Here is a 105,803-nt window from a genome sequence, read left to right on the forward strand (position 1 = left end):
GTGAGGGTAAATCTAAAAGCCCTGCTAGCAGTAATTAGAGAGCCCCTGAGGCCCTCATTATTGGATAGGAGGGGAGCGACACCACACAAGACTGTCCCACCTTAACATCAGTCTATTTCTAACTATGTAATTAACACCTTCTTGCGATAAATCTGCCCCAAATCCACCCACTTAGCCCCATGAGTCTACTTTTATACGTTTAAGTGCTTGCAAAGTCAATTTAAATGTTTACAGGAGATAATAGGTAATAATGCAGCAATAATACACTAACATTATGCAATGCACACAATCCTGGATCAGCTGGAGATAAGACACACACTCTAAACATGCTGCAGCTCTAACAAAACATACTGGGTGTAAATGTTTTAAGCGTCCCAAGTCAGATACGCCTGCTGTAGCTTTTTGTTATCGTCTATAACTGTAGCATGTTGTTACAAAGCTGGTGGAGACGGGAGAACACAAGGGGGTGTATGTGGCTTTATATTTGGCAGCTGCCCTTGTTTATTCATACCGCTGGACAAAGTGGCAAACCACTTGATAAATTGGACTCCGAATCATCCTGCTACAACAATACCCAGCCTATTCAGCCTATCAGAGCAGCCAAAGAGTGGTTTCTCTCACTGCTGATCTGGGCTGTTTCCATAGCTGGAGTGCAACTGGTGCAACCTGTGGAGTGGGTGTGAGCGCAGCAAGAGGGGAAGGAACCCAATGCAGACAATGCGAGCAGACAGAACAGTTTAGGAGTTGATTGAAAAGATGAACAAACATAGGCTGGCATGTCTAAACAGAAGTAGTATTGAGTCCAAAGGGGCTGGAAAAAGTGCAGGCAGGCAGATACAGATTCCAGTTAAGTGGAATTCCCAGGTTTCAGGGTAAAAGGTAACAGAGGCTCTAAAGCTAAGGTGCAGTGCAACAATGGCAAAGAGTGAGTAGAAAGGGGCTGATTAAATATCTGGTGGGGAAAGTGGGAACAGGTGAGCAGAGATCAGGTGACTGGGACTGAAGGGAAAGAGGTTACTGCAGGGCAGGAGGGAGTGCAGTGACTGGGACAAGGGAAAAAGTCAGAGGGCATCATGTGGACAGGAGGAGAACGGCTGTGATTGGGTTTAAGGAAGTGAAAATGTGTCTGGACACAGAGACAGAGAGGCAGAATCTGACACAATCACCCTGCATGCTGGTTCTGTGTTTATGTTTTGCTGAGTTTTGGATAAAGCTAAAAGTTATCTCCCTGTGTCTGACAGACCGGGGCCCCTGCAGGCCCCTGGGAGCAGGGAGGGGGAGCTAAAAGCAGGAAACACTGGGGCTGGGGCCTGGACCTGGAGCTGAACCCAACATACCTCCGATAGATGAAGATGGATGAAGCAATAAAATGACTCATCTGGAGTCAGATCACCGATAAAGGACGTAACAGTCAGAGGCTCCTGAAGACTTGATGCAGATGTTGTTTAGGCCCAAACCTAAAACTCAGAAACATATTTTGGGATAAAAAAAAAAAACGTCAAATCAAACAGCACTATTCCATCAGCATGACTGGACAGTACAAGAAAAATTAAATTTAGAGCTGAAACAATTTATTTTATTAGCGAACAATGAAATTTTATCAGCAACTATATATAATATATAATTGATTAACCTCAATTTTACAAGCTAAAATCATTTCCTTGTTCTTTTCCAGTGTGAAGATTTGCTACTTGTCTTTGTTTAACGTGATCATAAACTGAATAGCTTTGTTTTTGACTGTTTTTGACTTATAGAAATTCCTGTTACAATTTATGATGGGGCATTTTTCACAGTATTCTTAGATTTTGTGGAAAAAATGTTAATCGTCAATTAATTAAGAAAATATCAGGCAGTAGGTTCGGTTCCAACTTGCGGCTCTGTGGCTGTCCAATCAGTAAAGGCAAAACTTCCCAAAACATAAACCAAAATACATAAATAAATAAATATTAAAAATGGAAAATTACTGTTTCAATTACATACAAAACATCATAACTGGATTAAAAGCCCAACAGGAGAAATTAGAGAAATTTAAAAAAGCTGTGTTGATTTCTGTTTGTGAGACACTGAACATTTATTCACAGCATTCCTGGTCTGAGTCGGCCTGGGACCTCTGCTGCATGTCATCCCTCTCTCTGACTCTCATTTCCTGTCAGCTTTGACTGCACACTGTCTACTAAAGGCAGAAAATGCTAGAAAAATACGTACTTCAAAAAACAGGAAAGAACTAAATATCATCTGTTTTATGTTGCCGTTTGGAAAGCGTGGTGGGATGGAGTTCAGACTAAACAGAATCTAACTCAACTTTAATCATTTTCTCTATCTGGTTTTTAAGATTTAATAAGAGAAAAATATAACTGTGCATCAGGAGCAGTAACCTCTTACTTTCAGTACTAAGAAAAACTTGTGGATGCTACTTTTCTGTCTGTGATTAATTACAGTGACATATTGTATACGCATGCAACCTCCATTTTAAGTAGCCTTCATTCAGTGTACCATGCATCTCTATGTTTTAATTACAAATGCAAAGTCACTTACTCACCACTGCATTCTTTATGATTTGGTGGGTTGGACATCGCTGACCACTTGCAGACAACAGCACTGGTATATTTTTATCTATAAAGCAATGTTGGGCAAACTTCCGACAGACACCCTTCTGTGTGTCAGCTCTGGTAGTTACCAGCTACAGGTGGTTGCTTTTCAATGTACCCCAGGTTTTAACACATCTGGGGAAAACTGCATTCTCCTACTCTGCACCTTGGACACGGAACAATCTTAAAAAAGATCTAAAATTAGAAACCCTGTTGAATTTAAAGGCATCATAAAGAATGTGGTGACAGAGACATGTGCTTGTTTTTCTTGAGAGGCCACTATGTTTGAATTGTTGTTGTTTTATTGTGGATTTTTGTATCATTATGTTGTATTTGTTGCATTTTAAATGTGTTTGGATTGGTTGCTACGTTGGCCAGGTCTCTCTTGTGAAAGAGATTTTCAATCTCAGTAGGACTTCCTGGTCAAATAAAGGTTAAACAAATAAATAAAAAATAAAGAAAACTGATGCAGTCCTGCATGGTGTCACCATAGTCATTACTTAAACCAAAATTTGTCTGCTGTCTTATTGAAATTGAGGCACTTCTTAGTGGGTACACAGACTGCCTCACACTCTATGATCAAATAAAACAACTGAAACTGGAATGAGTTTTCAGTGTTTGACTGTCTTGGTGAAGCAGAATCTTACAGATGTGCTGTAGATGTTTAGCACTTGATAACTAGACTGTAATAGGCCGTAGAGGAAGCCTGAGTGTGGAAGATGAAAGCTCTGGGTGTGTCTGGACACCTACAGTACAGCAGCTCTCTTTCTGACACATGTGAGCTTTTAGAATTGGTGAAAAGAGGATACAAGCCTCTTATTAGTTCCCCCTCGATGAACTTGAACGTTGGGACGACTACAAGGACAGCAGTGGGAGCACTGTTTATGCTGCACTGTTTTAACCGAATCTCTACATATCATTCTCTATAGTAACCCCTTGTTCAAATAAATATTAAAGAGTTATACAGTCTGAAAATAGCTCAGGTTTTCATTTTTCGGACACAGCAGCAGACATGTGCTACACATCATAGGGATCTTTTTGGAGGTCTGAATGTTTGAGAACATTTTCAGCGCCAGTTTTAGGAGCATGTAAAGCCAAACAGTCCAGTTTGTACATTAGCACATGCTCTAATGTATACTGTAAGTGCTAAAACCACATTTCCTTATTTTTATCCAAGTTGTTTTACTTGGCGGCTATGTTTCAAGCTTTGTGCGATATAAGTTTGATGTTGCACTTAATGTTCAGGCCTGTAGCACTTTTCTCTCCATTAACATGTGCCTGTCTCATGCTAACAGCTGATGGATGTTATGGCAGATAATGACTGTTCTGACCAACGTGCCAGCATGAATCTTTTATGAATGTTCGGCCGACTCAGACGCAAGACAAGCTCAACATATGGAAAACACAGTATACTTCATTCATGACATTTTGAGTGAAAAATATGCTCATACTGATCATATGTTTGGAAACTATAAGTCTGTATCTCTGAGAGACTCCAGCTGTGGTGAATTACCTGCTAGTATTCAGTTTTTTGCTGCCCTCGTGAGGCTGTTTTAAGCAGGGACATAGTGGATAATAAACTTATAAAACTTTACCATGACTTTAAACTTGATTATAATGGCCAGCTTCTGTTAATCTGTATTTGCAACACATTTGTAGCTAACTATACATTACAGAAAGTAGTGAGGATAGGTTGTTTTTCAGATGGAAATCATAAAAATCAACAATTACAAGCTAATTTTTTGCATATGTTTCCTCTGGGTTCCTCACCTCACTGTCCCCTAAATAATAACATCATAAAATCATATCAAATTTGTCTTCCTGCATTCTGAACTATTAACCTTAGGAAAAATATCTTACTGAAAGGAACTGTCTGTTAGGAGAATAAAAAGAGGAAGCTGTGTTGTTTTTTGATGATATCTTTTGTTTAAAAATAACAGCCAGTGGAGAGAAGCATGTTAGAGGAACCACTAATTTGTGCTTAGCACTTGTTGTTGATGAGCATGCAGTACATTAGGTCTTCTCACTGGTGAAATATAACTGATTACCTTTACAAAAGTACAGCTATGATACACTTGTGCTTTACTTGCATCTTCCCATGTTATGCCTCTTCTCTTTGTATTTCTACTCCACTACATTTCGCAGGCAAATATTAGGCCTTTTCAAACATCTATCTGGCGGGGCCAGTTCCTGCTTTATACATTTACATTTGACATTTCAAATATAGCTTAGCTTAGAAAATATGTCACTTTAAACCACTGATCTGTATATGAATTCATTAATGTTAGTTTAACCTCAATATAGCTGCAGCAAGAGGAAACTGCGTCCATGTGTCAGTGTGTCAGTTACGATAATCTGATAACAGAAACAAAAATACTTTAATGCAATATACTTTATATAACTGACAGGCGCCCTATGTCTACCATATCATCATGTTCTCTGTAATAATTCTGGGAACTTAAGGGGGTTGTATGACATCAAAATGTGTTTATACTTTACAAATACACATATATTTCACATGCTAGGTTTCTTAATGTTGATTATGATATTTCTTTAGTATGAATATTTTAAATTTTAACTCTTTTTAAGGCAAAATAAAAAATAATACAATAAATAGGAGTAAATGTTTCCAAAAATTATTGCACATATTTCACAATGTTGTAAAAATAATAATAATGATAATAAAAAATGTAAGAAGATAACATTTATAGAAAATACAATTCAAAAGTTAAATAATATGATAAATATGCAAATTAGTATATGGGGCAATTTGGACTCATGACCTCAGCATTTATGAAATACCTTCTGACCTGCCTAATGAATACTTTCACTTTTCATGTTGCTTATAATATTCATGAGGTACAATTGTGAATATGCTTTTCATTGTGGTAATACTTAAAAAAATATATATTACCACCACTGAGCCTGCTCATATCTCTATTTACAATCTCTATGCTGAATATCACATGATGCGCGTGCACATGTAGGCTACACCTCACGCACACCTTACATGATGGCCCTAACAGAATGATCCACCAGGGCAGGATGGGTAAACCTAGGTCAATGCCCTCACGTCGCCAAGACGAGCAGGCAGGTGGGTCTCAGGTAAAAGGTGACGTCACTATGATACTTTTGAACTCCTCGGCAGTAAATCTATAAAGGTGTGTGTAGTCTTAGTGCACAGGTAGCCGAACCTTAGACTGAAGTGAAAGCAGAGCCTGCTGGGAGTAAACAAGGAGGCCTATCATGCGCCCGGTAGTTTGATTCACGGAGGTCTACCTGAGAGTCACCCTACCTGTCGCACGAGGACACCGGTATGTACCCCAACTCACAGTCGGCCAGACACCCGGCTCAGACGCTGTCACTGAACAGTCAGTACTTCCCGCCTCCGTATGACTACACCAGTTACCATCACGTCCCGGGAGTCGGTGACCCGTCGACAAGCGCCTGGAACTCCGTCTACGCTCCCCGGGAGGAGTATCCGTACAGCTTCCCGGGGTCAAGCCCCAGCGCCGGGCAGGTCAGCTTCTGCTCCCCGGAGCTGAGCGGCACGCCCACCGCCGCTGGAGGAGGGTCGTTCACGCCGTACAACTTCATCACCGGACAGGACCCCTTCAGCTCCAGGAGGAAACCACATGAGCCCATCAAACCATCCGCCACAGGTGGGATTACATACTGGATACCATGGTTACATGTAGGCACTGTACTGGCCAATCATAAATAGTCTGTGTAAAGATATAATTATTTCTTAAAATAATTAAAATTTTTGGTGCTGATCACAAATCAAACATGAAATAGGCCTAATACTCTAACATTAAGGATGTCAAACTAACATCACTTCATCAGTATTGGTGCAGTCACATGATGATGACAAGCTAAAAGCCATTTGCTGAGTGGGTGTACAGATATGGTAAAACACACATTCATAGGCAGGAACAATTTCAACATACAGAGTGAAGTCAGACTGACTGCACACACACATTCATCAAGCTTTTCGCCTCTCCCTTCCGCCAGCATGGTTTGAGATGTCAATGCAAAGCTAACAGTGGCGGCCGTCAAGTCTGCAGAAATGTCATTCCCCACCCTCTCTGTCCACTGGGTGGGTGCGAAAGGGTGACAGCCTGGCGAGATAACACCAGCACTACAGGAAGTCTGCAGAAGTCAAACCGAATCTCCACTAAAGGCGACACTCTCAGGCCTGCTTGCTTACTGGTCTGCCTCGATCGATGCTGTCACACTGTCAAGATTCCCGATCAATAACTCTGACTCACCTTTTCCTAAGAGTGTGTGTGTACGTGTGTGAACATGCATGTCAATGAATAGCTGCCTGTGTAAACACCTATGTAAACACCACTCACAGTGATAAGGGGAACCACTGATGCAACGCAGTGGGAAGTCTTAACATTAGTTCTAGTTAGTGTGATTAATAGAGTTGATGAGGCTTTAAGTGGCGCCTGAACTTGAACGTGGCACCAGACACACACACATTAGTCATCTGTTTGGCTCACAGTGCACGTGACTCACTGACATTATGATCATGTTTAACACGCCTGTTTACTTACATTCACTGAACCCAACCAAGCTTGTATTTATTGTTTTACTAAATCAGGGTTATTTCTGTGTGATCCAGGAGCAAAGACTCGCACTAAGGACAAGTACAGGGTGGTGTACACTGACCAGCAACGCCTGGAGCTGGAGAAGGAGTTTCAGTACAACCGCTATATCACCATGAGGAGGAAGACTGAGCTGTCGATGGCACTGAGCCTTTCTGAGAGACAGGTGAGACTGGAGCAAATTAAAGTTAGAGGTAGAAAAGTAAGGGGTAGACAAATGAAAGCAGGACATCCAACCAAAATGGAAGGAGCCTCTTCTCTTTTGATTTTTTGGACAACCATTCATCTGATTGACTTCACACTTGGCAAGTTGCTGAGGACCCAAGGAAGTGCAGTGTCAAGTGTGAGCTCTTGAGATCTACAGGGACATATTAGTAGTGCATTAGTACCGCCAGAAGAACACACAGTGTAGGGATATGAGTGGGGACCCTATTAACTGTTAGGTATGCTGGATTCAGCTCGCCATCTGTTGCCCACTACAGTATATTGAAGAACAGAGGAAGAAAGAAAGGCCAGAGATGTTACATTATGACAAACTCAAACATTTCAAGCAGCAGTGATACAAATTTTCAGAATGAACGCTTTTGTTCCAGGAAATAGACGGGCTATGATTTCATTGAGGCCAAAAATGTTTGTGTCAGCTTTTTCACCCAAATGATGCATATACTGTAGCACTGCTAGAGGACGCAGCTACGTCAGGGTAGGGGTGTTGCTCAGGACTCAAGGAAGAGTTGTGTCAAGTGTGAAGTTGTTTGGATGAGCAGTTCTTGAACGGACATTGCACTAGTGATTGAAATATGCAGGAGCAAATGTAGAGGAAAAGTTAAACTCAAACTCTTTAACATTGTTAAAGACAGTCATTATTTAAGGGACTGTAATGTAGCAGGGGGACACTAGGACCCATGTAGTCAATCAGGTGAGAGCCACATAGTTATTTGTAGGCCAACACGGAAGTTAACATCGCCCTGGTTCCTTCGACAAAAAGCTTATTTAATTTTTGGATTTTGGGTTATTGCAGAAATTAACACCACTTTTATGATTTTTTAAGCATTAATGCTATTGCCAGAAGTAAAAAGCTAATGTTAGGCTATAAATGAACTACACCGTGGTTGCATTATTTCATCATCACCACACAACAAGGCTGTAAAGCTGTGTCCAATATGGTGACGTTCTGTAGTCTCATTTAGCCACATGTTAGCGACCATCTTTTTTAAGAAACCTAAAAGCTTCAAAATTTATGAGTGGGATATTTACTGACATATTTTATGTCATGGAACAGAATGTGAAAATCTCTTAATTTAACCAAAACCCATTCAGCAAACCCACTGACTTCGAGACAAGGAAAACAGGAGTGCTAAAATGCTAACTCATTTACAGGTTTTAGGACTCAATCCTGCAACACTCTATTGCCTCCTGTGTAGACACACTATTATGACCTTCCTGCAAACTACGTCTGCTGAAAGATACTGTGAGAAAATGTTTCAGGAAAAGCCAAATATAAGAGTTAAAACATTGTTTTTCTTCCCATTGTGTTACTCTTGCTGAACAGCAGCCACTGTGGCCACAAGTTTTACTGTAAATGTTGTGTTTGTAAATGCACCACAAGCTGGTGGTCGTGCCAGCTCTAGTAAGGTTGTTACACAAAAATCTCTGATGGCACTGGGTTGCACAAGGGTGTGTTGTATCAGACATGAAAGTTACAAAAGTTCAAAAGTTACGTAGGCTCACTTTAAAACTGGGCCTGGAAAACAATAATAAATAGATTGCCAGTAACTCAAAGGAACTGCAAGGGGAGTTCCTCCTTTTCATGAAATGAGGTGTAACAATCCCTTTTGTTTCTGCTTTATGTTTTTGTGAGGTGGTAGTGGGCAGAGGTTAGGAAAGGGTTAGGTCGGCTTTCTTCATGTGATTTACATTATTTGATATTTTAGTGATATTAGAAAATAAAACTGCCACTCCTCAAAGTACAGTTATTGGTCCATGTAGTTGCTTGGTGCTGTATTTTTCTTATTGTTATGAATATAGATATCAATACTAACTCCGGACACATCAGCAGAAAGTTCTTTAACATTCTCATTTTGAGAAACCAGCTTTAGATGAAACAGCAGAAACCTCTATAAACCATAATGTTATGTGGCCAAACAAAACATCTCGCATAAGTAGTGTTAATGGTGAAACCCTGCCTCACTTTCAGTACACAATCATTTCTGTTATTATTGTTCTATCCGCCTATTTATTCTGCTCGACAAACCCACAACTGAGTGCAACTCTCTCACGATGCTATTATTGTTGTTAATATTGTTTTATCCTCCTGCTCACTCTGTTTGTCAAACCCACAACTGAGTGCAGCAAAATCATTCTGAGCAAAAAGGAAATTACTAAACTTTAGCAATAAATAGTTAAGGCAGAGGCGGGAGAATGTTCAGCCGATTCACTGCATGTCACCAACCACCAAAGATATCACACTTGATAACAAAGGCCCAAGATATAGATCCAAGGAAAGCGTTAGAACATTTTGTCATTTGCTATTTCTGATCTAAATCCTTAACAAATATATTTTTGGTGTTGCTATCTCAGGTGAAGATCTGGTTTCAGAACAGACGTGCCAAAGAGAGGAAGATAAACCGGAAGAAGCTGCAGCATTCTCAGCAGGCCTCCACAACTACACCCACCCCGCCTGCGCTGTGCGGACCCACTGACACCCACATCACCACCAGCCCCAACAGCAACATTTTGTCCGACACAGTATCAGAGGAGTACTAGGTGGATTTCACATGGAAGACTGACACAGCGTGAAATATGTACATAGCGTGTTTTGTTTTTTTAAGTTTACCGCAGAATGAATGATGATGATGATTCACATCAACATGATGTCATAATGCTGCACTTCCTGCTTTTCACAATGACAAGCACTACATATCTGTTGCACTGATCATCCCTGGTGGGCGTTTGCCAATTACAGGACTTTAATGTGTTAATATGGATCATTTTCAGCACAAGGATATTGATTGTAAGGACAAAGATTCACTTGATAACTTGTCACTTGTCAAATTTCTTTAAGAATTGTTGGTTAAAGCCACAATGAAAAAGCATTTCAGTCCTTCTCTCTTTATCAGGATGTTGAAATTTGCCTTAATCATGGTTGATAAAAGTGACAATGCGTCTGTCCATCTGTGGTCAAATATGTATGCATTAATATGAAAATAGGCCTAAACTTGCCCCCCTAATGATTAGGGGTCAGCAACCTTTAACATGGGCGGCACTGTGGTGCAGTGGTTAGTAGGGCTGCAATGATTAGTCGACTAATTGACTATTAAAATAATCTGTGACTATTTTAGTAGTCGACTAATCGGTTTGAGTCATTTTTCATAGAAAAGTACTATAAAAGTACCCCAAAATACTCTTATTGCAGCTTCTTATGTTCAGATATTGGCAGCTTTACACACTCTCCCATGACGGTGAACTAAAACCCTTTGGCGTGAGTACGAAACAAGACATTAGATGACATAATTTTGGGGTTTGGGAGAGACAGACTGACATTTTTCAACATTTTAACACATTTTTTCGTTAAATTGATTAGTCGACTAATCGAAGAAATAATCGACAGATGAGTCGACAATAAAAATAATTGTTAGTTGCAGCCCTACTGGTTAGCACTGTCACTTCACAGCAAGAGGGTTCCTGTTTCTGACCCAGGGTGGGGGAGCAGAGTCTGTGTGGAGTTTGCATGTTCTCACCGTGTCAGCGTGGGTGCTCTCCAGGTGCTCCGGCTTCCTCCCACAGTCCAAAGACATGCAGGTTAATTGGTGACTCTAAATTGCCCGTAGGTGTGAATGTGAGTGTGAATGGTTGTCTGTCTCTATGTGCTGGCCCTGCCAGGCGTGTGTTGGCCCTGTGCCTGGACCCTGTATCCTGCCTCTCGCCCAATGTCGGCTGGGATAGGCTCCAGCAACCCCCAACGTGATAACCGGTTATGGAAATGAACGAACCTTTAAATGTAAAGAGGGGGGTAACAAATCTAGAGTCACAAAACACATTTGTGCCATAAGGTGACGCAGCCTAATTCGCCTGACTGACCATTCATTAATATGTTTTATGGCAAAGTCACGACTCTGCAGTGGGCTATTTATGATAATTTGGTGCTTAAACTTTGACACCAGCGATGACACCAACACATCTGTCCATGTCCATTTTACCACTAAGGCTTTTCCTCTTTTGGATTTGGAATCAATCGGTAGCCTAGTAGGGAGACTGAGGACTGCTTTTGAGATTTGCCAATTTAGAAGAAAAAGTGCCAGGCCGGAGACTTATGATGCACATTTTAGCTGACAAAATCTTTTTTTTAATTTAGTGTAAAGGCCACACATTTTTACAACTGGAGAAAATCAAAGTCACTTAAGGCCTACAACAATGATAACTGAAAATTAAAATGTTTAAAAGAAATAACCATTAATCGTCTCCATATTTTTGTTTGTTAAAGACAGACATAGGCAGCCTCTGGATAGAGGCTAAAGAGCCGCTTGGAACCTCAGCTTACCCTTGCCCTAACTCCAATTTGATTTAACTGCATGAGGAAATGCATCTTGAAATCAAACATGAGCATAAAAACAGAAGGGTAGTAAAATGATACTAACTCATCTCTTTATTTGCATTTGGCTTACAGGAACCAGAGAAAGAGCAGAGAGCATTATGTTTGTTACTTACAAAGGAAAGAAGAGTAAAAAAAAAACACTTTAAAGAGATAATGCCAAAGTTAAACAAGCATTTAATGTTCTTTCTTTTGAAATGTAGCTGCAGGATATATCATGGGAATAGACCATTGAAAAGTATAAACTAATGGGTTTCAGTTGGGGAGAGGAAGGCAGCTGTGTATGGCGTAATGGAAGTGGTGAACGCACAGAAATATTTTTTTAAAAACAGGAGTGAAAGCAATGACATTTTGATTTAAAAAAAAAAAAACAACTGTCATCACTTCGCATTTTCTGTTGAAGGTGCAAACATGACATGAAAAAACTAAAATGTGTTGTTTTTTTTTCTAGCAAAAACATTGCGATAACAGCAAGGAACTGGAATAACACGCTCAGACATAAGTGTTTAGCCACTTCCTGAAAAACTGCTGCCACATGAATCATGGTCTAAAAACATGAACCACTAAATGCAAACATTTAGCTTTGTCTGAGTATTTCAAGTGAAAAAAGTTCGTTTTTTAAGTCTTTTGGGACTTACAGTATGCATATCTAAAACATTAAAGTATCTACAGTACAACCCTGTGCATGTTAGAAATGTTCACACTTTCAGATTGTTCCTGTTTACGTGTCACTTTAAAAGAAGAGGAAGGAAAAGCTGCAAATGTAGCAATGTAAATTTAGTACTGACCACAGTCAACCGAGGATTGCTAAAGCTGTCTTTTCAAAGTAAACCGCTGTACCACCAACTTTGTGCAACTCATGCGTATATCAGTGTGTGCTGTTCCCATAATCTCTCTTTCAACACAATCTTGACAGCGTGTTTGCATTTTTTATAAGTTTACGCTGAAGTTTATGTTGCTTTTCCTGCACATTATATAAAAAGCATTCTCAGTCCACAGGTTTATCGATCTGGTTTGCATTTTCTGTTCATTAGCACTGTGATATACCCACAGTGACCAGCTGTGAGTGTATCTGCTTTCACTGCACCACAATCATCTTAAACATTTCTGCAGAGAAAAGCTTCTTGATAAGTTCATGCCACCAATGAGAAAGTGCAGCAGTGGTATAGAGCTTTACCTGCCCACAAAATGATTTAATTAATATTTGAGTTTAATGAAATTACAACCTGAGAAGCTTCTTGTTTTGTGCCATAATTGTATATTGAAATACAAATTAAAAAAAAAAAAAGGCCAGACTGCGGGATGATCTCCTCACAGAAATCTTTATATCTTTTTTATACTTTTTTTATAACACTGCATTTCTGAACATTCACACTGTCCCACAGAAAACATCTGTACTGCATAAATACCAAATTACACTTCAACGCTTCAACAATTTCGAATCAAACTATTGACTTTTTTGTCATATAGCTGACAAATTCTTTAAAAATCAAATCCTAAATCTTCTGATGGATATCTTTAATGTAAAACTGGCGTGCTCAGAGTTGAAGAATCGTCACCAGTCTTGGTTTTATAGCTAACTAAATTCAACCTGATGTGATAACATCACATGAATGTGTAACAACACTGATAAAATCATGTGGTTTTTATGAGGAAAAAAAAATCTGTAGTTATGATTCGATCAAACCTATCAAGAGATAAGGTGCAGCACTCTAACCTCAGTGTTGTTCACATATTAAAAAGGCTAAAAGCTGCATAATACTAAACAGTTTTGGTTCCCATTTAATCATCATACTGAACAAAGTAGGGCTGGCTGACAAGATGGCAAAAGGATTCTGGATTTTTGGAGCAGTTTTATCGCACTTCATTCATGTTGTCAATTATTTGCTCAGTAGATTATGTCGGTCAGAAGTTCGACTGTGTGGGTTCAACTAAATAAAAAGCTCTCAGGCAGTTGTTTAAGGACACTACAACTCTTATGAACCATAAACAGCAATTTTATGGCTCTGTGAATCAGCTGAATGGTAGTCCATGGTTATCAACCTTTAACCTCAAGCTATCAAACCACGCGAATCATGTAACCTCTGTCTTTAATTAAATCCAAAGCAAATAAAGAATTAAAAGCACATGGATTCATATGACCTATAAAAAATTAAATCTCACTAAAATTACCATCGGAAAAACAAATTGATAATGGCTGCTTTGTAAAGAAGTTATTTTGGTTAAAGCTGAAGTTACAAACCATTTTTAGATGGTGATACTGAGGTGAGAAAAGGAGGGTGCTCTGCCTGACAGTCAAAGGTTTGGTTGTACACTTTCTAACTTAGTCCACGCCCATATCAAAAGGCTGTTGGCACATGCAACAGCATGTGATTACAGCTTTAACAACTGAGTCCACCAGTAATGAGTCTTAAAACCCGGAAATGAGTTAGTATTTTACCACTCGTGGTTCCCTCGTCTCAAAGTCAGTGGGTTTCTTGAGTGGGTTTTTGGTTAGGTGCCTGAAGTTAAAGTACGTCAGTGAATACCCCGCTTGTGAACTTTGAAGCTTTGACATATTTTAACAAAGGCGGTTGCCAACATGTGGCTAAATGAGACTACAGGTCATCATCACACTAAGCCACGTCGAACACGGCTTTACAGTGTTGCTAGGGTGGTGACGTTTAGTCATGCTACCATAGCATAGCTTGTTGATAGCCTAACATTAGCTTTTTACCCCTGGCGATTACATTTAGGTTTCAGTAATCTTGAAAATGGTCATTTGTGGAGATTATCTTGCTGAACAAAACATGGTAGTAAATATTTGTTTTCCGCAGAGGTTATTTTCAGCAATAATCCAACATTAGGCCTATCCAACATCCAACAGGCTTTTTGACAAGGGAACCAGTGCAATGCTAACTTCCATGGCAGCCTACAGAAAACCATTGAGGAGCACTCGATATGAAACGTTATTTCTCCAAAATATTTACTATTATTTGCTTTGTTTGTACATTCTTCTGTCTCTAAGAGTCAAGAATTCAACCTAGAAAAATTAGGGCTTCAACAAGCGGTAACTTAATGCAAGACTTCATTCCACTTGCCAGTGCCTTCAAGTGTTGAACTATTTGTTTCTGCCCGTGCTGTATATTGCTACGTCCTCTGCAGTTGAGCACAACTATGAAAGCAAATAAGCGTCATTCATATTTCGAGCTTGTGAAATGATGTTCACAAGTAGTTTAGTTTAGCAGCTGTGGATATATTGTGTGATTGTGTGAAAAGGTTTTGTGCACACAGATGCAATTTGCACATATGATATTTTCAATAGGATGTTTCACCAAGTCTGAGAGAAGGACGCAGAAAGTCCCTATCTGTGAATGTGACACTGAAGTTACAAGTTATGAGCTAAAAGCTGCAAATTACAAGCACCAATTATGGAGGAGGCAGGAAAGCCAAGAGTCTGGGGGGTATTTAGATTTGTTACTAGAATAATTCAACGAGTACTGTATGATGTGGTCTCACAGTAATAATTGTCGAAAACAGCATTTCCAAGGGTCAATGTCATTACATAAAAGATTAAATTTTCTTGTGTATTATTGTCTGTTTAAGTCTGACTAACTTACCTGCCTAAGGCACGAAAAACGCTATAAATTACATATTGATCTACTTGTTATTCAGCTGACTTTCTATTGACCCAAAAACAGTTAGCATAAATATCCACAATGCAGAATAGTTCCACTTCCAGACTTGAAAGCTGCAGCTCAGAATTACACAAACTCTGAATGATTAATATCAGCAAATCATCTAAAATGAGAAAAAAATCTGATGTTAAAAGATAGACACACTGACTGCTCAGAGTGTGCAAAGTTGGTAAGTTCCTTAAAATGTGTCCCTCCCAGTTCTCCCTTTTGATTCAGCTCTTTTGCTGCTAAATCGAAACCCTGAGCAACAGCATGTTCTCTTGCAGGCTTCGTCTAAGATATAATATAATTAGACTGTGTGTTATCTGTCTCTGCATCTACTGAAAAAGACAAGTTCCCTTGCTATTTTTTTTTTATATCAGAGTAAAGATGATTAACACTGCACAGCCCATCCTTATGTATGACTGCATTAAGGGGGAACTGAACTGTTGAAACTGTCACACATATAATGAGGTAATAATAAAAAACACCCCCTGTAACTGATAAGACAGTTTTGCAAGACTGAGAAAAAAGCAGAAGTGTTTACATCATGGAAACAAATACGTGGTTACTGTGAGCTTCCTGAGAGGCAAGATATTTCTCTACAAGCTTATCTTATGGCAAAGCAGCCAATGGAAGGTAGCATGATCAAATCTGAAATAACTCCCACACACCGCACCAAACCTTTAATAAATGTACACTAACATAGGAGCATACTTATTTGATATACTCCAACCCTCAATTAACCCACCCACATCTATTTAATAAATACATTGTCATCTAAGTAAATGCTTATAAGTCTGAAATAAAGCCAATTTTGATGCCTTTGAAACACAGACCAACATAAACGTACTGATGACACCTGCCAATCACCATAGAGTGATAAAAACCAAACATACTGTTATTCTTAAAATTCATACTAATATTATTGCGAGTTTGCAGCATTTTAACAATCAAATAAAAGTAGATATGCTCATAAATAAAAACCAAGCCAATAAAAAAAGAAGTACAACATAATCTAAATATAAAGATAGTAGAATAAAAACTGTGGCACACATTTAAAAAATATTGAAAGTCTTGTTTTTCTTGAACATATTAAATAGTCCACAAAAACTAGTCTATTAAAAAATGGCCACATTGTGATGCAAATGATGGAGATGATACTTTGATGCACAGTCAACACAGAAGTACACATAAACTGGTGAATAATAATATCTATTTACATTTTTGCTATTAAACATCACGTTAAATTAAGATGAACAACTACAGTATTTGGCCTCTGGACAAACACCTCCTCCATCTTCAGTGGTGCGGTGAAGTCTTTGTGAAAACCCTGAACACCCTGAATCACCTGGCTTTACGGACCTTGGCGTACACACAGTCATCTCCCGCTGGCTCTACAGGCTGCCGAGGTCGCTCTGAGAACTTGACCTCGCCGTACTCCACCTGTGTCTCCTGCCTTTGCTGCATCTGCATCCCCTGCCGCTGCACGATCCTGACATTAGCATATGTCAACTCCTGGTCGTCTTCTGCAGAATGACAGGAAGAAGTGGCACAAGAACATTGAATTTAACAAAATATACTCAGTGTGTGTAGTGTAACAGAGTACATTTACTCCAGTACTCTACCTAAAGGAATACTTCACCCACAAAATGACCATTTGTACATGAATTAGTCATGTTGTACTTCCTTGAATTTGTGAGGAAAAATTTGTTTTTCTTACATGCCTCCACTGAAAATGGCAAACATATTGATCTATCAATTGACTGTGGACAAGCTTAACAGCAAAACTAATTCATAATATGCATTTACAAACTCACAACTTGCGCAATATGTCGTAAGCTCAGTACTTTCCAAACACATGCATTTTGTGGGAAAAAAAAACCTAAGTATTTTAAACTGAACTGAGAGTGAAACTTATCTATGCTCTCTTTAAAGCAGGACTCTGCTACTGAGGGTTTTCAGTGTAAAAGCATGTGTTTGGGAAGTACTGAGCATACAAGTGGACTAATGAGACTTGGATTATACTGCAGGTGTTGTGTGAGAGTTTTAAATCAGATGTTTTGATATAGTTTTGCTGCTGTTTAACGTGGTCCCCAATCAATCAATAAATCAAAAAATCAATATGTTTGCAGTTTTTGCGTGGAGGAAGAAGGTGACACAGCATGACTAACTGATTTACAAATGGTCATTTGTGGATGAAGTATTCCTTTAAGTACAAATTTGAGGTAATTGAGCTTAACTTAAGTCTTTTTTTAAATGCTTCTTTCTACTTTCAACTTTACTTTTCAAAGTAAGATAATGTTATGATATAGATTAAACTAGCCAACAATTGATACAAATAATTACTTAATTTACCATTTAGTAAACTGACAGAAATATGTTGGTAACTATTTGATGATAAATTAGGCTAATGTTGAAATCTTTAATGGTTCCACCTTCACAGATTCAACAACTTGTTACAGTTACTGTTACATAAAACACAGCAGATCATTTATTCACGCAAATTAATTTAATTAAGCTTTAAACATTTTATAACTTGGACTGTTCAGGGGACAAAACAGACATTGTGAATGTGTCACTTTGGTTTCTAGGTAATTGTGATGAACATTTCTCACTATTTTCACATTTTTTTTTACAAACCAAACTATTAACTGATTAATGGAGAAAATAATCAGCAGATGAATCCATAAAAAAGATCATTAGTTTATTATTTACTTTTACATTAATGCATTAGTAATAATAAATGTTTGCAGTCACAGGGGACATTTTTCTGCATTTAGTGCTTTTACCCTAACACTTAAAGTACATTTACTTGTAATGTAGTGGGCTAGGCTATTTTTACAGCTCATTATTAGTAGTTTTATTTAAGTCAAGGATCTGAATACTTAATCTGCCACTAAGTGTTTGTAGAAGGGATCGTTACAAAAAAGTTTTTTTTGACATTTTGGGAAATATATTCCCGACAACAGTAAGACAAAAAAGATTTCACTATGAAGTTTGTCAGTTAATGAGAAGCTACTTTTATGCTAGCAGATGGTTAGCTTTAGCACAAAGACTGGAAGCAGGGGAAAACAGACAACCCGAATGTCCAAAATTTATTTTAAAAATCTACCTCTAAAGTTTTCTATTTTATAAGATAAAGCATTGACTAAGGAGTTTTAGACTTTGCTGGTAGGTGTTTTTTGTTACTGTTGAACAGAGCAAAGTTAGCTGCTGTCCCCTGCTTCCAGTCTTTCTACCGAAGCTAACTGGCTAACAGTAGCTTCATGGCTAACTGACAAACACTACAGTGGCCTGAAGCTTCCCATCTTACTCTCTGCAAGAAGCACCCTACATGCACAGCTCAAAATGTCAGACTATTCTTGAATCTGTGAATAGAAAAACTGTGAATGCAGTAATGGGTTAGAAAAAAGGAAGTTCTGTTTTGAACCTTCAGGTTTGCTGTTCTTCTTTTTCCTCTGAGAACAGATGACAGCCACGCCGATCAGTAACAGCAGCACCAGTGCAGAGAGTACCCCGGCCATTATCGGCAAGTTGTCTGTTTCAATAACAAAAAAACACAAGAGACACAGATATTTTAATGTTAGCAGTCACTACAGGTGGTTTTTTGGAGACAGAAAAAGAAAAAAGGGGGAAATGACTTTATTAACTGCAGCAGAGTTTGTTTTCACTTACTATACCATGGGCCATCATTGCTGGGGGGAGTCACAGTTTGATTGGAGGATGTGATATTAGTGGTGGTGTGAAGTATGCTGACAGTCTCCTTACCCACAGTGGATGTTGCTGCGGTCGTGGTAGGAGTTGTTGTTGGCTCAATACACAGGGTGTTATTGGCTGCAAACACCCACTGTGATATGTGTGTCGCATTGGGTAAGGTGCAGTTAATGAATATGAAGCCTGAAGGAAAGAAACACATCAATGACTGATGTACAGTTAATCATCAATGTCATAATCATCAAACTGTTTATTACTCATGTTCTCACTCACCACAGTTAGTAATATTCATTTCTTTCATGACACTGCTGACATTATTCCTGACTGAGCAGACCAGTTGTCCTGAGACGTGTTGTTTCAGAGTGATGTTGGTGGTCTCAGTGTTTCCAGAGAGGAGCTCAGCATCTGTCAGTGTGTGTCCATCCAGAGTCCAGCTGTACTGAGGACTGTCCCCTCCCTCAGAGGAGCAGGACACCCTCATCTCTCCCTGCAACAGACACTCAGAGACCAGCAGGACAGAGGACACAGGAGCTGAAGGAAACACACTCAGATGACTTTTCATATTAACATCTTGGACATTTTATACAGTTTCTGATACAGAACAGGCCAGACAGAGATACAGATATATTTAGTTTAGCAAGAGAAAATGACATGAATGTCTTTCAATGTTAGTACATTTCCCAGTAAAAAAAGCTTTATACCTTGAATGGTCAACTGTAGAGTCCGCTGCTCTGATCTCTGCCCATTTGAATCATAAATTTCAAGAGTATATTCTCCTTCATCACTCCAGCTCAGGTTATTGATCCTAAATGTTCCATTACTGGGAGTAAATGATGATCTGTTCTCTATCACATTAGTCACAATCAGATTCTCTCTCCCACTGAATATTCCTGTTGTTTTGTTTGACCATTGGTATCTAAATATTTCTGAGGCGTTGTCCATCAGCCGGAGGACCACATTTCCTCCCAAAGCTCCATAACACTGAGCTCCATCCTGTCTGCCATCACAGTAGGTTTCCACACCTGGAAATTAAAAAAAATAAATTTGAAAAAAAAAAATCACAGTTTTGATAATTTAATATCTACAAAAGGAATAACCATGACAGGATTTTAGGCATATGCAAATATTATAAAGAAAAAAAAAAAGAAAGAAAAAACAAAGTGATAATAATAGTGGCTTTGGTGAAGCTTTGTCTCTCAGGCCACATTATAAAAAGTAATTTATTTTTGTGTAGGTGAGTGTTACACAGGTCTGTAACAGCAGAACAGTTGCTAACAGATGGTTCATGCGGCAATACATTTTTATAATTTCAGTTAATCTCATCCAGTCATCACCAACTCATGCTGTGTTTTTTTTCCTTCACACCGAGCTTAACTTTAAGTCATAGCAGAGATTCCAACTCTCCCATTGATACCAAATTATGTATCAGGCTGTATTTGGGGAAAATGTATAAAATGATGTGCTTGATATAAAAAATAGTAAACTCTAAATCATTTGTATAGTGATTATATGAAAGATATGAAAACATAGTTTCAGTACAGGCATGATATAAATGCAAAGACAGGGTACAATGTCATTCAGTGTTTTTGTTAAACATTCACATGACCTCAGTAAAGTAAGCGTTTATTGGATTAATTACATATCTGAACTGTCAGAGATGACGTGCTTTAATCCAAAAAGTGTGACTGTTGTTTTTACAGTACACACATAATGAAGAGGAACTGACCTCAGGATTTGTACATTTTCCTTGAAATAACTAGTCTTTTTTCTTTAAAGCGACTGAATCTTAAAAAGCTTTGATATCAGCTTCAAACAGTGTAGTTGATATTTATATGTAAAGAAGCTGTCATTTCTTCAGAGCCAACAGGTGTCTCCAGCCTGTATTTGATCTGCATTACTCATTACTGAGGAAAGTGTCTTTACTATTCTTGAAACCAATATCTGTACAAAAAGTTACAAAACATTGTATTCACATAATATTAAATCAAATATTAACGTGTTGTTGAACAGCTCACCATGACAGACTCGGAGTAGCATCAACAACAATCCAACCACAGCTTTCATGTCTCCTCTGTGTTCAGCCTCTGTTGATCCAGTCACCGGCTTCAAGACAAACTTGTCTACTTCACCTGACAGGAGACATGTATATCCTTCACTGAGCAGCCTGAAATGTGTCCTGTCAGTGATCCACCTCAGAGGAGAATGTGTGAAAACTTCAAGCGAACCTGAGCATGGTTGCATTCATATTTCTATAGACAGTGAGAAGAAAAGGAAGTGATATCAGTTTTACTTCCCCTTTTAGCCTCTGACATGATGGCCTCTGTATGTGATGGAAGGAGTGGGAGAGAGGGAAGCAATCCTCCTTCTTACTGAAAGAGGATTTGAGACTGACCGCTGACATTTCTAAGTTTACATCTGTCCATCTCATCACTTCTGACTAAATCAGTAGATATTTCTTTTCTCTAAATGAAAGATGAGTTAAATGTAATAAAGATTCTCAGGCTGAGGTGCTGTCTCACCCTCACAAACTGCCCTTAACACACCAGCAGGGCGTTATTAACAGGCCACGTTAAGCACATACAAATGATCTACACACATCAAACTGCATTTTAAATTCTGCTTTTGACAGTTTGCAGGGATTAAAACAAAACAGTCAAAAGAAAGACATGTGTATAAAAATACATTAAAGACATGTAGAATTTTGTGTCTTGGATTTACATAATGGAGAATAAAGTTCAGATCAACCTTAAAGTTACATGAGAAGAAATGTCACTGAGGGTTAAACAGTTAAATACTTGAAAACACATTGCTTGAAAATTTAATCAAACATGTGATTTGGTATAACTGAATACTGCAGTTGCATTTATGCTTTTACATAATGTGGCAGAACAACATTATATAGCTAAAGACTTTATTATTGATCGCTTAATGCCTTAGACCAAGAGTCTTTGCAATAATAAACCTATAAAACCACCTTCATTTGCGACTCTTTATTCCTGTAAAAACCATTTCAGTGGTGTCAGAGGTATAGATCAACAAGGAAAGATGGAGGGGGAAAAAAAGCAACAACATGTCGTCCCAAGGTGCTAAAATATGGACATTTACACTGTGCTGCTGGCCCACAGTGGTCTGAAAATCATGCTACTCTGTACTAACCTCTGCACTGTTCCTGCTTTAAAGTTCGCCTGTACATTTCCTTGTCACTCGCTTTCTGTCGCTGTGGTCTCTTCAGACTCTGTCGCCCTCCACTGGCAGCTGTTGATTACAGTTTTTCTCAGTTGCGTTAGTGCATTTCTCTGATCAGAATTAAAATTCTCATAACTGTTAGTTCAACCTCCACAACATTTAGTCATTTGTGCACATCATAGCAGCAGTGTCTCATTCCTTCCAACAAATTGCAAATGCTTTTGGACATGCATCAATTGCTTTCATACAATTCTCTGCTGTTTTATAACATTATCATTTGCTTATGTCATGTCAGTCAAAATTAACTATACTTATGAATGCTGAAAAGTCATTCACTATAAAACTAATAGTCCTCATTTCATTGCTTAAGTCATACTTAAGCAATGAATACATACAAAAATGCTGAACTAATTGTCAAAATCTGTCAAGCAAATTTTATACATTTCTTTATCATTTTTTCCTGAAAATGACTCCTAAATTGAATAATTTCTCTCAGGTGAACCTCAGCTTTCACTGATGAGGAGGAGTGTGTGAAGCATTAGTTGTAACCAATGATAAGCCACTTCTCCACAGTCACTCAAAGCTGAATCCCATGAACCTTCACTTGGCAAACACATATGAACCTAGCAGGACATAGTGTGTACCATTTCTACAATACTGTGACACAGAAATAGAAGGTCAACGTCGTGGAAGACGGGTGAGGATGCGGGGAGGAAGGGGAAGGGGACAGAACAGGGGAAGAGGAAGAAGAAGCCAAATATATAGGCGGATTCCTGATGAAATTAGGGCTACAGTTGTGGACCATGTTGTCAATCACAGCCTCACAATGGCTGAGGCTGGTGGAAGGATGCAGCCAAATGTTGGGAGAACCACTGTAAATTCAATTATTCAAACATTTCGTCAGGAGAACAGGTGTGTATATTGGACAGTAATTCAGTACTAAACAATCTACACTACTGTCATTGTGTCATACGTAAGTAATAAGTAAGTGTGTATTTTTCTTTTGCACAATGCTGCAAACAAATTAGAATTGCAGTAAAAATGTGACACATACGTATTCAGTGTCTTGTACTCTGTTACCTCACTAAATACAGTAATGTGTAACTTTACTGTAGTTTTCAAATGGCTGTGCAAATAGTGTTTAGTGCTGTCTTGAGTATTCTCAGGTAATGTCACCAAGATCTGACTTTTTTGCATTGGAAAACACTTACAGAGTAAACTGTCATAATGAAAACATGACAAAGCCTCTCTTGACTCTCTTGTTCATAAACAATGATGTCAGGACTTTTCATTTTGATGACACTGACACTTTCGCTGACATGAATACTTGCTTTTGAGGAATGAACTATCCATTTTGAGCAAGTGACACAGTTTTGCAGGTTATCAACAAGGTTGTGCAGTTTGCACTAATTGTTTTGAGAAATGCACTAACTCTTGTGCAAATGTTAATAGTGATGTGAGAAATGCACCAAAGCGATTGAGAAAAACTGTAAAGACAAATGCCCTAAAATATGAAAACACTTCTGACATTGCACCTGCAGCAATAAACAGTCGTATCGTACACTTAATATCTGCTGAAGCTGTTTCAGTGAAGACTCTAAAGACAGTTACAGATATATGATCACTTTTTATTGATCGTTGTTTTCCCTGAAATGTTTACATGTTGTCAACAGAGAGTTTTACTGAATACAGAATTATCCATTAGCAACAGTAACGCCTCGTTTTATTCAGTTCTCTGCAGTCATTAAAGGTACAGTCCGTGATCAACATGTCAACACAAGGACTTAAACAAATTAACTGATGACACATGACTCAGTGATTGACAAGTTTTTAATGAATAACACTAGAAAGCAACTAAATTAAAGTCTTTAATAATAAATGCTTTGGTAGTGGTAGAGCAGGTGCCCCATGTACAGGCTGTTGCCGCGGCGGCCCGGGTTCAACCCCGGCCTGTGGCCCGTTGCTGCATGTCACTCCTTCTCTCTCTCTCCCCCTTCATGCTTGTCTGTCCTATACATTAAAGGCTAAAAAGCCCCCCAAAATAAAAAAAATAATAATAAATGCTTTGAAAGGTTTTCCATAAACATGGAAGCAAAACAGACCTGTATTAGTAAATGTAATCAAATCAGAATAACACAAACTATTATTTACATAATTCAATCTTTAAGAGTTAAACCCTTTAATCATATATGAGAATATTCCCCTTATCTATATGGTGTACAATCAGAGTTTGGGCTTCAATAAACATGGTTACAAACATGCTGTGACTGCAAAATCACATTTAAACACACATAAATATTTACAGTCACTACATCATGTATCTATACAAAAGTGAGCACAAATTATCTATAAAACCTTAACTCTTGTCTTCTGAGAAAAATATCTGTTTCCAGTTTTGGACATTGTAATGACAATGTGGAAATCTACAGTAAAATAACTTCCAAATGGCATCAAGATTAGTTGCACCAGTGGTGTAGTGGACGGTATGCTCAGGTATACAGAGTGTACCCACCTCTTTCTCTGGCTGTTTACAGTTTACCCGCCTATCAGCCAAAAAGCCATTGAAATATATAAGAGAGTATCCCCACTTCCTCCCCAGTAACCTGCCCATCTACTTAGTAGTACACCCACCTCATCAGCTACCACCACATCACTGAGTTGCACCACTTAAATGACAGTATTTGCTTAATTCACAATATCACATGCTGTTTGAGGATAAACTGTGTGTGGAGCTGTGGGCGTCTAGATTCTTGTTTACTCTCCAGAGGCAGTGGTGCACTGAATCTCAAAACAAGACAGTCCTTTCACTGAGATTATTCTATATAAAGGATCTGACTTTCACCAAATCAACAACTAGTGAAGTGACCGAGTGAAAACAGTTTGACTCAGGATCATAGAACTAGAGTCATAACCTTTGTTCTGTCACAGCGTCCATAGTGATTCAAATGTAGAAAACACTCACAGTGCTTTTTAAAAGAAGGTTTTCATAGTGAGCTGCTGAGCAGAGGGCAAAAGTAAAGTAGAGAGGAATAAGAGAGAAGAGAATTTTCACTCAAAACTTGATCTTCACACCCATAAAGACACATGGCTGATCACAGCAGATATGAGACGACACTAAGGCGTTGGTTTCACACGTTACTGTAAAGTTCAGATGCAGAACTTCTCACTTCAACCATCATTACAGAGTTCTCTTCATGTCCCCTCTTACAGCGGACGCCAGAGCCTGCAGCCATCTTGTATTTCTTTTTCTTCCAAGCAAAAAAGACGCAGATCCCAATTAACACAAGAATCACCACAGCTGCTCTCACACCACATATGAGCAGGGAGTGATCTGTTTGGATAAAGAGACACAAAAATCGGATGTTAAGTTAAGACTGTGACAGGAGAGTTCGTTTTCACTTACTTAGTAACCAGGGCTCATCTCTACAGGAGGAAGTCATAGTTTGACTGGCATGTGATATGTGAGTGGAGGGTTTTATGGACACTTGTCACTTGTACAGTTTCTGTGGTTGTGGTAGGAGCTGTTGTTGGCCCAATACACAGGGTGTTATTGGCTGCAAACACCCACTGTGCTATGCGCTTCCCATTGGGTAAGATGCAGTCAACGAATGTGAAGCCTGAAGGAAAGAAACAGATGAGTTTAATCATCAGTTAATCATTCATGCCCTAAATCATCAAACTGTTGTCTGCTCATGTTCTCACTCACCACAGTCAGAAATGTTCATTTCCTTTGAGACACTACTGACTTTATTCCTGACTGAACAGACCAGTTGTCCTGAGAAGTGTTGTTTCAGAGTGATGTTAGTGGTCTCAGTGTTTCCAGAGAGGAGCTCAGCGTCTGTCAGTGTGTGTCCATCCAGAGTCCAGCTGTACTGAGGACTGTCCCCTCCCTCAGAGGAGCAGGACACCCTCATCTCTCCCTGGGACAGACACTCAGAGACCAGCAGGACAGAGGACACAGGAGCTGAAGGAAACACACTCAGATGACTTTTCATGTTAACATCTTGGTCATTTTATACAGTTTCTGATAAAGAACAGGCCAGACAGAGATACAGATGAGATATATGTAGAATATGAGATATAGTTTAGCAAGAGAATATGACATAAATGTTTATCAATGTTACTAAATTTCCCAGCAAAAAATGTATTTACCTTGAATAGACAAATCTAGAGTCCGCTGCTCTGTTATTTGTCCATTTGAATCAAAGACTGAAAGTTTATATTCTCCTTCATCACTCCAGCTCAGGTTTTTGATCCTAAATGTTCCATCACTGGGAGTAAATGATGATCTGTTTTCTATCCTGTTCGACACAATCAGATTCTCTCTCCCATAGAGTATTACTGTTGTTTTGTTTCACCATTGGTATCTAGATATTTCTGAGGCGCTGTCCATCAGCCGGAGGACCACAGTTCCTCCCAAAGCTCCATAACACTGAGCTCCATCCTGTCTGCCATCACAGTAGGTTTCCACACCTGGAAATAAAAGATTTAAAAAAAAAACAAGAGATAGAAAATTCTGAATAATAATATTTTATTCCATTAATTTTTTGAAAAACTGAAGAACTGAAAAAATATATGGGATTTATGCTTCTCTCAATGCAGACAGTGAAGTGTTCTGGTGCAGGAGAGACAAAAACAAATAATTGACAGAAAATCATTTCTCCTTAGGACTCGTGTACAAAGTTCCCTCCTCTTAGCAGTAGGCTACATTTAGTTATTGAGCTGTGTTTGCAATCCTCCCTTTTAAGTTCAGTAACTGAGTGAGAATAAAATCAGTCTAGAATACTGAATCTTTAAGTTACTGTCATATGTAAATAATAGTTATACACAAACCATCACTTAAAATCAGAGCAGAGAAAACTGTCAGTTTGTGTCAACATCATAGATCTATGGCAGTCAAGTGAAGACCAGAGCTGAAAAAACATATTTAATAATATCTAATTCATTTATGTGTTATGATTCTTCCCAGTGTGGGTCAGTATATCAGCTGCAACACATATCAATGAAGATGATGTACTTTTTAACGAGACTTGAAAATACTGTCACAGCTCACCATGAGAGACTCCCAGTATCATCAGCAACAGTCCGATCACAGCTTCCATGTCTCCTCAGACTCTGTTGACCCAGTCAGCAGCTTACACACAAAAGTTTCTACTTTATTTAACAGCAAACATGCACACACTAACTGAGCAGCCTGAAATGTCTTCTCTTAGTGATCAGCAGGAGAAAGGAGGCAGATCATTGTGGCCAACTGGTCACTTCCTCATTTATGTTGAGAGCAGTCTGACTAGATGGCATGAAAGCCTTAAAAGGATGCTGATGACAAAAAGTAAATAAATAAACAGAAGTCTGGAAGTGGTTTCTGAAGTTCTGTGTTTTGTAATTAGATGTTACATTTAACCACACACTACCAGGAAATCCTGTCATGCTACTCAAAAAGAAGTGGAACACAGTGTCTTCATACAGTGTAGTAACCATAAACACAGCATCTCCCACAAGACCTTTTCTTTTTTCTGTTATGTCCTGTTCAATCATCCTCCACATTCGAGACAGATGAACATATGGATTTTAAGATTAAAACTTTTACACAGTATTAACATGTGCAAAGTGTGACATCTTTTTATTTTCAATAAACTGAGTGGGAAATGAGACAACATGACAATGTAAGACACAAGATATTTCATTGCTAATACTTTCACTATAATATATACACAGGCAATGATATGTTACTGGTTCTGAAAACAACCATGAAGTCTCTGTAACTGACGTGAAACACAAATGTCTCTAAAATAAGATAAAATGTAAAAAAACAAACAAACAAACAAAAAACAAAAGCAACAATATGTCATCCCAAGGTGCTAAAATATGGACATTCACACTGTGCTGTTGGCCCACAGTGGTCTGAAAATCATGCTACTCTGTACTAACCTCTGCACTGTTCCTGCTTTAAAGTTCACCTGTACATTTCCTTGTCACACGCTCTCTGTCTCTGTGGTCTCTCTAGACTCTGTCGCCCTCCACTGGCAGCTGTTGATTAAAGACAAATGCCCTAAAATATGAAAACACTTCTGACATTGCACCTGCAGCAATAAACAGTCATATTTTACACTTAATATCTGCTGAAGCTGTTTCAGTGAAGCCTCTGAAGGCAGTTACAGATATGTGAACATTTTCCACTGATCGTTGTTTTCCCTGAAATGTTTACATGTTGTCAACACAGAGTTTTATTGAATACAGAATTATCCATTAGCAACAGTAACGCCTCTGTAAACCAGTAGAGGGAAACCTCACACCCACTAACTCTGATAATGAGTCTGGACGTTTTATTCAGTTCTCTGCAGTCATTAAAGGTACAGTCCGTGATCAAAATGTCATCAAACGGCCTCAAACAAATTAACTGATGACACATGACTCAGTGAGTGACAGGTTTTGAATACATAAGAACACTAGGAAGAAACTAAATTAAAGCCTTTAATAATGAATGCTTTGAAAGGTTTTACATAAACATGGAAGCAAAACAGACCTGCATTAGTAATTATAATCAGATAAGAGAAACACAAACTATTATTTACATAATTCAGTCTTTACGAGTTAAACCCTTTAATCATATATGGGATTATTCATCTAATTTATATGCTGTACAATTACAGTTTGGGTGTCAATAAACATTATTAAACACACATTAAATATATACAGTCACTACATCAAGTACCTATGTACAAAAGTAATGCAATAGTGCAATGAGAATGTGGAAATCTACAGCAAAATAACTTCCAAATGGCATCAAGATTAGTTGCACCAGTGGTGTAGTGGAGGGTATGCTCAGGTATACAGAGTGTACCCACCTCTTTCTCTGGCTGTTTACAGTTTACCCGCCTATCAGCCAAAAACACACCCATAAAGACACATGGCTGATCACAGCACATATGAGACAACACTAAGGCCTTGGTTTCACACGTTACTGTAAAGTTCAGATGCAGAACTTCTCACTTCAACCATCATAACAGAGTTCTCTTCATGTCCCCTCTTACAGCGGACGCCAGAGCCTGCAGCCATCTTTTATTTCTTCTTCTTCCAAGCAAAAAAGACGCAGATCCCAATTAACACAAGAATCACCACAGCTGCTCTCACACCACATATGAGCAGGGAGTGATCTGTTTGGATAAAGAGACACAAAAATCGGATGTTAAGTTAAGACTGTGACAGGAGAGTTAGTTTTGACATAAATGCCAGGGGTCATCTCTGCTGGAGGAAGTCTGATTGACGTGTGTATCTTAAAGGCTAAATGCTTTATTTTGCATGTAAGATGACACAGAGTGATTACACTCAACTTCAGGCGAGCAGAAATGATCAACATTTGTACTGAGTAACAGAATCACATGTGTCAAATTCAGCTCAAAACATCATCCTTTGAAAAGGTAAATGAACGCCACTTCAGTTCAGTCTCCCATTACCATCACCAGTGCTCGCAGTGATGACCACAAGGGTTGAGTGACAACAGGTGAGAATCCCAGTCCTGGAGATGGGATTCGTTCAATAATTAGTAGTTGTGTGTATCATTAGTAGTTCAATAGGTTGAACACTGAAAAAGATTCTGATTATTTGCTTTGTGTGTATGAGATGTAATGGTCACTGTTTATGAGTCAGGGGTTTACCTAACCTCCATTTTGACACTGAATTAATACATCAGCTTTCATTTCCCTTTTTGAAGGGTGGTGCCCCGAGGTGAACTTAATGCAAGTTACATTCAGTTACTCAGGATAAATGCTGATCATTTCTGATAACCTGAAGTTATCATGTGTGTCGCATTGGGTAAGGTGCAGTTAATGAATATGAAGCCTGAAGGAAAGAAACACATCAGTGACTGATGTACAGTTAATCATCAGTGTCATAATCATCAAACTGTTTTTTTACTCATGTTCTCACTCACCACAGTCAGATATTGTTATTTCTTTTGAGACACTGCTGACATTATTCCTGACTGAGCAGACCAGTTGTCCTGAGACGTGTTGTTTCAGAGTGATGTTTGTAGTCTCAGTGTTTCCAGAGAGGAGCTCAGCGTCTGTCAGTGTGTGTCCATCCAGAGTCCAGCTGTACTGAGGACTGTCCCCTCCCTCAGAGGAGCAGGACACTCTCATCTCTCCCTGGGACAGACACTCAGAGACCAGCAGGACAGAGGACACAGGAGCTGAAGGAAAAACACTCAGATGACTTTTCATGTTAACATCTTGGTCATTTTATACAGTTTCTGATACAGAACAGTCCAGTCAGAGAAACAGATGAATGTAGTTTGGAAAGAGAAAATGACATGAATGTCTTTCAGTGTTAGTACATTTTCCCAGTCAAAAAGTTATTACGTACCTTGAGTGATCAACTGTAGAGTCTGTGGCTCTGAAATCCTTCCTTCTGAATCAAAGGTTATAAGAGTATATTCCCCACCATCATTCCAGCTCCGGTTATTGATCCTAAATACCATCACTGGGAGTAAATGATGATCTGTTTTCTATCTCATTAGACACAATCTGATTCTTTCTCCCATCGAGTATTGTTGTTGTTTTATTTGCCCATTGGTATCTAAATATTTCTGAGGTGCTGTCCATCAGCCGGAGGACCACAGTTCCTCCCAAAGCTCCATAACACTGAACTCCATCCTGTCTGCCATCACAGGAGGTTTCCACACCTGGAAAGTTTCAAACATAAGTTGTCACGATAATGACAACGAGACATTTGCTGCAGCTGTTTCTCTGCCAGACCACAGTTTGCAACACAGCTTGTACTTGAGGTTTTTCTTACGTTCTACTGTACTCATACTACATTTCAGGAAGAAAATATTGCAGTTTTTCCTACTCCATTTATTCCTCAGTGATTACTTTTCAGATTCATATTTCACATGAATATGCGATACAATAAATATTCAATAAAATATAAGATGCAGTGACAAAGATGGAACGAGCCAAAAGACTGCAAAGATGTTGAAATTAATACTTTAAGTACATTTTACATTTACATTTTGCATAAGACATAGGCATGTTTAGTTTAGCAATAGAATATGACATGTATGTCTATCAATGTTACTAAATTCCTCATTTGGTAAACAAAGTTATTTACCTTGAATAGTCAAATGTAGAGTCCGCTGCTCTGATATCAGTCCATCTGAATCATAGATTGTAAGTTTATATTCACTGTCATCATTCCAGCAAAGGTTATTGATCCTAAATGTTCCATTACTGGGAATAAATGATGATCTGTTTTCTATATCATTAGACACAATCAGATTCTTTCTCCCAATGAGTATTACTGTTGTTTTGGTTGACCAGTGGTATCTAGATATTTCTGAGGTGCTGTCCATCAGCCGGAGGACCACAGTTCCTCCCAAAGCTCCATAACACTGAGCTCCATCCTGTCTACCATCACAGGAGGTTTCCACACCTGGAAATAAAATAACTACTATAATAAATAACTAAATATTAAAAAATGAGATAGAAAAATATAAACAATATTATTCTATTCCATTGATTTTTGAAGAACTGAAAAAACGATATGTGATTTATGCTTCTCTCAGTGCAGACAGTGAAATGTTCTGGTGTCAAACAAAGTGGTTTTGTAGGTTGTTTAGGAACTCAGACCAGTTTTTACCTTTTTTACCTTGATACATGCTACTGGGGTTTTAGTTTCAATATTCATTGATTGTGGACTCTAAAGAAGAAATACAGCAGGTGTAGCTGAACAAAAAAAAATTGGAAAAGTTATGATGGACTAAATGGGATCTGTTTCTATGTAAGACTGAACTGTGTCTCTGTGGACAAATCAGTGAAGGAAACATTTTGGTGCAGCAGAGCCACCTCCTCTTAGTAGTAGGCTACCTTTAGTTATTGAACATATTGTATTTCTGCTGTATCAGCATGTTGTAACTGTGACTGAGATTATGATTTAACATTAGCTTAAGAGCTGCGTTTGCAATCCTCCATTTTAAGTTCAGTAACTGAGTGAGAATAAAATCAATCTAGAATACTGAGGCTTTGATAAATATTCACTTAAAATCAGAGCAGAGAAAATTGTCAGTTTGTGTCAACATCATAGATCTATGGCAGTCAAGTGAAGACCAGAGCTGAAAAAACATATTTAATAGTATCTAATTCATTTATGTGTCATGATTCTTCCCAGTGTGGGTCAGTATATCAGCTGCAACACATATCAATGAAGATGATGCACTTTTTAACGAGACTTGAAAATACTGTCACAGCTCACCATGAGAGACTCCCAGTATCATCAGCAACAGTCCGATCACAGCTTCCATGTCTCCTCAGACTCTGTCGACCCAGTCAGCAGCTTACACACAAAAGTTTCTACTTTATTTAACAGCAAACATGCACACACTAACTGAGCAGCCTGAAATGTCTTCTCTTAGTGATCAGCAGGAGAAAGGAGGCAGATCATTGTGGCCAACTGGTCACTTCCTCATTTATGTTGAGAGCAGTCTGACTAGATGGCATGACACCCTTAAAAATATGCTGATGACAAAAACAAAAACAAAAAAAATGTCTTGAGGTGGTTTCTGAACTTCTGTGTTTTATAATTAGATGTTAAATTTAGACATACAACAGCAGGAATTTCTGTCATTACACTAAAAAAAGAAGTGAAACAAAGTGTCTTCATACAGTGTATAAACCATAAACACAATATCTCTCATAAGATCTTTACACAATATGTACATGTGCACAGCGTGACATCTTTTTATTTTCAATACATTGCTGGGAAATTACATTACAGAACAGGCCAGGCATAGATACAGATATATGTAGAATATGAGAAACATGTAGTGGAAGAGTAGAATATGACATGAATGTCTATCAGTAACACTCAGTTTCTCAGTGGTTAAAAAAGCTATATCCTTAAATTGTCAACAGTAGAGTCACCTGTACTGATCTTGGCCCACAGTGGTGTGAAAATCATGCTACTCTGTACTAACCTCTGCACTGTTCCTGCTTTAAAGTTCACCTGTACATTTCCTTGTCACACGCTCTCTGTCTCTGTGGTCTCTTTAGACTCTGTCGCCCTCCACTGGCAGCTGTTGATTAAAGACAAATGCCCTAAAATATGAAAACACTTCTGACATTGCACCTGCAGCAATAAACAGTCATATTTTACACTTAATATCTGCTGAAGCTGTTTCAGTGAAGCCTCTGAAGGCAGTTACAGATATGTGAACATTTTCCACTGATCGTTGTTTTCCCTGAAATGTTTACATGTTGTCAACACAGAGTTTTACTGAATACAGAATTATCCATTAGCAACAGTAACGCCTCTGTAAACCAGTAGAGGGAAACCTCACACCCACTAACTCTGATAATGAGTCTGGACGTTTTATTCAGTTCTCTGCAGTCATTAAAGGTACAGTCCGTGATCAAAATGTCATCAAACGGCCTCAAACAAATTAACTGATGACACATGACTCAGTGAGTGACAGGTTTTGAATACATAAGAACACTAGGAAGAAACTAAATTAAAGCCTTTAATAATGAATGCTTTGAAAGGTTTTACATAAACATGGAAGCAAAACAGACCTTCATTAGTAATTATAATCAGATAAGAGAAACACAAACTATTATTTACATAATTCAGTCTTTACGAGTTAAACCCTTTAATCATATATGGGATTATTCATCTAATTTATATGCTGTACAATTACAGTTTGGGCGTCAATAAACATTATTAAACACACATTAAATATATACAGTCACTACATCAAGTACCTATATACAAAAGTAATGCAATAGTGCAATGAGAATGTGGAAATCTACAGCAAAATAACTTCCAAATGGCATCAAGATTAGTTGCACCAGTGGTGTAGTGGAGGGTATGCTCAGGTATACAGAGTGTACCCACCTCTTTCTCTGGCTGTTTACAGTTTACTCGCCTATCAGCCAAAATCACACCCATAAAGACACATGGCTGATCACAGCACATATGAGACAACACTAAGGCCTTGGTTTCACACGTTACTGTAAAGTTCAGATGCAGAACTTCTCACTTCAACCATCATAACAGAGTTCTCTTCATGTCCCCTCTTACAGCGGACGCCAGAGCCTGCAGCCATCTTTTATTTCTTCTTCTTCCAAGCAAAAAAGACGCAGATCCCAATTAACACAAGAATCACCACAGCTGCTCTCACACCACATATGAGCAGGGAGTGATCTGTTTGGATAAAGAGACACAAAAATCGGATGTTAAGTTAAGACTGTGACAGGAGAGTTAGTTTTGACATAAATGCCACGGGTCATCTCTGCTGGAGGAAGTCTGATTGACGTGTGTAGCTTAAAGGCTAAATGCTTTATTTTGCATGTAAGATGACACAGAGTGATTACACTCAACTTCAGGCGAGCAGAAATGATCAACATTTGTACTGAGTAACAGAAATCACATGTGTCAAATTCAGCTCAAAACATCATCCTTTGAAAAGGTAAATGAACGCCACTTCAGTTCAGTCTCCCATTACCATCACCAGTGCTCGCAGTGATGACCACAAGGGTTGAGTGACAACAGGTAAGAATCCCAGTCCTGGAGATGGGATTTGTTCAATAATTAGTAGTTGTGTGTATCATTAGTAGTTCAATAGGTTGAACACTGAAAAAGATTCTGATTATTTGCTTTGTGTGTATGAGATGTAATGGTCACTGTTTATGAGTCAGGGGTTTACCTAACCTCCATTTTGACACTGAATTAATACATCAGCTTTCATTTCCCTTTTTGAAGGGTGGTGCCCCGAGGTGAACTTAATGCAAGTTACATTCAGTTACTCAGGATAAATACTGATCATTTCTGATAACCTGAAGTTATCATGTGTGTCGCATTGGGTAAGGTGCAGTTAATGAATATGAAGCCTGAAGGAAAGAAACACATCACTGACTGATGTACAGTTAATCATCGGTGTCATAATCATCAAACTGTTTATTACTCATGTTCTCACTCACCACAGTTAGTCATCTTCATTTCTTTTGAGACACTGCTGACATTATTCCTGACTGAGCAGACCAGTTGTCCTGAGACGTGTTGTTTCAGAGTGATGTTGGTGGTCTCAGTGTTTCCAGAGAGGAGCTCAGCGTCTGTCAGTGTGTGTCCATCCAGAGTCCAGCTGTACTGAGGACTGTCCCCTCCCTCAGAGGAGCAGGACACCCTCATCTCTCCCTGGGACAGACACTCAGGGACCAGCAGGACAGAGGACACAGGAGCTGAAGGAAAAACACTCAGATGACTTTTCATGTTAACATCTTGGTCATTTTATACAGTTTCTGATACAGAACAGTCCAGTCAGAGAAACAGATGAATGTAGTTTGGAAAGAGAAAATGACATGAATGTCTTTCAGTGTTAGTACATTTTCCCAGTCAAAAAGTTATTACGTACCTTGAGTGATCAACTGTAGAGTCTGTGGCTCTGAAATCCTTCCTTCTGAATCAAAGGTTATAAGAGTATATTCCCCACCATCATTCCAGCTCCGGTTATTGATCCTAAATACCATCACTGGGAGTAAATGATGATCTGTTTTCTATCTCATTAGACACAATCTGATTCTTTCTCCCATCGAGTATTGTTGTTGTTTTATTTGCCCATTGGTATCTAAATATTTCTGAGGTGTTGTCCATCAGCCGGAGGACCACAGTTCCTCCCAAAGCTCCATAACACTGAGCTCCATCCTGTCTGCCATCACAGGAGGTTTCCACACCTGGAAAGTTTCAAACATAAGTTGTCACGATAATGACAAAGAGACATTTGCTGCAGCTGTTTCTCTGCCAGACCACAGTTTGCAACACAGCTTGTACTTGAGGTTTTTCTTACGTTCTACTGTACTCATACTACATTTCAGGAAGAAAATATTGCAGTTTTTCCTACTCCATGTATTCCTCAGTGATTACTTTTCAGATTCATATTTCACATGAATATGCGATACAATAAATATTCAATAAAATATAAGATGCAGTGACAAAGATGGAACGAGCCAAAAGACTGCAAAGATGTTGAAATTAATACTTTAAGTACATTTTACATTTACATTTTGCATAAGACATAGGCATGTTTAGTTTAGCAATAGAATATGACATGTATGTCTATCAATGTTACTAAATTCCTCATTTGGTAAACAAAGTTATTTACCTTGAATAGTCAAATGTAGAGTCCGCTGCTCTGATATCAGTCCATCTGAATCATAGATTGTAAGTTTATATTCACCGTCATCATTCCAGCTCAGGTTATTGATCCTAAATGTTCCATCACTGGGAGTAAATGATGATCTGTTTTCTATCTCATTAAACACAATCTGATTCTTTCTCCCATTGAGTATTACTGTTGTTTTGGTTGACCAGTGGTATGTAAATATTTCTGAGGCGCTGTCCATCAGCCGGAGGACCACAGTTCCTCCCAAAGCTCCATAACACTGAGCTCCATCCTGTCTGCCATCACAGGAGGTTTCCACACCTGGAAATTAAAGATATTAAAAAAAATGAGAAAAGTGAAAAATTGTAACTGTGACTGAGATTATGATTTAACAGTAGCGTAAGAGCTATGTTTGCAATCCTCCCTTTTAAGTTCAGTAACCGAGTGAGATTAAAATCAACCTAGAATACTGAGGCTTTGATTTATTGTCACATTTAAATATTCACTTAAAATCAGAGCAGAGAAAACTGACAGTTTTTGTCAACATCATAGATCTATGGCAGTCAAGTGAAGACCAGAGCTGAAAAAACATATTTAATAATATCTAATTCATTTATGTGTCATGATTCTTCCCAGTGTGGGTCAGTATATCAGCTGCAACACATATCAATGAAGATGATGTACTTTTTAACGAGACTTGAAAATACTGTCACAGCTCACCATGAGAGACTCCCAGTATCATCAGCAACAGTCCGATCACAGCTTCCATGTCTCCTCAGACTCTGTCGACCCAGTCAGCAGCTTACACACAAAAGTTTCCACCTCACCCAAAGCACACGTGTATATCCTTCACTGAGCAGCCTGAAATGTGTCCTGATCCACCTCAGAGGAAAATGTGTGAAAACCTTGCACCGACCAGACTGTTGTTGTATTCATCTTTTTATAGGCAGGGAGGAGAAAAGGAAGTGATAGCAGTTTCACTTTCCCTGTCAGCCTCCAACATGACGGCCTCTGTATGTGATGGACTGAGTGAAAGAGAGGGAAGCATTCCTCTTCTATACTGAAAGAGGATTTGAGACTGACAGCTGACATGTCTAAGTTTACATCTCTCCACCTCATCATTTCTGACAACATCAGTATTTGATATTTATTAATAGCTATTTGGGTATTTTTTTTATTGATCATTATTTTTCCTGAAATGTTTACGTGTTGTCACCAGACATTTTTACTGCATTCAGCATCATCCATTAGCAACAGTAACACTTCTGTAAACCAGGAGAGAGAAACCTCACACAGACTAATACTGATGATGAATCTGGAAGTTTTATTCAGTTCACTGCAGTCATTAAATGTACAGTCCGTGATCAACATGTCAACAAGAAGGCTTAGCTGATACACAAGTGATTTGACAACATTAGAAAGCTCGTACAATTAATTGCTTTGAGAAGTTTTACATGATTACTTTTTGTAAACATAGAATCAAAACAGAGCTGTATATTTTAAAATAAAATCAGATGAGAAAAACTAAAAACTATTATTGACATAATTCAATCTCTAAGATTGAAAACTTTAATCATCTATGTTAACATGTCCATAATCTAAATTGTGTGAAAAAACTACAAATTGAGCTTTAATCAGGCTTTGAATGCAAAGTCAACATTTTATGCCGGCAGTAGCTCCAGTCCCACTCTTGTGAACACGATATCTCAAGAACACTTTGAGGGAATTTCTTCAAATTTGGCACAAACATCAATCTGGACCCAAGATTGAACTGATTAGAATTTGGTGGTCGAAGGTTAAAGGTCGAGGCCACTGTGACCTCACAAAAACTGTTTTTGACCATAACTAAAGAAATAATGTGACCAGATGACAGTTTATATCCGACAGGTCAAAGGTCAATTTCACTGTGACATCATACTGTTCTGCAAAAACACTTTCATGTCCATGATTCAATGTCATAAGAGGAGGAGACATTTGGTCAGGTACTAAGCTGGTGACATAAATCTTGGGTGCCCACCTTGAAACTGTGCTGCCTGGGGGAAGTTGTGGTTGAAGCATCCATGTTTTCACAGACATACAGAAACATAAATGATGACTGAGTCGCGTACCTATACAAAAGTGAAAGCAATTTTTCTCCAAAACATCAACTATGAATACCTTCTTTACAAGAAGCTACAAAGCTGTGAACATAGTGGGCAGAAGTGACTTTAAAACGACTGAAGAAAAAGAGAATATTTCACTCAAAATTACACAAAATTACATAATTCAATCTTTAAGAGTTAAATCCTTTAAACATATATGAGAATATTCTCCTTATCTATATGGTGTACAGTCACAGTTTTGACTTCAATAAACATGGTTACAAACATGCTGTGACTGCAAAATCATATTTAAACACACATAACATTAAGTACCTATACAAAAGTGAACACAAATTATCCCTAAAACATTAACTCCTGTCTTCTGAGAAAAATATCTGTTTCCAGTTTTGGACATTGTCCTTTTTCATACTTGCATATTTTTACTTAAGTCATATTCTTAATGCAATAGGCTTACATTTACTGTAATGTAGTAGGCTAGGCTATTTTTACATCTTATTATTAGTAGTTTTATTTAAGTCAAGGATCTGAATACTTAATCCGCCACTAAGTATTTGTAGAAGGGATCGTTACAAAAAAGTGTTTTTTTTTTACATTTTGTGAAATACATTCCCGACAACAGTAAGACAAAAAAAATTTCTATCACTGTGAAGTTTGTCAGTTAATGAGAAGCTACCGTTATGCTAGCAGATGGTTAGCTTTAGCACAAAGACTGGAAGAGCAGGGGAAAACAGACGACCTGACTGTCCAAAATTTATTTTAAAAATCTACCTCTAAAGTTTTCTATTTTATAAAATAAAGCATTGATTAAGGAGTTTTACACTTTGCTGGTAGGTGGTTTTTGTTACTGTTGGTCAGAGCAAAGTTAGCTGCTGTCCCCTGCTTCCAGTCTTTCTACTGAAGCTAACCGGCAAACGGCAGCTTCGTGGCTAACTGACAAACATTACAGTGGCCTGAAGCTTCTCATCTTACTCTCTGCAAGAAGCACCCTACATGCACAGCTCAAAATGTCAGGCTATTCTTGAATCTGTGAATAGAGAAACTGTGAATACAGAAATGGGTTAGAAAAAAGGAAGTTCTGTCTTGAATCTTCAGGTTTGCTGTTCTTCTTTTTCCTCTGAGAACAGATGACAGCCACGCCGATCAGTAACAGCAGCACCAGTGCATAGAGTACCCCGGCCATTATCGGCAAGTTGTCTGTTTTGATAACAAAAAAACACAAGAGACACAGATATTTTAATGTTAGCAGTCACTACAGGTGGTTTTTTGGAGACAGACAAAGAAAAAAGGGGGAAATGACTATCAACTGTTTGTTTTCACTTAATATACCATATGGGCCATCATTGCTGGGGGGAGTCACAGTTTGATTGGAGGATGTGATATTAGTGGTGGTGTGAAGTATGCTGACAGTCTCCTTACCCACAGTGGATGTTGCTGCGGTTGTGGTAGGAGCTGTTGTTGGCTCAATACACAGGGTGTTATTGGCTGCAAACACCCACTGTGATATGTGTGTCGCATTGGGTAAGGGGCAGTTAATGAATATGAAGCCTGAAGGAAAGAAACACATCAATGACTGATCTACAGTTAATCATCAATGTCATAATCATCAAACTGTTTATTACTCATGTTCTCACTCACCACAGTTAGTAATCTTCATTTCTTTTGAGACACTGCTGACATTATTCCTGACTGAGCAGACCAGTTGTCCTGAGACGTGTTGTTTCAGAGTGATGTTGGTGGTCTCAGTGTTTCCAGAGAGGAGCTCAGCGTCTGTCAGTGTGTGTCCATCCAGAGTCCAGCTGTACTGAGGACTGTCCCCTCCCTCAGAGGAGCAGGACACCCTCATCTCTCCCTGGGACAGACACTCAGAGACCAGCAGGACAGAGGACACAGGAGCTGAAGGAAACACACTCAGATGACTTTTCATGTAACATCTTGGTCATTTTATACAGTTTCTGATACAGAACAGGCCAGACAGAGAAACACATATATGTAGAATTTGAGATATACTTTAGCAATACAATATGACATGAATGTCTATCAGTGTTACTAAATTTCCCAGTAAAAAAAATTATTTACCTTGAATGGTTAACTGTAGAGCCCGCTCCTCTGATAGCCGTCCATTTGAATCGTAGGTTGAAAGTTTATATTCCTCACCATCACTCCAGCTTAAGTTATTGATCCTAAATGTTCCATCACTGGGAGTAAATGATGATCTGTTTTCTATCTTATTAGACAGAATCTGATTCTTTCTCCCACTGAGTATTGTTAGTGTTTTATTTGCCCATTGGTAGCTAAATATTTCTGAGGCGCTGTCCATCAGCCGGAGGACCACAGTTCCTCCCAAAGCTCCATAACACTGAGCTCCATCCTGTCTGCCATCACAGGAGGTTTCCACACCTGGAAATTAAAAAAAGATAAAAAATAATCATAATTTTGATCACTGAATACATACAAAAGGAATAACCATGACAGTATTTTAAGCATATACAAATATTGTAAAAAACAACAACAACAACAACAACAACAACAAAACAAAGTAATAAAAATAATAGTGGCTTTGGTGAAGCTTTGTCTCTCAAACCACGTTCTTAAAAGTAATTTATTGTTGTGTAGCTGAGTGTTACACAGGTCTGTAACTGCAAAACAGTTGCTAACAGATGGTTCATGCGGCAATACATTTTTTTAATTTCAGTTAATCTCATCCAGTCATCACCAACTCGTGCTGTGTTTTTTTTCTTTCACACCGACCTTAACTTTAAGCCATAGCAGAGATTCCAACTCTCCCACTGATACCAAATTATGTATCAGGCTGTATTTGGGGAAAATGTATAAAATGATGTGCTTGATAGCAAACATAGTTTAACTTCAAATCATTTATATAGTGATTATGTGAAAGAGCAGTACAAGCAAAATCTAAATGTTAAATGTTAAATCTAAATGTTCTGGGTGAAACGAAATATTTAGCTAATATGCAAATTCACACTGCCGGTCACCGGAAGTACCAAAATAAAAGCTCGAGATGGTCAGACTGTTTATAGAATCAAATTACGAATTAAAACCAACTCATCGGGGGAAATGAACACTTGGACATAGATTAACGTGATAATAACTACCTAAAATAACAAGAAACATGTTTGGAGAAATTTTATTTGACGTGTACTTTGAGTTGTTAGTGTCCCTTCGGAGGGACTAACAACCTAAGCTAAGCTAACAACCGTTAGCTGTTAGCCCCGTTAGCGGTCTGTAATGACTCATTAACTCTTAAACGGTCCGTGAAAAAAATATTTTTTTTTCCAGCGGATGTCTTAGTTACAACATGATTGAGCTAGCAAAGCAGTTTTGTGTTGCTATGTGTAGTATTTATCCAGTTTTGGGAAATCACGATGGCTAGAAAGCATCAGTGACCGCAGCAGCACCAAAGCTAACATCAGGATGTCATCTGTGTCATCAACACAAGATGTAAAGTTAGGGACAGGGTACAATATCATTCAATGGTTTGTCTTAAACATTCACATGACCTCAGGAAAGTCAGCATTCATTGGATTAATTACATATCTGAACTGTCAGAGATGACATGCTTTAATCCAAAAAGTGTGACTTTTGTTTTTACAGTACACACATAATGAAGAGGAACTGACCTCTGGATTTGTAAACTTTCTTTGAAATAACTAGTCTTTTTTCTTTAAAGCGACTGAACCTTAAAAAAGCTTTGATACCAGCTTCAAACAGTGTAGTTGATATTTATATGTAAAGAAGCTGTCATTTCTTCAGAACCAACAGGTGTCTCCAGCCTGTATTTGATCTGCATTACTCATTACTGAGGAAAGTGTCTTTACTCCTCTTGAAACCAATATCTGTAGGGTGACATCAGCTAAAATTGGGCCATCAGGTAAAATGGGCCATTTAAGGTTTGAGCGTCTCAGCTCTTTAAAAGTTAACAGCCAATGAATGCAAATGATTTGAAACTGTTGCCGCAACAGTACTTGACATGTAACAATTGATTTGATTGGCCTATGGTTGCTATGGTGGGTGGGGCAAAGCCTCATATTGAGACTGCTCCAGAGAACTGCATGGTGAGTGCCCTGACCTACCAAATCTTAACTGTTAGTGATAAGGTTGATAATTCACACTGCATGAAAAACCAGATTATCGACCCTGTAAACTCCTGCCAAGTCCCATGATTCCCGGCAATTCACACCAGTTTACAGAGAAGTTTGCCTGTGCCTTAAACTGCTGGAAAGGAACACCGGGGGTGGGGGGAATGATGAGGATGTGGGGGTCACACCTTCATGAATGGCTGTAATTAGCATTTGAATGTTACTGCCGTCTGGCCTGGCTGGCCTTACACAGACACCCATTGGATGACACCACAGACATTTGAAAGGAAAGATCACTTGTGATTGGACAGTAAATCTGTTGCTACTGGTCACATGTGGGTCATTATAATACATGTGTTGTATGCCACTCCCATTTAATACTACTACCATAATAATAATAATAATAGTTATACTAATTATAATACTAATATATATACTAATATATATATATATATATATATATATATATATATAAATAATTATAATAATAATAGCAGGCTAATAATGATGTTGCTGAAAACTACACTGCAACCAATATTAACTGAGAAAAAACACATTTGCCAGGAACATGTTGAAAAAAAGTAATGGTTTATTAAAAAAACATGACAAAAAACAGAAAACACTCAGTCTCAACACTTTCAACAACCAGTGGTTCCCTGGTCTGGGTCACACACTGGGCCCATGTTGACAACAGCAGAGGAGCGTTTGGCCCGCAGGTCGAGGGCTATGCTTCAGGCCTCATCAAATGTCGCTTTGCTGCATCAGGGTCATATTGGGTCGGTGCCAGTCTATCTGAAGGTGACCCAATATGAAGTCTTTTGTTGTGTGTCGCCACATATTTGGGGTTCATCTCCAGTCTCTCCTGAAGTCTTCCACATAGGTCGGAGAGCTTGTGGCTCCTGAAGGATGGAGGCCTGACAATCCATCCAACTTCCCTGTCAACGGAGTGATCCTCTTCATCAGACATCATGTCTATGGTGATGCCCCTCCAGAAGTCCACTTCCTCTGTGGTGGCCAAGACACTCCTTCTCGCTTCAAGCAGCTGTAAACACAAGTAGTGCTATTAGTACTGCTCTGTAGACACAATAACAATAGACATTTCTGCTGATATATGGGTCAATGACATGACATGCATATTTTTGTGTCTGAGTGCAATATTTCCTTTTAAAACAATTAAATCAATTCATGGCATATATGACTATATATGCCATATACTATAAAACCTGTTCAGTTTGAATATATTTTCAGTTACATTACAGTGAACCCTATCAGTCTATTGCATTGCAGCCTATTCCAGTTGCTTCTATCCAGTTTTTGATTAATGCATTTATTTACATATTTGTATGATTATTTTTCTGTATTTAAATGTTTATGTGTTAATGTTTATGTGCAAAATAATTTTATATATAAAATGCATTTCATCAATTTTGAAAAGACTTTTTAAAAATACCTGTTAAGAAGCTTTATTTGTCATTGACCCATATACATTTTTTGGACTGGTCCCAGTGCTCTGTGCAATGACAATATAGTAAAATTCTTATAAATCTTACCCTCTTCCTTCTCTGTCTGCTGCGGGCTGAATCCTTAATGGCTGCTGCCTGGTCCGCAAGGTCTGGTTGACTGTACCTGAAGTTCCTCCGGACAGTCTCATAGTATGTCTTACAGGCCGCTGGGAGAAAAAATATATATGTTAGAAAGAATAAAAACTAGCCACAGGAAATTAAATAAAAACAACAAACAAAACACATAAAACCTACATGTTACTTACATAAAAGGACTCCCCTGTCCACGCCATCCATGTCTGGACTTGCAGTCAGGGCTGCCACCAAATGTGAGGTCACTGCCTCATTGTGGGGAGAGCTCAGTCTGTGAAAACAAAATGAATAGGTAAGAGAAGGTATACATTTACTGACATTCAACAGAATACATCCAGGTTTTTTCTTTAAATCTTACCCTTGCTCCGGTTCATAACGCCTGTTATTTCCTTCACTGTTGTGAAGGCGCCGGACCGTTTCCTATAAAATACAAAATAAGTATTGTATAAATAAATAAGACAAAATAAAAGTCCCTTTGGTGAACAAATATATCCAGGCTTAAATATTTTTTCCTGGTGGGCTCTTCTCCTGAAGAACAGTTTCGGCTGTGCTCCTCCAGGGAAATCAGTCTGGCATTGATGTCAGCCATTTGCTGCCTCACCTCAACTGCAAACTGCGTGAACTGTGTCATGTGTTGATTTAACTGGCGAGACAGCCCACTGATGGCACCCAGCAGTTTCTTCTCAAGGTCTGTGGTGGGACTTGGTGGAAGCTGTCTTTCTGTAGCCACTCCCCATCCGGACAGACATTTTTATGGAAAGCCAGTAGAAGTTTGGAGTTTGCAGGGAACAGACACCTCCCACCCAGCATCATTTCTCCCTGTTGAACGCATTGCTGGAAGATGTGTGGTAAACACATCCACTGTGCAGTTAAGCCACACTAGAGAAAGGGTAACTGTAGTCATGCCACTCTGCACGCTGGCTGAAATTTAGGACATTCAGTTCTAAGCCTTGTGTCCCAGTCCTATATTTGTTTGTGCAGAGTTGATCCTACCCCGAAATCATAAAGTAAAAGAAGTGCGTTGCCATAAGCACTAAGCTTTCTTAAATGTAAATATGTAAATATTTTTTGATGTAAACATTCTTCTAAGATAATCTGAACCCTTTGTTCATTTAACATTTTTTGTTGTTTGATACAGATACTACTGTACTTTCTGTTCTATGTAAACTGTTTTAAACTTATTAAAGGTTAAAAAAGAGAAGTTATTTTCTTGTGTTCCCTTATCTACCATAGTGGAATTTAGCAAGCGTTAATCATACAACCAATGTTATCATGAACAATTGGTAAAAATGAACAAAATGTTGATACATGTCATTGCTGTGAGTATAAATAGATTCATTACTTTTCACAATTGAATTTATTTGAACAATTTAAGTGTTAAGATTAAGGCTTTTGAGAGTCTGAACATTTTGGTGTATGTGCTTATAAAATAATTTAAATTTACTTTACACACACACACACACACACACACACACACACACACACACACGATCCTGATTTGCATTTGTATAGCTCACAGCATTTTCATTTACATGTGAAAACCTCACACAGTCCAAGGGGCTTGGGGGGGGGGGGGGGTCAATTGCCAAGGCTTTCTCACCTTGAAACTGCCAGGGATTGAAAATCCACATCAATTCCAGGCAGTTATCGGCAGTTTTCTGTGCTGACTGTAAATTCCTGCGAACAGTCGTTAACTTGAACTTCCAAAGCAATTTACAGTGCCAATGATTGCTGAAAATCCCACTTTTCATGCAGTGTCAATAAAAAACAAATGCACATATATAAATAATGATGTATAATACATGTCCTGATGGCCTCCATCAGATATAATGCTAATGTTTTGCTAAATAAAATTATTTTTCATGAAAAAGCATTTTTAGTGGCCCAATTTACCTTAATGTGTTCAAGTAAATTGGGCCACACATTTCAGCTAAAATGAGCCACGGTCTGAGTTGAGTTTTAGCAAATATTTTGATGGTTCCTCTTATTAAAAAGTATTAATGTATAAATATATTAGTGTATTATCTTATATTACAGGCCTCTTCACATTTTCCTTTGTAATTATGTATGTGTGTTAGCTCTGGTCCAGGGCGCATCGTGAGCTAGCTCTCACTAGCTAGTGCTCAGACACACACACACACACACACACACACACACAAGAGAAAGGGAAAGGTGAAAGAGGCTGATGTACTGTAGCCTAGAAGTGATAGTGGAAGATGGTTAAGTAAAGTAACATGAAACTGTAATTACAGTATGGCAAACAAGAAGGAAGAGAGAGGAATGGACAGGAGGAGAAAGGAAGAGAGAGGAAAGGACATGAGGAGAAAGGAAGAGAGAGGAAAGGGGAGGAGGAGAAAGGAAGAGAGAGGAAAGGAGAGGAGGAGAAAGGAAGAGAGGAAAAAGAAAGCATGTCTATAAGGGAAGTGGCAAGTACAACCAGCGGGTAGAGGAGAGGATGAGGGGAGCCTTAGACGAATACAGGATAATTTGATTATATTATGAAAAATGACTGTTTCACTTTGCAGTTTGAGTGGCCCATTTTAGCTGATCAGGTGGCCCATTTTACCTGAACACTGCGCATCTCAAAAATGGGGGGCAGCTGATGTTTCAACAGCTGTAGGATCTTAACAATTATATTTTATTACACAAATTCAACACAAAAATATTAAAAACAGTCATTATTAATCATAGGAACACAATCAAATGTCATACATTGTTTTTTCTTAGTTTCCCAAGTGATTAACCAAAAAGTGGCCCAATTTAGCTTATATCACCCTACAAAAAGTTACAAAACATTGTATTCACATAATATTAAATCAAATATTAATGTGTTGTTGAACAGCTCACCATGACAGACTCGGAGTAGCATCAACAACAATCCAACCACAGCTTTCATGTCTCCTGTGTGTTCAGCCTCTGTTGATCCAGTCACCGGCTTCAAGACAAACTTGTCTACTTCACCCGACAGGAGACATGTATATCCTTCACTGAGCAGCCTGAAATGTGTCCTGTCAGTGATCCACCTCAGAGGAGAATGTGTGAAAACTTCAAGCGAACCTGAGCGTTGTTGCATTCATATTTCTATAGACAGTGAGAAGAAAAGGAAGTGATACCAGTTTTACTTCCCCTTTTAGCCTCTGACATGATGGCCTCTGTATGTGATGGAAGGAGTGGGAGAGAGGGAAGCATTCCTCCTTCTTACTGAAAGAGGATTTGAGACTGACCGCTGACATTTCTAAGTTTACATCTGTCCATCTCATCACTTCTGACTAAATCAGTAGATATTTCTTTTCTCTAAATGAAAGATGAGTTAAATGTAATAAAGATTCTCAGGCTGAGGTGCTGTCTCACCCTCACAAACTGCCCTTAACACACCAGCAGGGCATTATTAACAGGCCACGTTAAGCACATACAAATGATCTACACACATCAAACTGCATTTTAAATTCTGCTTTTGACAGTTTGCAGGGATTAAAACAAAACAGTCAAAAGAAAGATGTGTATAAAAATACATTAAAGACATGTAGAATTTTGTGTCTTGGATTTACATAATGGAGAATAAAGTTCAGTTCAACCTTAAAGTTACATGAGAAGAAATGTCACTGAGGGTTAAAAAGCAACAATATGTCATCCCAAGGTGCCAAAATATGGACATTCACACTGTGCTGCTGGCCCACAGTGGTCTGAAAATCATGCTACTCTGTACTAACCTCTGCACTGTTCCTGCTTTAAAGTTCACCTGTACATTTCCTTGTCACACTGGCTCTGTCGCTGTGGTCTCTTCAGACTCTGTCGCCCTCCACTGGCAGCTGTTGATTACAGTTTTTCTCAGTTGCTTTAGTGCATTTCTCTGATTGGAAGTAAAATTCTCATAACTGTTAGTTCAACCTCCACAACATTTAGTCATTTGTGCACATCATAGCAGCAGTGTCTCATTCCTTCCAACAAATTGCAAATGCTTTTGGACATGCATCAATTGCTTTCATACAATTCTCTGCTGTTTTATAACATTATCATTTGCTTATGTCATGTCAGTCAAAATTAACTATAGTTATGAATGCTGAAAAGTCATTCACTATAAAACTAATAGTCCTCATTTCATTGCTTGAGTCATTACATACAAAAATGCTGAACTAATTGTCAAAATCTGTCAAGCAAATTTTATACATTTCTTTATCATTTTTTCCTGAAAATGACTCCTAAATTGAATAATTTCTCTCAGGTGAACCTCAGCTTTCACTGATGAGGAGGAGTGTGTGAAGCATTAGTTGTAACCAATGATAAGCCACTTCTCCACAGTCACTCAAAGCTGAATCCCATGAACCTTCACTTGGCAAACACATATGAACCTAGCAGGACATAGTGTGTACCATTTCTACAATACTGTGACACAGAAATAGAAGGTCAACGTCGTGGAAGACGGGTGAGGATGCGGGGAGGAAGGGGAAGGGGACAGAACAGGGGAAGAGGAAGAAGAAGCCAAGTATATAGGCGGATTCCTGATGAAATTAGGGCTACAGTTGTGGACCATGTTGTCAATCACAGCCTCACAATGGCTGAGGCTGGTCGAAGGATGCAGCCAAATGTTGGGAGAACCACTGTAAATTCAATTATTCAAACATTTCGTCAGGAGAACAGGTGTGTATATTGGACAGTAATTCAGTACTAAACAATCTACACTACTGTCATTGTGTCATACGTAAGTAATAAGTAAGTGTGTATTTTTCTTTTGCACAATGCTGTAAACAAATTAGAATTGCAGTAAAAATGTGACACATACGTATTCAGTGTCTTGTACTCTGTTACCTCACTAAATACAGTAATGTGTAACTTTACTGTAGTTTTCAAATGGCTGTGCAAATAGTGTTTAGCGCTGTCTTGAGTATTCTCAGGTAATGTCACCAAGATCTGACTTTTTTGCATTGGAAAACACTTACAGAGTAAACTGTCATAATGAAAACATGACAAAGCCTCTCTTGACTCTCTTGTTCATAAACAATGATGTCAGGACTTTTCATTTTGATGACACTGACACTTTCGCTGACATGAATACTTGCTTTTGAGGAATGAACTATCCATTTTGAGCAAGTGACACAGTTTTGCAGGTTATCAACAAGGTTGTGCAGTTTGCACTAATTGTTTTGAGAAATGCACTAACTCTTGTGCAAATGTTAATAGTGATGTGAGAAATGCACCAAAGCGATTGAGAAAAACTGTAAAGACAAATGCCCTAAAATATGAAAACACTTCTGACATTGCACCTGCAGCAATAAACAGTCGTATCGTACACTTAATATCTGCTGAAGCTGTTTCAGTGAAGACTCTAAAGACAGTTACAGATATATGATCACTTTTTATTGATCGTTGTTTTCCCTGAAATGTTTACATGTTGTCAACACAGAGTTTTACTGAATACAGAATTATCCATTAGCAACAGTAACGCCTCGTTTTATTCAGTTCTCTGCAGTCATTAAAGGTACAGTCCGTGATCAACATGTCAACACAAGGACTTAAACAAATTAACTGATGACACATGACTCAGTGATTGACAAGTTTTTAATGAATAACACTAGAAAGCAACTAAATTAAAGTCTTTAATAATAAATGCTTTGGTAGTGGTAGAGCAGGCGCCCCATGTACAGGCTGTTGCCGCGGCGGCCCGGGTTCAACCCCGGCCTGTGGCCCGTTGCTGCATGTCACTCCTTCTCTCTCTCTCCCCCTTCATGCTTGTCTGTCCTATACATTAAAGGCTAAAAAGCCCCCCAAAATAAAAAAAATAATAATAAATGCTTTGAAAGGTTTTCCATAAACATGGAAGCAAAACAGACCTGTATTAGTAAATGTAATCAAATCAGAATAACACAAACTATTATTTACATAATTCAATCTTTAAGAGTTAAACCCTTTAATCATATATGAGAATATTCCCCTTATCTATATGGTGTACAATCAGAGTTTGGGCTTCAATAAACATGGTTACAAACATGCTGTGACTGCAAAATCACATTTAAACACACATAAATATTTACAGTCACTACATCAAGTATCTATACAAAAGTGAGCACAAATTATCTATAAAACCTTAACTCTTGTCTTCTGAGAAAAATATCTGTTTCCAGTTTTGGACATTGTAATGACAATGTGGAAATCTACAGTAAAATAACTTCCAAATGGCATCAAGATTAGTTGCACCAGTGGTGTAGTGGACGGTATGCTCAGGTATACAGAGTGTACCCACCTCTTTCTCTGGCTGTTTACAGTTTACCCGCCTATCAGCCAAAAAGCCATTGAAATATATAAGAGAGTATCCCCACTTCCTCCCCAGTAACCTGCCCATCTACTTAGTAGTACACCCACCTCATCAGCTACCACCACATCACTGAGTTGCACCACTTAAATGACAGTATTTGCTTAATTCACAATATCACATGCTGTTTGAGGATAAACTGTGTGTAGAGCTGTGGGCGTCTAGATTCTTGTTTACTCTCCAGAGGCAGTGGTGCACTGAATCTCAAAACAAGACAGTCCTTTCACTGAGATTATTCTATATAAAGGATCTGACTTTCACCAAATCAACAACTAGTGAAGTGACCGAGTGAAAACAGTTTGACTCAGGATCATAGAACTAGAGTCATAACCTTTGTTCTGTCACAGCGTCCATAGTGATTCAAATGTAGAAAACACTCACAGGTCTTTTTGTAAGAACGTTTTCATAGTGAGCTGCTGAGCAGAGGGCAAAAGTAAAGTAGAGAGGAATAAGAGAGAAGAGAATTTTCACTCAAAACTTGATCTTCACACCCATAAAGACACATGGCTGATCACAGCAGATAAGAGACGACACTAAGGCGTTGGTTTCACACGTTACTGTAAAGTTCAGATGCAGAACTTCTCACTTCAACCATCATTACAGAGTTCTCTTCATGTCCCCTCTTACAGCGGACGCCAGAGCCTGCAGCCATCTTGTATTTCTTTTTCTTCCAAGCAAAAAAGACGCAGATCCCAATTAACACAAGAATCACCACAGCTGCTCTCACACCACATATGAGCAGGGAGTGATCTGTTTGGATAAAGAGACACAAAACAACACCGGTCAAGTTAGTGCTGTGATAGGAGAGTTAGTTTTCACCTACTTAAATGCCAGGGTTCATCTCTGCTGGAGAAAGTCTGATTGACGTGTGTAGCTTAAAAGGCTAAATTCTTTATTTTGCATGTAAGATGACATAGAGTGATTACACTCAACTTCAGGCGAGCAGAAATGATCAACATTTGTACTGAGTAACAGAAATCACATGTGTCAAATTCATCTCAAAAAACCATCCTTCGAAAAGGTAAATGAAAACATCTTCAGTCTCAGTCTAGAGGAGAGGTGAACCCCTGACTCATAAACAGTGACTGTAACATGCTATTATTCTGGTATTATGCTATATCCATTCACAATTCTCTCTCTATCCCACTCCCACCACTTCCACAAATCAGCTGACTATGGGTGTTCCCTTTCTCGGTGCGCTGATCAAACTTTGCCACGATCTCCTTCAGCCACTCATGTTGCTGCTGCCGAACTTTAAATCTGTTCTCCTCTCTGCTCCTGTCGGCTGTCACTCCTCCACCCTATTCACCTCCAGTCACCTCATCCAGAGCCCAGGACATGCTTATCAAAAGCCCATTCCTCTTCACATCCAGATCCTCAGCTTCCTCTTCATCTCATCTCATCTCATCTCATCTCATCACCGCCATTACCATCCCAGAGTACTCGCAATGATGACAACAAGGGCTGAGTGCCAACAGGTGAGAATCCCAATCCTGAAGATGGGATTTGCGACAGGAAACGGACCAGTAACAATCTTAAAAGGGACAACATCCAACATGTCAGGATGATGCTCTGAATTGTCAGGGACTACTCTTAGACTCAGGGAACAAAGACCAAAGAACTGATTTACATAATGAAAACTTGAATCTTACTGTGTCTGTTTGGTTGACACAAAATAAAATGAGTACTGTGAAGCTTTAAGTCCTACTTACCATATGGGCCATCATTGCTGGGAGGAGTCACAGATTGATTGGAGGATGTGATATTAGTGCTGGGGTTGAGTATGCTGACAGTCTCCTTACCCACAGTGGATGTTGCTGCAGTTGTGGTAGGAGCTGTTGTTGGCTCAATACACAGGGTGTTATTGGCTGCAAACACCCACTGTGATATGTGCGTCGCATTGGGTAAGGTGCAGTTAATGAATATGAAGCCTGAAGGAAAGAAACACATCACTGACTGATGTACAGTTAATCATCGGTGTCAAAATCATCAAACTGTTTATTACTCATGTTCTCACTCACCACAGTTAGTCATCTTCATTTCTTTTGAGACACTGCTGACATTATTCCTGACTGAGCAGACCAGTTGTCCTGAGACGTGTTGTTTCAGAGTGATGTTGGTGGTCTCAGTGTTTCCAGAGAGGAGCTCAGCGTCTGTCAGTGTGTGTCCATCCAGAGTCCAGCTGTACTGAGGACTGTCCCCTCCCTCAGAGGAGCAGGACACCCTCATCTCTCCCTGGGACAGACACTCAGAGACCAGCAGGACAGAGGACACAGGAGCTGAAGGAAACACACTCAGATGACTTTTCATATAGTTTCAGGCATAGATACACATATTATGTAGAATATCATATAGCAATAGAATATGACGTGAATGTCTATCAGTGTTAATAAATTTCCCAGGAAAAAAGTTATTTACCTTGAATAGACAAATGTAGAGTCCGCTGCTCTGATATCCGTCCATTTGAATCAAATATTGTAAGTTTATATTCCCCACCATCACTCCAGCTCAGGTTATTGACCCTAAATGTTCCATCACTGGGAGTAAATGATGATCTGTTTTCTATCTCATTAGACACAATCAGATTCTTTCTCCCATAAAGTATTCGTGTTGTTTTGTTTGACCATCGGTATTGATATATTTCTGAGGCGCTGTCCATCAGCCGGAGGACCACAGTTCCTCCCAAAGCTCCATAACACTGAGCTCCATCCTGTCTGCCATCACAGGAGGTTTCCACACCTGGAAATGAAAAATTAAAAAATTAATAAATAAATAAAAAAAATGAGATAGAAGATTATGAATAATAGTATTTTATTCCATTAATTTTTGAAAAACTCAAGAACCAAAAACAATTTATGGGATTTATGCTTCTCTCAATGCAGACAGTGAAGTGTTCTGGTGCAGGAGAGCCAAAAACAAATATTTGACAGAAAATCATTTCTCTTTAGGACTCGTGTACAAAGTTCCCTCCTCTTAGCAGTAGGCTACATTTAGTGATTGAGCTGCATTTGCAATCCTCCCTTTTAAGTTCTGTAACTGAGTGAGAATAAAATCAGTCTAGAATACTGAATCTTTAAGTTACTGTCATGTGTAAATAATAGTTATACACAAACCATCACTTAAAATCAGAGCAGAGAAAACTGTCAGTTTGTGTCAACATCATAGATCTATGGCAGTCAAGTGAAGACCAGAGCTGAAAAAACATATTTAATAGTATCTAATTCATTTATGTGTCATGATTCTTCCCAGTGTGGGTCAGTATATCAGCTGCAACACATATCAATGAAGATGATGTACTTGAAAATACTGTCACAGCTCACCATGAGAGACTCCCAGTATCATCAGCAACAGTCCGATCACAGCTTCCATGTCTCCTCAGACTCTATTGACCCAGTCAGCAGCTTACACACAAAAGTTTCTACTTTATTTAACAGCAAACATGCACACACTAACTGAGCAGCCTGAAATGTCTTCTCTTAGTGATCAGCAGGAGAAAGGAGGCAGATCATTGTGGCCAACTGGTCACTTCCTCATTTATGTTGAGAGCAGTCTGACTAGATGGCATGACAGCCTTAAAAACATGCTGAAGTTCTGTGTTTTATGATTAGATGTTAATTTAGTCATACAAAACCAGGAAATTCTGTCATTGTTCTCAGAAAAAAGTGAAACAAAGTGTCTGTTCTTACACTATATAAACCATAAACACAGCTTCTCCCACAAAGTCGTCTCTTTTTTTTCTGTTATGTCCTGTTCAATCATCCTCCACATTTGACAAAGATGAACGTATGGATTTTAAGATTAAAACTCTTGCACAATGTGTGCATATGCACAGTGTGACATCTTTTTATTTTCAATAAACTGAGTGGGAAATGAGACATTACAATGTAAGACACAAGATATTTCATTACTAATACTTTCACTATTATATATACACAGGCAATGATATGTTACTGGTTCTGAAAACAACTATGAAGTCTCTGTAACTGACGTGAAACACAAATGTCTCAAAAAAAAACCCAACAACAACAAAAGCAACAATATGTCATCCCAAGGTGCCAAAATATGGACATTCACACTGTGCTGTTGGCCCACAGTGGTCTGAAAGTCATGCTACTCTGTACTAACCTCTGCACTGTTCCTGCTTTAAAGTTCACCTCTACAGTTCCTTGTCACACTCTCTCTGTCTCTGTGGTCTCTTTAGACTCTGTCGCCCTCTACTGACAGCTGTTGATGAAAAGCAGCAGGCAATCACAGCAGATGATAGACAACACTAAGGCCTTGGTTTCACACGTTACTGTAAAGTTCAGATGCAGAACTTCTCACTTCAACCATCATAACAGAGTTCTCTTGATGTTCCCTCTTACAGCGGACGCCAGAGCCTGCAGCCATCTTTTATTTCTTCTTCTTCCAAGCAAAAAAGACAGAGATCCCAATTAACACAAAAATCACCACAGCTGCTCTCACACCACATATGAGCAGGGAGTGATCTGTTTGGATAAAGAGACACAAAAATCGGATGTTAAGTTAAGACTGTGACAGGAGAGTTCGTTTTCACTTACTTAGTAACCAGGGCTCATCTCTACAGGAGGAAGTCATAGTTTGACTGGCATGTGATATGTGAGTGGAGGGTTTTATGGACACTTGTCACTTGTACAGTTTCTGTGGTCGTGGTAGGAGCTGTTGTTGGCCCAATACACAGGGTGTTATTGGCTGCAAACACCCACTGTGCTATGCGCTTCCCATTGGGTAAGATGCAGTCAACGAATGTGAAGCCTGAAGGAAAGAAACAGATGAGTTTAATCATCAGTTAATCATTCATGCCCTAAATCATCAAACTGTTGTCTGCTCATGTTCTCACTCACCACAGTCAGAAATGTTCATTTCCTTTGAGACACTACTGACTTTATTCCTGACTGAACAGACCAGTTGTCCTGAGAAGTGTTGTTTCAGAGTGATGTTAGTGGTCTCAGTGTTTCCAGAGAGGAGCTCAGCGTCTGTCAGTGTGTGTCCATCCAGAGTCCAGCTGTACTGAGGACTGTCCCCTCCCTCAGAGGAGCAGGACACCCTCATCTCTCCCTGGGACAGACACTCAGAGACCAGCAGGACAGAGGACACAGGAGCTGAAGGAAACACACTCAGATGACTTTTCATGTTAACATCTTGGTCATTTTATACAGTTTCTGATAAAGAACAGGCCAGACAGAGATACAGATGAGATATATGTAGAATATGAGATATAGTTTAGCAAGAGAATATGACATAAATGTTTATCAATGTTACTAAATTTCCCAGCAAAAAATGTATTTACCTTGAATAGACAAATCTAGAGTCCGCTGCTCTGTTATTTGTCCATTTGAATCAAAGACTGAAAGTTTATATTCTCCTTCATCACTCCAGCTCAGGTTTTTGATCCTAAATGTTCCATCACTGGGAGTAAATGATGATCTGTTTTCTATCCTGTTCGACACAATCAGATTCTCTCTCCCATAGAGTATTACTGTTGTTTTGTTTCACCATTGGTATCTAGATATTTCTGAGGCGCTGTCCATCAGCCGGAGGACCACAGTTCCTCCCAAAGCTCCATAACACTGAACTCCATCCTGTCTGCCATCACAGTAGGTTTCCACACCTGGAAATAAAAGATTTTAAAAAAAAACAAGAGATAGAAAATTCTGAATAATAATATTTTATTCCATTAATTTTTTGAAAAACTGAAGAACTGAAAAAATATATGGGATTTATGCTTCTCTCAATGCAGACAGTGAAGTGTTCTGGTGCAGGAGAGACAAAAACAAATAATTGACAGAAAATCATTTCTCCTTAGGACTCGTGTACAAAGTTCCCTCCTCTTAGCAGTAGGCTACATTTAGTTATTGAGCTGTGTCTGCAATCCTCCCTTTTAAGTTCAGTAACTGAGTGAGAATAAAATCAGTCTAGAATACTGAATCTTTAAGTTACTGTCATATGTAAATAATAGTTATACACAAACCATCACTTAAAATCAGAGCAGAGAAAACTGTCAGTTTGTGTCAACATCATAGATCTATGGCAGTCAAGTGAAGACCAGAGCTGAAAAAACATATTTAATAATATCTAATTCATTTATGTGTTATGATTCTTCCCAGTGTGGGTCAGTATATCAGCTGCAACACATATCAATGAAGATGATGTACTTTTTAACGAGACTTGAAAATACTGTCACAGCTCACCATGAGAGACTCCCAGTATCATCAGCAACAGTCCGATCACAGCTTCCATGTCTCCTCAGACTCTGTTGACCCAGTCAGCAGCTTACACACAAAAGTTTCTACTTTATTTAACAGCAAACATGCACACACTAACTGAGCAGCCTGAAATGTCTTCTCTTAGTGATCAGCAGGAGAAAGGAGGCAGATCATTGTGGCCAACTGGTCACTTCCTCATTTATGTTGAGAGCAGTCTGACTAGATGGCATGAAAGCCTTAAAAGGATGCTGATGACAAAAAGTAAATAAATAAACAGAAGTCTGGAAGTGGTTTCTGAAGTTCTGTGTTTTGTAATTAGATGTTACATTTAACCACACACTACCAGGAAATCCTGTCATGCTACTCAAAAAGAAGTGGAACACAGTGTCTTCATACAGTGTAGTAACCATAAACACAGCATCTCCCACAAGACCTTTTCTTTTTTCTGTTATGTCCTGTTCAATCATCCTCCACATTCGAGACAGATGAACATATGGATTTTAAGATTAAAACTTTTACACAGTATTAACATGTGCAAAGTGTGACATCTTTTTATTTTCAATAAACTGAGTGGGAAATGAGACAACATGACAATGTAAGACACAAGATATTTCATTGCTAATACTTTCACTATAATATATACACAGGCAATGATATGTTACTGGTTCTGAAAACAACCATGAAGTCTCTGTAACTGACGTGAAACACAAATGTCTCTAAAATAAGATAAAATGTAAAAAAACAAACAAACAAAAAACAAAAGCAACAATATGTCATCCCAAGGTGCTAAAATATGGACATTCACACTGTGCTGTTGGCCCACAGTGGTCTGAAAATCATGCTACTCTGTACTAACCTCTGCACTGTTCCTGCTTTAAAGTTCACCTGTACAGTTCCTTGTCACACGCTCTCTGTCTCTGTGGTCTCTCTAGACTCTGTCGCCCTCCACTGGCAGCTGTTGATTAAAGACAAATGCCCTAAAATATGAAAACACTTCTGACATTGCACCTGCAGCAATAAACAGTCATATTTTACACTTAATATCTGCTGAAGCTGTTTCAGTGAAGCCTCTGAAGGCAGTTACAGATATGTGAACATTTTCCACTGATCGTTGTTTTCCCTGAAATGTTTACATGTTGTCAACACAGAGTTTTATTGAATACAGAATTATCCATTAGCAACAGTAACGCCTCTGTAAACCAGTAGAGGGAAACCTCACACCCACTAACTCTGATAATGAGTCTGGACGTTTTATTCAGTTCTCTGCAGTCATTAAAGGTACAGTCCGTGATCAAAATGTCATCAAACAGCCTCAAACAAATTAACTGATGACACATGACTCAGTGAGTGACAGGTTTTGAATACATAAGAACACTAGGAAGAAACTAAATTAAAGCCTTTAATAATGAATGCTTTGAAAGGTTTTACATAAACATGGAAGCAAAACAGACCTGCATTAGTAATTATAATCAGATAAGAGAAACACAAACTATTATTTACATAATTCAGTCTTTACGAGTTAAACCCTTTAATCATATATGGGATTATTCATCTAATTTATATGCTGTACAATTACAGTTTGGGTGTCAATAAACATTATTAAACACACATTAAATATATACAGTCACTACATCAAGTACCTATATACAAAAGTAATGCAATAGTGCAATGAGAATGTGGAAATCTACAGCAAAATAACTTCCAAATGGCATCAAGATTAGTTGCACCAGTGGTGTAGTGGAGGGTATGCTCAGGTATACAGAGTGTACCCACCTCTTTCTCTGGCTGTTTACAGTTTACCCGCCTATCAGCCAAAAAGCCATTGAAATATATAAGAGAGTATCCCCACTTCCTCCCCAGTAACCTGCCCATCTACTTAGTAGTACATCCACCTCATCAGCTACCACCACACCACTGAGTTGCACCACTTAAATGACACTATTTGCTTAATTCACAATATCACATGCTGTTTGAGGATAAACTGTGTGTGGAGCTGTGGGCGTCTAGATTCTTGTTTACTCTCCAGAGGCAGTGGTGCACTAAATCTCAAAACAAGACAGTCCTTTCACTGAGATTATTCTATATAAAGGATCTGACTTTCACCAAATCAACAACTAGTGAAGTGACCGAGTGAAAACAGTTTGACTCAGGATCATAGAACTAGAGTCACAACCTTTGTTCTGTCACAGCGTCCATAGTGATTCAAATGTAGAAAACACTCACAGGTCTTTTTGTAAGAACGTTTTCATAGTGAGCTGCTGAGCAGAGGGCAAAAGTAAAGTAGAGAGGAATAAGAGAGAAGAGAATTTTCACTCAAAACTCGATCTTCACACCCATAAAGACACATGGCTGATCACAGCAGATATGAGACGACACTAAGGCCTTGGTTTCACATGTTACTGTAAAGTTCAGATGCAGAACTTCTCACTTCAACCATCATAACAGAGTTCTCTTCATGTCCCCTCTTACAGCGGACACCAGAGCCTGCAGTCATCTTGTATTTCTTTTTCTTCCAAGCAAAAAAGACGCAGATCCCAATTAACACAAGAATCACCACAGCTGCTCTCACACCACATATGAGCAGGGAGTGATCTGTTTGAATAAAGAGACACAAAACAACACCGGTCAAGTTAGTGCTGTGATAGGAGAGTTAGTTTTCACCTACTTAAATGCCAGGGTTCATCTCTGCTGGAGGAAGTCTGATTGACGTGTGTAGCTTAAAGGCTAAATTCTTTATTTTGCATGTAAGATGACATAGAGTGATTACACTCAACTTCAGGCGAGCAGAAATGATCAACATTTGTACTGAGTAACAGAAATCACATGTGTCAAATTCATCTCAAAAAACCATCCTTCGAAAAGGTAAATGAAAACATCTTCAGTCTCAGTCTAGAGGAGAGGTGAACCCCTGACTCATTAACAGTGACTGTAACATGCTATTATTCTGGTATTATGCTATATCCATTCACAATTCTCTCTCTATCCCACTCCCACCACTTCCACAAATCAGCTGACTATGGATGTTCCCTTTCTCGGTGCGCTGATCAAACTTTGCCACGATCTCCTTCAGCCATTCATGTTGCTGCTGCCGAACTTTAAATCTGTTCTCCTCTCTGCTCCTGTCGGCTGTCACTCCTCCACCCTATTCACCTCCAGTCACCTCATCCAGAGCCCAGGACATGCTTATCAAAAGCCTATTCCTCTTCACATCCAGATCCTCAGCTTCCTCTTCATCTCATCTCATCTCATCTCATCTCATCTCATCACCGCCATTACCATCCCAGAGTACTCGCAATGATGACAACAAGGGCCGAGTGCCAACAGGTGAGAATCCCAATCCTGAAGATGGGATTTGCGACAGGAAACGGACCAGTAACATTCTTAAATGGGACAACATTCAGCATGCCAGGATGATGCTCTGAATTGTCAGGGACTACTCTTAGACTCAGGGAACAAAGACCAAAGGAACTGATTTACGTAATGCAAAACTGAATCTTACTGTGTCTGTTTAGTTGACACAAAATAAAATGAGTACTGTGAAGCGTTGAGTCCTACTTACCATATGGGCCATCATTGCTGGGGGGAGTCACAGATTGATTGGAGGATGTGATATTAGTGCTGGGGTTGAGTACGCTGACTGTCTCCTTACCCACAGTGGATGTTTCTGTGGTCATGGTAGGAGCTGTTGTTGGCTCAATACACAGGGTGTTATTGGCTGCAAACACCCACTGTGATATATGCGTCGCATTGGGTAAGGTGCAGTTAATGAATATGAAGCCTGAAGGAAAGAAACACATCACTGACTGATGTACAGTTAATCATCGGTGTCATAATCATCAAACTGTTTATTACTCATGTTCTCACTCACCACAGGTAGTAATCTTCATTTCTTTTGAGACACTGCTGACATTATTCCTGACTGAGCAGACCAGTTGTCCTGAGACGTGTTGTTTCAGAGTGATGTTGGTGGTCTCAGTGTTTCCAGAGAGGAGCTCAGCGTCTGTCAGTGTGTGTCCATCCAGAGTCCAGCTGTACTGAGGACTGTCCCCTCCCTCAGAGGAGCAGGACACCCTCATCTCTCCCTGGGACAGACACTCAGAGACCAGCAGGACAGAGGACACAGGAGCTGAAGGAAACACACTCAGATGACTTTTCATGTTAACATCTTGGTCATTTTATACAGTTTCTGATACAGAACAGGCCAGACAGAGATAAATATAAGATATATGTAGAGTATGACGTGAATGTCTATCACTGTTAGTAAATTTCTCAGTAGAAAAGTTACATACCTTGAATGGTCAGCTGTAGAGTCTGCTGCTTTAACGGATGTCCATCTGAATTGAAGGTTTTAAGTTTATATTCCCCACCATCACTCCAGCTCAGGTTATTGATCCTAAATGTTCCATCATTGGGAGTAAATGATGATCTGGTTTTTATCATATTAGTCACAAACCGATTCTCTCTCCCATGGAGTATTACTGTTGTTTTGGTTGACCATTCGTAGCTAAATATTTCTGAGGCGCTGTCCATCAGCCGGAGGACCAGTGTTCCTCCCAAAGCTCCATAACACTGAGCTCCATCCTGTCTGCCATCACAGGAGGTTTCCACACCTGGAAAGATGTAAAAAAAAAATATAATAATAATAAAGATAACAGTTTTATCTTTTGATTTCTCCTAAATGAAGGACAATAACAGAGATACCTCTCAAATAGAAACAGTTTGCTGCAGCTGTTTCTCCCTCAGACCACGGTTTGCAAACAGGAAGTTGTTCTTGTGCAGATGAGAATTACACAGACCTGTGACCAGAGGTGAAATGTAACTGAGTACATTTACTTAAGTTCTGTACTTCAGTACAGTTTAGAGCAGTGCTGTAGTGGAGGGTACACACAAGTATACAGGGTAACCCACCTCTTTTTCTGGCTGTTTACAGCATACCCACCTATCAGCCAAATATATAGGAGAGTATACCCACTTCCTCCTCAGTAACCTTCACATCTACTTAGAAGTTCACCCACCTCATCAGCTACCACTGCACCACTGGTTTGTATCTACTTGTACGTGAGTATTTCCATTTCCTGCTACTTTATATTTTTACTCCCTTTCAGAGACAACAGTTGTAGTTTTTACTCCACATATGTTTGAAAATGTACTAGTTTCTTTGAAAATTCACATTAATAACACAAAATATAATCAACAAATAAATGATGGTGTATTATTACAGGTTAATATCAGATAAGACTTTAATGATCAGTGTGGGGATATTCACAAGCTGAGCAGTATATGAAGAACACAATATAAGATATGCATTCTGAAAATTGACATATTTGTAATGAGTACTTTTACTTTTGGTAATTTAAGTATATTTTGATGCTAATACTTAAGTACTTTTGCCCAAGTAAGATTTTTAGTGCATGACTTTTACTTGTTTTTCTATAATGTGGTGTTTGACTTTTACTTCAGTAAAAGATCTGAGCACATGTTCCACCACAGCAGGCCAGATATGAAGATACAGCTTTGTGTAGAATATGAAATGTACAGTAGTTTAGCAATAAAACATGACATGTACATTTATTAATATCACTTCACCAGAGGGTATAAGAATATATTTAACTCTGCTCCTCTGTTATTCCTCTATATGAATCCAAGGTTTCAAGAGTATAAATCAGTAAATGAAATTCATCTAGGATAGTGAAGCTTTAATTTACTGTCATATGTAAAAAATAGTTTTCCACATAGCTTAACCTGCTGACTTGCCATTCAGTGTTGAATTTTAGAAGCCCTGTTTACTTTCAATTTGTGGAGATTTAGAGCAAGTATATGCAAAAATAGCAGATTTTCTTATTATTTGTGAAGAAACAGTACCATACTGGCATACAGTAAATTTACCATAACCCATAGTTACCCTGCTGTCAGGTACTGTAATCCAAAATACTGGGATATACTGTGAAATAAATTAGGGTAGATTCTGTAAAATTACAGAACAATTAAACTGTTACAATAAATTACAGCAGATGCCTTGTAAAATAACATGAAAATGTTGGCGTCCCTGCTGCCAGTATATCACTGTTATTTTACAGTGAACCATCACTTAAAATTAGAGCAGAGAAAACTGTCAGTTTGTGTCAACATCATAGATCTATGGCAGTCAAGTGAAGACCAGAGCTGAAAAAACATATTTAATAATATCTAATTCATTTATGTGTCAAGATTTTTCCCAGTGTGGGTCAGTATATCAGCTGCAACACATATCAATGAAGATGATGTACTTGAAAATACTGTCACAGCTCACCATGAGAGACTCCCAGTATCATCAGCAACAGTCCGATCACAGCTTCCATGCCTCCTCAGACTCTGTTGACCCAGTCAGCAGCTTACACACAAAAGTTTCTACTTTATTTAACAGCAAACATGCACACACTAACTGAGCAGCCTGAAATGTCTTCCCTTAGTGATCAGCAGGAGAAAGGAGGCAGATCATTGTGGCCAACTGGTCACTTCCTCATTTATGTTGAGAGCAGTCTGACTAGATGGCATGAAAGCCTTAAAAGGATGCTGATGACAAAAAGTAAATAAATAAACAGAAGTCTGGAAGTGGTTTCTGAAGTTCTGTGTTTTATAATTAGATGTTACATTTAACCACACACTACCAGGAAATCCTGTCATGCTACTCAAAAAGAAGTGGAACACAGTGTCTTCATACAGTGTAGTAACCATAAACACAGCATCTCCCACAAGACCTTCTCTTTTTTCTGTTATGTCCTGTTCAATCATCCTCCACATTCGAGACAGATGAACGTATGGATTTTAAGATTAAAACTTTTACACAGTATTAACATGTGCAAAGTGTGACATCTTTTTATTTTCAATAAACTGAGTGGGAAATGAGACAACATGACAATGTAAGACACAAGATATTTCATTGCTAATACTTTCACTATAATATATACACAGGCAATGATATGTTACTGGTTCTGAAAACAACCATGGAGTCTCTGTAACTGACGTGAAACACAAATGTCTCTAAAATAAGATAAAATGTAAAAAAAAACAAACAAACAAAAAAAAAAACAAAAGCAACAATATGTCATCCCAAGGTGCTAAAATATGGACATTCACACTGTGCTGTTGGCTGACAGTGGTCTGAAAATCATGCTAGTCTGTACTAACCTCTGCACTGTTCCTGCTTTAAAGTTCACCTGTACATTTCCTTGTCACACGCTCTCTGTCTCTGTGGTCTCTTCAGACTCTGTCGCCCTCCACTGGCAGCTGTTGATTAAAGACAAATGCCCTAAAATATGAAAACACTTCTGACATTGCACCTGCACCAATAAACAGTCATATTTTACACTTAATATCTGCTGAAGCTGTTTCAGTGAAGCCTCTGAAGGCAGTTACAGATATGTGAACATTTTCCACTGATCGTTGTTTTCCCTGAAATGTTTACATGTTGTCAACACAGAGTTTTACTGAATACAGAATTATCCATTAGCAACAGTAATGCCTCTGTAAACCAGTAGAGGGAAACCTCACACCCACTAACTCTGATAATGAGTCTGGACGTTTTATTCAGTTCTCTGCAGTCATTAAAGGTACAGTCCGTGATCAAAATGTCATAAAAAGGCCTCAAACAAATTAACTGATGACACATGACTCAGTGATTGACAGGTTTTGAATACATAAGAACACTAGGAAGAAACTAAATTAAAGCCTTTAATAATGAATGCTTTGAAAGGTTTTACATAAACATGGAAGCAAAACAGACCTGCATTAGTAATTATAATCAGATAAGAGAAACACAAACTATTATTTACATAATTCAATCTTTACGAGTTAAACCCTTTAATCATATATGGGATTATTCATCTAATTTATATGCTGTACAATTACAGTTTGGGCTTCAATAAACATTATTAAACACACATTAAATATATACAGTCACTACATCAAGTACCTATATACAAAAGTAATGCAATAGTGCAATGAGAATGTGGAAATCTACAACAAAATAACTTCCAAATGGCATCAAGATTAGTTGCACCAGTGGTGTAGTGGAGGGTATGCTCAGGTATACAGAGTGTACCCACCTCTTTCTCTGGCTGTTTACAGTTTACTCTCCTATCAGCCAAAAACACACCCATAAAGACACATGGCTGATCACAGCACATATGAGACAACACTAAGGCCTTGGTTTCACACGTTACTGTAAAGTTCAGATGCAGAACTTCTCACTTCAACCATCATAACAGAGTTCTCTTCATGTCCCCTCTTACAGCGGACGCCAGAGCCTGCAGCCATCTTGTATTTCTTCTTCTTCCAAGCAAAAAAGACGCAGATCCCAATTAACACAAGAATCACCACAGCTGCTCTCACACCACATATGAGCAGGGAGTGATCTGTTTGGATAAAGAGACACAAAAATCGGATGTTAAGTTAAGACTGTGACAGGAGAGTTCGTTTTGACATAAATGCCACGGGTCATCTCTGCTGGAGGAAGTCTGATTGACGTGTGTAGCTTAAAGGCTAAATGCTTTCTCTTACATGTAAGATGACACAGAGTGATTACACTCAACTTCAGGTGAGCAGAAATGATCAACATTTGTACTGAGTAACAGAAATCACATGTGTCAAATTCAGCTCAAAACATCATCCTTTGAAAAGGTAAATGAACACCACTTCAGTTCAGTCTCCCATTACCATCACTAGTGCTCGCAGTGATGACCATAAGGGTTGAGTGACAACAGGTGAGAATCCCAGTCCTGGAGATGGGATTTGTTCAATAATTAGTAGTTGTGTGTATCATTAGTAGTTCAATAGGTTGAGCACTGAAAAAGATTCTGATTACTTGCTTTGTGTGTATGAGATGTAATGGTCACTGTTTATGAGTCAGGGGTTTACCTAACCTCCATTTTGACACTGAATTAATACATCAGCTTTCATTTCCCTTTTTGAAGGGTGGTGCCCCGAGGTGAACTTAATGCAAGTTACATTCAGTTACTCAGGATAAATGCTGATCATTTCTGATAACCTGAAGTTGAGTGTCATCACTCCATGTCACCTTGAATACAGGGTTTTAGGGTTTTGTTCACATGTTGATGTCACTCTCCTTACCCTCAGTGGAGGTGGAGATGCACTCGCTGAATATGAAGCCTGTGGGCGAAGAAACAGGAAGCCATGACTGATGTACAGAGTGGCCATAATCATCAGTATAACAACTAAAAGTCTTTTTTTTTTACGTCTTCTCACTCACCACTAGATATCCTACTGACTTTATTCCTGACTGAGCAGACCAGTTGTCCTGAGACGTGTTGTTTCAGAGTGATGTTGGTGGTCTCAGTGTTTCCAGAGAGGAGCTCAGCGTCTGTCAGTGTGTGTCCATCCAGAGTCCAGCTGTACTGAGGACTGTCCCCTCCCTCAGAGGAGCAGGACACCCTCATCTCTCCCTGGGACAGACACTCAGGGACCAGCAGGACAGAGGACACAGGAGCTGAAGGAAACACACTCAGATGACTTTTCATATTAACATCTTGGACATTTTATACAGTTTCTGATACAGAACAGGCCAGACAGAGATACAGATATATGTAGTTTAGCAAGAGAAAATGACATGAATGTCTGTCAGTGTTAGTACATTTTCCAGTAATAAAGCTATTTACCTTGAATGGTCAACTCTAGAGTCCGCCGCGCTGATCTCTGCCCATTTGAATCATAGATTTCAAGAGTATATTCTCCTTCATCACTCCTGCTCAGTTTACTGACCCTAAATGTTCCATCACTGGGAGTAAATGATGATCTGTTTTCTATCTCATTAGACACAATCTGATTCTTTCTCCCATCGAGTATTGTTGTTGTTTTATTTGCCCATTGGTATCTATATATTTCTGAGGCGCTGTCCATCAGCCGGAGGACCACAGTTCCTCCCAAAGCTCCATAACACTGAGCTCCATCCTGTCTGCCATCACAGGAGGTTTCCACACCTGGAAATTAGAAACTCAAGTTTGAAAAAAGAAAAAGAAAAAATCTACATTTCACAGTAAGTATACAAACCTGGAATGAAAATAAAGACATTAAGAAATAAGATTATCAATGTTTTTATCATACCATTTCTACTGAATTAAGAATCATTCACGCTTTTACAGATGTAGAAATATTAATGCATTATAATATAAAGAGTATTAAAGCTCTGTCCATGTCTCTCTCAGACCACAATATGTGTATGTGCAAGTGTCTTAATGTTTCCCTTAAATGGGAGCATTTTCCAGCTGCTGTCAGTGTGTAAAAAGTCACTAAGTGTATATTTTAGGAGTTCGTTTGCAAGAACAGATCGTTAAAATCAGTAAACCAACACCAGTGTGATCAATATTCCCTCGAGTGCACAACAAAAAAAGGAATCACCACAGCTGCTCTCACACCACATGTGAGCAGGGAGTGATGTGTTCGGACAAAGATGCACAAGAATCACATGTCAAGTTAGTGCTGTGACAGGAGAGTTAGTTTTCTCTAAATCAAGTGCCAGGGCTCATTTCTGCTGGAGGAAGTCACAGTTTGAATGGTGTGTGTGATGTGAGTGGAGGGTTTTATCAACACTTTGATGTCACTTACCTACAGTTTCTGTGGTTGTGGTAGGAGCTGTTGTTGGCTCAATACACAGGGTGTTATTGGCTGAAAACACCCACTGTGATATGTGTGTCGCATTGGGTAAGGTGCAGTTAATGAATATGAAGCCTGAAGGAAAGAAACACATCAATGACTGATGTACAGTTAATCATCAGTGTCATAATCATCAAACTGTTTTTTACTCATGTTTTCACTCACCACAGGTAGATATTGTTATTTCTTTTGAGACACTACTGACTTTATTCCTGACTGAGCAGACCAGTTGTCCTGAGATGTGTTGTTTCAGAGTGATGTTGGTGGTCTCAGTGTTTCCAGAGAGGAGCTCAGCGTCTGTCAGTGTGTGTCCATCCAGAGTCCAGCTGTACTGAGGACTGTCCCCTCCCTCAGAGGAGCAGGACACCCTCATCTCTCCCTGGGACAGACACTCAGAGACCAGCAGGAAGGAGGACACAGGAGCTGAAGGAAACACACTCAGATGACTTTTCATATAGTTTCAGGCATAGATACACATATATGTAGAATATCATATAGCAATAGAATATGACGTGAATGTCTATCAGTGTTAAAAAATTTCCCAGGAAAAAAGTTATTTACCTTGAATAGACAAATGTAGAGTCCGCTGCTCTGATATCCATCCATTTGAATCATAGATTGTAAGTTTATATTCCCCACCATCACTCCAGCTCAGGTTATTGACCCTAAATGTTCCATCACTGGGAATAAATGATGATCTGTTTTCTATCTCATTAGACACAATCAGATTCTTTCTTCCATAGAGTATTCGTGTTGTTTTGTTTGACCATTGGTATTGATATATTTCTGAGGCGCTGTCCATCAGCCGGAGGACCACAGTTCCTCCCAAAGCTCCATAACACTGAGCTCCATCCTGTCTGCCATCACAGGAGGTTTCCACACCTGGAAATGAAAAATTAAAAAATAAATAAATAAATAAAAAAATGAGATAGAAGATTATGAATAATAGTATTTTATTCCATTAATTTTTGAAAAACTCAAGAACCAAAAACAATTTATGGGATTTATGCTTCTCTCAATTCAGACAGTGAAGTGTCCTGGTGCAGGAGAGCCAAAAACAAATATTTGACAGAAAATCATTTCTTCTTAGGACTCGTGTACAAAGTTCCCTCCTCTTAGCAGTAGGCTACATTTAGTGATTGAGCTGCATTTGCAATCCTCCCTTTTAAGTTCTGTAACTGAGTGAGAATAAAATCAGTCTAGAATACTGAATCTTTAAGTTACTGTCATGTGTAAATAATAGTTATACACAAACCATCACTTAAAATCAGAGCAGAGAAAACTGTCAGTTTGTGTCAACATCATAGATCTATGGCAGTCAAGTGAAGACCAGAGCTGAAAAAACATATTTAATAATATCTAATTCATTTATGTGTCATGATTCTTCCCAGTGTGGGTCAGTATATCAGCTGCAACACATATCAATGAAGATGATGTATTTTTTAACGAGACTTGAAAATACTGTCACAGCTCACCATGAGAGACTCCCAGTATCATCAGCAACAGTCCGATCACAGCTTCCATGTCTCCTCAGACTCTATTGACCCAGTCAGCAGCTTACACACAAAAGTTTCTACTTTATTTAACAGCAAACATGCACACACTAACTGAGCAGCCTGAAATGTCTTCTCTTAGTGATCAGCAGGAGAAAGGAGGCAGATCATTGTGGCCAACTGGTCACTTCCTCATTTATGTTGAGAGCAGTCTGACTAGATGGCATGAAAGCCTTAAAAATATGCTGATGACAAAAACAAAAACAAAAAAAATGTCTTGAGGTGGTTTCTGAACTTCTGTGTTTTATAATTAGATGTGAAATTTAGACAATACAACAGCAGGAATTTCTGTCATTACACTAAAAAAAGAAGTGAAACAAAGTGTCTTCATACAGTGTATAAACCATAAACACAATATCTCTCATAAGATCTTTACACAATATGTACATGTGCACAGTGTGACATCTTTTTATTTTCAGTACATTGCTGGGAAATTACATTACAGAACAGGCCAGGCATAGATACAGATATATGTAGAATATGAGAAACATGTAGTGGAAGAGTAGAGTATGACATGAATGTCTATCAGTAACACTCAGTTTCTCAGTGGTTAAAAAAGCTATATCCTTGAATTGTCAACAGTAGAGTCACCTGTACTGATCTTGGCCCACAGTGGTGTGAAAATCATGCTACTCTGTACTAACCTCTGCACTGTTCCTGCTTTAAAGTTCACCTGTACATTTCCTTGTCACACTCTCTCTGTCTCTGTGGTCTCTTTAGACTCTGTCGCCCTCCACTGGCAGCTGTTGATTAAAGACAAATGCCCTAAAATATGAAAACACTTCTGACATTGCACCTGCACCAATAAACAGTCATATTTTACACTTAATATCTGCTGAAGCTGTTTCAGTGAAGCCTCTGAAGGCAGTTACAGATATGTGAACATTTTCCACTGATCGTTGTTTTCCCTGAAATGTTTACATGTTGTCAACACAGAGTTTTACTGAATACAGAATTATCCATTAGCAACAGTAACGCCTCTGTAAACCAGTAGAGGGAAACCTCACACCCACTAACTCTGATAATGAGTCTGGACGTTTTATTCAGTTCGCTGCAGTCATTAAAGGTACAGTCCGTGATCAAAATGTCATCAAACGGCGTCAAACAAATTAACTGATGACACATGACTCAGTGATTGACAGGTTTTGAATACATAAGAACACTAGGAAGAAACTAAATTAAAGCCTTTAATAACGAATGCTTTGAAAGGTTTTACATAAACATGGAAGCAAAACAGACCTGCATTAGTAATTATAATCAGATAAGAGAAACACAAACTATTATTTACATAATTCAGTCTTTACGAGTTAAACCCTTTAATCATATATGGGATTATTCATCTAATTTATATGCTGTACAATTACAGTTTGGGCGTCAATAAACATTATTAAACACACATTAAATATATACAGTCACTACATCAAGTACCTATATACAAAAGTAATGCAATAGTGCAATGAGAATGTGGAAATCTACAGCAAAATAACTTCCAAATGGCATCAAGATTAGTTGCACCAGTGGTGTAGTGGAGGGTATGCTCAGGTATAGAGAGTGTACCCACCTCTTTCTCTGGCTGTTTACAGTTTACTCGCCTATCAGCCAAAAACACACCCATAAAGACACATGGCTGATCACAGCACATATGAGACGACACTAAGGCCTTGGTTTCACACGTTACTGTAAAGTTCAGATGCAGAACTTCTCACTTCAACCATCATAACAGAGTTCTCTTCATGTCCCCTCTTACAGCGGACGCCAGAGCCTGCAGCCATCTTGTATTTCTTCTTCTTCCAAGCAAAAAAGACGCAGATCCCAATTAATACAAGAATCACCACAGCTGCTCTCACACCACATATGAGCAGGGAGTGATCTGTTTGGATAAAGAGACACAAAAATCGGATGTTAAGTTAAGACTGTGACAGGAGAGTTCGTTTTGACATAAATGCCACGGGTCATCTCTGCTGGAGGAAGTCTGATTGACGTGTGTAGCTTAAAGGCTAAATGCTTTCTCTTACATGTAAGATGACACAGAGTGATTACACTCAACTTCAGGCGAGCAGAAATGATCAACATTTGTACTGAGTAACAGAATCACATGTGTCAAATTCAGCTCAAAACATCATCCTTTGAAAAGGTAAATGAACGCCACTTCAGTTCAGTCTCCCATTACCATCACCAGTGCTCGCAGTGATGACCACAAGGGTTGAGTGACAACAGGTGAGAATCCCAGTCCTGGAGATGGGATTTGTTCAATAATTAGTAGTTGTGTGTATCATTAGTAGTTCAATAGGTTGAACACTGAAAAAGATTCTGATTATTTGCTTTGTGTGTATGAGATGTAATGGTCACTGTTTATGAGTCAGGGGTTTACCTAACCTCCATTTTGACACTGAATTAATACATCAGCTTTCATTTCCCTTTTTGAAGGGTGGTGCCCCGAGGTGAACTTAATGCAAGTTACATTCAGTTACTCAGGATAAATGCTGATCATTTCTGATAACCTGAAGTTATCATGTGTGTCGCATTGGGTAAGGTGCAGTTAATGAATATGAAGCCTGAAGGAAAGAAACACATCAGTGACTGATGTACAGTTAATCATCAGTGTCATAATCATCAAACTGTTTATTACTCATGTTCTCACTCACCACAGTCAGATATTGTTATTTCTTTTGAGACACTGCTGACATTATTCCTGACTGAGCAGACCAGTTGTCCTGAGACGTGTTGTTTCAGAGTGATGTTTGTAGTCTCAGTGTTTCCAGAGAGGAGCTCAGCGTCTGTCAGTGTGTGTCCATCCAGAGTCCAGCTGTACTGAGGACTGTCCCCTCCCTCAGAGGAGCAAGACACCCTCATCTCTCCCTGGGACAGACACTCAGAGACCAGCAGGACAGAGGACACAGGAGCTGAAGGAAACTCACTCAGGTGACTTTTCATGTTAACATCTTGGTCATTTTATACAGTTTCTGATACAGAACAGTCCAGACAGAGATACAGATAAATATGAGATATATGTAGACATGTTTAATTTAGCAATAGAATATGACATGTATTTCTACCAATGTTTTGAATTTCCCCAGTTGGTAAAAAAAAGCTATTTACCCTGAATGGACAAATATAGAGTCCGCTGCTCTGATCTCTGTCCATTTGAATCATAGGTTGAAAGTTTATATTCCCCACCATCATTCCAGCTCAGGTTATTGACCCTAAATGTTCCATCACTGGGAGTAAATGATGATCTGTTCTCTATCTCATTAGACACAATCAGATTCTTTCTCCAAGCCAATATTATTGTTGTTTTGTTTGACCATCGGTATCTAAATATTTCTGAGGCGCTGTCCATCAGCCAGAGGACCACAGTTCCTCCCAAAGCTCCATAACACTGAGCTCCATCCTGTCTGCCATCACAGGAGGTTTCCACACCTGGAAATTAAAGATATTTTAAAAAAAAATGAGAAAAGTGAAAAATTGTAACTGTGACTGAGATTATGATTTAACAGTAGCGTAAGAGCTGTGTTTGCAATCCTCCCTTTTAAGTTCAGTAACTGAGTGAGATTAAAATCAACCTAGAATACTGAGGCTTTGATTTATTGCCACATGTAAATATTCACTTAAAATCAGAGCAGAGAAAACTGTCAGTTTGTGTCAACATCATAGATCTATGGCAGTCAAGTGAAGACCAGAGCTGAAAAAACATATTTAATAATATCTAATTCATTTATGTGTCATGATTCTTCCCAGTGTGGGTCAGTATATCAGCTGCAACACATATCAATGAAGATGATGTACTTTTTAACCAGACTTGAAAATACTGTCACAGCTCACCATGAGAGACTCCCAGTATCATCAGCAACAGTCCGATCACAGCTTCCATGTCTCCTCAGACTCTGTTGACCCAGTCAGCAGCTTACACACAAAAGTTTCCACCTCACCCAAAGCACACGTGTATATCCTTCACTGAGCAGCCTGAAATGTGACCTGATCCACCTCAGAGGAAAATGTGTGAAAACTTTGCACCAACCAGACTGTTGTTGTATTCATCTTTTTATAGGCAGGGAGGAGAAAAGGAAGTGATAGCAGTTTCACTTTCCCTGTCAGCCTCCAACATGACGGCCTCTGTATGTGATGGACTGAGTGAAAGAGAGGGAAGCATTCCTCCTCTATACTGAAAGAGGATTTGAGACTGACAGCTGACATGTCTAAGTTTACATCTCTCCACCTCATCATTTCTGACAACATCAGTATTTGATATTTATTAATAGCTCTTTGGGTATTTTTTTTATTGATCATTATTTTTCCTGAAATGTTTACGTGTTGTCACCGGACATTTTTACTGCATTCAGCATCATCCATTAGCAACAGTAACACCTCTGTAAACCAGGAGAGAGAAACCTCACACAGACTAATACTGATGATGAATCTGGAAGTTTTATTCAGTTCTCTGCAGTCATTAAAGGTACAGTCCTTGATCAAAATGTCAACAAGAAGACTTAGCTGATACACAAGTGATTTAAACACATAACAACTTTAGAAAGCTCGTACAATTAATTGCTTTGAGAAGTTTTACATGGTTACTTTGTGTAAACATAGAATCAAAACAGAGCTATATATTTTAAAATATAATCAGATGAGAAAAACTAAAAACTATTATTGACATAATTCAATCTCTTAAAAGTCTTAAAAACTTTAATCATCCATGTTAACATGTCCATAATCTAAATTGTGTAAAACTACAAATTGAGCTTTAATCAGGCTTTGAATGCAAAGTCAACATTTTATGCCGGCAGTAGCTCCAGTCCCACTCTTGTGAACACGATATCTCAAGAACACTTTGAGGGAATTTCTTCAAATTTGGCACAAACATCAATTTGGACCCAAGATTGAACTGATTAGAATTTGGTGGTCGAAGGTTAAAGGTCGAGGCCACTGTGACCTCACAAAAACTGTTTTTGACCATAACTAAAGAAATAATGTGACCAGATGACAGTTTATATCCGACAGGTCAAAGGTCAACTTCACTGTGACATCATACTGTTCTGCAAAAACACTTTCATGTCCATGATTCAATGTCATAAGAGGAGGAGACATTTGGTCAGGTACTAAGCTGGTGACATAAATCTTGGGTGCCCACCTTGAAACTGTGCTGCCTGGGGGAAGATGTGGTTGAAGCATCCATGTTTTCACAGACATACAGAAACATAAATGATGACTGAGTCGCGTACCTATACAAAAGTGAAAGCAATTTTTCTCCAAAACATCAACTATGAATACCTTCTTTACAAGAAGCTACAAAGCTGTGAACATAGTGGGCAGAAGTGACTTTAAAACGACTGAAGAAAAAGAGACAATATTTCACTCAAAATTACACAAAATTACATAATTCAATCTTTAAGAGTTAAATCCTTTAAACATATATGAGAATATTCCCCTTATCTTTATGGTGTACTATTACAGTTTTGACTTCAATAAACATGGTTACAAACATGCTGTGACTGCAAAATCACATTTAAACACACAGAAAATATTTACAGTCACTACATCAAGTATCTATACAAAAGTGAACACAAATTATCAACAAAACATTAACTCTTGTCTTCTGAGAAAAATATCTGTTTCCAGTTTTGGACATTGTAATGACAATGTGGAAATCTACAGCAAAATAACTTCCAAATGGCATCAAGATTAGTTGCACCAGTGGTGTAGTGGACGGTATGCTCAGGTATACAGAGTGTACCCACCTCTTTCTCTGGCTGTTTACAGTTTACCCGCCTATCAGCCAAAAAGCCACTGAAATATATAAGAGAGTATCCCCACTTCCTCCCCAGTTACTTGCCCATCTACTTAGTAGTACATCCACCTCGCTAGCTACCACCACATCACTGAGTTGCACCACTTAAATGACAGTATTTGCTTAATTCACAATATCACATGCTGTTTGAGGATAAACTGTGTGTGGAGCTGTGGGCGTCTAGATTCTTGTTTACTCTCCAGAGGCAGTGGTGCACTGAATCTCAAAACAAGACAGTCCTTTCACTGAGATTATTCTATATAAAGGATCTGACTTTCACCAAATCAACAACTAGTGAAGTGACCGAGTGAAAACAGTTTGACTCAGGATCATAGAACTAGAGTCATAACCTTTGTTCTGTCACAGCGTCCACAACAGTTCAAATGTAGAAAACACTCACAGATCTTTTTGTAAGAAGGTTTTCATAGTGAGCTGCTGAGCAGAGGGCAAAAGTAAAGTAGAGAGGAATAAGAGAGAAGAGAATTTTCACTCAAAACTCGATCTTCACGCCCATAAAGACACATGGCTGATCACAGCACATATGAGACAACATTAAGGCGTTGGTTTCACACGTTACTGTAAAGTTCAGATGCAGAACTTCTCACTTCAAAAATCATAACAGAGTTCTCTTCATGTCCCCTCTTACAGCGGATGCCAGAGCCTGCAGCCATCTTGTATTTCTTTTTCTTCCAAGCAAAACAGACGCGGATCCCAATTAACACAAGAATCACCACAGCTGCTCTCACACCACATATGAGCAGGGAGTGATCTGTTTGGATAAAGAGACACAAAAATCAGATGTTAAGTTAAGACTGTGACAGGAGAGTTAGTTTTGACATAAATGCCACGGGTCATCTCTGCTGGAGGAAGTCTGATTGACGTGTGTAGCTTAAAGGCTAAATGCTTTCTCTTGCATGTAAGATGACATAGAGTGATTACACTCAACTTCAGGCGAGCAGAATTGGATAAATACTGATCATTTCTGATAACCTGAAGTTGAGTGTCATCACTCCATGTCACCTTGAATACAGGGTTTTAGGGTTTTGTTCACATGTTGATGTCACTCTCCTTACCCTCAGTGGAGGTGGAGATGCACTCACTCAATATGAAGCCTGTGGGCAAAGAAACAGGAAGCCATGACTGATGTACAGAGTGACCATAATCATCAGTATAACAATTAAAAGTCTTTGTTTTTACATCTTCTCACTCACCACTAGATATCCTACTGACTTTATTCCTGACTGAGCAGACCAGTTGTCCTGAGATGTGTTGTTTCAGAGTGATGTTGGTGGTCTCAGTGTTTCCAGAGAGGAGCTCAGCGTCTGTCAGTGTGTGTCCATCCAGAGTCCAGCTGTACTGAGGACTGTCCCCTCCCTCAGAGGAGCAGGACACCCTCATCTCTCCCTGGGACAGACACTCAGGGACCAGCAGGACAGAGGACACAGGAGCTGAAGGAAACACACTCAGATGACTTTTCATATTAACATCTTGGTCATTTTATACAGTTTCTGATACAGAACAGGCCAGACAGAGATACAGATATATGTAGTTTAGCAAGAGAAAATGACATGAATGTCTATCAGTGTTAGTACATTTTCCAGTAAAAAAAAGCTATTTACCTTGAATAGTCAACTGTAGAGTACGCCACGCTGATCTCTGCCCATTTGAATCATAGATTTCAAGATTATATTCTCCTTCATCACTCCTGCTCAGCTTACTGACCCTAAATGTTCCATCACTGGGAGTAAATGATGATCTGTTTTCTGTCTCATTAGACGCAATCTGATTCTTTCTCCCAATGAGTATTGTTGTTGTTTTGGTTGACCATCCGTATCTAAATATTTCTGAGGCGCTGTCCATCAGCCGGAGGACCACAGTTCCTCCCAAAGCTCCATAACACTGAGCTCCATCCTGTCTGCCATCACAGGAGGTTTCCACACCTGGAAAGTTTCAAACATAAGGTGTCACGATAATGACAACGAGACATTTACTGCAGCTGTTTCTCTGCCAGACCACAGGTTGCAACACAGCTTGTACTTGAGGTTTTTCTTACGTTCTACTGTACTCATACTACATTTCAGGAAGAAAATATTGCAGTTTTTCCTACTCCATTTATTCCTCAGTGATTACTTTTCAGATTCATATTTCACATGAATATGCGATACAATAAATATTTGATAAAATATAAGATGCAGTGACAAAGATGGAACGAGCCAAAAGACTGCAAAGATGTTGAAATTAATACTTTAAGTACATTTTACATTTACATTTTGCATAAGTCATAGACATGTTTAGTTTAGCAATAGAATATGACATGTATGTCTATCAATGTTACTAAATTCCTCAGTTGGTAAACAAAGTTATTTACCTTGAATAGTCAACTGTAGAGTCTGCTGCTCTGATATCAGTCCATTTGAATCATAGATTGTAAGTTTATATTCACCATCATCATTCCAGCTCAGGTTATTGATCCTAAATGTTCCATTACTGGGAATAAATGATGATCTGTTTTCTATCTCATTAGACACAATCAGATTCTTTCTCCCATAGAGTATTAATGTTGTTTTGCTTGACCATCAGTATCTAGATATTTCTGAGGTGCTGTCCATCAGCTGGAGGACCACAGTTCCTCCCAAAGCTCCATAACACTGAGCTCCATCCTGTCTGCCATCACAGGAGGTTTCCACACCTGGAAATTAGAAACATAAGTTTGAAAAAAGAAAAAGAAAAAATGTGCATTTAACAGTAAGTATACAAACCTGAAATGAAAATAAAGACATTAAGAAATAAGAATATCAATGTTTTTATCATACCATTTCTACTGAATTAAGAATCATTCCAACTTTTACAGATATAGAAATATTAAAGTTACAATGTGTAATTTACATGGTTGTTTATTAGCAAATATCAACTATTGCTTTCATAAATATATATTTACTAAAGTGTAATGCAATTCACATACAAATGGAAGCTTTCTCATAGGCTTAGAATGATTTCTTTATATATACAGAGGCAGGGCGTGGTATGCTGGAGGCTGCCTTCTTGCGTCGCCATATTTGAATACAGTGGCCCGAAAGGGATATACGCGCTTCGCCTTTCGTGTCTACCTAGAACCTGCCGTCACTGGAGACGGTTAAGGTGAAGCTATATCCGGGGCGCTTCTGCGTGAACCTGCTTTGTACTTTTATGATTCTGTCGCACTTTAAATGGAGGACCACACATATGTTTTGCCCCGTAAGAGGGAAACCACGCCACCAAATAAAAGAAACAGATCAGATAAGCGAGGACGGGACAAAACGCGAGTGAATATCGGCGTTGCTTATTCCAGGTGGAAATAACTCCTGAAGGAGAAGGATTTCACAAGGGATGTGGAGGTTGCCTGCTTTCTGCTAGACAGGTTATTCAATCTGATATTTTAAAATCATTTTGGCTTCATGTTTGCAACTACTTTTCCCTCTCGTCTAAGTTCGAGTGACAGCTAACATTACGTTTACATGCTAACGTTATCCTAGCCTTGGCTAACGTTATCCCAGAGCTACAGCTAAATGGTTAGCCTAGTTTACAGCCTAATCTGTTGATTCCTCTCGCGCTGCTGCGAAGGCTGTCACCCTGTCCTCCTCCTCTTCCCTCTGGGTAGCCGAGACACACCTCATCGCCTGGCCGTTCCTGCACCGCTTCTACCCCCACGCCCCCTTCCTCTCCCTGGTCTTCCTCCTCTCCCTCTCCCACTTCCTCATTTCCCTGTGTCTTGTGGAAGAACACTCTGGAAACGCATATATTATAATCATACCAACCTATATTTGCCGCACTGTGCTGTGACTATCACATAAAACGTGTTATTTTAGCATTACTGTGCTAATGCTCATGTTACCAAAACAATTAGAAATAAAACACTCCTAACATATATCTCACAGATAACCTATATCTCACTGGTAAGCTATAACATATCGTAACATGGTTTAGATTTCTAAATAAATATTCACCTTGTCGCTAGATACTCTAAAAGCTCTGCTGTCTGCGCAAGGCTTTTTGTCCTACGATGCCACCGTCACTTACCCGACAGGAGGGGTGAGTGAGTGAGCGTGAGTGAGCGCGTGAGTGAGCGCTGCAATCTAGAATTTGACAGCTGATGTCACTGTTACTCACCATTTTTACACACTGAGGCTTTAATGCATTATAATATAAAGAGTATTAAAGCTCTGTCCATGTCTCTCTCAGACCACAATATGTGTATGTATATTTTAGGAGTTCGTCTGCAAGAACAGATCGTTAAAATCAGTAAAACCAACACCAGTGTGATCAATATTCCCTCGAGTACACAACAATAAAGGAATCACCACAGCTGCTCTCACACCACATGTGAGCAGGGAGTGATGTGTTCAGACAAAGATGCACAAGAATCACATGTCAAGTTAGTGCTGTGACAGGAGAGTTAGTTTTCTCTAAATCAAGTGCCAGGGCTCATCTCTGCTGGAAAAAGTCATAGTTTGACTGGTGTGTGTGATGTGAGTGGAGGGTTTTATCAACACTTTGATGTCACTTACCTACAGTTTCTGTGGTTGTGGTAGGAGCTGTTGTTGGCTCAATACACAGGGTGTTATTGGCTGCAAACACCCACTGTGATATGTGTGTCACATTGGGTAAGATGCAGTTAATGAATATGAAGCCTGAAGGAAAGAAACACATCAATGACTGATGTACAGTTAATCATCAGTGTCATAATCATCAAACTGTTGTCTGCTCATGTACTCACTCACCACAGGTAGATATTGTTATTTCTTTTGAGACACTACTGACATTATTCCTGACTGAGCAGACCAGTTGTCCTGAGACGTGTTGTTTCAGAGTGATGTTGGTGGTCTCAGTGTTTCCAGAGAGGAGCTCAGCGTCTGTCAGTGTGTGTCCATCCAGAGTCCAGCTGTACTGAGGACTGTCCCCTCCCTCAGAGGAGCAGGACACCCTCATCTCTCCCTGGGACAGACACTCAGGGACCAGCAGGACAGAGGACACAGGAGCTGAAGGAAACACACTCAGATGACTTTTCATATAGTTTCAGGCATAGATACACATATTATGTAGGATATCATATAGCAATAGAATATGACATGAATGTCTATCAGTGTTAATAAATTTCCCAGTAAAAAGGTTATTTACTTTGAATAGACAAATGTAGAGTCCGCTGCTCTGATATCCGTCCATTTGAATCATAGAATGTAAGTTTATATTCCCCACCATCACTCCTGCTCAGGTTATTGATCCTAAATGTTCCATCACTGGGAGTAAATGATGATCTGTTTTCTATCTCATTAGACACAATCAGATTCTTTCTTCCATAGAGTATTCGTGTTGTTTTGGTTGACCATTGGTATCTAGATATTTCTGAGGCGCTGTCCATCAGCCGGAGGACCACAGTTCCTCCCAAAGCTCCATAACACTGAGCTCCATCCTGTCTGCCATCACAGGAGGTTTCCACACCTGGAAATTAAAGATAAATAAAAATTGAAATAAAAAGGTAGAAAATTATGAATAATAATATCTTATTCCATTAATTTTTTGAAAAACTGAAGAACTTAAAAAAATATATGGGATTTATGCTTCTCTCAATGCAGACAGTGAAGTGTCCTGGTGCAGGAGAGACAAAAACAAATATTTGACAGAAAATCATTTCTCCTTAAGACTCGTGTACAAAGTTCCCTCCTCTTAGCTGTAGGCTACATTTAGTGATTGAGCTGCATTTGCAATCCTCCCTTTTAAGTTCTGTAACTGAGTGAGAATAAAATCAATCTAGAACACTGAATCTTTAAGTTACTGTCATGTGTAAATAATAGTTATACACAAACCATCACTTAAAATCAGAGCAGAGAAAACTGACAGTTTGTGTCAACATCATAGATCTATGGCAGTCAAGTGAAGACCAGAGCTGAAAAAACATATTTAATAATATCTAATTCATTTATGTGTCATGATTCTTCCCAGTGTGGGTCAGTATATCAGCTGCAAAACATATCAATGAAGATGATGTACTTGAAAATACTGTCACAGCTCACCATGAGAGACTCCCAGTATCATCAGCAACAGTCCGATCACAGCTTCCATGTCTCCTCAGACTCTATTGACCCAGTCAGCAGCTTACACACAAAAGTTTCTACTTTATTTAACAGCAAACATGCACACACTAACTGAGCAGCCTGAAATGTCTTCTCTTAGTGATCAGCAGGAGAAAGGAGGCAGATCATTGTGGCCAACTGGTCACTTCCTCATTTATGTTGAGAGCAGTCTGACTAGATGGCATGACAGCCTTAAAAACATGCTGATGACAAAAAAATTAACACAAGTCTGGAGGTGGTTTCTGAACTTCTGTGTTTTATAATTAGATGTTAAATTTAGACATACAACAGCAGGAATTTCTGTCATTACACTAAAAAAAGAAGTGAAACAAAGTGTCTTCATACAGTGTATAAACCATAAACACAGCTTCTCCCACAAGATCTTTACACAATATGTACATGTGCACAGTGTGACATCTTTTTATTTTCAATACATTGCTGGGAAATTACATGACAGAACAGGCCAGGCATAGATACAGATATATGTAGAATATGAGACACATGTAGTTGAGCAGTAGAATATGACATGAATGTCTATCAGTAATACTCATTTTCTCAGTCGTTAAAAAAGCTATCATCCTTGAATTGTCAACAGTAGAGTCCGCTGCTCTGATCTCCGCCCTTCTGAATCAAAGGTTATAAGAGTATATTCCCCACCATCATTCCAGCTCAGGTTATTGATCCTAAATGTTCCATCACTGGGAGTAAATGATGATCTGTTCTCTATCACATTAGACACAATCAGATTCTCTCTCCCACTGAGTATTACTGTTGTTTTGTTTGACCATTGGTATCTAAATATTTCTGAGGCGCTGTCCATCAGCCGGAGGACCACAGTTCCTCCCAAAGCTCCATAACACTGAGCTCCATCCTGTCTGCCATCACAGGAGGTTTCCACACCTGGAAAGTTTCAAACATAAGTTGGGATATTCACAAGCTGAGCAATATTTGAAGTCATTAAATTAACTCCACCTTTACCAGCTGCAATGATAATCACACAGTGTAAGATATGTACTTTTGCTTTAGGTAATTTACACATATTTTGATGCTAATACCTTAGTACCATTGCATAAAAAAGATTTTTAGTGCATGAGTTTTACTTGTTTTTCTATAATGTGGTATTTGACTTTTACTTCAGTAAAAGTTCTGAGCACATGTTCCACCACAGCAGGCCAGATATGAAGATACAGATATGTGTAGAATATGAAATGTACAGTAGTTTAGCAATAAAATATGACAGATACATGTATTAATATCACTTCACCTGAAGGTACAAGAAGTTATTTACCTTGAATGGTCAGCTGTAGAGTCTGCTGCTCTGTGATTCGTCCATCTGAATCATAGATTTCAAGATTATATTCTCCTTCATCACTCCAGCTCAGGTTATTGATCCTAAATGTTCCATCACTGGGAGTAAATGATGATCTGTTTTCTATCTCATTAGACACAATCTGATTCTTTCTCCCATAGAGTATTACTGTTGTTTTGTTTGACCATTGATATCTAAATATTTCTGAGGCGCTGTCCATCAGCCGGAGGACCACAGTTCCTCCCAAAACTCCGTAACACTGAGCTCCATCCTGTCTGCCATCACAGGAGGTTTCCTCACCTGGAAAGTTTCAAACATAAGTTGTCACAATAATGACAACGAGACATTTGCTGCAGCTGTTTCTCTGCCAGACCACAGTTTGCAACACAGCTTGTACTTGAGTTTTTTGTACGTTATACTGTACTCATACTACATTTCAGGAGGAAATATTGCAGTTTTTACTACTCCATTTATTCCTCAGTGATTACTTCTCAGATTCATATTTCACATAAATATGCAATACAATAAATATTCGATAAAATATAAGATGCAGTGACAAAGATGGAACGAGCCAAAAGACTGCAAAGATGTTGAAATTAATACTTTAAGTACATTTTACATTTACATTTTGCATAAGTCATAGACATGTTTAGTTTAGCAACAGAATATCACATGTATGTCTATCAATGTTACTAAATTCCTCAGTTGGTAAACAAAGTTATTTACCTTGAATAGTCAACTGTAGAGTCCGCTGCTCTGATATCAGTCCATCTGAATCATAGATTGTAAGTTTATATTCACCGTCATCATTCCAGCTCAGGTTATTGATCCTAAATGTTCCATCACTGGGAGTAAATGATGATCTGTTTTCTATCTCATTAAACACAATCTGATTCTTTCTCCCATTGAGTATTACTGTTGTTTTGGTTGACCAGTGGTATGTAAATATTTCTGAGGCGCTGTCCATCAGCCGGAGGACCACAGTTCCTCCCAAAGCTCCATAACACTGAGCTCCATCCTGTCTGCCATCACAGGAGGTTTCCACACCTGGAAATAAAAAAATATTTTAAAAAAATTAGATAGAAAATTATAAATAGTATTATTATATTCCATTGATTTTTGAAGAACTGAAAAAAAACGATATGTGATTTATGCTTCTCTCAGTGCAGACAGTGAAATGTTCTGGTGTCAAAAAAAGTGGTTTTGTAGGTTGTTTAGGAACTCAGACCAGTTTTTACCTTTACTTGATACATGCTACTGGGGTTTTAGTTTCAATATTTATTGATTGAGGAATCTAAAGAAGAAATACAGCAGGTGTAGCTGAACAAATAAAATCGGAAATGCTATGACACACTAAATGGGATCTGTTTCTATGTAAGACTGAACTGTGTCTCTGTGGACAAATCAGTGAAGGAAACATTTTGGTGCAGCAGAGCCACCTCCTCTTAGCAGTAGGCTACCTTTAGTTATTGAACATATTGTATTTCTGCTGTATCAGCATGTTGTAACTGTGACTGAGATTATGATTTAACATTAGCTTAAGAGCTGCGTTTGCAATCCTCCCTTTTAAGATCAGTAACTGAGTGAGAATAAAATCAACCTAGAATACTGAGGCTTTAAAAAAAATTCACTTAAAATCAGAGCAGAGAAAACTGTCAGTTTGTGTCAACATCATAGATCTATGGCAGTCAAGTGAAGACCAGAGCTGAAAAAACATATTTAATAATATCTAATTCATTTATGTGTCATGATTCTTCCCAGTGTGGGTCAGTATATCAGCTGCAACACATATCAATGAAGATGATGTACTTTTTAACGAGACTTGAAAATACTGTCACAGCTCACCATGAGAGACTCCCAGTATCATCAGCAACAGTCCGATCACAGCTTCCATGTCTCCTCAGACTCTGTTGACCCAGTCAGCAGCTTACACACAAAAGTTTCTACTTTATTTAACAGCAAACATGCACACACTAACTGAGCAGCCTGAAATGTCTTCTCTTAGTGATCAGCAGGAGAAAGGAGGCAGATCATTGTGGCCAACTGGTCACTTCCTCAATTATGCTGAGAGCAGTCTGACTAGATGGCATGAAAGCCTTAAAAATGTGCTGATGACAAAAAAAATTAAACAGAAGTCTGGAAGTGGTTTCTGAAGTTCTGTGTTTCATAATTAGATGTTACCACAATACCAGGAAATTCTGTCACTGCACTCAGAAAGAAGTGAAACAAAGTGTCTTCACACTCACTGTAAACCATACACTTTTTTCTATTCTGTCGTGTTCAATCATCGTACACATTCAAGACAGATGAACATACGGATTTTAAGATTCAAACTTTTACACAATATCTACATGTGCACAGTGTGACATCTTTTTATTTCCAGTAAATTGTGTGGGAAATGAGACAACATTACAATCTCAGAAACAAGATATTTCATTGCTAAGACGCCCACTATTTCTACAGGAAAGTATATGTTAGTGATACTGAAAAAAACTGTGAAGTTTCTGTAACCAGTATGAAACACAAATGTCTCTTACATCCAGGCTGAAAACTAAGCACAATGTCACATTTAAAGGTGAATATAAACACCTGCTACTTAGCCAGGACATAATGTGAGTGAAAACCCAAACACAGCCTGTAGATGTCATCACAACACAACATGATTTATAAGCTGCAGCATCAACCAACGCAGCCTTTAGGAAGAAACCACTTCAGCCATCTATGTCCTGCTAGTAAAGTTTGTTTTATATGATTTTTCAGTAAAACATTCTGACATATTTTAAATCAATCCTCAAAACTTTAGTTTAAAAAAAAAAACCTTAATTCCATATATCTGGTATTTAATGCAGCAAGTTGGTTATAACATCGTCCAGACTCTATTAATAACTATAACTATCCGTAATTGAACATTGAACTGAACGAGTTTAATATTTGATCTTCGGGCTACAGTGCAATTTCCAACTTCTATATTATGTGCCAAGAGTTTAACATGGGGAGAGGAGAAGACAACCACTGATATTAAATTAAATTTAAAAAAAAAAAAAAGACGAAAAATAACCCTGTATTGTTAATAGACAAAGAACTTACTTATATTTTGTTCTTCAAGATTTTGCTGAAGTTACTGTCATTTTATACAGTGGTCAATAATGACATTTTTCCATAGAGAGCAGATCAAATCTTCAGTGATTTACACAATTTTATTCAGATCAGTGACGTCACAAATATAGTCACACAGCTGCTCCTGTGCTAAACTAAGACATAACATACATGGCATTACACTGATACCACAAGTTATTGTTTGCTATTAAAAAATTCAACACTGGATACACAAAGAAAACTTCAAAGACTTTTCCAGCTTCCTCTTTATGCTGAAAAATCCCGTTCTTCCTTTGAGTCCTCCACTTAGCACCCTCTGATGATCCTCAGCTGAGTTCACTAAAGTCCAAAGTCCAGGCGTTCATTCTCAGTTATTAACCTGAGGCTGTACAAAAAAAACAGAAAAACACAAAATGATTTAGCAGTCAAAGCAAATCAAATGGCTTTGATGTCCCCCCCCCCCCATTTTCTTATTGTCCTGTTGTTGTTGGGTTTTTTTTTAAATAGCCCACAAACAGATGTGTAAAATCTTACTGGATTTCTTACGGCGCCTCACTTTCTGACAGACACAGCAACACACCACCACCACCACCACCACTATCAGGAGAGCACCCACTCCACAGTAGACTGGGATCAAGATGTTCCACTTGTTTTCTGAGGAGAAGAGACCACAGTGATAATCACACACACTTACAACCTGTGAGTTAAAGAAATTGTTAACCTGGGTGTTATTACCAGCAGCAACAACATTGCATGTTGCCACAGAAGCAGTTTTGAGTATTTTGCGAGGTGTTTAAATGTCTGTCTGTCTGTCTGTCTGTCTGTCTGTGTTGGACAGAATTTGTCAAGGTCACAACCATGCAAAACTTAACAGGTGTGATCAAGTTCAAAATGATGGCCGAGTTCGAAGATTGGTGTGGTTTGAACAAGAAGGTTAGACATAGGGGAAGGATAGAGGATAAGGAGCCGCAATTGACTGGAGAAAAAAAAAGAGAATAAGGCCTAAGCTGACAAATACTGATACTGCTCCCTTGAACCACAGTCAGTTCCTGTAAATGTACTGCAACTGTAATTTCTTTGTCACAGCACCTTTCACCAGTGCCACCTACACAGTATATTCAGGAAATATAAAAATAATCAGTGGCTCGATGGAAAATTAGCTTTAAGATTATTCTCTTGCTACCGTACGATGGACGACTGACTTATATGTTTTAGATGTAGCCTACATATTGCTATTAGCGACAGGAAATGTCAGCAGATTGAGGAAGTAGAATATCTCAGAGGTAGTGGTTTTTGAGGAAACACTACAGTCTTCATATTGTAACAGTGAAGAAGATTCTAATGTTTTTTACTTTAATCTTTTATCTTACATATGGGCGCACTGTGTTTTGTATTTTCACTCTACCATGATGATTAGCATACGGACGCCGAGAACAGTCATGCTTGCAATTTTTTCAATGCTGTTGTTTTAAAATCACAGGTTAATTATTTGTTATCTCAAAATAATGAGATTGTCATGATAAAAGAAAAGATCATTTAATTTCATTATCTTGAGAAAATTACATCATCACAAAAATGTAATTTCCTCTCATTAAAGCCAAGTCCTGATTCAACTCTGAGTTCCTTTTATTAGATGGGTGTGGCACATTTTGTCAAACTCATGTCTCAATTAGACGCAGGGTCCAGTTGCTCTTGGCACTGAAGCAGCTCCTTTCTTTAGATGTAACAAACCTATGCACCTGAGCTAGTTCTGAGGCGGTTGGATCGCACTTACGTATAACAATAAACTGATGTGAATATGGGCATGCGAGACATCGTTAGCAATCATTCCGTTCATTTTAAGGAAACCACTAAAGTTTACATTACGGGTATGATAAACAAGAGAGATGGAAAACATGGTGACTCCCTACCTCTGAGGTGGTCATAAAGTTGGAATATATGTCCGTTCCTCAGTTATTTATATTCCCATAGTTTATAAGTGTCCAAGGTTTTAAACTTTTTTTTATAAAAATTAATCCGAGTCGTGGATATTGTTATAAAAGGATTAAGGGAGGTGTTGTGTTGGTATGCTGGGTGCTGTAAGCAAAATATCATTGACTTTTCTTCTCTTTAGCCCCTTTTACACTGCCTGTTCAAGGCGGGATGTCACGCCATTATTCAGCCCCGCCATTCTCTATAAAAGGAATGATTAAGGAACGGGGGGCAGAGTTGTCTCGCCTTTAAGCAAAAATAGAGGTAGTCACAGCACTGAATTGGCATCTGTGTAAAAGGGACAGCAGGCAGAACAGGACGGGTACCATGTTTTGACAATGTGGAATGTGGGCGATCCAGCTCCAGGAGATTTAAAAAGCAGCAAGCAGCAGTTAGCAGCTAACTCAAAGAAAAAGAACAGAAGCTTAAAATCCGAACACATTCTCACTCCAACCTTGTCACATATTTATGTTTGGTCATGGACTTTCCCCATCCACATACTGTACGACGTGCAAGGTACCCTGGGTGCATTGGTTGTTGACGTTCTGGGACACTGTGTCAAGTTCTGCCTGCTACATGCATTGTCTTCTTTCAAAATACACTTCCGTTTTCACAGGAAATTTACGTTTACATACAGTCTCTTTCAAAATAAATGCACTATGTCGCTACAACACTGCAAACTGACTTTTTTTTTTCTTTCAACAACAAACACACGTGTTTAGGTTTAGGAAAAAAGAACAGGCTTTATGATTTTACGGGACACAAACACTGCTCTCTCAGGTGAAAGACAGTGTTTGTTGGACCCATCCACCACCCCTCTCGCCTGCCCCAGTAGGACTTTCGCCGCCTCAATTTTCATCTTTGTCGTGCATTTCCCCCTGACACTTCTGGGCGGTGTCAAACTATAACAGCAACTGGCCACGTATCATGCAGACATTAAAGGACACCTTTTTTTGTTGGTTTCTGTTGCTGCAAGTCAGACTTCGGAGTGAGACCTGGCTCAAATTGTCCGCATACTGGGAAAAGAATGAGGTCCGAGAGCTCATTACCCACAGAGCAGAGGACGAGAACCACAGCCGCCATATAACAGGGGCGCTAAATCTCTGTTGTTGCCACATTATGTCATTATGTCATTACATGTCACAAAGCTAACGCTGTGGTGTAACATGTCATAGCTGTCATGCCTCTTTTGCTTCTGGGATGCTAGCATGCTGTCTAAAATCAGAAGGGAGAGGTCCCGTCTTTGCTGAGTTTAGTGAGAAAGAAATGAAAGGTCTGTCCCATATGTACACTAGCTGACTTTAGTAACTGAAGACATTAAAAGCCCAGGATGTTAACTGAAGGCTTCCTGTACTTTAAGTGTTTATCAGGCTACTTATAATGTTTACTGTGCACAACATCACTCCAGACAGACTGCAGATAGAACGGATACCTGCTGCCTTCAGATGTCTGGGTAAAGAGTCACCAAATTCTCCAGTATAGGTGTACCAGAGAACAAGAGCGTTGATCAGTAATGAATACTCTGATTTGACATTTTCAGCTCCAATCAGTTGCTACAGTTGTTAAGATGACATTTATGCATGCTGGCATGACACTCCAGATCTCTGATAAATATCATAAGTAGTCTAAAAAGAGGAAACAACCTTTTTTGTGATCTCAAGACAATAAATCTTGTTTTCTTGAGATAAGGAGAAAACTTGTTTCTTTCCTCATGACAACAGGTCAGTAACTTTGCTATCACAACATGACAAAGCTCTTTTTCACGAGATAACGCAGAAGCTATAACTTGACATAATGGCACTCACGAAAAATAATTGCCAGCACAACCATTACCTATATTTAAGCTGGAAGAAGATGTTACACTTGCCTTGAACATCCAGTATAACCATAGTTTTTCTCAGGAGGACCCCATCTGGATCAAAGACATCTACGGTGTATTGACCCGAATCATTCCCCACCACATTGCTGATCCTCAGTGTCCCGTTGTTGATGAAAAACTCCGTCCTGTTTTTGAAAGGCTCCTGTATTGTCACCTTGTCTCTCTTCACAGAGAACACATTTATGGGTCCAGTGGTAAGCTGTTTCCTACACTGCAGCAAATGGCCGCTGGCGCTGGTCATCACTTGGATGTACACAGATCCTCCAAGAGTAGCAGAGCACAGAGATGTGTTCTGCGTGGCATTACATATAGTGTCAGCAGCGGGAAGGAAAGCTATAAAAAAAAAAACACAAACTATTAACCAAAAATCAGCTTTACAAGATCTCCTTTTGCTCAGTAGTCTATTTAATTTTTTTCTTTAATGTTACCATGCGATACTCCAGCCAACATCACAAGAATAAGAACTGGCTCCATACTCCTCTGTGGCTCAAGAGAAATGATGAAGTAATCACTGTTAAAGCTACTAAAATTACACAGTGGTGATAAACCTCAAGCTGTCACGCATACTGACAGGGTGGAGGTCTAGCACAGCGGTTGAAAGCCAGGAAATGAGGTGAAGTGTTTCACTTCTCGTCTTTGGCAGCATGCTGCACAACAAAGGCAGAGTGCAACGACTACAGAGGCCGTTTAGAGAGAAAAATAGGGGCTTCAAGTCTTCAGGGTGCACAGCACACTGTAGAACATATAGCAAGGTTAACATGCTTTCATCTTATGTCTTTTTAGGCTGATTGTGTTACACGCACAACAACAACAACAACAAAAAAGTGACACCCTATCTTAAGCTGCAGATGCTGCACCTTTTTGGATAATCCTCACTGAATGCTCAGAAAAACTGCAATATTCATCACCAAAATGTTTTGTTTCCCTCAACTTCCATAAACATTTAAACTGGTCTGTCAGAAAATCAACTTTAAAGTGACTTTAATGTACCGTCCATAGCTTTTAGGAATCAGGTGTTTCCATAATTTAAGTCATTATAATACATTTATTTATAGTTGAATACATTTAAGTATGTGATTTAAAAGTAGCTCAGTCACATTGATATCACATGAAATTCACTTGTGTCAAAAACTGAGATGGCAGCCAATAAGATAGTTACATGTCAAAAGCTGACACCTCCCAGCAGCATCCCATACTACCACAAAAGGGGACTTGTGGCATAAATGTGTGATGCCAAAATTACTAACATAGCAGTGGTATTTGATGAATTTGGAATGAGAACAGGCTGGCCATCTCACAAGCTAAGATTCACTTGATATAGCCCTCTAACTTTAGCTATCTTGTTAGCTGTCTATTAAATGTCTTTGTGTGCAGCAACTACACAACTAAAAGTGCAGACAGTCTTTTGGCTCACTTGGTTTTTAAATGTGTTGTAGTAGCCTCGCTGCAAAGAAACTGCACATTTCTATAGCATAATATATTGCTTTATATCAGAAAGTTATAAAGAGGTCATTAATCAGTTTCGAACAAACGTGTAGTTACTGTGCTTTGCTTTTGCGAGACACTGTGGTGTGTTGATATTAGCAAATACTTGCAGCATGTGAAGAAATGTGATTTTTTTTCCCGCTCTGTTGAAATCACATGTGTATATTAGCTAACATCCTTTGACTGGGATGACAGTTTCAACATGTTTCAACAACAACTGCCAAAGCAGCTTTGATTTTTGTTTTGTCTTTTTAAAGTAGCTGCTTCTTCATGATCTGCTGGGGGAATGGAAGTGAGAATTAGTAGTGCATGCACATGTGGGTAAATGCAAAAGACAAATCAAACCATTTCGAGTTAGAAATAAGCAGACGACTTAAAATAAAGCAAGCGCGGTGGAGTAGTGGTTACGACTGTGACCTCATTGCAAGGTTCCCACCATTTGACTGCGGCCCATCTGTGTGTGAGTTTGCATAATGTCCACGTGTCAGTGTGGATTTTCTCAGGGTTCTCCAGCGCCCTCCAGGTTAGGTGAATTGGTGACTCTAAATTGCCCTCAGTTGTGAATGCGAGTGTGAATGGTTGTTTGTCTCTGTCAGCCCTGTGATAGTCTAACGACCTCTCGAGGGTGTACTCAACCCCTCACCCAATATCAGCTGGGATAGGCTTGTTTCTGGAAACCTTAAGCTCATTTTAATTCAAAGATTTTACCAACACAAGTAATGGAGGTAGAATAAAACCCTCATTAGGGGGATCAGCAAACTGAATAATAACAAATAGGACGGTTGGTAAATAGAGCTAGAGTTTAAAATGAAATCTTTCATCACAGTGGTTTTCTGAAAAGTAAAATATTTGTCCATTATTCTCCATCTGAAAATGTATAAATCAATAAGTAGAAGACACTGAGAAGTGGCATTTTAGTGAAAGAAATAAAGCTTGCAACAAATGTCACGAGAGGTAGTCTTCATTTATACTCATTATACAGTAGTTACAAATGCTTGCAGATGATTTCTCCTCGTCACCTTTTCGTCCATGTCAGATACAGTCATCTTGGAAGATGGAATCAACTCTTATTTTTCATCGCAGAATTTTCGATTAGCAGAACACCTGTTTTATTCATAATGGATACAAACCAGTTTAACAATTAATACTTTCATTTGACTTTTTTTTCCATCAATCAGCTCTTCTAGAGAGACTGAACATAAACCTGCAGCTACAACTCAGTAACTGCAGTTGGATCTTGCAGACGACTGGATCCTTGTTTCACAAAAACTAAGAGTTTCATCAACAAACAGAACTATTCGTCATCCTTCAGGAGGGTCTCCTCTGAACTTTCTTCAGTCATGTACTTTCTATATCCTGTTGGACATAATTCTAGTGTTCAGTTTCCTGAAAAACGACCTGCTTTTGGACAGTTTCAGCTTCTTCTTCCAATCCTTGTCCTTTTTCTGGTAGACAGTGTCCCAGCTGTCCGCCTCCTCATCTCCTACCCAGGGCACCCAGGCACCTCCATTGAGGTGGGGGTCAGCCCGTAGGTCCTCTGATGGGTACCTTACTGGCACCGCAGTGCGATTATAGTACGCCAATCTAGCCAGGAGCTGTTTGACAACATCTGGTCTCTGCTCAGAAAGGTCAAAACGTTCATAGGGGTCTCCAGAGATGTTGAAAAGCCACACAGATTTCCGGGGTGCAGTGTGGCGCTCCAGGTTCCACCAGCTGCCGGGGAAACCTGGAAGCATCTGTGGGGGTGTCCAGTCTCCGTAGCCAGGGTCTCCTGTGAGGAGCTTCCAGTCTCCAGCTCGTATGGAAGCCTGAACAGCTGTATTCCAAATCCCATATCCTTTCTGCAGGGAGCCACTGCGTGCGTGGTTATACAGAGGGTCAATGTTGTGGAGGATCTCCAACCTGGGTGACTCCTTCCCCTCACTGATAGCTTCCCAAACATCATACCCATCCACCCCCTCAGTCAGGGAGTCATTGCCACCTGCTAATCCCACCAGTGTGGGGTACCAGTCTGTGATGTGCACCAGGGCTTTACTCACCCTCCTCTTCTTCCTCAACAGAGGGCTGTGGACAAACCCCAGACCTCGGATGCCGCCTTCCCAGTAGGTGCCTTTACGTCCTCTGAGCGGCCAGTTACTGCCGCCAGATAAAGGCTGGCCACCATTGTCAGTAGAGAAGATGATGACGCTGTTCTGGTAGTAGCCATACTTGCGGAGAGCGTATGTTATATTATGTACAGCCTCATCTACAGCTGAGACCATAGCAGCATATTTCCTGCGTGCCACGTTTTCCAGCCCACGGTACGGGTAGATGTACTCTCGCGGAGACTGCAGGGGTGTGTGAACAGCTTGGAAGGAGAGGAAGATGAACAGCGGCTGGGACTGAGGATCGTGGGTTGCCAGGATCTTGCGGACTCTCTGTGTGTACAGATGGGTGGAGTATTTGCCCCTCTGACCCCAGGCGACCGACTCCCCCTCGTGGAGGTCGAAGCCACACCGGCCAGGCCCGTCACAGGAGTCGTAGGTGTAGTAGTTCACGCTGCCTGTTAATGAGCCAAAGTATGTATCGAAGCCACGGCGAGTGGGCAGGCACTCTTTCTTGTAGAAGCCCAGGTGCCACTTGCCGACCATGTGGGTGGAGTAGCCGAGCTCCTGCAGTCTCTGGGGGAGGGTGACCTGGTCAAAGGGCAGGCAGTTGGGCTGGCGGGGACGGATGATGGAGTGCTGCAGGCCAGTGTGAATTTGGTACCTGTGGGTAAATGATTAAAAAAACTGTCAGCGGGACAAATGTGTTATCAATAATCAACATCTGACAGATGGTTAGATCATCACACATAGCAGAATGTGACAGGAAGAGAAGAGAAGAAAGGGACGGTGCTCCCATTTCCTCATTTAACTTCATGTGTGGTTAAGAAATGTTGACGACGTGAAGACAGACAGACCACAAAGGAGATGTGAAAATGTCTGTTGCCTGCATGTTTTGCTCGGTTTATTGTCTGAAACTTGGGTGTGGGCATGTCCCCCGCATCCCACCCGGAATCTACACCTATGGATATACAATTCAAATAAACAAAGAAAATACACAGTACTACAAGACTTCTATGATAAGGGCCTTAATGTGACAGTAAGAAATCTGAATCATAATTTAATCTCATATCCAGGTTGATGCTAAAGGTTTTAAACGTTCATTTCCATTCAAAAGTTGCTTTTTCAGATGACAAAATTTGAGTTCAAATTTCAGTGGAATTTCAATGGATAAAAAAAAAAGTAAATAAAAATAAACACATGTGAATACAAGGTTCTTTTATGACTTTGCAGCCAAAATGAATGATGCTCCTTTTATTTCATCATTAAAGTACTGTGCATGAAAACACACTTCCATTGCAGTTAAAGGGGAACTACACCCATTTTCAAAATTCATGCATGTTATTCCTATGCTCTAAGACAGTCCAAAAAATATTAGTTAAAACAAACAATTCTCGCCCAAACTCAAAACAAGAGTGCTAAAACTCAAATTTTGTGATGTCAATTATAATGTTTGAAGCTGTTCCATCGACAATGAACTGGGAAAGATGTTCTAGATCAGTGATTCCCAACTGGTCCAGTCATGGGGGTCTAAATTTCTCCTTAGTCATTAGTTTAAGGTCCACACAGTTTAATGTATTCAGCGTCATACTTGCGTTTGGCCGTGTCATTGGGCTAGTTTGCTGTCTCTGCCATGTAGCTATCCCTCACTCTACAGCAGGGAACAGCACTTCAAAGTAAAAGCTCTGTGCCAGAAATTCACTGTACTTCAAAATAAAGTGGGTTTTTTTACAAACTTGACATGTTCGCGAGTCATTTGTGGTCCGTTCAGAGTGGACTCAGGACCCACCAGTTGGGAAACACCGTTCTTGATGACACTGAGAGCACCCAGGGGAATGTTCTGAGTATACGGATACATTTTCTGTTACAGAACTGAGAGCACTACAGTAGAATAAAGCTCATTTGAATATAAAAAAGGAAGTAAGAATTCCGTGGTCCATAAAATCAGTCTCCTATTCACTGTCTATGGAGCAGCTCCTGATTTTGTACTTGATGACATCACAAGTTTGAGACTGACCTCTCTGGTTTTGGCTTTAAGAGAGAGTAGCTCATGTTCACACATATTGATTTAACTTTCCTGGGCCATGGAAATAAGATATTGGAATTCAAAATTTAGGTGGTGTTCCCCTTTAATTTCCCCCCAAAACATGCCAGGACACACTCCAAAAGACATACAACATACAAAAATACATGCAAATGTCTTGTAGTTTACTGTAGTAGGCTATACATTTAATGATTTGATTTAATCAGTCAATTTTATAAACAACAAATTGTGCAAAAGTCCGAGGACAAACCAGTTACCTGCCGGTGATGAGCTGACTGCGGGACGGGGTGCAGATGGGCTGGATGTAGTAACTCTCCAGCTTCACTCCGTCCGCAGCCAGTTTATCCAGTGCCGGTGTCCTGATGTCAGAGCTGTGGTAGCCGATGTCGTTGAATCCCTGATCGTCCGTCATGATGAAAATGATGTGAGGAGGCTGCGGGACAGGAGAGCTGTCCACAAAACTTTGGTCGGGCTCGTTTTCCACCTGGTTAGGACTCATCATGTCCCAGGTCAGGTACCCGAGGCTGAGCAGGCTCATCATGGAGAACCCGGTTAGGGCTGTGGTTGCCATGGTTCCCGTGACACTTGGTCAAAGTAGGAAATATTAAGTGTGTTGTCAGCAAATCATTGTCCAGTGAGGCTGAGGGTGAAGCTTTTTAAAACTCATCAGATGTCGCAATAGGCCCTTAAAATCAGTCCAGCAATCAGAAACGTATGTGCCACTCAAGGGAAAGCTACACCTCCATCCTGACGCACTCTCCAAAATGTTTCAGCCTCCTCTGACAACATTTCATTCTCCCTAGTGGTCCCATTAACTCCGCCCATCTGCCCTGCTGCCTCACTGAAATAACATCAGCCCCCTGCCACCCAAAAACACTCACAGAAAGGCTTCTGCTGCGTCCAGGTGGTAATCCTGAGTTTCACTGATATTTTTCTGACAAAAAATAGGGATTTGGTGAAGCACATTTTCACAAAGTTGTAGACAAACAACATGTAAGAGTTACAGTCAAAATTCAGCAATCACAGCAGCATATCCTGGATCACACACAGGCAGATATTAAGTCAAATCTTCTACTACCTGATGTACGTTCTTCCTCCTACTCCTTCAATCTACTTTGGAAAAAACTTAACTTATACCTAAAGGCCCTTTCTCCCATTTCAAGACAAAGTTTGGAGCAAGAGTACATCTTTTGAATACGTCACAGAGAGTGGACAGTAGCTTCTAGCATTTTTCAGATGGATAAAGTTACATAGATAAGAAGATAAGTTAAGAATTGCCTTATAAATAAGGGCATGCAAGTGATAAAGGGTGCTTTCACACCTGCCCTTACAACCTTACATACAGGGATCGATGGTGAGTGAGGGCCTCGAGATTTGTGATGAACCTCAGTGCTTCATGGCGCACAGTATCTATGGAGTGAAGACATTTAGAAGATCCATGCATTTATAAAACATCACCATAGTCTTTTTTTTAATCGAAAGAAAAGCAAGACTAATTTCTGAATTACAGTCCAGCCTTAGCTTCAGCTTCTTTACAAGTTGTTAAATAGAAAGAGAAAAGAGAAAACGCATCAAAGATTAATCTGAGGTATTTACATGAAGATAAACACTCTATCACAGTGCCCTGAAATGTAATAAAAAATGGGAGGTTTGTGGCTTTTATGCACCTTCCTCTTTATCATGCCATTTCATGGTAATATGATTTCAAAGAACCACACTACCCTGTTTACAAATTACTAGAAAGCAAGAAAAAAATCATTCCCATCTGACCTGGTTTAGCAGTAAATGACAGAGACTCCACAGAAAGACCCTCGCTCAGAAAAACACGGTGTGTGGGGGAGATTTGAGTTTCTGGGCAGCTCTGGGGTCCTACGGGGCCCTACAGACACAATCACTGACACTGTTCCCCCACTCCCTTCACCACACTCACAAACACTCGCTTATTATTCCTGCTGTTTTACCAGTGCTGCAGACCCGAGGAGAGAAACAGAGCAGGCTTCCCAGACTCTGATAACATCTCCAACCAGGCCTCAAAGAGCCACTTTACAAATCATCCAGTGGGTCAACAGTGAGCAGCAGGACTGCACAGGCTCAGCCACAGCTCCTGTGTGAAGGTATAGCTCCATAACATGTTGTCTGTAGACCTTCATCGTGCTGCAGATTAACTTTGACTGGGAATCAAGGAAGTTCTGTAAGGAGAACAATTACTGCACAAAAATATTAATACACTTAATTGTAAGAGAGGATATTAAGCAACATAACTAATAATGGAGAGTCAGGGGTGACACAATATAGCATTTGTGTCTTTGAAAGTGGTCATGATGTCAGATTTGGTGATCCTACCATTACGTGGACGAGAAAGGCACTTAAGCCTACATATTAAACCCAAACCGATCTTGCAGTCTTAAAGTATGGCAAGCCACTTGGTCAAAAACTTCTAGTTTCCCACTGAACTTCCCACCTTTACCTGATAAGTCATAGCATTTTTAACCACATGACCTGCAGAATTTTACAATTTGCATGACATGAGAAGGTGGTCAGGCAGACTGACACTGCATTTCCATTGGCGGATCTCTAATCAACTCGACTTGCTCTTTTTTGGTTTTCCAGTAGCAAAAGTTGTGGATATGTGGTACTTTTATGGTACCATTTCAGTCAAGGTTCCACACGAGCTGAGCCGAAAGTAGAGGGTGTAATTAAAACACTTCAGGCTAGTCAGACAGAATAGTCACGTGTTTGACATGAGCAACCTGCACAAACTTGACAGTTTAAATAGCGACCACAATTTTTTATTCACCTGACCCAGATTTTTAAAAATGGGAGCCAGCAGAACCACTCCATACACTGCGCTGTACAACTGACAAAGTGAAGGCGTTCCTTTGTCTGGTTGACGATAAAAGTGTCACTTTGAAGCTGATGCCTTAGCCTTGCAATGGCTAATCCCATCTACTCATCTGAGAATCCCATACACTGAAGGAGTACTATCTGCAGTGGGAAACAAAACAGAGAAAAGGACCTGGTACCAAAAGTGAGTGGAGTCGAGCCGAACCACGCAGCAGAAATGCAGCAAAACAGGATGAGAACGACCATGTCATGGAGCACTTTTTACATGCTGTCAGACTAGGGGAAAAAAGAAATCTGGCATCCCGTCATGGCCTCATGAAGTGTGCTACAAGCACAATCAGTCGTTGTAGTTGTTTTTAAAACCTAAATCTGTTGAATAACTCGAGGTCATTGAGGTGAAACAAGGCCTGCATGTAAAAACACACACTGGAAGGTAAAGTATCACACCTTGCAAATGTTGATATTGGTTATGGAGAGACTTGTGGGCATGGAGGTCGCAGGGCAGCCAAAGGAAGTATGAGCCTCCCGTAAAGGGTATGAGGCTGCGGCCAAGGATGTTTGCCCAGTGGCAGCAGCAGCAGCAAAGACAGCTTTGGAGCAGAGCGCCTGGGTTTAAGGCAGGTCAAGCTGGGAAAGAGAGAGAAGAAAAAATGATTGAGGTGCACCTGAAGTTTTACTGCCGCGTGTTTATTTATGTAGTTTTCCTAGAGGGAGCGCCGTGGACAGCTGGAGGTCTTCGAAAAAATCCCACCAAATACCAGAGAGATGTTGTGAAATCACAATGAGGGACTTGATATAATTGATAGTGAGTTTACAATATGGAGGGAACGTGTGTGCATGTGTGTGCTGCCAGGAAAGTAAGAGTCTCCAGGTCTTTTGGGCAGCCACACTTATGAGATGTGACTCATCTGTTTTCTGTTGGTCAGGGGTGTAACTGCAGCAGCTCACCGGGTCAACAACTCCACTCACAACCGACACCACTGCACAAACACAAACAACACACATACTGACATGCACCGACTCAAACACGCACACAAATATTAGCACAAGCATGAGCCCACATACTCGTCACACACTTAAAAGCCTGCGAAGATGCTGATGGGTTGATACCGCAGATATATCACAGCTTAGCTCATCCCGTTTTGTACTCGTCATGTTGCCAAAATAAAAAATAAACCAAAAAATGGTTTGATGAGAGTATTTATGGAAACAGTTACCTTACAATACACCGTGAGTGGGCCTTTCATTGACCCTTAAATGTTGAACAAACACCAAGTTTGGTTTCTGGGGGTTATTTTCAGTTATTTGTTTGTCATAACTTTTCTTGCGCTGCTTCTCAATGTCAAAATGAGCTAAGAATAAAAAAATATCTTGAGTTATTAGCATTCTTGTAAACCTCAACTGTCTGATTCCAGTAAGAACCTGATTCAAACGCAGTAAGTGGTCGTTTCAGGCAAAAGAAGAAGAAGAAGCTCACTGTCCTTTATGTATGAGTCATGCTGAGTTGCTGTTGCTGACCCATATGTGACTCAGTGAAAATTTAAGTTTAAGTCTGCAGATCACATTCTCAGACTCTTACTTCATTCTTTTCATCTCTTCATCACCTTGATTAGTCTCTTACTCTCCCTCTTTTCTAAATGACTACATATCAAAAGGACCGTCTAGAGTGAGGTTTTAAGAGGAAAATGTATCTTAACTAAATGGAAATTTAAAGATGTGACTGTAAAATCAAGCTACTTCGAAATGCTCTGAGTTGCGTTTAATTGCACTGTGAACATTTGTGGTGTGTTTGTTGGTTCTGCATTACCCTCCTAATTTATCAAAGAGGATGTGAACAAAGTGCTGTGTTTCTGTTTCTCTGTACTTCTTAATATAAAGTGGATGTGTAAAACACAGTCACAGCATGGTTTCATTTAGAGGGAGCTCATAATTTACATGTACATTTCAAATCATTGATATGTTACATTTGCACGTTATTATATAATGGTTTCAAATCTTACATTTCTTTACATTTCAACAACACGTCATGTGTAGTTAGGTTTAGGCACAAAAAACCACTTGGTTATGGTTTGAAAAAGATCATGTTTTGCCATAAGACATCCACCGTCAGTGGCACAATCGCGTCTGGAAATGCAGCAATGACTCATCAAAAAACACCCACATTTGGTGACACAAATGCCGCAGGAAACACAGTAACAGTCCACAAAATACACCAACATTTGCGGGCACAAAAGTGGCTGCCAAAGCAGCAATGGCTCACTGATAAACACCAGTTTATTAGCACAAGTGTTGCTGAAAATGCAGTGACATCTTGCTAAAAACCATCCATGCTCGGTGGAAGAAATGCCACAGAAACCACAGTGACAATGTGCTAAAAAACACCTTAATTTAGAGGCACAAACACTAAAAAATTGACGGTTTGGTGGCACGAATACCACTGGAAATGTGTCAGTGGCTCACTAAATAACACATATGTTCAATGGCACAAATGCTGCTGGAAACAACAACCGGTGTTGACGTATGTTGGTCTCAAACATTGGTTTGCAGATATCTGAAGCGTCAGATAAGTGTCATTCAGCCACTATCCTCTCCGACTCCTGATGACAAAGTCAGCTCATCTAGAACAATGTTATTTTAGAAATGTTGATATGATACGATGATTCATACACATGTAATGTATTGGTGGTTTGCATAAATGTAGCCTATGTATAAACCCAACATTTTACGTGACTGGGTTGTTTCATCTTTTTCTGTGGTTACATTCTCTTACTGTCAGATCAGAAGTAAGCTTAACAAACAAAAAGGAGAGTTTAAACTCATGTGTTTTAAACTAGGAACACTATAAACACACACACACACACACACACACAGTCTTCTCACTTGTACGTCACTTTCAGACCAGGTTGTAAGCCTTTTACTAAGGAACCATGAAATACAATAATGAGTTGAAAGGGAAGCAGAGGCTGGGGGGTGCTGCTGCTGCCGCCACTGCTCTGTGTCGGTCGGCACCAGATGTTGGCTTTGGCTAAAGGAAGAGGTGCTGTTACTGAATACGGCTGCTCCCCTTCACCATGAACACTACCCTCTTTCTAATCAACGCAGCCCTGCCAGTAAACCTGCACATTGCTCCCCCTCTCTGCCCAATTTTCTAATCTGAGTAAGACTGGATGGAGGTTTCTTTCTTCCTGTGCGCCAACCCTGAGCCAAAACCTCCACTTCAATAGGAATTAAGCTTGTCGTCCCTCTTCAACATACAAAAGTACCTTTGTTTCTAGAGTTTGCTCAACATCATCTGTTATCATTTTTTCAACATCAGTTCATCAAGTCTGGGGTAATTTTAGGGCAACAAAGTCAATGATTATTGCCCTATGAAGGCAGACAGCGGTAACTACAGAAGCACAGAAGTTAAGAGAAAAAAAAAGTTTTAGGCTTCAAAAGTTTTGCAAACTGCAAAACAGATAGAAACTTTGCAATGCCTTCATTTTATGCCTTTTAAGCTTACTTATTTAACCCCCAAAAATACAGGGCAGCAAAAAATGCAGATGCATGAGTGCAGATACAATCTGTCTTTAGATAATCCACTGGGAATACAAAAAAATAAATATATTTTATTTGGATTATTTACAGTTTATAGTTCATGTAGTTATGTAAATGCAGTTAATGGTAAAAATCTGTTCAGCCAAAGATATCAATGTCTGAAGTCAAGAAAAATGTCTTGCTCTCAAAGTTGAGTGCACAGGTTTCAAGATGTACAGCGTCAGTTGACTATGAACTGTAGGCGGGTGATTTCAGCGTATTAATCCGCGAAAACATTGAACATCTCACCCAGGACAAAAACATTGTTGAGAACATAAAACCCTTTGAAAGGTCTCCTTAAAGGGATGGTTCTAATATAAAGGAACTAGATGGCATTCAGGTTGTGGTGCTCAAGCATCAAAAAAATACATTTGAAAAGCTCAACAGCAATGTCTCTCTCCAGAAATCATGACCCAGCTCCTCAAGATAATCACACACCTTGTTGTGAGCAGTTTCATGGAGGAGATATTTTGTCATCATTGTGCAGGAGAAAGAATAACTAGAAACCGGACCCAAAGATGGCGCCTGGTGCATACGCCCAAAGAAGTTTCTAACTTCTAGATTCATTTCCAGGGTACGCAGTAGTGGTTCTCCCACTGGCTCTGTCTGTGAGCTCCCACTGGGTTTATAGATGTTACACTGTGATGACATAACTGATTTCTAAATCGCCTTTCCAAGCTTGAGGGATTTTTGAAAAAAGTATAAAGCCTCCATGGGTCAAAAATTCATAATACAAAGAGATATACTGGCCTTGTTTGCAATTCAAGGTGTCCTGTCAATTGTTTCGCAGGCATCTCTTTTGCAGTGGTGTTCTACAGGGGAAATCCTTTGTGGGCTGTAGGGGATTTTTTCACTGCAGCACCCCGAGTGGCCACTGGGGAGGAATTGGAAGCAAGGTTGTGTGACGTTCCTCATCTGTTGTTAACTCACGTAGCACCACTGACACAGGGTGCATTCGTAAATCCAATCTGATGCTCTACACTAAAATGAGAGTGCTGTTGTTCAAAGAAACAGCGCATTCTATTTCTACATGAATTCACAAAGCATTAAGTAAATCAAACATTCCCTCTGTGCTGCAGCATTTCCCCAGAGTGTCTAGAAGACTATGGTGTTCTTGTAAACCGAAATGTTCAGTCCAACAGCTCCCAATTCATGGGTTGGCCAGTTTTTTGCCAGACTGCATTCCGAGTCCGGTCTGACTCCAAAGTTGTCGAAATCCAGCGCTTGGGCAGTGACTTGCGGCCTCAGAAAACAATGATAAAAGGTAAGTTCTAACGCTGGCATGATATGCGGCCAGTTGCCGTTGTAGTTTAACAGCGCCCGAGGCATCAAGGGGCAAGGACGAAATTGAAGGCGGTGAAAGTCTAACTGGTGATTCCTTGATTCCTTAAACATCTGTCTCCACATCTTCCTTGGCCTCCCTCTCTTTCTCTTGGCGGCCTCAGGCACCCAGTCCATTGCCACACTCATTGGTCTCTCTCTTGGCAGTCGGAGTATGTATCTTAATTCAATTTTGACCAAATATACAGCTACTCCCTTTGTAAAGATGATATGAAAAGTATATGCAAAAACAACACAGTGACATAACAACCACACCCAGTTCTTCACTGATGATCAGATTTGGGTGTGGGTAAGCAACGCTCTAACGGTGGATGTGGTTTACCAAGTCAGTTTCAACAGCCACAACCTCCACAATCAGCAGATCTGCAGTGCAAGAAAAAAAGCGTGTGTATGTGTTAGGAAAAAAAATCAGTTTTAATCAGTGCAAACAGCATTCAGTTGTTTTCAGGTGACGCTTCCTTTCTCTGTGGCAGTTACAACGTCCACACATCATGCTGTACCAGGTGGGACCTCACAGGTGAGGCGGCAGTCCAAGGCTCCAGCGCTGGCCTCAGCCCAAGACTAAAGGTGTGTTTGATTTGGCTCTCATGGATCCGCAGCAGCACCTGGGCAGGAAGGCGAGACACAACACTTCATTATGATCCTCCAGCAAAGCCTCCTGGATGAACATCTGAAAGCCATATTTGAAATTTCCTCTTGCTTTTTCATTAATTAACCAATCAGTCATGTTTTGGAGTGAGATATTAATATACATCTTAAAGTGTGCTACTTAAAAATGTTTTGCTACTGTACATAAAGGCAGGTTGTGATACATTAAAGGTCCCCAGTAATAACAAATCTCACTGGGTGTAGTTGAAGGTAATTACGTGCAGAGTGAGCGCAGACGTGAGCTGCTAAATGTGTGGAATGTAAAGTAGATTTATTTCCTGTGAAACAGAGTGCCATTTACAAGGGTAACCTGTACAAACATCCAAGTCATTTTTACTACGACATGTCATCAAAGCTGAGGGAAATGCCCCGCTTCTTTTTTTCTTGTGCTCAAGGATGTGATGTTTTTCAGCCTCCTCTGGATCTCTGATGACTTTACCTCACTCTCTGAAATGCTGTTCAACACGTATCGGTTCGACATATGGTGATATTTAGAAGAAAAGTGGGCTGAGGAAATATTACATTTCCAATTTTATAAATTGTTATTCTTCCATAAAACCTTGGTGGTCTGTGCCATCAACACCAATAGGAGCTGAGTCAGCCTCATGGCCCGTGTGTTTTGACAAACCTGTGCTGTGTGTGTGTTGAGTGTGTGTTTTGGGGAGAGGGTTTGTGGGAGATGGTGAAATCAAGCTTGGTGAGACCCACTGAGCACTGACGTTGAGTTTGGAATACACACTGCTTTCCTTTCCTGGTATGGCTCCATGAATGGGACTCTTTCAGCCGTTTGCTCCTGCTGACCCTCCGCTTACCCAATATTCTCCTCCAGTTTGACCCAAGTTCTCACCACCGGCCCTCTCAGATCCACTGCCCAGACACCTTTAGTTCCCAAATCAACCAACTGAAATAAAAGTCACACTTTCATCCAAAATACACTTGATCGACAGGAGATCGACCTTCCTGGAAGCTTTTGAAAAGTTGGTCTGATTTGTTAATTTGACTCAATAGCTCGTGGCTCGTCTGGCGCTGCGGTCAAAGGATGTTTTTCCAGCATGAAGAGATTTAAGAAGAGAGCTGAGTCAAGAAACCTACAGCCACGAGAGTAACGGCTGAAAGGGCAGACAGGAGAGACAAGAAGAGGTGGTTTATTTAAATACTCACAGGATAATGTCGGTGTTATTTCCTTAAGTATGAGCCAGTGTGGTCCATGTTGGCCTCTGCTTTAATGTCTCACCTTTTAGTGTGTGCACAGCCATCACAGCTGGGCTCACTTTGCTCGCTACGAAAGACACATAGGCCTACCACCGCTCTGGTTTGAATTTTAGACAGGTACCTTTAACAGGGACAGGAAGTCAACTGCAGACAAGGGGCTGCCCTAATTTGTTGATAACACGATTAGATTTTTTTTTTTTTTTTCATAGCAAAGATGGCAGAGGGCAACAAGAAGTCAGCCAAGAAGAAGAAGCACGGGAGCCGGAACCCAGCCCTGGCCAAGGGCATCGGCCGCTACTCCCGGTCTGCCATGTTCACCCGCAGGGCCATGTACAAGAGGAAGACACTGAGACCACTGAGACCAAGGTGGAGAAAAAGCTGAAGGCAAAGCCCCGGGCAACTGTTGTCAAGACAGTTGGAGGAGACAAAAATGGAGGCTCTCGTGTTGTCAAGCTGCGCAAGATGCCACGCTACTACCCCACAGAGAATGTTCCCCGTAAGCTGAAGAGCCACGGGAAGAAGCCTTTCAGCCAGCACAAGAGGAAGCTGCGTAGCTCCATCACCCCAGGAACTGTCCTCATTCTGCTCACTGGTCGCCACCGTGGAAAGCGCGTGGTGTTCCTGAAGCAGCTCTCAAGTGGTCTCCTGCTTGTCACTGGCCCTCTTGCCGTGAACAGAATACCCCTGCGCAGGGCTCACCAGAAGTTCTGCATTGCCACCAACACCAAAATCGACATCTCTGGCATGAAGATCCCCAAAACTCTCAATGATGCCTACTTCAAGAAGAAGAAGCTGAGGAGGCCCCGTCACCAGGAGGGAGAGATCTTTGACACTGAGAAAGAGAAGTACCAGCTGACAGAGCAAAGAAATCAGCAAAGCTATCAGCAATGGTGACTGAGCCTATGGCCCACTGATGAATACACTGCAATATTTATATGTCTATATGTATTTCTATATATATTTTTTTCAACAGTGGATCAGTTTGAAAAATTGCAGTAAGTAATACGACAAGAAGAAATAGCCTCACTGTGCCCTGCAGGAAATTTTAGGTAAGCTATTGAATACAGGAATTTTACTTGTAGCCTGTTTCTGTGTTGTCGTAACCTTTCCTAAAAAACAAGAAAATAAAAATTTACTTTCCCCACCACTGGCCACCTTACAGTTTTGTTATACTCTGTGATTTCAGGGGATCTTTGTCATCCAGAACAGAAGTAAGTTTTATTATTGGAAAGTCTTTTTGTATTTTAAAAGGTTGGAGAATAAGTAGAGTAACTGTTTCTGACACTAGGAGTATATTGCTTAAAGAATTGTGAATCAGCTCCAGATAGTAAATAAACGCAAAAAGTGGAGGAAATGATTGAGATTAGCACTCTCCATTAAAGTAGCTCTTTCCCCAAGTC

General features: G+C 39.4%; 6 protein-coding genes and 2 pseudogenes across 8 annotated transcripts; 2 read left to right on the top strand and 6 right to left on the bottom strand.

Moving 5' to 3' along the window:
- Positions 1 to 5,794: 5,794 nt before the first annotated feature.
- cdx1a (caudal type homeobox 1a) lies at positions 5,795 to 10,065 on the top strand. Its single transcript, XM_033633684.2, has 3 exons — positions 5,795 to 6,250; positions 7,219 to 7,367; positions 9,779 to 10,065. The coding sequence occupies exons 1-3, from the start codon at positions 5,905 to 5,907 to the stop codon at positions 9,962 to 9,964; spliced, it is 681 nt and encodes a 226-aa protein (XP_033489575.2). The 5' UTR covers positions 5,795 to 5,904; the 3' UTR covers positions 9,965 to 10,065.
- Positions 10,066 to 16,322: 6,257 nt separating this feature from the next.
- Positions 16,323 to 37,365, bottom strand: LOC117260480 (hemicentin-2). Its single transcript, XM_078169306.1, is given in 12 exon segments — positions 16,323 to 16,974; positions 18,879 to 18,986; positions 19,124 to 19,345; positions 19,436 to 19,693; positions 19,864 to 20,184; positions 26,058 to 26,312; positions 26,501 to 26,821; positions 30,279 to 30,536; positions 31,457 to 31,777; positions 35,320 to 35,577; positions 36,498 to 36,818; positions 37,218 to 37,365. Coding segments are annotated over 12 exon segments (2,874 nt in total). The 5' UTR covers positions 37,267 to 37,365; the 3' UTR covers positions 16,323 to 16,792.
- A 1,810-nt stretch (positions 37,366 to 39,175) lies between these two features.
- Positions 39,176 to 47,890, bottom strand: LOC144463804 (uncharacterized protein C14orf93-like). 2 transcript variants are annotated; one of them, XM_078169303.1, is made up of 5 exons: positions 47,139 to 47,584; positions 40,676 to 40,996; positions 40,235 to 40,492; positions 40,016 to 40,144; positions 39,176 to 39,793 (listed from the first exon to the last, which is right to left on the bottom strand). In XM_078169303.1, exons 1-5 carry the CDS (start codon positions 47,362 to 47,364, stop codon positions 39,612 to 39,614), a joined length of 1,116 nt encoding a protein of 371 aa, XP_078025429.1. In that variant the 5' UTR covers positions 47,365 to 47,584; the 3' UTR covers positions 39,176 to 39,611. The 2 variants fall into 2 exon arrangements, with proteins under 2 accessions (XP_078025429.1, XP_078025430.1); XM_078169304.1 differs by lacking the exons at positions 39,176 to 39,793; positions 40,016 to 40,144; positions 40,235 to 40,492; positions 40,676 to 40,996 and adding exons at positions 43,262 to 43,738; positions 44,247 to 44,365; positions 44,465 to 44,562; positions 44,650 to 44,711 and having other exon boundaries at positions 47,139 to 47,890.
- Positions 47,891 to 49,664: 1,774 nt separating this feature from the next.
- Positions 49,665 to 63,517, bottom strand: LOC117260824 (uncharacterized; annotated as a pseudogene). The gene is made up of 13 exons (XR_013491854.1): positions 63,112 to 63,517; positions 61,112 to 61,432; positions 60,691 to 60,948; positions 60,382 to 60,600; positions 59,214 to 59,414; positions 56,808 to 56,858; positions 55,907 to 56,227; positions 55,461 to 55,718; positions 55,240 to 55,371; positions 53,017 to 53,337; positions 52,620 to 52,877; positions 52,311 to 52,529; positions 49,665 to 51,348 (listed from the first exon to the last, which is right to left on the bottom strand). The product of XR_013491854.1 is annotated as an uncharacterized LOC117260824 (transcript).
- Positions 63,518 to 64,518: 1,001 nt separating this feature from the next.
- Positions 64,519 to 84,431, bottom strand: LOC117261340 (uncharacterized). The gene is given in 20 exon segments (XM_078169616.1): positions 64,519 to 65,215; positions 65,931 to 65,969; positions 66,070 to 66,306; positions 66,476 to 66,796; positions 67,422 to 67,544; positions 67,635 to 67,892; positions 68,031 to 68,351; positions 71,668 to 71,925; positions 72,122 to 72,442; positions 72,845 to 72,895; positions 75,385 to 75,576; positions 75,881 to 75,919; positions 76,019 to 76,255; positions 76,427 to 76,747; positions 77,176 to 77,496; positions 79,352 to 79,474; positions 79,565 to 79,822; positions 82,203 to 82,523; positions 82,950 to 83,270; positions 84,069 to 84,431. Coding segments are annotated over 20 exon segments (4,314 nt in total). The 5' UTR covers positions 84,118 to 84,431; the 3' UTR covers positions 64,519 to 65,012.
- A 970-nt stretch (positions 84,432 to 85,401) lies between these two features.
- On the bottom strand, positions 85,402 to 89,771 carry LOC144463805 (uncharacterized). Its single transcript, XM_078169305.1, has 4 exons — positions 89,598 to 89,771; positions 89,158 to 89,502; positions 85,854 to 85,973; positions 85,402 to 85,704 (listed from the first exon to the last, which is right to left on the bottom strand). Exons 1-4 carry the CDS (start codon positions 89,641 to 89,643, stop codon positions 85,694 to 85,696), a joined length of 522 nt encoding a protein of 173 aa, XP_078025431.1. The 5' UTR covers positions 89,644 to 89,771; the 3' UTR covers positions 85,402 to 85,693.
- A 1,828-nt stretch (positions 89,772 to 91,599) lies between these two features.
- On the bottom strand, positions 91,600 to 95,742 carry LOC117261252 (arylsulfatase I). Its single transcript, XM_033633593.2, has 2 exons — positions 95,040 to 95,742; positions 91,600 to 93,402 (listed from the first exon to the last, which is right to left on the bottom strand). The coding sequence occupies exons 1-2, from the start codon at positions 95,351 to 95,353 to the stop codon at positions 92,004 to 92,006; spliced, it is 1,713 nt and encodes a 570-aa protein (XP_033489484.1). The 5' UTR covers positions 95,354 to 95,742; the 3' UTR covers positions 91,600 to 92,003.
- Positions 95,743 to 104,583: 8,841 nt separating this feature from the next.
- Positions 104,584 to 105,312, top strand: LOC117260825 (large ribosomal subunit protein eL6 pseudogene; annotated as a pseudogene).
- Positions 105,313 to 105,803: the final 491 nt, after the last annotated feature.

Source organism: Epinephelus lanceolatus, chromosome 7 (assembly GCF_041903045.1).
Source record: "Epinephelus lanceolatus isolate andai-2023 chromosome 7, ASM4190304v1, whole genome shotgun sequence".
NCBI lineage: Eukaryota > Metazoa > Chordata > Actinopteri > Perciformes > Serranidae > Epinephelus > Epinephelus lanceolatus.

Coding starts and splice junctions, on each gene's coding strand:
- cdx1a (XM_033633684.2), top strand. CDS start 5,905: ATGTACCCCAACTCACAGTCGGCCAGACACCCGGCTCAGACGCTGTCA. Junction 6,251..7,218: donor CATCAAACCATCCGCCACAG/GTGGGATTACAT, acceptor TGTGTGATCCAG/GAGCAAAGACTCGCACTAAG. Junction 7,368..9,778: donor TGAGCCTTTCTGAGAGACAG/GTGAGACTGGAG, acceptor TTGCTATCTCAG/GTGAAGATCTGGTTTCAGAA.
- LOC144463805 (XM_078169305.1), bottom strand. CDS start 89,643: ATGGAGCCAGTTCTTATTCTTGTGATGTTGGCTGGAGTATCGCATG. Junction 89,503..89,597: donor GTTGGCTGGAGTATCGCATG/GTAACATTAAAG, acceptor TTTTTTTTATAG/CTTTCCTTCCCGCTGCTGAC. Junction 85,974..89,157: donor GGTTATACTGGATGTTCAAG/GCAAGTGTAACA, acceptor TCTTCTCCTCAG/AAAACAAGTGGAACATCTTG.
- LOC117261252 (XM_033633593.2), bottom strand. CDS start 95,353: ATGGCAACCACAGCCCTAACCGGGTTCTCCATGATGAGCCTGCTCAGC. Junction 93,403..95,039: donor AGTCAGCTCATCACCGGCAG/GTAACTGGTTTG, acceptor ATTTACCCACAG/GTACCAAATTCACACTGGCC.
- LOC144463804 (XM_078169303.1), bottom strand. CDS start 47,364: ATGCAACAACGCTCAGGTTCGCTTGAAGTTTTCACACATTCTCCTCTG. Junction 40,493..40,675: donor TCTACAGTTAACCATTCAAG/GTAAATAATTTT, acceptor TGTTTCCTTCAG/CTCCTGTGTCCTCTGTCCTG. Junction 40,145..40,234: donor AATGAAGATTACTAACTGTG/GTGAGTGAGAAC, acceptor TCTTTCCTTCAG/GCTTCATATTCATTAACTGC.